Source organism: Furipterus horrens, unplaced genomic scaffold, assembly GCF_987537825.1.
Source record: "Furipterus horrens unplaced genomic scaffold, mFurHor1.1.pri manual_scaffold_1, whole genome shotgun sequence".
Taxonomy (NCBI): domain Eukaryota; kingdom Metazoa; phylum Chordata; class Mammalia; order Chiroptera; family Furipteridae; genus Furipterus; species Furipterus horrens.
In genome coordinates, this window is record NW_028327171.1 from 217254230 (window position 1) to 217395097 (window position 140868).

General features: G+C 58.4%; 1 protein-coding gene across 3 annotated transcripts; it reads left to right on the forward strand.

The window, feature by feature from the left end:
• The first annotated feature begins 65593 nt into the window (after nt 1–65593).
• TWIST2 (twist family bHLH transcription factor 2) lies at nt 65594–105442 on the forward strand. 3 transcript variants are annotated; one of them, XM_090269756.1, is made up of 2 exons: nt 65594–66265; nt 105013–105442. In XM_090269756.1, the coding sequence occupies exon 1, from the start codon at nt 65748–65750 to the stop codon at nt 66228–66230; it is 483 nt and encodes a 160-aa protein (XP_090125882.1). In that variant the 5' UTR covers nt 65594–65747; the 3' UTR covers nt 66231–66265; nt 105013–105442. The 3 variants fall into 3 exon arrangements, with proteins under 3 accessions (XP_090125882.1, XP_090125890.1, XP_090125896.1); XM_090269764.1 differs by lacking the exon at nt 105013–105442 and adding an exon at nt 89445–89758; XM_090269770.1 differs by lacking the exon at nt 105013–105442 and adding an exon at nt 69433–69603.
• Nucleotides 105443–140868: the final 35426 nt, after the last annotated feature.

A 140868-nucleotide genomic window follows, 5' to 3' on the forward strand; every position in this document is an offset into this window, starting at 1 on the left:
CCACACATTGACCACAGGCTGACCACACGCCAACCACATGCTGACCACACACCAACCACATGCCGACCACACACTGACCACACGCTGACCACACCTGACCACAGGCTGACCACACACTGACCACAGGCTGACCACATGCCAACCACACACTGACCACATGCTGACCACACACTGACCACAGGCTGACCACACGCCAACCACATGCTGACCACACACCGACCACACCTGACCACACGCCAACCACACCTGACCACATGCCGACCACACCTGACCACATGCCGATCACACACTGACCACACGCCGACCACACCTGACCACATGCCGATCACACACTGACCACACGCCGACCACACCTGACCACATGCCGATCACACACTGACCACACACTGACCACACGCTGACCACAGGCTGACCACACGCCGACCACACGCCGACCACAGGCTGACCACACGCCGACCACACGCTGACCACACGCTGACCACAGGCTGACCACACGCCGACCACACGCTGACCACACGCCGACCACACCTGACCACACGCCGACCACACCTGACCACACGCCGACCACACCTGACCACATGCCGACCACACCTGACCACATGCCAATCACACACTGACCACAGGCCGACCACACCTGACCACATGCCGATCACACACTGACCACACACTGACCACAGACTGACCACAGACTGACTACAGGCTGACCACACGCCGACCACACACTGACCACACACCGACCACACCTGACCACACACTGACCACACGCCGACCACACACTGACCACACGCTGACCACACGCCAACCACACACTGACCACAGGCTGACCACACGCCGACCACACACTGACCACACCTGACCACACGCCAACCACACCTGACCACACACCGATCACATACTGACCACATGCCGACCACATGCCAACCACACACTGACCATATGCTGACCACATGCTGACCACATGTCGACCACACCTGACCACACGCCAACCACACCTGACCACACGCCAACCACACCCGACCACACGCCAACCACACCTGACCACATGCCGATCACACACTGACCACACGCCGACCACATGTCGACCACACGCCGACCACACACTGACCACATGCCGACCACAACTGACCACACGCCGATCACACACTGACCACACGCTGACCACACGCCGACCACACACTGACCACACACTGACCACACGCCGACCACACGCCGACCACACGCCGACCACACACTGACCACACGCCGACCACAACTGACCACACGCCGATCACACACTGACCACATGCCGACCACAACTGACCACACGCCGATCACACACTGACCACACGCCGACCACACGCCGACCACACACTGACCACACACTGACCACACGCCGACCACACGCCGACCACACACTGACCACAGGCCGACCACACGCCGACCACACCTGACCACACGCCAAGCACACCTGACCACAGGCTGACCACACGCCGACCACACACTGACCACACACCAACCACACCTGACCACATGCCGACCACACGCCGACCACACACTGACCACACACTGACCACACGCCGACCACACGCCGACCACACGCCGACCACAACTGACCACACACTGACCACAGGCTGACCACACGCCGACCACAACTGACCACACGCCGACCACACACTGACCACACGCCGACCACACACTGACCACACGCCGACCACACGCCGACCACACACTGACCACAGGCTGACCACACGCCAACCACACCTGACCACACGCCAAGCACACCTGACCACACACCAACCACACCTGACCACATGCCGACCACACGCTGACCACACGCCAACCACACACTGACCACACGTGACCACACACTGACCACACACTTCCCTGGCCCCTCTGTCCTCTGGAGAGAGCTCTCCATCCCTCAGACCCCGGAGATGGGCTGAGATGCCCCCGCAGCACCGGGACTTCCCGGCCGCAGCTCCATCAGCCGTGTGTCCCCCGATGGTGAGTGCCCAAGGGCAGCACCTGCCTGTCTTTAGAGATAGGGGGCCCCGGCGCTGGCTCCTCAGGCTCTCTCCCGTCTCCTCTGTGCTCGGGGCGTGGCCCGCACAGCACCTCGCTGACCCCAGAGAGGACATGACAGAGGCCTGGGAGCCCACAGGGGTCTGCGGGGCGCTCTGATGTTGCCGCTGCCCCCACCCCCGAGAGCTGCCCAGCAGCCGCGCTCCGAGGGGTGGGGGCTGTGCTCCCCCAGGCTCTGCTTTGCCGGGGTGGCGGCGCCGTCCGCAGGGCATGGCAGGTTGCAGATCAAGGTGTGATGCTGCCCATCTTCAGGGGCTGCTTCTGAGCCCCAGAGACGAGGACGCGGGTGCCTCAGTCCCCCGCCTGCAGACTGGGGTGCTAGTTCAGGCTCCGTCCCCACAGGGGCGCAGCAGCATCCTGGGAGCCCCCAGGACTGGGAGCCCCAGAGGCCAGGGCTGATGGCCCCGGCAGGAGTTCCCGCCACACCACTGGGGGGGGGGGGTCTCGGGGCGGCACTGTGCTGGCCCCCCCGGCCGACACCCTGTGATAGCGCCCGGTCCCACCTCTGACCCTTCCAAGCAGGCTGGCCGTGCTTTTGCGCCCCTGAATCCACACCCGAATGGTCTTTGGTTAAGTCTTCTAAACAGATTTTGCAAACACAGTACAAGGGCCGCCGGGCCTGGGAGGTGGCGTACGAGCATCCTGCCGGCAGTCTCCCCGGAGGGCGGACTTGGCTCCACTTAATGGCTGGGCCCCAAGCGCCCGCACAGACATCCGCCAGGCCGCGGCTCTGGTTCCCGTGTAGGCGTCTGCCACACCCCGTAAAGCAGAGGCGCTGCCAGTCACCCAGATGTCACTCCGTAAATCCGCATGACAAGTCGGTGAGCTGGGAGGGGCCGCAGGTTCACGAGGTGCCATCTCTGTGATGAATGGGGCCCGGGAGTGCAGGAGGGGGTGGGGTGGGGTGCGGGAGGACGGGCGAGCAAACATGCGTGCAAGCACACACACGGGCACACACGCACATGCATGCACACAGATGCACACATCTGAACACACACACACACAGGATCCCAGGCCTGGCCACAGTGGCCCAGGGTCCCTGAATGTGTTTCCTTTCAGAATTTACTCCATGGCCTGTGTCTACCCGCCATCAGAACTAAGATTAAAACATGGGAAAACGTACCCGGAAACCCAGATATTTGCCTTGCACGGATTACATGTCCACAGTGCCAGGTGTTCTCCATTTTGGAATTTTACTTTAGACCTTTGGGCACTGAATCGGTGCATTCAGGAAAGGCCTGTTGCCTGTCGTTTGCAATAGGAAGGCGGAGGGAAATGACAGGAAGTAGCTGCACAGAGCACCCACTATGTGCCTGAGCCCCTACTGTGTGCCAGAACTCCCCTCCTCCCGGCTGCCTTCACATGTCATTTCTACTCACAGCTCTTTGAAAGAAGCGCTGCTCTCCCCATTCCCATGTGAAGGACATGGGGTTTAATGGGTGTCCGAGCTGACGGAAGAGGACAGGGGCCAGGCGGGTGTCTGTGCCCGGCCTGCCGCCCCTGCCGCACGGGACGCACGCTTCCAGAGCCGATGGAGACAGTGGCTGCGTGCCTCCCACGCCCTTCGGGACGGACCGGCACTTGCCGCGGGTGTGAGTTCGGACAGAGAAGCTCATCTCTTTAAAGCCCTCTCCTCGGCACCTTGAGACGCGGCTTGGAGGTGCTGCCGATTCACAGAACCGATCAACACTCCGAGCCTCTGACTCCCGGAACGGACAGGGGGGGTGGCCTCCTGCTCGGGGGCTTCTTGGGCCCCAAGGCTGCTCCTTGGAGGCCTGTCCCTCAAAGGACAATGAGCAGAAGGCCTTTTCCAGTTTTATGGTTAGACAGGTGGGTGCACACGTGTCCCGCCCAAGGTCATGTGGAAATGAACGAGCATGTGACGGGAGGACGGTCGCTCTAGCCGTCACTGCCGCTGGCCGGCGCAGGGCCAGGACTCGCCTGTGCACATGGGGGGCCGCCGGTCCCTGACTGCCGGGTGACACGCAGAAGTGCAGGGTAAGGAGGGAGGGGCCGGCGGGGGTGGCAGTTGGGAGCAGTGAGCTGGAGGCGAGTGGGCGTGAGTGTGTTTCGCAGCCCACCCAGCCGCGGGCGAGGAGGCCGGGCGGTGGGGTTGGAGGACGAGTGGGGACAGGCAGCTGAGGCGGGGACCTTGGTGCGGTTCTGACACAGGTGTGCGGGGGGGGCGAGGAAAGGTCCTGGTGACCCTGGGTTTCTGGGCCAGTGGACGAGATGCGCAAGCGGCGCCATCGTTCTCGGAGGGGGGACACGAGGGAGAGAGGGCAGCCACAGAAAGACGGGAGACGGTCCTCAGTGCCCCTGTGGCCCAGAGCGAGGCTAGAAAATATGGGCACATGAGTGGTGACCCTCTGTTCCCTACATGTCCGGAGAAACCCCCGCGGGACACCCCACGCACCGGACAGATCAAAGCGGGACAGCAGCTTCCATTTCATGGCGGGGTGAGTGCGGAGGCCGAGGAAACTGTCGGACCCGGAGTAACCACAGATCTGGGACGTGGCCCAGCCGCTGGAAGGTCCTCTCCTGGGGGTGCCTGCCCGGCCCTGGCGCTGACAGCCTGGAGCTACTAAGCCACTTGCTCGGGGACAGAGCGCACCCCTGGGGCTGCAGGCAGACTCAGGGTCAAAGCAGAGAACCTCAGATAAAGCCAGACCCCCGCGGGGGGCTGCTCAGGGGGCAAAACCTGGGGGACAAATGAAACCGCCTGCCTTGCTGAAGGAGGAGGTCTCACTCTGGCGGGTCTGACGACAGGGGAGGTGTCCTCCAAGGTTGCGGACGCCAAGCTCGTACCCACACGGGTCTGGGACTGGCACCCGCGTGCTGCGCGCCTGGTGCGGGGAAAAAGCGGGAGACTTTACAGAAGTCCCGGTTCCCCGGGCTCCTAGAAGATGCAGATACGGAGGAATATACTTTGAACTCAGGCCTCAACAGATGAAATCCTGTGGAACACGGACTCCCTGTCAAATATCACAATTCACACAAGGAAACCTGCCGCCGAGAGCCAGCAGACACCGCAGCTGCCCGCCGGGATCCGCCGAGACTGAGGACTCAACGCCCGGCTCCTGGAAGGGGGACCGTGAACGCAGTCCCTGCGCCCGGGTCTGTGAAGGTTCTTAGACGCCGGCCGTGAGGGGCGTGGGGGGCGGTCAGTGATGGGAAGGCCTGCCCGGGGCCCGCGCGAAGGGCTGGGAGCGCAGAGCAGGACCACTGACCTCACGTGTGTGTACGAGGTGGGGGTGGGGGCGCCCACCAGTGCTTTTGCGGACTTGGCAGGGGCAGCAGCTCCTGTGAGGGGTGCTGCGGGGGGGCCCGCGGGTTTCCGGGCAGAACATGGGAAGAACTGGCTGCAAAGAAGAACCAGAGCGAGAGATGAAAACGTGACCCACACCCGACACTGGCTTAGTAATTTCTCCCTCCACCAGGGGCCGGGACGACGTCCATGCTGATGAGCAGGGGTCACAGGAGAACGCTCCAGCAGAATTTGGAAAATCTGCCTTTGTGTTCTGGAGGGACCCCATCGCCAACATATACCCACAGCCCTCGGCCTGCGCTGTGTTCTGCGTGGAGGAGCTGAGGTTTCCCTCGCCAAGGTGGCAGAGCGAGAACAAAGGCGGACGGACCACAGAGAAACCGCGCACCTGCCCCCAGGGCCAGAGGCGCCCGTGAGGAAACCGCCCCTGAAGTGGGGCCCCAGGACGTGCGGAGCCAGGGAGCAGGCCCCTGCCACGCAGGCCCACGTCAGCTTTGCAGAGAACCTCAGCAAAACAACATCATCCTGTCATTAAATTCATGCTTTAAAAAGTGACCCCAGTGGCTTTTTTATCTGTCCGTATTACGCATATTTCCTTTCATTCTTTGCTGTGTAAGAGCCTCATAAAGGACCAATACTTGGGTTTAGATTTATGATACTCAAGTGACATTATAGTAACAATAAGATAAGAGAGTGCGGGGACAGACACATTGTTTGTTTCTGAAATGAATTGATATATTCTTCAAATTTGAGAAACCCTGATCCGTTTATTTTTCCTTTTTAAGAATAATTTCATCTCTAGACTGTAACACCAGTATCCCGTCCCATTGTGCTTCATCTCCTTGTTTTTTGCGATGCTTAACACTCTGCTTTTTATTATCCAAAAAGCCAGGCAGCTCTCCCCTCAGACCCACACTGTAAAATAAGGAACATGACGTTCCATTAAATTAGGCTTCATAAAATGCTGCAGTGCGGTTTTTTAAGAAGATGATGAAAAATGTGAAAACATCAATGGCTTTTTATCAGAGACATTTCTTTCACCTCCAGAAAAGACTGGAATTAATTTATGGAGCCGTGAACGTAGGAGGGGGGCTGACCTGGCCGGGTTCTTTTCCAAAGAGTAAGACAGAGGCCCTTCCAGGCTCACGGTCCTCGCAGCCCTCGCCCTGACAGAGGGCCCCGCGGGGACCCAGCTGCCCTGTCACACTGGGGCGGACCGCGCAGCGCCTGCCCGGGGAAAGGGGAACGCGGGCCAGGGCGCTGGGGAGCTGCTCCTTGTCTGCAGAGAGCGGGTTTCCCTTAGAAGCCCAGAAGGAGGAGGCTGCTTCCCTTTGAAATTCCCCTACAGAAGAAATTCCACCTCTGCTTCTCATTATACTATTGCACTAACTCTTACATTAGGATAAAAAGAAACATGTTCTGTTCTTTAAACAATAGAAAAGGAAATGTCACTCTCGCCTGGCCTTGCTTTGGGGGGAATTCTAACGCTTTCAGAGGCTCAAAGTGTTGTCCTCGGGGGGAGATCTGAGGGCCAGTTAACAGAGCCCTTCCTACCCTTTAAAACACCACCAGCCGTCTTCCCGTGCCCTCTTGATCCAGGTGGACGGGGGCAGGGATGGTGGAATTGTCTGGAAGGAGACACGTGTGGCCCGGGGACCCACTCATCCGTGCCGCCTGGTCTCACCTGCAGCTGGGGGACCCCGAGGGTCACAGGCCAGAGCCCTGACGGCCGTCCCGGGCAGGAGAGAGGTGCATCCTCCTGTCTGGCTTTGGGGTGAAAAGTTCTTCCTAAGCTGATCCTCATGTTCCCGAGTGAGGGCTGACGCTGTCCACATGGGCTCTTGGTTACTGTGCAAAACAGAAGAGGACTTTGTGAATCAGAAACCCGGTCTTCCGTGGGCAGCTCGGAGAGGGACTGTGCAGACGAGCGGGTGCTCGAGTGTTATTGGCAAGTCACTGTCCTGCTGGCCACGGCTCCCAACACTCGGCTCTACGCACGCAGCTTTCTGCAGAGTGCAGGCCTTCCGGTCGTGCGTTGCACGGCTGTTACGGCTTCTAGAAACATCGGTGTCAACCAGCCCAAGTGCTGGCGAAGCCGTGACCAGTGTGTTCTCTTATCTCACATCGTGTTTGTTATAAAACTATGACAAGAAAGTCTGTGGTGCCGGAACCAGAAGCGCTGGCCTTCTAGGCCCATCGTCAGATCTGCCCCGGTGGGAATCTGCCCTGGACTGAGATTTCCTGGGGACCGTCTTACTGTTGGTCTCTCGGGTCACGGGGGGTCCCCAGGCAACGGCTCGTGTGCTCTGCGGTCCCAGCATTGCCCCCCCCCCCCCCGCCTTCCAGCCAGAGAGCACACAGAGCGGTGGTGGGGACACAGGCCACGTTCCCACAGAGGGCAGCGACGAGGCTGCCTCTACGTCCCTGCATCGGCTGCTCCTGCCCTTGTGCACCATTCAGGGGGCAGCGGCGAGCGTCTGGCTGGGCACTCGCCTCTCCTCCCGCACTTCCTGTGCCGACCAGAACAAGCCCAGTGATGAACTGGCAGATAAGAAGCCTTCTCAGGTTTGTATTATAGCAGCGCCTAGGTGTGACCTAATTTTTTAAGGAGTCTATAACATATCACGTTCAGAACACAGAAGAGCAATATATGAATTAAAAACTCCCCTGGGCGGGTGGAACAGCAGACTGGAGCTGGCGGAATAAAGGTTGGTGAACTGGAAGATGGACAGAGAGGAGATTCAGCCTGGAGAGTGAAGCATGCTGGGAGGTCAGCGCCCGGGGAGGCGGCAAACCTGGGGGCAGCACCGCACACGAGGTCACACTGTCCTCTGCCGTCTCCCTGCGCTCGGCTCGGTGTGGGGCTGGATCCTGGTTCCTCGGGCATCCCCAACACCCAGCACAGCACGGAGTATCCTGTAGAGTCAACACGCAATAGAAAATGGATGGATGCGTCCTGTTTGCAGAAGTTCTTAGAAGCGCGAAGCAGCCCCAATCCCCCAGAGCAGGGAGAGGGCGACCTCACGTGCGTCTGTCCCAGAGCAGCCTACAGACACTGCGGGTGTCGTCCTGGAGACTGTTTACTGATGGGACACAGCCCCCCTGGGAGGGAGTTAAATCAAGACAGAAAGATACAATTTTATACACAACGTGATCTTGCTTCTCCTTACAAAGGATCTCTTTTCATTTATTGATTCATTTGACAGATGTTTATTTGTGCCCACTGCTGTTGACCATCGCTGTTGGACGTGCGGGCTGCAAGCAGGTGCGTGTATCTGTGTGTGTGTGTGTGTGTGTGTGTGTGTGAGAGTGTATACGAGGACCACCCAAAAAACCCAGAATTTATTTGTAAGAAATGAGTATTTATTGTCACATGTTTAAACTTCAGTCACCTTCACAGTCCTCACAATGTGGTGCGCTACACCGATCAAGACTTTTTTCCCCGCTGTTCAGAACAGTTTTTTTAAAAGTATATTTTATTGATTATATTGTTACAGCTGTCCCAATTTTTCCCCTTTGCTCCCCTCTGCCCAGTACCCCCTTCGCTCCAGCAATCCCAACCCCCTTAGTTCATGCCCATGGGTTGTGCATGTAAGTTCTTTGGCTTCACCCTTTCCTATATTATTCTTAACTCCCTGCTGTCTATTTTGTACCAACCGATTATGCTTCTTAGTCCCTGCACCATTTCCCCATTTCCCCCCTCCCCCTCCCAGCTGATAACCCTCCATGTGATCCCCATACCTATGATTCTGTTCCTGTTCTGGTTTGCTTAGTTGGGTTTTGTTTTTACTTTTTAGATTCAGTTGTTGATAGTTGTGAGTTTGTTGTCATTTTAATGTTCATAATTTTGATTTTCTTTTTCTTAAGTAAATCCCTTTGACATTTCATATGATAATAGCTTGGTGATGATGAACTCCCTTAGCTTTACCTTGTCTGGGAAGCACTTCATCTGCCCTTCCATCTAAATGATAGCTTTGCTGGATGGAGTAATCTTGGTTGTAGGTCCTTGCTTTTCATCACCTTGAATACTTCTTGCCAATCCCTTCTTGCCTGCAAAGTATCTTTTGAGAAATCAGCTGATAGTCTTGTAGGCACCCCTTTGTAGGTAACTCTCTGCTTTTCTCTTGCTGCTTTTAGGATTCTCTCTTTATATTTCACTGTTGGCATTTTAATTATGATGTGTCTTCGTGTGGTTCTCTTTGGGTCTAGCTTGTTTGGGACTCTCTGTGCTTCCTGGACTTGTATGTCTATTTGGGAAGTTTTTGCCACATAAGCTTTCAATTTCTTGCTCTTCCTCTTCTCCTTCCGACACCCCTATGATTCAGATGTTGACATGTTTAAAGTTGTCCCAAAGGTTCCCAAGCCTCTCCTCATTTTTTTCAATTCTTGTTTCCTCATTCTGCACTGGTTGACTGTTTTTTTTTCTTGCTTGTGCTCCAAATCATTGATTTGAACCCCGGTTTCCTTCTCTTCACCATTGGTTTTGTGTGGATTTTCCTTCGTTCCATTTAGCATAGCCTTCACTTCTTCCCTTATGCGTCTGCCGTACTCAAGCGTATCTGTCAAGCCTGTGAGCATCTTTATCACCAGTGTTTTGAACTCTGCCTCTGTTAGGTTGGCTATCTCCTCATCACTTTTTTCTTCCACTGGAACCTTGATCTGTTCCCCCTTTTGGGCCATACCTCTCTGTCTCCTCATCTTGACAGGCTCATGTGTTTGTTTGCCTCCGTGTCCCAGGTAGAGCTGTCGCACCTGTTACATTGTAAGGGGCGGAGCCTTAGGGATTTGTCAGTACAGGGCCACCCGTGTCACCACGCTGTGGCACTGTGTGTGGGGGAGGGCTCTGAGAGGGAACAATGCTGCCTGCCCAGCACTTGCCCCTTTTCTAGGCACTTCTCCCACTTCCGTATGGGACTGGCGCCTCCCTAGCTGCTGCCCTGGCCATCATTCCCAGAGTGGGTGGGTCTGTGGACATTCTAGGACCGTGGGGGCCCTTTAAACAAGCGGACTCTGCTGAGAGAACAGCAGTTTCTGCCTCTGCCCCAACCCCTACTGGTTTGCACAGTCAGAAGCAATGAGGCTTGATTTCCCCGGTGCTGGGACCGTGAGCTGCACGGTCTGTTCTGGTGCTGGGAGTGCTTCCCAGGTGTCCCTCCTGACTTTTTAAAATGTGTGGCTATGCTTTCCCCTGGCCTGCCTCTGCTGCCACCACCACACCTCGTCCTCTCTGCTCTGGCTCCGCCCCTCCTACCTGTCTGGGTGAGTATTTCTTCTTTATATCTTTGTTTGTTGGACTTCCATGCAGCTTGGTTTTCTGGATCTTCTGGTTGTCTCTAGTTTTGAGGGAGTTGTATTCCTTCTTAGTTGTGAAGGAAGATGCAGCATATCTGTCTAGAGCTTTTGAACTCATCGATTTTGTTGCCTTTTAGTGCTTCTGTTGTTTTTTGTTCCACCTCTTCCACATCAGCAAAACATTTCCCTTTGAGGGCCTTTTTCATCTGGGAAACAAACAGTCTCTCAGGCAGAGATGGATAAGCAGGGAGGGTGGGCACAGGGGTCATGACGTTTTTGGTCAGAAACAGGTGAACAATCAGCACAGTGTGGCAGGTGTACTTGTAAATCACCTATCACAAATGGGAAAATGCGTTGAAAGAGTCTTCAAAAAAATTTTCACTGGAGCCAAACTCAGCCTCTCACAACAACGCCGGCTGGCACACAGATCCAGAGGGGTTCCTGGAACACTCCCCTAGCAGGGAGGCCTGGACTACAAGGGGTCCACCCTCCAGGAGATCATTCCATGTTGTTGGGGGTCCCCCCTCTTATATGCATGCATATGTATATGTGAAACAAGTGCTTTCCCCTTGGAGTTTGTATCCAGGACGGGAAAATAGAAAACACAATAAGGAAGTTGCAAATGTGATGGGTAACAAGCGCTACGGGTAAAAACAAGACAGGAAAGGGACGGAAACAGCCATCAGGGGATGTTTACATAGGATCGTCAGGAGAGTCACGCGAACTTGGAACAAAGACTTGAAGGGAGTGAGAGACCAGCTGAATGAATGGCTGAGAGAGGACCATTTCAGAAAGACAGGGGTGTTTGAAGACCAGCAAGGAGGCCAGTGTGGCTGCAGGAAGAGACCGAGGCCGAGCAGGGATGGGATGGAGTCAGAGAGGCCCTGAGGGTCTGGCACGGGTGGGACCAGGCAGGTCATGGTGAGGACTTTGCTGTTCACTCTCAGGTGAGAGGGCTGAACAGAGAAGTGACGGGGTCTGACTTAAGTTTTCCTGGGATCCTTCCAGCTGCTGTGTTGAGAAGAGACTCAAGGAGGTCAAGAATGGAGAATGTGTTTGTGTCTGTGTCGGCATGTGTGTATCCATGTGTGTTGGTGTGTGTGCCAGGATGTATGTGTCTGTTGGTATGTGTGATGGCACATGTGTTGGTGTGTGCCTTGTGTGTTGCTGTGTGTGCCAGTGTGTATTGGTGTATGTGCCTGTGTGTGTGACAGTGTGTATCGGTGTGTGTGCTGGTGTGTGCCAGTGCATTGGTGTGTGTTCAGTGTGTCAGTGTGTGTTGGTATGTGTCAGGGTGTGCATGCTGGTGTGTGTCAGTGTGTGCATTGGGGGGTGTGTGTGTGGGCACCAAGCTGTCAGAGGTGTGGCCCCCTCAAGGTGCAGAGGCAGCAGCCAGCATCAGGGATAGGAAGCCGGGAGAGAGTCGCCTGGGCCTTCCCTGACCCTCAAAATCACAGCCTTCGTGTGGTGCCGGGCGACGGCCTGCTTTGTCTCAGTCGGTGACCTCCCATCTCAGGCTCTGGCCTCAGAGCACACCTGGATGAGCACCAGGATGCCAGCTGGCACCCGAGCGGTGTTCTAGGCGTGAGCATGTCCTGAAGCCGGCTCATAAATGTCACCACAGCTGTGACCCCAAATGAGGCCGCACGGACGTGACTAATTCAAGCCAGCAGCGGGAACGGTTTCCGTGCTGTTCCAACAGAACTTCCCGTGGAGGGCGTGCCGATAAATTGTGTTAAGTAAAAGTTGAAACCCATATGTCCTAGACAGCGTTAGAAGACAATTACAAGTCATTAATTTGAGGGCTATGAAAAATACCTCATATTTATCTTCGCTTTTGTATGGACTTCATTAATTTAGATTTAAAAGTCTTTACAATTCAAACACAACATTAGCAGTCTATCTATCTGTGTAGACAGCCTAGAGGATTTTATTCTTGAAGTTTTCATCAGTTTCAATGGTGCCAAAACCTTTCCATAGGAACCACCTTCACCGACCAGGAGCGCACTAGCGCGGCCCCGGGGCCGTGGGGCTGTGTGACAGACGAGAGTTCTAACTGCAGGGGACGCGATCTGGTGCTTACTCACTCGGGACACGTTATCCAGAGCCACACGGGGTCACGACTAATTCATCGAATGGCTCTGATTTAAAAAGGCACAAGAGAGAAAACGACAGGAAGCCCAGGCGGGGTGATTTCAGGCACCTCTCACGAAGGGGAGCTCGCAAGGGCCTTAGGAAAGCGCGGCTCAGCAGGCTCCTTGGATTCGCCGCAGGGGTGGAGCGCGATGTAGACGTGCCGACAGCCGGTGATGCGTTATTCACGTTCAAGATCCCGATGGCCTGCACCTAATGTTTCGTGAGTAAAGAGGTTTTTCAGACCCACGGACTTGGAACCTGGTATCTCCTTGCAGCGAGATGCCAGTTCACGCGTGTCTGTGCCCGCTCCCGTGGAGGGTCCATGACGCGCCGTGTGCCAGCTGGTGCTTGCGGAAGAGTGCCCGGCTGACTCGGCAACACCGGAACCAGCCTTTTGTGTGTGCTGTTCAGCTAGATCCCTCTGCCACTTCCCCTCCAGGTCCCTGCGCGGGGGCGCTCTGAGGGCCTGCCTGTCCTGGGTCAGCTGGGATACAGGGACTGAGGGCACAAGATGGTGTGGCCGCTGCAGCCGGGGGACCCGCTGCGCTGGCGCAGGGCGCGGCCGGCGGGCGCCGCAGGGAGGGCGTGCAGGGGTCTGGACTCGGGGGACGCGGCACGGCCTGGCTGTGTTCCCCGGCGTCTGCAGTTTGCAGCTTCCTTTCCTCTTGCTCTTCCGATGGTGCCATCTTCACCAGCTCATGTCCCCTCATATTTGAAACGTAACGTCACTGGCATTTGATGGATTGATTTATTTATTTTTTCCCATGTAGGTTTGCCCTGGGTAACAAGTGCACCATTTCAGACTGGGGCCTCGGTGGGGGCAGGGGACGTATGAGAAATCTCTGTACCATCCTGGAAATACTGTTGTTGGCCAGAAACGGCTCTAAGAAAGTCTTGAAGTCAAGTCGTAGAACATTCACGTACGAATCGCTTAACAGTAATAGTCCGACCGCGTGACGGTGTGGCTGAGGCAGAAACCAGCACGGGGCTTCCTCAAAAAATTAAAAAGGGAATTACCACGCGGTCTAGCAGTTCCGCGTCGGGGGGTGTCCCTGCAAGCACGGCCGTCGGCGGCTTGAACAGCTATTGGCACACCCACACCGATGACAGGGTTATGACGACAGCCGAAGGGGGGGAGCCCCCCGAGAGGGCGTCTGCAGGTGAACAGATCAGGTGCAGCCGAGACACGTGATGGGACAGTATCTGCCTCCAAACGGTGGCCGTTCTGACACGCGTCACAGCAGGGACGAGCCCGAGGACTCCGTGCCGAGCGAAGCAAGCTGGACGCACCAGGACAGATGCCGCGTTACGACATTCCTCTCATGTGCGGTGCCAGCGGAGTCAGGTGCATGGAGACAGAGAGTGGAGGGGCCGGGCCGGGGCTGGGGAGTGAGTGTTTCACGGAGACTGAGTTTCACTTCGGGCGATGGAAACGTTCTGGTGGTCACGGTGGCACGACCGTGTGAATTTGGTTAATACCGCTGAGCTGGGCATCTCAGGACGGTTAGAGAAAACTGTGTCGTGTATGTGTTATCATAATTAAAACTGAAAAAAGGTAACTCAAAGTAAAATGAAAGCCATGACTCCCTGTCCTGTCCCTGAAGCTCCCGGGCACGGGTCCATCCCCGCCCGTCCTCTCGGCCCCGCCCGTGCCTGTGGGCGGCCCAGTGCGCCCGGTGGGTGCGCTCCCCGCAGGCCGGGGCCGCAGCTCAGTCTGAAGCAGGGAGTGTGCGACCGCCATCCACCACCACGGTCCTGCCCAGACCCTCCCAGGTCCTCTGGCATCCCTGGGCTTCTGCACGTGCCACCGCGGTCTGCCTGTGTGCCTCTGTGTCCCCTCTTTGAAAAGACACTGGTCACGTTGGACTGGGCCCACCCTGCTCCAGGTGACCTCCTATTAACTCAGCTAATTACGTCCGCCATGGCGCTGCTCCGCATGAGCCCACGCTCCGAGGGCGCCAGGTAGGGCCTCAGCACACGCATCTGGGGGGACGTGATGTCGCCACAGCAGCCACTGTCTGCGACTCTGGCGTCTTCTCTCTCACCCACCTGGTCCCCAGCCACACCCCTGGGGTGAGGGCTGCCCCTCCCCACCCACTGAACACGCACTGGGTGTGGCCGGTTCCTTCCGGAAGACAAGCGCTGTTACGTGATGTCACTGCCTCAAGATGCAGGCCGGTCACAGTCTGTCTAAGGAAGGGTGGAGTGGGAGGCTTCCCCACAGACCGCTGACCCTCTTCTGAGAGAAAGCAGACGACTCGTGTGACCTCACGCCTGCTCCCGTGGCGGAAGGCGCAGATCTGGCTATCACCTGTGTGCGCGGAATGCTTCCCTGTCTTTCCACCCAGCCATGTCTCGGCTTCCTCGTGGGTGCGGTCCCCGAGCACTCCATTAGTGCTCCCTTCTCAGCAGTGGCCTTTGACCTCTGGCCTTTAACCCCGCCCACCCTGGCTACCATGCCAAATTCTAATTTCAGTCACCGAAACTGCTGAACACAGCCAAAAGGGAGCTCCTGGCTGGGCCCCGTACAATTATAAATACTTCCGAAGACCAAAAGTGTTTTCAGAAGAAATCTCAGCCAATCAAGAGAGCCCCGTGGAGGCCCTCAGGCAGGGCCCCCAAGTGAATGAGCCCAGCAGCCCAGGTCACCCGAGCTCTGGTCCCTGGGACGTGGCAGCCTGGCGGGGCGGGGCATGTGGCTCCTTCCCTCTGTGTCCTGGATACTCCAGAGCGCCTCCCTCAGCCCCGTGGGCACAGGTGTTTGAGGGGTGACCTGTAGGGCAGGACTGGGACCACTCAGGGAAGAAGTGTCTGCTTGCCTCTTCAGGACAGTTGGACAGCCCAACCACCGAGGCAGCCACGGCCCACTACAGGCTTGCAGGGGCCTCCCGTGCCACCACCCTGGCCTCCAGGGCCTTGAGAATGCAGAGACAGCCGCCTTTCCACATGAGGGCGTCGGCCTTCTCAGGGAGGCTGCCCGGGTTCAGCATCTCCGAGGGGACTCACAGATCCAAGCAGTCCCACTGCCAGTGTGCACAGAAGAGCAGGGAAGTGATGTGAGAGAGCGCGCGATGACTAGGGGCACCCTGGAGGACCCCCCCAGGGGAGGTGACCTTCAGAGGCATGCTAATGGGCCGAGATCATGGGGAGAGATCCAAACAAGCAGGAGCAGCATCCCGGGGTGTGAGACCTAACAGACTTCAGGGGTCCGTTCACTCGATCAACACGTCTTCACTGTGGTGAGCACGTCGGGGCGGAGCCGGGATAGAGTGCAAGGCGCTGTCAGGAAACGCACACGCTGGGCCGTGTGACCAGGAATAATGGGGTGGGCCCTCCTACTGAGCTGGGGGGTCACGGAGCAGAGTCTACAGGACCAGAGACCCTGAGTGGCGAGGGGGAGGGGTGCCCTGGGAAACCCGATGCCCCGGAGTCAGCGCTGGAGGGCGGAGGCTGGGACGGGGGGCGGGTCTGCATGTGGCCTAGTGCTGCCAGCCCAGGGAGGGGACGCAGGGCCACCGCGGCGGGTCGTGAACACAGGAGCCTCGCAACCCCACCTGTGTGCTTAAGAGGTCACCTTCGACTAGGAGTGCGTCCGGGGACGTGGGTGTTCAGAGCAACCTGCAGGGGGGGCAATGGGGCCACCAGGGAGGTGGGAGGGAAGCTGGGCATGTGGCCTGTGACTGTCCCGCATGACTGGAGTGACCGTTAAATGTCACAGCTCCCCACGCGGAACGTGGACCAGGTTGGTTGTGTGAGTGAGCCTGGGGCGGCGAGGGCCCCTCCCCAGAGCCTGCCCGTCCCCTGGGAGCAGGACTGCTTCCTCTCTGCTCCGGACCCCTCGACGCCCGCGCAGGCTCGGTCCCGGGAGGAAGGACTCTCGCCACCCAGCGGGGGCTGCTGGAGAAATGACCCCACATTAAAGGCCCCGGGGCGTCTGCGGAGCTACAAAACACACATGCAGGTGTGAGGTCATGGGTGCAGTTCTGTTCTGCTCACTTCTGAGAAGGCCACCTCCCCGCTGCGCCCTGCGGCTCTTCAGTCCAGCGCAATGTCAGCCACAAAGGCAGCCGCCACGCGGGGAGCCTGCGGGTCCCGGACCCAACGCCCACCCCCCGCGTCCGGCTCCGAGGCGGCCCCGGGAGCCGCGTCGATCCAAGTCCACAGCAGCGCCGAGCAGGGCCGCCGGCGGACGCGGTGCCCTCCGGCCTCGCTCCCACTTTGGGTGTTTTCGCACTTGTGGTCATGTGTCGGGGGGGCCTTTCTTTCTGGGGACTTGTTTCTTTTACAGCAGCTTTCTGCAGACGAGAGAAGGGGAGACACAGAAAGCCCCACGTGGGAAGTGAGGGGGCCCTCAGCTCCAAGCCCACCTCGGCCCCCGGGCGGCACCACATGGTTAATGAGAAACATGCCTGGTGTTTCCGGCTAATTTGGTTTCCTGCCAAGACAAATTAGCCCAGGCGCCCCCACTTCCCCGGGGCAGCAGGCTGACCCTCTGGTCTCCTGGAAGCTGGAAGCCCGGCCCAGCCATTAGGCCGCGGCGCCCGGAGGAGGGAGGCTGGGCCTGCGCGGGGACCTCGCAGGGCGGTCTCCTTTGATGGTTAATCGGGCTTTTGCTGAAAGAGGGGGAGGGAGAGAGGGGCTCCCCTTCTCAGCACCGGGCCCCCTGCAGCCCAGATGTGGCCCTTCCTCTGAAGTGCTGGGCAAGGAGGGTCCCGGAGAGGAGGGATTAGCACGAGTCAGGAGGGTCGTTCCAGGGAAGACACCGTGACACCGAATGGGACCCTCTTCTCACCTGAGCTGAGAACACCCTCCCCACGCCTGAGGCGGGGCCAGAGCCCTGCCGTTCCCCGTCCCCTGCCCCCCGGTCCGGCCACAAACACTGTCACGCTTCACCGCAGAGGACAGCGGGCGGTCCACTCCGTCCAGCAAGTCCTGTTCCCATCTGGGGGCTCCAGAGTGCAAGCCCAGGGGCTTTTCATACGTGACCTGTGCGGTCCCTCTGGGGAGTCTGAGCACGCTCAGAGAACCGCGTCCTAGTTTCACGGCGAGTCCCCGACCAGCTGAGAGGCTCGTTCTCTTACAGACCCACTGACTGGGCCCCTGCCCCACGCCCTCCGGGCGAGGACCGGTCCTCTCCCCTCCCGTGGACACGGCGACCTGCACCCACGGACCGCAGGCCTTTCCGTGAAGGGACACCGGGAACTCAGGGTGCGAGCTCAGGCTACAGAGTCAGACGGGCAGACGCCAGCCCAGCCCAGGCAGCTCAGGCTGAAGGGCCGACTCGCCGGCTGAGGGTTACGAGGGCACACTGACGCGACTTCGAATCCCGGCCGACCAGCCGGGAGGCCACCGGCCGCGGCAGACACGCCGGGCCAAGAAGAAAGGCGTGGAAATACACGAGCTGCTGGGGGGACCGTGAGGCCAGACGGAGACCCTCCAGTGACAGGTCTTGCCAGCCATGCTCCGTGGAGGGCAATCGTCCTCTCCCTGTCACCAGTCGGAGCCCTCACGGGTGAAGGGGGTTTTGCAGGCGGCATAGAGTTGGGGTGTTGCTTTTAATCCAATAGGGCAACACCTGCCTCTTCCTCGAGGCATCCGGAAAATGTGTGTTTGGTGCGCTTACTGCTGCGGTTCCGCTTCAGTCTGTCATCCTGTTATTTGTTTTCTCTCTGCGCCATCTGCTCTTTATTCTCCCATGTCCCCCTTTTCGGGGTTAATTGCATAGCTTGTATAATTCCATTTCATCCCTTGATAAGGCTTATTAACTATAATAGGGTTTAAATTGTACATCTTTAAGTTATCGCAGCCTCCCTTCATGTGACCCCGCGTGCTCCAGGTCACGCGTGAAGCCTACGGCAGCGTGTCCCCATCTCTCTGCTCGGGTCTTTTTGACTTGTGCATGTACAGACACTCCAAAATAAGTCGTGTTTTTTTGCTTAAGGAGTCAATTTTATTTGAAAGAGCTCTTGATAATAAGAAAACGTTAATACATTTACTCCCATAGCCACCCCTCGGCCTCTTCGTTCCTTGGCGTCAATTCTTATTTCCCTCTGGTGTCATTTTCCTCCTGAAGGACTTCCTTGAAGGTTTCCGGGGGTGTGGCTCTGCTGGGGGCCCGGACTTCAGCCTCCGCCTTGCCCCCCGTTTAGAAGGGCTGTTTCATTGGGCATCGAGTTTGAGGTTGACTGCTTTCCACGTTTATAATTTGAGTGCGTTGCTCTGCTGTCTTCCTGTTCACGTGGTCTCTGATGACAAATCTGCTCTTGTCTTATTTTTGTCCCTCTGAACATAAAATGCCACTTTTTCTAAGGCCACTTTTTCTTTAAAGTATATTTAATTGATTATGCTGTTACAGTAGTCCCAATTTCTTTTCCCTTTGCTCCCCTCTTCCCAGTACCCCCCCTTCCCTCCAGCAATCCCACCCCCCTTAGTTCATGACCATGGGTCGTGCATATAAGTTCTTTGGCTTCACCCTTTCCTACGTTATTCTTAACGTCCCCCTGTCTATTGTGTACCAACCGATTATGCTTCTTAGTCCCTGCACCATTTCCCCATTTCTCCCCCTCCCCCTCCCAGCTGATAACCCTCCAAATGATCCCCATACCTATGATTCTGCTTCTATTCTTGTTGTTTGCTTAGTTTGTTTTTGTTTTTATTCTTTAAATTCAGTTGTTGATAGTTGTGAGTTCGTTGTCATTTTAATGTTCATAGTGTTGGTCTTCTTTTTCTTAAATAAGTCCCTTTAATATTTCATGTAATAAGGACTTGGTGGTGATGAACTCCTTTAGCTTCACCTTGTCTGGGAAGCACTTCATCTGCCCTCCCATTCTAAATGATAGCTTTGCTGGGTAGAGTAATCTTGGTCGTAACTCCTTGCTTTTCATCACATTGAATATTTCTTGCCAGTCCCTTCGTGCCTGCAAAGTTTCTTCTGAGAAATCAATTGATAGTCTTATAAGCACCCCTTTGTAGGTAACTCTCTGCTTTTCTCTTGCTGCTTTAAAGATTCTCTCTTTACCTGGAACCTTTGGCATTTTAATGATGATGTGTCTTGGTGTGGTTCTCTTGGGTCTAGCTCGTTTGGGACTCTCTGTGCTTCTTGGACTTGTATGTCCACTTCCTTTGCCAAATTTGGGAAGTTTTTCTTCATTATTTTGTCACATAAGCTTTCAATCTCTTGTTCTTCCTCTTCTCCTTCTGGCGCCCCTATGATTCGGATGTTGGCACGTTTAACGTTGTCCCAGAGGTTCCTAAGCCTTTCCTCATTTTTTTTTCAATTCGTGTTTTCGCATTTTGTACTGGTTGACTGTTTTTTTCTTCCTTATGATCTAAATCATTGATTTGAACCCTGGTTGCCTTCCCTTCACCATTGGTTTTGTGTGGATTTTCCTTCATTTCACTTAGCATAGCCTTCACTTCTTCCCTTATGCATCTGCCATACTCAAGCATATCTGTCGAACCTGTGGGCATCTTTATCACCAGTGTTTTGAACTCCGTGTCTGTTAGGTTGGATATCTCCTTATCTGTTAGGTTGGCTATCTCCTCGTTGCTTAGTTCTCCCACTGAAACATTGATCCATTCCCCCTTTTGGGCCATACTTCTCTGTCTCCTCATCTTGACAGGCTCCTGTGTTTGTTTGCCTCTGTGTCTTAGGTAGAGCTGCAACAACTACCGGGGCATCTCTCTCCTCAGCGTCGTCGGCAAAGTATTCGCCCGCGTCGCTCTTGCCCGCCTGCAGACCCTTGCTTCCCGCGTCTACCCAGAGTCCCAGTGTGGCTTCAGAGCTGGCCGATCAACAGTGGACATGATCTTCTCCCTACGCCAGCTGCAGGAGAAGTGTCACGAGCAGCATAAACCACTCTACCTCGCCTTTATCGACCTTACGAAGGCGTTTGATCTGGTCAGTCGAAGCGGACTCTTCAGCTTGCTACGGAAGATTGGCTGTCCACCACATCTGCTTGCTGTGGTCATGTCCTTTCACGACAACATGCACAGCACGGTGTCCTACAACGGCGCAACCTCTGAGGCCTTCCCAGTCAGCAGCGGAGTAAAGCAGGGCTGCGTCCTCGTGCCTACGCTGTTCGGAATCTTCTTCTCCATGCTCCTCCAATACGCCTTTAAGGACTGCAGCGAGGGTGTCTTCATTCACACCAGATCCGATGGCAAGCTCTACAACCTGGCCCGTCTACGAGCCAAGACCAAAGTCAAAGAGGTGCTCATCCGTGAGATGCTCTTCGCCGACGACGCAGCTTTGACATCACACTCCGAAGAGGGACTCCAGCAGCTAGTCACTTGCCTTTCCCACGCATGCAAGGAGTTCGGACTAGCCATCAGCCTGACGAAGACGAATGTTATGGCTCAAGGCACGGGGACTCCCCCATGCATCACCATCGACGGATACACCCTGGAGGTTGTCAACGACTTCACTTACCTCGGGTCCACCATCTCGAGCTCTCTGTCAGTCGACTTGGAGGTCAACCGGAGAATCGCCAGGGCAGCCACAGTTATGGCCAGACTGAACCGGCGAGCGTGGAACAATTCCAGCCTCACTGAGAAAACCAGACTGCGCATCTACCAAGCCTGCGTACTCAGCACTCTCCTCTATGGCAGCGAGACGTGGACCACCTACGCAAGGCACGAAAGGAAACTCAACAGCTTCCACATGAGGTGCCTGCGACGCGTCCTGCATGTCGCCTGGCAGGATAAGGTCCCCAACACCGAGGTGCTGAAGCGAGCCAATATGAGCAGTTTGCATGCAGTTCTTAGCGAGAGACGCCTCAGGTGGCTCGGCCATGTCAAAAGAATGGATGCAGGCCGTATCCCCAAAGACCTCCTCTACGGCGAGCTAGCAGAAGGCCAGAGGATGACAGGGCGCCCAAAACTGCGGTTCAAAGACATCTGCAAAAAGGACATGACACAATGCTCCATCAATCTCAACACATGGGAAGTTCAAGCAGACGACCGCCTAGCCTGGAGGCTCGCGGTCAGGCAAGGTACGTCACGCGCGGAGGCTGCGCGCAAGGAGGAGGCGGTCCAGAAAAGATCGAGGCGGAAGCAGCGTCAGCAGCAGCAACAACAGCCATCTGCCTTCACCTGTACCAAGTGCGGCAGGGATTGTCACTCCCGAGTCGGACTGCACAGCCATTCTCGGCGGTGCAGATAGACTCTTAAGAAGCTACGCCATCGTCTCTCGAGACGGACGGCTGCCGACGACGACGACGACGACTTAGGTAGAGCTGTCACACCTGTTACGTTGTAAGGGGTGGAGCCTTAGGGATTCGTCAGTACAGGGCGACCTGTTTCACCAGGTTGTGGCACTGTGTGTGGGGGAGGGGCCTGAGAGGGAACAATGCCGCTTGCTCAGCACTTTCCCCTTTACCAGGCACTTCTCCCACTTCCATATGGGACTGGCGCCCTTCTAGCTGCTGCCCTGGCCGTCATTCCCAGAGTGGGTAGGTCTGCGGATGTTCTAGGACCGTGGGGGCCCTTTAAACAAGCAGACTCTGCTCAGAGACCAGCAGTTTCTGCCTCCGTCCCAACCCCCACTGGTCTGCACAGTGAGAAGCAATGAGGTTTGATTTTCCCGGCGCTGGGACTGTGAGCTGTGCGGTCTGTCTGGTGCTGAGAGCGCTCCCCAGGTGTCCCTCCCGACTTTTTAAAACATGTGACTGCGCTTTTCAGCAGCCTGCTGCTGCTGCTGCTGCTGCTGCCACCACCACACTACGTCCTCTCTGACCTGGCTCCGCCCCTCCTACCTGTCTGGGTATTTCTTCTTTATCCCTTTGTTTGTTGGACTTCCATGCAGCTTGATTTTCTGCAACTTCTGGTTGTTTCTAGTTTTGAGGCAGTTGTGTTCCTTATTAGCTTTGGAGGGAGATGCAGCGTGTCTGTCCAGGCCTCCATCTTGGCCGGAAGTCCCTAGGGCCACTTTTAAGGCTCCATCACTGACTTCGATCAATTTGTGTGTGACGTGACTTGGTGCAGCTTTCTTCCCAGGTTCCTACGGCTAAGGTTTGCTGAGCCTTGTGGGTCTCTGAGTTTATGGTTTTTCCATCCAGCTTGGAACATTTCTTACCATTATTTCCATTTTCTTTCAAATAACTATACATCGTCCATGTCTTTACTGAGCTTATTGAACATTAGGAATACAGTTATGATAACTGTTTTCATTTCTTTCTTTGCTGGTTCTAACATCTGCATCTGTTCTGGGTTTATTTAGGCATTTTGGTTTTTCTCACTATAGGTCCTATGTGGCTGTGTCTCCAGCTGCCTGATTTTCTCTGATGCGGCGTCAGACATTGTGAATTTCTTCTTGCTGGGCACGGGGTGTTTTGTATTCCTGCAAATATCTTTGAGCTTGTTCTGGGATGCAGCAAGTTTCTTGGGAAAATCTTGGTGCTCTGATTCCTGCTTTTTGTGGGCACAGAGCCTCGGTTAAGCCTGGGGGCCTATCTTTGGCTTCTCCAGCAGGTGCTGGGATTCCGCCTGGTGCCCTGTGAGTTCTCCAATCTGGGCAGCTGGAACAGGGGCTATTCCCAGAGTGAGCACCAGGCGTGGACGCTCATGCTGGCTCAAGTGATTCTCCTCCTCACTCACCTCTGTGGATCAGAAGCCACTGACACTAGAGGGTGGGCCGCTGGGACCTCCAGGCATTCCTCCCTGGTACTCTGCCTGCAAGCGTTGCTGCTCTGACCCCCCCAGACTCTCAGCTCCCAGCTCAGGGAGCCTGTGGGCCATGCCCGGGCACTGACCTGTGCTGTGGCCTGAGAACTCGAAGCACTGAAGTGGTCATTGTAGGACTCGCCCTGGGGCCACTGTCCCTCACTGCCTGGCTTGGTCAGGTTTCTGTTTTGGTGGGAGGGAGTGGCACGTCTTCCAGCAAATGCCAGCTCTCTCCATGCACACTGGCCCGTCCCCCTCGCCATAGCAGCCCGGTGACTGGAAGGCTGCCTGGTGCTCTCTGGGCAATGACTGAGTACTTGAATCAACAAGTAGGTGACTTCAGGCCCTGGCTGCTGTGGCTCAGTGGATTGAGTGTCAGCCTCCAAGCCCAGTGTTGCTGGTTCGATTCCCAGTCAGGGCACATGACTGGGTTGCACGTCAGGTCCCCAGTTGGGGGCGTGAGTGAGAGGCAACCACAGAGAGATATTTCTCTCCCTCTCTTTCTCCTTTCCCCTCTCTCTAAAAATAAAAAATAAGTAAACAATCAAACAAATAAATAAATTATTTAAAAAAAAAAACAAGTAGGTGACTTCAACCAGGAAGTCACAAAGCAAGAAAAAGACATTCGTCATGAGCTTCAGGAGGGCGACCACTGTCTTGTACACATATTTGTAAATGTGTCTTGTTTCTTCTCGATTATGCTCAGAGAGGTCAAGGAGCCTGTTGAATTTATTCTTATAGCACCCTCAGGACTTAGCAATTTTGTCTTGAGGACTTCAGGCCTGTAATAAAGTTTGCTTAATGAGTATGTGAACATGAGACATCACGTGTGTGTACAAAGAAGTCTGGCCCAGTGGCTCTGGGCCTGTGTTCTCAGCCCCAGCCCTGAGCTGTCTTGTGACAGGTGGCAGGGGCCCCATGAGAAAGCGTGATTTGAAAGTTAATATCACTGTGACATTAACTTTCACATGTGACATCTTAGTCTTTTCAAGGCTTTCAGACCGTTGTTGGATGACAAGGTTGGGCAGAAAGAAGTTAAAGCATGAAGGCCGCTGCCACCAACACCCCTCATGGGTGAGGTGACAGCGCATGGCGCTTGGACAACAGACGTGTGTCCTGACTGATGCGTGCGGAGCCCAGGACGGGGCCGGGCAGGTGGCATTGTCCAGATTCCACCCTGACGCAGTTGCCACTGCACAGCCTGCTCGGAGGGACTCTGTCACCTCCTGGGCCTTCTTTTTAATTTTTTCTTAGAGATTTTATTTATTTATTTACTTACTTATCTGTGGGGGAGGGGAGGGAGGGAGATAGAGAGGGAAGAAACACCCATATGTGAGAAAAGCATCAGCCAACAACCGAACCCGTCACCCAGACATGGACCGGACTGGGGATCGAACTGGCAACCTTTTCATCGGCAGGATGATGCCCAACCCACTGAGGCACACAGGCCAGGGCTGCAGGGAGTTCTTCTGCGCAGATGTGACCAGAGGCTCCAGGACCAGGCGGACAGCAGGGGCGGCCACGCTGCCTCCTTCTGGGAGCAGCTGCGGCCCTGGGAGGAGGGGTCATGGCCCATCAGCAGGACACAGGATGCATTCCAGCGGGCAGTGGCTGTGGGCGGGACTCAGGGCACAAGTCACCCCTCTGGCTGGACCGAAGCAGGGCCACGAGGACAGGAGCGGAAACCTTGGACAAGGAACTTTCCTTCCTTCCCTCCCTTCCTTCCTTACTTCCTTCTTTGTTTTCCTTTTTTCCCTTCTTTTTTTTTCTTTTTCCTGACTGATGAGGACAGAAGATAAGAAACAACCACATTCCAGCCTAACGCTGGCAGGAGGCGGAGCCCTGGAGCTTAGACACCACCCAGCAGAAAGGAGAGGACACCCCAAATTCCTGAGGGTAATTTGCTGTCACTCATGAAGACCGGGAGTTTAAAACACGAATTCAGTTGTCCTACAAAAATAAAAGAGTCCCACGTATTGCACACCCACCTGAGCAGGTAAACTGAGGTCCCCGCCCAACAGTAAAGGCCAGTGTTTATGGGGGCTTTACATCCAGGGTCTCACTCACTCCCACTGAGTGAGGGGGTTACATGCGGAGCTTTCCGATTCCCCTCCCCTTTCAGACTAATTCTGCCTGTTGCCAATCTGGTTCCAGAATCGGTCCCCCCACCCCCCACTGGGTGCGCGCGAGCTCCCGCAGCACCACGGAGCGGGGCGGGGCAGGAGGCCCTGGGAGCCCCGCCCCCTGCCTGCCCCGCCCCCCCCGGGGCTGAAACCCCGCCCCCCAGGCCGCAGTCCCAGGGTGCGGGAGACGTTGGGTTTTAAACCCGGGGCGCTGCCTCGCCTGGATTCCTGTGCGCAGCGCGATCCGTACCTGGTCCCGGCTGGTGTCGCTGTGAAATGTGTCCTAGCGCTTCGGTGACCACAAGCGACTCTGGTTTTGACTCGGCTCGGCTCTTCCGCGGCCTCCACGCGTGTTCCCAGCGCCCTGGAGAAGCCGCGGGGGCCCCGAGCCTGGAGCGACCCTGGGGCTGTGGGACGAGCAGGCGGCGGCTCAGCAGCTGCGCGCACCGCCCTCTTGTGGCCCCGCCGCAGAGGCGACCTGCAGGGCGCGCCCAGGGGCCGTTCGGCCCGCGAGGTGGGGTCTCCAGCAGGAAACGCTCTGCGGCCGTGTCTTTTCCACGACGTGGACACACACACCTGTGAGCACGCGAGAGGTCCCAGCAGGGTCCTTCTCTGCCGCACGGAAGGGGCGGAAACACTGGCTTTCGATTCTTTAATTTTAGGCGTAGGTCGTCGTTGGGGCTGTCGGAAGTCACAGGCCTGGACGGCTGCGCTGGGAAGAGTGAGGGCATCTTGTTTAAATTCCCCTTTTGTATAAATTAGGGAGAGTTGCGCCCAGAGAGAGAGAGAGTGACTTACCAGAGATCACACAGCAAACTGCCCCAGGCACAGGGCGGTGTCCTGGGCGGGGGTGGCTCCAGCTACGGGACAGCTGGGTCCCTTCATTCTGCAGAGCAGGAGACAGAAGCGCAGGGGGTCCTGGGACGAGGGTTCCGCAGGAAGCACCCAGAGCTGGGCTCCGCGCGGCCTCAGCTCTGAGCGGCCCCTGGGCAGGTGGGTCACATCCCCTGTCCTCCTGCCCCGGGACCCCCTCTTCTCCCGATTTTAGTGGCATTCGTACATTCGTGTTGTTGTTCCACCATCACCACCATCACCCCCAGAGCCCTTTCATCTTCCCAAGCGGAAGCTCTGTCCCCATTAAACACTCACTCCCCGCTCCCCTCCCCCAGCCGCCGGTCCCCGCCACCTACTCTCTGCCTCTGTCACTTTGACTCCTCCAGGGACCTCCTGTAGGTGGTCATGCGGCATCTGTGCTTTCCGTGGCTGGTTATTTCCCTTGGCACCGTGGCCTTGGTCCCTCCACGTTGGAGCCTCCGTCAGACGCCTCCCTTTTTAAGGCTGAATCACATTCCACCGTGTGGACGGGCCGTGCTTGGCCGCTGCTGCAGTCACGTGGCTGTGCTGAACCCGGCAGGGAGAGCCTGTCACATGGTGGGGGGCTGTGTCCCCTGGGGCCAGGCACCCAGGGGACCCTCCCTTGAGGTCACAGGCGTCCCGGGCACCCTGGGTTCCTCCTTCCTGCCTGGAGTGCTCCTGCTGGGTGGTGCCGGCTGCCGCCCCCCCCCCCCTTCTGATGTTGTTTGAAGTTGGGAATTGGATGCAGAAGAATCCGGAGCTGAAAAGAAATGTCCTTTCAGTTGACCTGAAAACACAGAACACTTGCTGGTTTGCTGGAAAGGTAGTTCTCAAATGAGCGATTTCCAATTGCATCAGACAGACGAGTGTGGGGGTGGGCTGCGGGCAGCCCAATGCCGCACCTGCAAAGTTCGGGGCATACTCAGCGTCGGGAAGTGTGGTCGACCCCCCGAGTGTGCCCGCTTCAGCCCAGCCTCTCCACGGTCTGCCGTTCCTTCCAGCAAAAACGGCTGCCGATTGGTGCTTTCTCCCCCCTCGCCCTCTCCCAGAACGTCAACGTGGAGGAAGGGACTTTGGGGAGCCTGTCACATCAGTGTCCCCTTTGCATCAGTGTCCCAAGCATCCCCTCCCCCCCCTCCCCCAGTCCTGAAGTGCTGTCTCCTGCACCCGCATCCGCACAAGCCAGGCCGTGTCTGCAGTCCCAGCTGCCAGGGGAGGCCACATTCAAGGCTACGTCACCCTTGCCATGGCGCCTTCACGTTTCCTTGTTTTGAGCCGACTTCCTTTTTAAATCCTGCCATAAGATCATCATTTTCCATTAGAACAGTCTTACAGTTTCCTTCCCGATCATTAAAGCTCGAAGAGCCATAGAAAATTGCTGCCTTTTCTTTGATTTTACTGACCATCCTTTATCCAAACATGGGCAAAAGCCTGGGAAGGCACAGACCAGACTCTGGTGCCCGAGTGGGGGGACCCGGACAGGAGCAGGGGACAGCTGGCCCCAGGCACCGGGACAGAAGCCTGGAGTGCTTGGCCATCTGACCCGGGGCTGCAGGCGGCGGGCACTTCCAGGTTCCCTGGGGCCAACGGGAAACTCGTTAGGGGTTATTAAAGCTCACGCAAGCTCCTTGGAGAGCAAATAAGTGCCCTGAAAACAGTCACTGAGAATCAGGCCCGGTCGTCACAGACGAGCTGTGAGTGCCCGTGGTCTCTCTCAGAGATGAAGGGCGTCTGCAGTGACCGGGCCGTCCCGGGGCTGCTGACGGCTCCTCTGGAGCAGGGCGCTGTTTCCCCGACAAAGTGTAAAAGCTGGGCTCAGCTGTAGCCTCGGTTAGTTATGATTTAATTTTTAAAAACAAACTTCCAGTATTTCCCATCTACATAATATTCTGCTTAAGTCTTTTAAAACTGATTTTTAAAACTAAACATTATGTCCTTGTGGCAATTCCTTAATCCCCAGTCAATGTAGTATAAACTGTTTTATAGCAACTGGAATTCCTTCTTTAATTACTTTTTAATTTCTCCTTATTTGAGCTCTTAGGAAGCTGCAGGTTGCTAAACAGAAGCTTAAGCAAGTTTCTTCTTTACAGCAGCAGAGAAGGTGCCAGGGCTTCCCGAACAATTTCCGTTTAATTACAAACCAAAACGAGGTGACCCCGAGGCAGGACGAGAAGCCGTTGCCGACGTGCGGTTTTCGCCGTCGCTTGGGGAGTTTGCGTCCCCCAGACTCCTGCAGGCGACCGCGACAACGGAGCGGAAACTGGGGGGGAAATATTGGCGAGCCTGGTGTCAGCCTCGGGGTAATTTTGTTTTCATCTTCTTGCTTTTTCAAACAATGTCCGGCTCTATTGAGGGCTCCCTACGTGTCGTGTTTGGGTAGAAATTCTGGTCATTCTGAGTGTGTCGTCCTGAAAGGCTTCCCTGAAGGAAAAGGGAGATGCTGTTAAATTTTTATCTTCCTGTTTTCAGGGCACAGTTTCTGACATGACACAGTGGTATTTTGGAAGAAAACGTCTACACTAAGCCTCTGGGTTTTTCTGAATTTGTCTGGATAAAAGAGAAAAGCAAAAATATTTTCCATCTGTAAATTTTAGAAGTCATAAAACATTTAAAAACCTGCATTAAATTAGCAATGGAAATAGTCTTGTCTGTCTCCAAGTCTCCAGACCTCTCTGAATCTGAGGACTATTTCTTTTCTCTAATCTAGAGCACGCGTGATTCTGACATGACACCTCTGCCCGTGTCTCCACGCGGGGACAGAGCACAACCCCTGCTGAGGGGACCATTTTATAAAACACATGCCCGTGGCGTAAGTAGGAATGTCTTTGCCCCGTCCATTTATTAGGCAATAAGACTTTATTTTTAAAAATCAGGCTTGGGATCCTTGGTTCTTTCCTGAGCTTTGCCGTGGGAAGTGTATCTTACAACGAGAAAACCATCTAACAGGCGGGGAACGCTTACTAAAGCTCGTGTGATGTGATGCTCCCACGGACCCTCACCGTTTAGGGGTGAGATGTGAGTTCGGTCACATGCCTCACTGGTGGGGTCCTGGATATTTGGGGAAGAAGCCACCGGCCCTCCGTCCAGGCACCAGCTCGGGCCGTGGGCACCCCCCTCTCCTGGCAACTTTCCAGAGCGTCTTCCTGCAGCAAGCCTGAGTCCTGTATCGGATCACGCGCGTGCCCCCCGCAGACCTGCGGCAGCGGACTCATGTTCAGGCCAGGCCCCCGCCCCCAACGTACATCTGAAACCCGTCATCTCTAGCTCTGAGGGGAAGCCCGTTTGTGCGCTTTTCTCTGGATTCACGACCAGAGCGCCCAAGTCCCGGCCCCGCTCGGCTCCCGCTTGTAAACCCTGCAGGTGTGACTGTCAGCTGTCATCCTGTGTAGCTGGACAAACAGAGTCCAGGCTTCCATGTCATCAGCGGGGTTTCCTTTCGCTCCTTTAATCAGCTGCTGACGCCTCGCTGCTCAATGTCCCGGCCGGCACACTTGCGCACAGCGAAGGGCGGGCGCCCGAAGCCGTAATTTAGAAAAGATCTCTGCTTAGTAACAAACATAAAATCCATCATCATTCAGTACAGAGGAATCTTGTTTTATTGTAACAAAACATCAGTTCTATGCCCGATGCTTTATTTTCATTGCAGGAATTCTTTTTCTAACAAAGCAGTTTCTCTGTACAAAGAAACATTGTATCTTGTGTTTATTTTCATCGCTCTGGTCAGACACAAAATAGGAAGCGACCTTTTACTAGAGGGCAATCAGTTCTATTTCAGAAAATGGCGGAACACGTAGCATTAAACAGCACATTCCTTCAAAAATTTATTAACCATTCGATCGTAAAGACAACTCAGAGGTTATTTTCTGCTAGCAAGTCACCGGAATTTCCTTGAAATGTAGTTCTTTGTGCAATTAAAGTTACTTCTTTACTGGAAAGTTTAAATGTGCGTTAGCATCTTACACGGCCTTCATGTCTGTGAAATTCGGTGTTTTGAGCCCGGGGTTGGGAGCAGCCACCCGAGGCCTTTACAACAGTGTAATAACAGTTTCAAACGCTAACGTCCGAGGCAAAGGCCGGGGCGCAGTGCCCGCCGCACCGGCTGGGGCCCTCATTGTCCCGCGTGAGGCTCAAAGCTTATTTCTTACGGCGAGTCTGGGAGAGGGGCTCCCGGGCGTGTTTATTGATACAGAATGTTCGAGACTGACAGACCGGCCTTTGCGTATGATCAAGCGACTTTCTGTGCAAATCGTATGGAATGTGGCATTCCAGACTTTAAAGGGAAGGGGAGTCGCCATAGCAACGGCACAGGGGGCTGGCGATGGGGGCTTCCCTTGGGAACTGGAAGGCCAGCAGAATTTAAAGCATTTGCAACTTAAAAAAGAAGAGGAAAACTCAGCGACTCTGCCAACCGTGTCTCCAGAAAGGGAAAACCGTTAGAAGATTCTTCAGAAAGATCCAAACAAACACAGCTCAGGCTGCGGGAGGGCAGCTGGGAGGGCGGCTGCCACAGAAAGGGCAGGTCCCAGCCTTCCTCGCAGGAGAGGGCGCCGCTGCCGCTGCCGCTTCCCAGGGTCCGCAGGACGTGTCCGGGGAAGAGGCCAGTGGCCGGCCAGCAAGTGTGTCTGCTCCCGGCCGCCCGGGCGTCTTCCTCTGTCTGCTGGAAAGCACAGCACGTCCGAGGACAGACAGGAGACCCCGCTAGGCAGGGCCCTGCTCCCGGCCACCGGGCCGGCCCCAAGCAGCCAGCCTTGTGCACGGCTCCGTCCCCTCTGTGGCGAGTCCGTGTGTGTAGGAACGGCTTCGATGAGCACAGAAGTTTCTTAGGATTGCACATGATAAACACACGTGAGTGGAGGATAGAAAGGACTGTGAACAAATGTGATTCGTGGCTTCGTATCTGCACGAGGAAGACAAGAAGAGACTTATCCGTGGGGCCACTCGCACACCCTAGAGACACAACCTTGTCACAGCCCCCACGGCCCTTTCTAGGAGAACACTGCAGAGACCACGCAAGTGTGGAGCAGGGCCAGACAGCAGCCGGCGGCGGCAGAGGGCCGCCCTGCCCGGCTGGAGCCCAGCGTCCCGCCTGGGGCCTCGCAGGGATCCCAGGTGCAGGCCCCGGGGCTGGACGACAGTTCCCGGGTGGCAGTGACCGCCGGCTGTGTGACCTGCATGGGACACTGGGTCACATGGCGGGCTCTCTGGGTGACGGGTCAGAGAGGGGCTGCTCAGATGTCTGCGGGGGTCCGTGTGGCCCTGCCTTCTGGGGTGGGTGTGCGCACAGCCACACCCCAGACACACCCCTCCGCTCCCCTCCCAACGCCTCTGCTGGGCGCCCACCCCAGCCACTGGAAACAAGACCTCCCAGCAGGGGCCATGCAAGGGGCCGGGGGCCGCCCCCCGGGAGGCTGTGGTCTGGGCTCTCCCACCTCGGGCTGGTGACCTTGGGCAACTCCTGTTGCCCCTCAGAGTCTTTATTTTCTTGTCTGCAAAATGGATCTCATGATCCCTCTCCATTTCTGGAGGCAACACCAAGGAGAGTAAGAGCAAGTGCCAAGGGAGTGACAGGGCTGGGACATGGACTGAGTGCTCTAGACGGGTGTCAGTGAATGACCTCACCCTCCGGATGGGAAAAATGTGCCGCGTGGTCGGGAAGTGAGAAGGAAATGGGGGTGGGGGGACGAAGATGGCTGCTGAGTCAGCGACACAGAGCAGAGCGTCCGTCCCTCTGTCCCCGTCCCCGCCCCCGCCACCTCCACATGCACTTGGGACGCCGGCTTGCATCCTGATGGAGCACACATGGCAGACACGCATGCCACCTCCCTGAAGTCGGGGCCTAGTCAGTGGCGCTCAGCGCGCTCAGCTGCGCAATTAATTCCGTCCCCTTCAGACACGAGGTCCCCTCCCAGCCCCTGGCCGCCGCCACCTTCTTTCCGTCTCTGTCAGTGTGACAGAAGAGGAACCACACGGTGTCCGTCCTTCGTGCCTGGCGTGTCTGATGGTGTATAACGTTCTTGAGCTTCAGCTGTTTCGCAACACGGACCAGAGTTTCCCTCTGCGTTAAGGCTGAGTAACACCCCGCGGTGTGGACGCACCATGTATTTATCATTCATCTGCCGATAATCTTATCCAGGGCTGGAAAAACTGAAACCCTCGAGATATCAAGTCACTTGCCCAAGTCACTGAGCTGCGGGCCACAGCCTGGAGGTGCACAGAGAGCCACCAGATTATCAGAGCCACGCTCCTGACCCGGGGGGCCCTTTGTCCTGGCCTGCCATCGCAGCGCGTGACATTCTGGAGTTTCTCTTGCTTGTGGTGGTGGTCACACAGCTGTCCACCTTTGTCAAAAGGACGGATTTCACCAAACGCAAACTGTACCTTCATAGAAACGGGACAAGTGTGTGCATTGCCCACTGTCCCCGAGTCTGCATGAACTTTTTCTGTTTGGTTTGAGGGCCCTTGAGGGCTATTGAATCTGCTGCTCACCCGGGACCCGCACCTTGCAGACGTGGGGACATCGGCGTGGGCCCCGCCTGCCTTGCCTCTCCTGGAGGACACGTGCCTGGCGGGGACTCTGCCTGTGGGCGGCCGCGACTCCAGGCTGGGCTCTCCTGGGTCTCCGGCGCTACATCCGCAGGCCTGACGTGGAGCTACTGCCTGCAGCCTCCTGCCCAGCCTGGTGCTGAGCGCCGGCCCTGAACCCGAGGCCTGGGGCTCCTCTAGCCAAACCACCACCCGCCCCGGGAGTAAGGAGTGCCCGTCTGACCCCGGCCCCCTTTGGACAAACTTGACATGAGAGGGTTCTGCCACTGCACCTGTGCGGAGGGGAGTCGCCTCTGTGACCACGCACAGGTGTGCGGGGAGGGGCCAAAGCAAGGCGGCGAAGAGCTCTCCCGGTGCCCGGCCTGCCTGTGAGGGCCTCACTGGGACGCACGCACACCCCTGGTCGGCCTGCGCAGTGGGCAGGCCCTGCTCCCTGTGCCCACCTCACCGAGAGGCGTCCGGCCTCGTGGCCCAGCCTGTCCTGCTTGCCCCCCTCACCCCCCGCGTCTTCTGCCCTCACTCTGTGCGCAGACCACTCCGGTCTGTCCCAGCCCCTCCCCTGCCGCCCTCTCACCGGCCTGCGCCCCCTCCCCACCCCCCAGCGGACGCCTGGACCTCTCCAACTGAGCACCCCACACACACACCCCTGCTCTGCTGTTCTGGAAGGGGGCTCTGAGCTCAGCCGGGGTGGGCAGACAGGATGGGGGACAGTGAGTGTGCTGGCAGCAGAGAAGGCGCGTGGCTTGGGAGGGACTTTTGTTGCATTGAATCCTGCACATGCATTCTTTCTGCTGCCCCCACATGCTGGGGAAACTCGGGGTGAACGGGGTGGAGGGAGACCGTCAGTGTCTGTTCACATATTTAGTTTTTCAAATCAGAGTCTCATCATCTGACGAACTAATGGCTATGTCTTCTTGGTTTAAAAAAACAGGTCCGGAATCTTGGTGATGGGGTTGTTTTGTATCTCCTCGTGTGGCAGTTCCGTGGCCGTGCAGTGAGAGACCTGCCAGAACTGGAGAGGGTGAGTTTCACAGGCTGCAAACCCGACTCGGTGAGACCCAGAAAACAATAGGCTGTAACGCGAGGTCGCCAATGCATCCGACAGACATCTGGGCCACGTGATGCCCACAGGCCGCCGGTGAGACTTGTTCACATGTAACGGACTCGGTGGTTATTCTGAAACCTGGGAAAGACCCCGTATTTATTTATTTATTTATTGAAGATTTTATTTATTTTCAGAGAGAGGGGAAGGGAGGGATAAAGGAGAGGGATAGAAACATCCCTGTGTGCTTGCCTCTCACACGCCCCCCAGCTGGGGACCTGGCCTGCAACCCAGGCGTGTGTCCTGACCGGGAATCGAACTGGTGACCCTTTGTTCGCAGGCCGGCACTCTGTCCACTGAGCCACACCAGCCAGGGCAAGACCCAATATTTATTTCTACATACAGGTCAGGCTGTCCCTCCGTCTCTCTGTCTCTCTGTCTCTCCCTCTTCTCAGCTCTCTTCCCTTGTCAGGGAGCACCCTTCCTGCCCAGGTATCTCATCCTCAGGGACTGGAGCCCAGGGTCCCACAGGGGACTGACCCTCACGCCGTGGGGGCGGGCAGAAGGCCCAGCAGAGCCAATCAGGATGCTTCCCTGGAGGCAGGAGGGGCTGGTCTTCTGGAAGGGGCAGGGCCAGCTGTGAGCAGGGAACTTGCTGGTGGCAATGGCCTTGCCTGGTGCAGGAAGAGGAGACGCAGGGAGGGAGACGGGGCGTGTGGGCCAGGGGGAAGGGTCTCCTGCCTGGTCCCCACGCAGGACGTCAGCTCCGGTCCGGAGCACAGCTCGCTCCGCGGCTCCTGCCTGCGGAGGTCCCGCAGCCCTGGCCCCCTCTAGAGCCGGGTGTCCTGAGTCACGAGTCTCTGTCAGGGAACGGCCGACCTGACCAGGGGCCCTTTCCAACTTGGCCTTCAAAACCATGCGGTCCAAGTACACAGGCACTTTAGTTCAGAACTTCCTCCTAAAACACGACCTTAAGGAAGCAATTTGGAGGTGTGTGAATGTTTAGCTGGGAGGATATTTGTTACCGTGTCGTTAGAGACGGCCTGAGCGCTGTGGAAGCGTGTCACGGCACACCGTTCACAGGACCGTCCCGGCAGTGGCCGTCGGGATGACGGGGGAGGGCGGCTGGTGGAACGACAGGGTCGACAGATACAGGGGATGGGGGGGTGCGGGGGCACAGGTGGCTCTGAGGTGCTGATGATGAACAGTCCCCAAGGGGAGTCTGAAGGGGCCTTTTAAAAAAAGTTCTGTTTCCTGTATTTTCCACAATGAACACGTATTGCTTCTGTGTTAAATACAAATAACACATTTGTAACTTAAAAAACGAGTCAAATAAGAGTAATCATTTTCTTTTCTGAAAAACCTCGCTGTATGGAGGAGAACATTAAGGCCAAGCCAACCAGAAGCTGGATGGAGCCAGGATGGCGCGCGGGCGGCCTGGGGTGGGGCCATTGGGGCTGGTGCCCCCTGGAGACAGGGTCCTCAGGGTGACACTTGGGCTTGTGTGTCCCACTGAATCTCACTTAAGGAAGGAGGGCCTGGGTCAGGCGAGCGGCAGGTGTCCACGTCTGGTTACTGCCCATTGCTGTTAGGACACCCAGGGTGGAAATGCACCGTCTCTGCCGTTCCTAAGTCCCCGGCCCAGGGTGCGGCCCAGGGTTAAAGTGCGTCCTCAGCGTTTTATTCTCGCTGGTGAGACCGTCAGGCAGTCATTTTCTAACACCCTTTTACCGGCCGGCTGGCGTTCGTGTACAGAAATGCCCTGACTTCCGCGCATGGATTTGTTCTCTGGAACCAAGGCATTCACTGGGCAGCCACAGGAGCGTTTTGTGGGCCCTTCAGGGAGAGGGCAATGGGCATGGGCCGAGGGACACAGTCAGAGACGGGGCACCCGTGGGAGCCCCAGGAGCCAGTGCTGAGGATTAAAAGGTAAGAAAGTCGGGAAGTGCTCCCCGCTGTCTTCCGGACACCAGGTGCGACTTGGCCTCGGGGGCGGGGACTGTTTCCTGTGGCGCCGGTCACCCCGCAGGCCCTGCAGCCCGCGATGGCTGTGTGGATACAACGGATTAAGGGGGGATCTTCTACTGGCTCGGGGGCCAAAGAAGTGAGCTGAGAAACAAGCGTGATGGTTGGACGGCTTTCTCTCGGAACAGAGCAGCCGTGATGGATGATGGGGGCGCGGGGGTTCTGTCCCCACTGTCGCCCGTTGCTCTGGAGTGGGTCTGCACCCACCGTGTGGAAGTGGGGCCTCCGGAAGGAGGGCTGGGCGGCGAGGACACCCCGCTGACACTGCAGGTCCCACGGGCCACCCCAGAGGCAGGGAAGGCTGGCCTCACCTGCAGAAAATGAGAAGAAAATAAACGTTTGAAAGGTTATCTCAAGATGCAGACAACAATGAGAAACATCCTGATAGAGGAGATGACAGACAAAGAAGATGGAGCAAAGATGCACAACCGCGAAGTGGAGAGAGAGGAAAGGCCCCGACGGTCTGGGACGCCGGCGTCAGGAGGGCCACCGGCCCCTCACTCGAATGCCGCTCCCACTCACAGAGCATTTTGAGGAAAAGAAATAATGAGAAGCACACGCACACCGCGGAGGGTGGGCCGCGAGGCTAAGAATAGATGACACCCGTGTTCCTGCACAGCGAGATGAAACGCCATAAAATAGAAATTCCTCCTCAATCAGTCCAGATTCGGATTCCGGCGGGATCGCTCTAACTTTGCAAAAATAGAGGCATCTGGAAGAAGTCATGTGAAAATGATTTTTAAAATAAGGAAGAAAAGACGAAAAGAAGGAACGGGAGGAAGGGAGAAGGGAGGAGGCAGAGGGCGGTGACTCTGAATCCACACGAACTGAGTGGAGTTCCGGGCACTGGGAAGGGCCCGGCAGTCATGAGACTCGTCCACGCTGGCTCCAGACACTTAGAACCGCGGGTTTAAGTTTCAGATACTGAGCCAAGTGAGCAAGCAGGACGGTAACGTCCAGTTCCCAGAAACAAAGGAGAAATCTCAGCCCCAGCAGTGTCGGGGCTCCGGGTGCAGTGTTGGGGCTCTGGGTGCAGTGTTGGGGCTCTGGGCACAGCGAGGGGGCTCCGGGCGCAGTGAGGGGGCTGCGGGCTGGAGTTGTCACAGAAGTAGAAGCTGCCGGTGACTGTGAGCAGAGAGGCTCTAGAGTGGTTCTTTTTATTCGAATCTAAGAGACGAGAGATTGGGAAGTTCTTCATCACACATGAACCGAGAGGAGACAGATTTCTGTGTTCTGGCCTCTGCTCACGGCCTGGAACAAAACTTCCTTTATTTTATTTTATTATCTTACTTCATTTTACCTGTGTCCTCACCCCAGGACATGCTGATTGACTTTAGAAGAGAAGAAGGGAGGGAGAAAGAAACATGACGTGAGATCGGTGGCCTCCCGGTCGCAGCCCTGCCGGGGACCGACCCTGCACCCCATGCCTGCGCCCTGACGGGGAGTTGAGCCTGCACCCTTTCGGTTTACAGACAACACTCTGAGTCACACCCGCCAGGGCAAAAGTTCCTTTAAAATGCTGTGAAATGAGAAGAAACGGAGCTGGTGCTCGGGAAGGAGTGAGGCCAGTTCACACTTCTCTTGGGCTGTGGATGCGCCACACTGGAGACCGAGCTCACGCGTGGGAATTGCTGTGGGCGAGGCCCGGGTCGGCCAAGCTCCACCACAGAACCCACCCCTCCCAGCGGGAGAGTTTGTACCCGAAGGACTCGAGTAATGGAATGATGCAGACGTAACACTGAACTGAAGATATTAAATATTCAAAGAGCCAGAGGAAAGGAAAGAATCTTTAAAAGAAGACTAGGCAATTAAGACACAAAAATAAGCAAATGGGGAAGTAATCAAGTAGAAAACCCGGGTTAGCGCGTGTTTTAAGCTGCAGCAGCAGAGCCGGTGCCCTGGAAGAGGAAAGCAGCCGACTGGGAACAAGTCTGAACCCGCGCCGGCGCGCGGCACAGAGCGACGCAGGAAAGGAAATCGGGTGAGAACTGAGGGCCGGGACAACGTAGGAAGCTCACGTGGGGACGAACAGGAGCTCCAGCAGCGCAGCGGGGAGGCGTGGGAACAGGCGAGATTTGCAGAGACAATGCCTGAGAACTTTCCAGAACGGAAGGAGACACCAGTGCCGTGATTCAGAAATATCCCCAAGTCCTGGACGAGACAAGTCAAAGCAATTTCACGAGAGGACGGAGCACAGGAACCGGCCAAATAGCAAGGAACAGGGAACAAAATTCTCCAAAGCCTCCCGGGCTAAAAGGAGGTCCGGCAGCAGGAGCCACCGTGAGCCGGAAGGCGGGAGGCCAGGACCCGCGGAGCGCGGCCACCACGGTCACGTGGCCAGCACTGCCCGGGACAGGCAGACGCAGGGCCAGGAGAGGCGCCCCGGGAGGAGGGACGAGGGCCGAGCATTTGTCAAAGGCGGGGTCAACACGCAGAGCCCGGGGGGACCGTCCGTAAGCGGTGGTCATCCCACTGGGGAGTTCGTTTAGACAGACACGCAGCCGCCATCGTTAGGACAAAAGGGCTAATTTCAAAAACAACCATACTGTGCTCTGTGCTGTGAGTGAACCGAAAACCATGTTTAACGCGGCCGCTGGGGAAGGATTCAGGTCAAAGCAAGATGTCATCGTGAGCAGAGGCTTTAAGGTGTCCGTGTTCAGTGCTGGAGGCGGGGCTGGGGGGCAGCCTCCTGGATTGGGGCAGGATGGGGACACCCAGGGAGCGGGGACCCTTTGGGGAGGTGATTTGGAAAAAAATGTTTTAAATATGATCAAATGCTCACTGCCCTTGAGCCAGGGATGCACGCTGGGCCCTCTGTTTTAAAGAAATAATCAGAGGTGGAGACACCGATTTATGTTTGAAAACGCTCCCCAGCACCTGGTCTGTGATAACGAGGCCTGAAAACAGCCCGCCGTCCATCGTTGCAGCCGCCTCCCGGGCAGTAACGGGCAAATGGGCGAGGGAATATTGCCCCGTCAGGGAGGCTGTCTCCCACGCGCAGAGCAGGTGCATGGGATGGCGGGAACGTGGGAACCTGCCAACAACGCAGGTTCCGTTCCCGCATGCAAACCTCCCCCCACGGTCTGCAACGAGTGGGCACTGAGGGCCTCTCCGGGGTGTAGCTCTGGGCTGTCCGTCTCCACACTCCCCCGCGTTTCCCGTGTTTCCCGCCGTCAGGGCGATGATTGCTAAGCACGAGGAAAGAGCAACTGTCAGGAAGAACCGGAACCCCTGCCGCAAAGAGAACCCCGGCCTCCGCGCGGCTCTGTGGCTCAAAGACAGGACAGCCCCGAGGGCCTGTGTTGCTGGGTGTCGCAGTCCTTCTCCGGGGAGAAAGGGTGCCAGGTGGAGCGACTTGGAGCACAGGCTGTGTTCTGACATCGCCTTTTGGAGAGAAGTTTCTAGAACAGTAGCGGCCTTCTCCCTTGGGGTCTGCCCTTGAACTGCTGCCTGTCACTGTCCCTCCTTTCCTTGGAGGCCTCAGCCGCAGCTCCAAGGGTGGCCAGGATTTCACGGAGGTTGCCAAGAGGGAGACCAATTAGGGCAAAGTCAATATTCCAGCCCCGGGAAAATGGGTGGGCCGCCAGGGCACCGCCGCCCGAGCCGGCGTGCAGGACGTCCTGTGCCCCGGGCCTGCGCAGCCGGAGATGAAAGAGAGGAGACGAGGCCCCACGGCCTCCTGGGCCGGGGCCCACCGGGCAATTAGTCCTCGGCGTTTGTTTACGGAGCTCCTCCTGCGTGCATCGCCCTCGTTTCCGCCTGCAGATAAAAAGCAGAGATAATCAGCTCGGCTGGCCACGGGCGCGGCAGGGGCCCGGCGGGGGCCGGCCAGGATGCCGGGCGCCGGGTCCGTCAGGGCTGGAATCCACTCTCCGTCGCGTCCCCTGGAGGGGCTGCGGGGACAGTGACAGGATTTCCACCCCCGAGGGGAGACTCCCGGGGACGGAGAAAGGGGCCGAACCGTGTGTCCCCGCTGAGAGCCCAGGCAGCCACGGTCGCTGCCAGTCCAGCGGCATAGAAGGCGGCCCCTGCGTCGCCACATTTGACCCACCAGCTGTTCGCGGAGCTGGCGTCACCCAGACCACTCCCGCTTCACAGCGAGAAGCCCCCGTCCTGAGACAGCAGACTCTCCCGCAAACCATGTTTCTTCACGCGTGTTCCGGGGCTCAGCGGCTCTTCCCTGCCCGGCGCACGCAGGCTGCCGGATCACCTTTGGGGTCAAGGGGGACTTTGGGGACTTGGAAAATCTGATTCGTTCTCACAGAACAGTCTGACCTGTCTGTGGGCCTGCCGTTGTTAGCATCAGGGCAAAACAGCATTTTAAAGGGACCCTCACAGTGTAAAAAAGGGGCCGAGGACCCGAACAGCTGTAAAGTGGGGGCGTCTCAAGCTGATGGAAAGACACCCAGACTGTGCCCAACGGGCCACGGCCCCCTCCCCGAGGCAGCTCCTGCCTCTTCCAGCCTGAAATTAAAGCAGCAGAAAGAGAAAGATGACCCAATCGATTTTGAGATTTAAAGTTTACTTTGTTATTTTAAGAAGTAAGTGTTTTTCCTGTTCCAATAATCATGTGTCGGCTTCCTGGAGAAGGCTTTCTAGGCCCCCTCATGCCAACAGCATTGCCTCTGTCAATTAAAGTGTGTTTAGAGGAAGTGGGGCGATTCATTAATTCAGACAGTCTATTAATCAGCGCCGTGGCGGGGACGTTGCGTATTGATGGGAACGGGCCTCATGGGACAAACAGACTCTGCCGCGTCTCTCAGGGCGCGGGATCAGATCCAATAACTTGAGAAAATAAATACGGCAATTCTCCTACGAAACCTGAAAGCTGATTTGTATTAGCTCTCTCGCATTAAAAAAAAATAAAAGGGACCTCAAACATAGTAAGTAGCCTTGCTGTTTAGGGCAGACAAGAAAAATCTAAAAGTCCGAAAGCGTGAACGCGGATGGCGAGCCGGTATATACTTAATTTCTGTGTTCAGGTGGACCAGGCAAACGGGCCAGGTGACCGAGACGGGGGACCTGGGGTTGCGTGTGCGTTCTCACGCGGGAGACGCCCTCCCAGTTTTCCTTTGGCTCGATTCGCCTTCCAAAATGTGCACGGACGGTTAGCTCATTTTCTGTGTCTCTGAACGGTCGCTAACTTTTGTGGTGGTTACTGCTATAAGCAGAATCTTATCAAAAAATGAGGAAGGAATTAGAAGAATCAGCTACTTGAAAATTTGCTGCCGGCTTTTGTCACGGGGTCATTTCCGTGGAAAGCATCTCCCTTGCGTTCTCTGTTCTTCTGGGGGAGGAGGAGCCACCTTGCAGCTTCTGCGCCCTGTCCTGGGGGGTGCGGGTGCCGAGGGGCTGTGGCCTGTGTGCGCCCCGCCCACCCCGTGGCCCAGTGTCTGCAGACCCGCGGAACTCAGAGGCCGGACCCCGGGTTTCCGGAGCGCAGGGCAGGGTCAGCGGAGCGGTCAGGCTGCAGAGGGGGCTGCGGGCACCGTGGCGCCTGACATCTTAACCTGCCTGGGGCGCGCAGCTGCACCCCGGAGCTCGGAGCCTGACAGACGCGACCTTATTTCAGCAGATCGACGCAGGACATTCGTTTCTACAGTGAATATTTGGTGGCATATAAGACACTTGCGTCCTGTTCCTGCACCCCGGCAAGTTTTCCGAAAATCGAAGCCTATGCCACTCACGCCGGTGAAAGAGCGGGGGTCGCTGTGATGGGCGACGCCTGCCGCATCAAGCTCACGGCCACGGCACCGAGCTGACCCCGTCCGCAGTCAGCGGGACAGGCCACGCGCGTCAGAGCGGCCACTGAGCGGCCCTGGTTTCAGCTGCCCCGCATCAGGCTTGAGATTCAAACGTAGGCTTTGGGATTCACTGATGCCAATAGATTTCAGGGGTGCGACCCAACTGCTCCTAGGGACGCTGCTTGGGGGCCCTGCCCTGGCTCCTCCCGCCTGCCTCCATGCTGCAGCTGCTGACGGGCAGACGGTGATGGGGCGCAGGGCTGCTCCCCGCCATCCTCAGAGCTGGGCAGGGGCAGGACAGGGACCCCGCGCAAAGCCGAGAGGAGGGCTGGCACCCCTCGGCCCTGCCTCCTCGTTACTTCTTCCCTGGGGCGAGTCAGCCAACCCTTTCCCCACAGCCCCCCAGCACGATGCCCTGCGCATCTTCGGGACACAAAGGGGCATAGCAGGGCCCTCTGCTGAGCCCCGTCAGCCGCTCCTGAGCGCTGGGACGCGACCGTCTGGGGAGGAAGTGCGTGCTCTGTGGCGGCTTTACTCACTCACTCTCTTATTTCCTCGCCCGAGGACACCTTTTTCCTTGCTTTTAGAGGGAGAGGAGGGGACAGAGAGAATCATTGATGGGAGAACGAAGCATCAGTTCATTGCCTCCCATACACGCCCAGACCCGGGACGCGGCGCCCGGACCAGGGATCATCCGCGTCCAGACTGTGGGTCACGTGCAGCCGCGCCCAGACCAGAGATCGAACCCACAGCCTACGTGAGTGCCTGGCCTGGGAATCCAACCTGCAACCTCCCGGTGACGGGACGACACTAACCCACGAGCCCCAGCAGCCAGGCATCAGTGGGGGTTTTACCTAGAGAAGAAGGTCTCCCTACCAGGCCCCAGGTGCCCCGCCCACGCGCCCGGTCCCCCCGGGGCTCATCATGACACAGGCCGTGCACAGCAGAGGCCAGTGTCGCCGGAGCGTTGAAATCATGCAGAGGTGTGCTTTCGTGTCCGGCTCCTAGTGTAACATTCTGGATGTACTCTGCCGTCCAGCATGTCACCTTCTGGTTCTTGGTGAGAGAACGGATAAATAAAGTAGTTCCATGAAGCTTGTATCATTGAATATGTTGGGTTTTCTAAAGCTTTGGTGTGCAGATAATTCTAGAGTTTTCTACTGATGCAAAATGATGACAGACATGTGGACCATCTCCTTATTTTCAATAGCCTAGCTAGGCGTGCGTGCGTGTGCGTGTGCGTGTTCGTGTCTGTGCATGTGCGGACTGTGGGTCAGGGGTCGGGCACGGCTCCTCCGTCTGCCCCTGGGGGCTGCCCCCGGCCCACCGTCAGCAGCTCACAGATGGCTGTTGGCTTCTTCAGGGTCCCCAGCAGAACCCCACAGACCTACGGACCAGCTTTTGCATGGATCCCCTGATTAGGTCAAGCCCACCCAGGATAATCTCAGGTACCGCCCACTCCCAGGAGGCGTGGGTGCCCGGGTCCGATTCATGAAGGCCACGTGGGTATTCTCCCTGCCCCATCCTTCTGTCTCGAGTGGGCTCTCCAGCCCGGCAGGTTCCGAGGAGCTGGATTGTTTCTTGGTGGCTCAGGGTGGCCACGAAGGGCCCACGTTGCTGCTCTTGCTTCTGAAGTTCCCAGGCCTTTTGTTCCTGTTCTGGCCGGGACGTGGCTGCTGGCAGGGGGTTGGCTCAGCTTCCCTTCGTCTGGGCCCGCCTTCGGTTCCCCTGCACCCCTGGAGCACAGCTTTCCGGGGCAAGGAATCCAGGCTTTCAGTGCCTTCACCTCAGCACCGAGAAAGTGCCCTCTGGCCCTGTGGTCTCTGTCGGATGCCACGGTCACTCAGACAGACTGTCGTTCCCCAGGTGAGCCTCATGTCTTTCGCACTGATTTCAAGATTTCCGCTTTGTCTTTCATTTCCTGGAGTTTGATTAGGATGTGTTCTTTGAACTTATTTTATATGGGCTTTGCTCGGCTTCTTGAATCTGTAGGTTTATGTCTTTTGCCACATTTGGGAAACATTCTGCCATTCTTTCTTTGAATATGGCTTCGGGCTCCCTCTCCTCCTTTTCCCCGGGAGTGCGATGGCTTCCGTGGCGACCCCGCTGGTCTCGGGGCTCTGAGGTGTGCGCCTTTTTTCAGTCCATTTTCTCTCTGTTGCTCAGACGGGGTAATTTCTGCCGCTCTCTGTCCACGTTCACTGGTTCTCTTCTCTGCCTTCCCCATTGCGCGGCTCACTTCATCTGCTGCGTCTCCTTTCATATTTCATTTTCATATTTTAGTTACTGTATTTCTCAAGCATCCATGGGCTTGGATCACATTTTTATTTTAAACAGATCTCATACGACGTCCACTCTGCACGTCTCCCTATCCCACATTAAAAGCTCACCTAAGGCAGAAACGCCTCTCAGTGACTGCCACGAGCTTTGAGGGCTGCATGGCCAGACCCCCGAGAACACTGTAAATTCCGAATGGGCCAGTCCACTCCTTGGACACGAGGTGCCCTGGACCTGAATTGTGGCTGCCCACGCGGTGGCCTTTGGGGCTTTGCGAAGAGACACACGCCTTTCTCCTGTGGGCCTTGGGGTGCATGGTGGTCAGACCCGGCATGAGGCCTTCCCCTCACTTGCTGGGGGTGGTCCTGCTTTCAAGTTCCGAAAGGTACCACCTGAAGTCCTGGGAGAGCCCGCCTGGGTGCCGGGCCTCCCCGCTGACGTGTGGGTGCCGGGCCCCCCCGCTGACGCGCAGCTCTGTGTTAGGGGACTGGTTTCCCTGGTGGTCAGAGCCCCGCTTTAGCCGAATTCACATGGAAGCGGCCGGGACAGCGTGACTTCAGCGCAGGAGCTTGAGTTCTGGCTTGAACCCCCACATTTGCAAGGCTGGCATCCCGCCGACCTTCAGCTGTGTGATTTTAAAGGGTCTGCACATAATTTGAGCCTGGGAACAATCTAGAAGGCTCATCCGCTCTGGACAGGAATCCAGACCCAACTTCTGGGGCCCTAAACTTGACAAGCCACCGTCTGCTCTCTGGGGTGGCAGAGGCCGCAGGCCCGCCTGCTCTGGGCTGTGGACGCGGCCTCAGCGGAGCCCCCTGGTGACGTATGTGCTGGCCCTTCCTCCCAGGGCCGGCAGGGCAGTGACCAGGGCAGTCCTCCCCGTCTCTGCCGTCACAGGGCCTGGATGCTGCCTGGAGGGAAGAGGGGCACAGCACTGACCCGCTCCAGGCCCAGTCCCTCCGTCCCCCGCTGCTCCGTGGGTCCAGGTGCCAGAAGGCAACCCCAGTGCTCCCGTTGCCCCGTTTGCCAGGACTGTCGGGCCCCCGGTTTCCCAGGTCTGCTCTGACCAAGCGGCCAGCTGGGCGTCTTCAAACAACAGAGGCCAGAAGTCCAAAACCAAGGTGTCCGCAGGGCCTGCTGCCCCGACGGCCCCAAGGGAGCCCCTCCTGCCTTTTCCAGCCTCGGGAGCCCCAAGTGTCCCTCTGCTGTGGCTGCGTCACTCTGCTCTCTGTCTGCATCGTCACACGGCTTCTCCCCTTCTGCTTCCTTCCAGGACACTCGTCGCTGGATTTGGGGCCCGTCCAGGGTGATCCTGTCTTGAGAGCCTTCACTTCATTACATCTGCAAAGTCAGTCCTCTTTTTCAAATAAGGCCACAGTCACCCGTTGCAGGGATTAGGACGTGGACATATCTTTTTGGGGTCTCCCTGCACCCCACACTGAGGCCCAGTCATTGAGAAGGTAGCACGTGTCCCAAGTCCACGTCTAGAACCAAACGCCAATTCTCTATCAGCTCCTGCTAGGGCTGCGCTGTCTTCTCTGGGGTTTTACGTTCCTGGTTTGTGTGTCCCAGGCCCGTCCCAGGGCTGGGCCGACTCCCACGGGCTGGGCTGCTGGCCTGCCTGGGTCCCCACTTCCCAGCTCCACCTCCACGTAGCAGGAATGGTCACCGTCTCCAAAGGCAGACAGACACACTCCCACGGGAAAAGCGTCGTTTTGTTTTTTAAATTCATCGGGAAGTCAGAACAGGAAAGTCCCCCGGTTAACTCTGCCACATCTGGGCGCGAGTGATTCATGAAGAAGGCGCCTGGTTCTGGTTCTCATTTCACGTGATGTCTACACCGAGGGCAGGCGTCTGCCGCTCCGAGCCCTCTGGGGTCCCCGGCCGCTGGCCTCGCACACAGCCCGGGTCCCTGTTTGAAGGCAGAGGAGCGTTTTCCACAGCCGTGTCTTAGGGAACACTGCAGGGCTGAGCGAGGCTCCTGGCACATCAGCTTCAGATCTACTGGTCTGCGAGGATAGGACGTGACTTTATTTGCTAATTAAAACCATTTCTCTCAACTGTTGCTTTCCCCCCTCATTTGAATTACAAAGAGAAGCAGAGATCGAACCACATCTGCTGGATCTTCTCAAATATTTCTGGACGTGGGGTGGAGGGGAAGCGCAGGCACAGAGCGTGATGCGCAGTTGCCACGGAGACAAAGCACGGATGTGCCGACGGGCAGATGGCTGAAACCAGATGAACAAATGTGTTTCTATTTCTGCCGTGATTGTCTCAGCTCTGCAAGAAGCGGCCGTGCCCACATCTCCTCCCTTCTGACAGGGCGGAATCAGCGTTCCCCGGGTCTCCGTCCTTTTTTTCACGCGCTGTCTTCCTTCTCTCCATCCTCAACTTTGATTTTGAACTCCGAGAGTGCTGCTGTCATTAGAGGCTCCGAGGATCAAACGGAAAAGCACACAGGCGGGCACACAGCAGCCTGACGACCTTACAGCGACGCTGACCCTAAACCCTGCGTTGCTGCCGAGTACAACTTTTAAAGCTTTTTGAACTCAGCGAGGCTCCCGTGAGCTCCCGTCTCCACGCTGCGCTTCCTTTTTCTTGACTTTCCATTTCAGCCGCGTGGCATCTTAGACGCCAGTGCCCTTCCTTCTGACTGTGTTCTTGTGTCTGGATCGTGGTCACGTCTGTCCAGAACCAGACAGCAAACACCCCAGACCTGAGAGTGGGCGCAATTCCTCTGTACAAGGACCCCCCTTCCTGGCACCAGGGATGCCGAGCCAGCGCGCAGGGCAGCGGGCTCCTGCTGCTAACGTGTGGGCATGTGTCTGAAAGCCGGGGGAAGACACGTCCAGGAGGAGGCCGCTCTCGGCAGAGGAGGCCATCGGCACTGGCCAGGGTGGCCCAGTTCTCCGGGCCCTCGGGTGACAGGGGAGCCGGAGGGGTGACGGGTGGGCGGGGCGGAGCGTACTCCTGCAGACCCTCTGCCTCACGTGGGGGCAGCAGGAAGGCAACGCCTCCTGGGTTTGCCCAGGGTCTCCCCCTTGTTCCAATAAATGCGGTTCAAGCCACACGTCCATTCCTGACTCTTGCAACGTCACAGCCAGTGAGGGGCGGGTCCCACCGAGGCCCCTGACAACAGTGATCCTCACACTGTGTCATTTACGGTCGAGTGCCAGCCGCTGCGTCGGGCTCCTTCCACGCACCTCCTCGTGGAGCCCCGGGACCTGCTGCACGGGACGGCGGCGGGGAGGGTGACGAGGATGAGCACGAGGAGGAGGGTGGCAGCCCGTCCTGAGGAGTAAGATGCTGCGGGCGCTGGTCTCAGGAGGTGGGCAGGGCCCCGGGTGGGACCGAGCCTTCCCGCCTGTGTCTCCCCTCCACTGTGGCCTCCGGGTCCCCGTCCCTCCCGTCCTGCCTCTGCGCCGGCCCTCACAGTCCCTGCGGGACCACTGCCTCCATGCCTGGCACTTCCTAGTCCAGATCCTCCATCCAGCGCCACCAGACACAAGCGGTTCTCGAGATGTTTAAGCGGCCAAGCTGAAACACTTGGGCCCAGCATCCCCTCTGTCCCCCCCGTGACCCTTCCCCACTTCCTGGCCGTGTCTCTTCAGCTCCCAACACCAACACTCCTTTCTGGGGACGTCGGTCAGCTTGTTGTCCCAGGACAGCTCTGCCACCCCTTCAGTCGTGTGCGTGTCTCCGAGGAGAAACCGCAGCTCACACCTGTTCCTGGAGTACCTTCCCACGTCCCCTCCTCAGACGCACGGGCCACCCCTCCGGGGACCGGTGCATGCCCGCCCTCTGGAGAGAGAAGTCTCCCCGGGGCACGTGGCACCCACGGGACACACAGGGCCCTCAGCATTCACCGCCATGTCATCCCTAGGGCGCGCCACGTGGCTTTCTCTCTGTGGGGTCTGACCCTCGCGGAGGTCAGGGCACGCGCCCTCCTCCGTCTCTCCCGGGAGACGCCTGTGGCCCACTCTTTGATGAGCTGCCCTCTGCCACCGGGGGCCGCAGCAGCGCGGCCTGGTCTGCGTCGCCTCCCCTCGCCGGGGTAGCCCCTGGTGTACAGGGACATGGGCTTCTAGGACCCTCACCTCACTTTCTACCTATCCTTGGAACTCTAGACTGTGCTTCCAGAATGTTCTGTAGTCTCTGGAGTTACCCTGAGCAGAAGAGACGGGGCCCATGCCGTCGGGAGCCTGAGCGTCCACCCTCCCCACCCTCCCTCCAACCGGAGCAGGTCTTGTCCACTCCGTTAACCTGTCCGCTGTGCGCACATGTTAGCCTCTCTGGCTCCAGTCCTGGCTCTGGCTCTGCCTGTCCACATGGCCCGTGGGTGACACTCCAGCTGCATGGCTGCCTCAGTTTCCCCATCTCAGCCCTCCCCGGAAGGGGGCTGGAAAGTGGGGGCAGTTGGCACACAGGGGCTGAAGCATCGCGGGGCGGACGGCTGCGGATGCTTACCTGGCTTCTCGGGGAGCGAACCGCCTCCCAGAGGCCACAGCCCGACGTTGGCCCGAGTTCTGAGCAGGCGTCAGGCAGAGTCAGCATCGCTTCCTTCTCCCTGGGGCTCCAAGGTGGTGCCCATTCCCGGGGACGTGGACTCGGCTCCTCCTGCCGGGGCACCACTGTGCTGGGACCCCACGAAGCGGAGTGAGGGGTGGCTGAGTGCTGCCTCGGTGCCCATGCGCACAACGCGGGGCCCAGGTGGCCCGACGCCACGCCTGTACGAGGCCCCTGACGTGGGGCTGGGACCCGAGCACCTCGCTCCTGGCGTGTCTCTCAGCCACCGTCTGGGCCACTGTGGTCCCCGGCCAGATGCAGGTTTCCCTTCTGAAGAGGTGAGCCCGAGAGAACCCTCCGGTCCTTGACTCCAGGCCAGCGGGGGGCCGATGACAAGGAGTTGAGAGGAAGTTGGAGACAGAATCGTGGGCCGGGCAAACAAGAACACGCGTGTCCCCCGTGAATCTTCCCTGGGGTGTCAGGCTTCAGGTAAAGCTCGTTGGCAAAGGAAGCCGACCACCACGGAGAGGGGAGACATGGTCGCGTCTGGGGTCCCACTGACCGGCGGCGGTGGTGAGCAGCTGCCCACAGGGGATGGTGGGGTGGCCAGTCACCCAGCCACAGCCGGCGGCAGGGCTACCCCGGGCCGCCCCGGCAGATCCCGGCTCTTCTCGGAGCGCTTTCTCCGACGTCACACGGCTCTGTTTTCTTCAGGGACGTTCTCGACTTTCATCTCCCAAACGTCCTGCTGAAATGTGTATCTCACGGAACATGTGCTGTTACCGTTCTTTTTATTGTTATTTCACTTTTATTCCCTGTCCCTTTTCACATTATCTTGTTCTTGTTTCAAAGATGAGAACATCTCACTCTGAAGACCCCCGGTGTTTGTTAGAGCATTTCCCCCCCAAATTCTTTGCGTTTCTCCTCGTTGTCATGCTCTGTAGCTCACGTCTGAGTGGGACTTCATGCTGTTTCTCTCTTCCTGCCCCGTGTTCCCATCTTCCCCACAAAAAGCTTCTATTTAAAATCTGCGTCTTGGTTACTTTTGTCGTCTGTACGTAATGGTAGTTAGCAAAAAAATAGATTACTGGCCTGTGCTGTAACTGACTTATTTTCACCCCACGTGTAGTTAATCCCGGCTTACCTGGGGAAGTGAGTGGGGTCATAGGGACTGGGTGTTAACACTGCTAATTTGTGGTTAATGACATGGAATACAACTCGTGCTGTGGTGTGGCTGTGCTGCTATTACGCGGGGTTTCATGCAAGAGCCGCCACCCAAGGGGACCCGCGTCCCAGCTTGTCTTGAGTGACAGCTCTGGGGCGGGGGGTGGGGCGGAGGGACCGAGCAAAGAGGCAAAAGGGCTCGTGGACACAGACAAGAGCGTGGCGCCTGCTGGGCGGGGCGGGGGGAGCGGTGAGGAGGGCATAAGGGGGGTAAATGGTAATGAAAAGCATAAAAATAAACCTTTTAGAGAAGAAACCGAACCTACAAAAGGCTGAGTGACTGCGCCCAGGTGACCGCCCTGCCTGCCTGTCACAGTGGTGGTCTGGATGCAGCTGAGGCCCAGCTGCCCGTCTTTCCTTTTCATGGTGACTTCACTGTCTCAGATGCCAGAGGGCCAGGGTCCTGGCTAGCACAGGGGACAGAGGCGACGTGAGAGGTAGACAGACCTGCCCCCACCACCCGACCCGGCACACACGCTCCTCGGCACTCACCCGGCAGAGCTGGAAGCTTAGGTTCACACAGAAGCTGGCACGTGGACATTTGTAGCAGCTTATTCAGAATGGCCAAGCCTGGAAGCACCGAGCGGCCCCTCAGCAGGTGATGGGTGGATACACTGTGGCCCCTCCAGACTGTGGAATACTATTCAGCCCTGAAAAAGAATGAGCTCTGAAGCCACGAAAGACCTGGAGGCACCTTGCACGCACACCACTAAGTGGAAGAAGCCCCCCACCCCGCAAGGCCGCACACGCCGCTGTGGTTCCCGCCTGGGACGCTCTGGAGAAAGCGGAACGATGGGGACAGTGAGACAACCGTGGCCCCCTGTGCTGCGGGAGGGGACTCTCAGGGCGGTGGCACCACTGCGTGTGGCACCATAATGATGGGCACGTGGCCCCTGCGCTTGTCCACATCGACAGAACGTGCAGCTCTAAGAGCGAACCCTGCGTGGACTGCGGCCTCTGGGGGGCGATGACACGGCCACGTGGGTCCTGAACGGCAATGCTTATGGATCCTGGGGGAGGCTGTGCGTGGGCGCGGGCAGAGGCTAACGGGGGTCTCTGGGTCCTCCTCGCAGTTCTGCTGTGAACCCAACCTCCTCTAAAAAATAACCATGTCTTAGAGATCAAAGAAGCACCGCAACGCCCTTTCCCCGGAAAGGAGGCGTTTTCCCTGACGACCAGAAGGAGCCGCGGTGGGGGAGACCCCCGATACTGCGCCGGAGCCCCATGCCTGGGACGCGAGACCCTCAGCCCGTGATTCACGATGCCAACAATTTCCTGCGGAGCCCTCCAAGCCTAAATCAACCTGACAACGCGCATTCCCCGTTTCATGTGTTCCTCAGATCCAGGCTCTTCACACGGCCGCGCTCCATGATGTAAGCCACAGACAATGCGGGTTTGTAAGTATGATTAATGCGCCATGTGGCAGCGGGGAGATCAAAGGTTGCGTGCCTGCGTGCTCCGGCGCGCTGGGCCGCCCCTCCAGGCCCGGCTCCCTCCCCTGCAGGGAGCAGGAGGGGGACACCGCCGCACGGAATCAAAGGAGAGAAAGTCGAGGGAGAAACGTGCGTGGCAGGAAATAGTTCCCTGAAGAAGGTAAGAAGCATTGGGACGGAGAGAAGATGGAGGCGGGAGGAGCAGCGTGAGCACCAGCCGCTGCTCTCTGTTCATCTGGAAGGAAGGGGCCACATCACTGTCTGCTGGGTCTCAGAGTCCCAGCCCAGAGGTGCCCTTCCGCTCTGTGCTCCTGACCCCGAACAGGACGGACTCGAGGCAAATCCAGCTGCGTGGGCCAGCTGCCGCCCCTGACGCAGGCTCCGGCTGGGAGCATCCTGCTTTCTGGGCTCTGGCTCCTTTGTGGTGGCGCTGACCCTCCCAGGCCGAGGTCGGGGGAAGCCCTGGCCTGAGCCAACACGGGGGCAGGAGGGGCGGGGGCTGGGTACAGCATCGGGGCTCAGAGGATGAGGGTCAGTGCCCAAGGATGAGCCCTCATGGCTCAGGCAGAAGTGAGGCCAAGCCAGCGGTCAGGGGTCAGGGGTCAGGGGTTAGAGGTCAGGAGAGACACCAGAGCTGATCAGGGGCTGAGATGCTCGGTGCACCAGGACGCCTGGCTGTGCTGATCCCTAGGAGGAGGGTGACTGTTTACTTTATTGTCCAAAGTGACACTTCTGAGAGTAATGGGGTGCTGTCACCTTCCCGACGGGCTGTGTGAGTCCCTCTACCTAGGGTGCAAGCTCTGGATGCCGTGAGCGAGGGGCAGCGTCTCTGGATGCGCCAGGCTCACGCGCAGCACGGGCAGGGCACCCACGACTCTCCACATCCTCCCGAGCAGGGGACGGTGTTCAGAGAGGACGTCCTGAAGGTACTGAGCTTTTCTAGGAAACCCCCAGTCACCCCACCTTTTAGAATTTATAAATTAGTTTCCCCTAAGACTGGAATGACGAGCAGAATTATTCTGACAAAGTGGCTCACAGAGGCTAGAGACCTGAAGCTTTCGTCGTGAATAATGACCCGAAGACCATGCAGATGCTCCCGCTGACCAGGGCCAGGGGCCGGTGAGGCAGCCACGCCACTCGTCCTCCCGGCTTGGAGCCGGGGCCGGTGGGGTGACGGCCGCGGGGAGGCCTCCGCGAGGAAAGGCTTTCGAGACGCGGTCGGCACAGCTCTGTTTCTGCCTGGGCCGCGGGCGCACGTCGCTCCCACTCTGGCCGTGAGGAGCTGGAAGAGCTACAAGATTGTAACTTTCCTGGAGTCCCTTAGAGAGCTGAGGTCACAGGCAGCAGGCGAACTGAACCCCGCAGAATGCGGAGCCCCTGGGGTGGGGTGGGGGGCACGTGGACCATTTCACGTTTGGTGGCAACGGGAAGTGGTAGTTACTGTAAAATCGGTCGAGAAAGAACGTGGGTGTGTCAGGTTGAATCATGGCCCCCAAAAGCTGTGTGCGAATCCTAACTCCTGGAGCCTGCGCCTTAAGTATATTTTATTGATTATGCTGTTACAGCTGTCCCAATTTTCTTCCCTTTGCTCCCCTCTGCCCAGTGCCCCCTTCCCTCCAGCAGCTAAACCTCCCTTAGTTCATGTCCATGGGTTGTGCATATAAGGTCTTTGGCTTCACCCTTTTCTATATTATTCTTACCTTCCCCCTGTCTATTTTGTACCAACTGATTAGGCTTCTAATCCCTGCACCATTTCCCCATTTCTCCCCCTCCCACCTCCCAGCTGATAACCCTCCAGATGATCCCCACAGCTGTGATTCTGTTCCTGTTCTGGTTTGCTTAGTTGGGTTTTGTTTTCATTTTTTAGATTCAGTTGTTGATAGTTGTGAGTTTGTTGTCACTTTAATATCCATAGTTTTGATCTTCTTTTTCTTAAGTAAGTCCCTTTGACATTTCATATAATAATGGTTTGGTGATGATGAACTCCTTTAGCTTTACCTTGTCTGGGAAGCACTTTATCTGCCCTTCATCTTAAATAATAGCTTTGCTGGATAGAGTAATCTTGGTTGTAGGTCCTCGATTTTCCTCACTTTGAATACTTCTTGCCAGTACATTCTTGCCTGCAAAGTTTCTTTTGAGAAATCAGCTGAGGGTCTTATAGGCAGCCCTTTATAGGTAACTCTCTGCTATTCTCTTGCTGCTTTTAAGATTCTCTCTTTATCCTTAACCTTTGACATTTTAATTATGATGTGTCTTGGTGTGGTCCTCTTTGGGTCTAGCTTGTTTGGGACTCTCTGTGCTTCCTGGACTTGTATGTCTATTTCCTTTGCCAAATTTGGAGAGTATTTCTTCATTCTTTTTTCACATAAGCTTTTTATTTCTTGCTCTTCCTCTTCTCCTTCTGCTTCCCCTATGGTTCGGATGTTGGCACGTTTAAAGTTGTCCCAGAGCTTCCTAAGCCTCTCCTCATTTTTTTCAATTCTTGTTTCCTCATTCTGTACTGGTTGACTGTTTTTTCATTCCTTATGTTCCAAATCATTGATTTGAGCACTGGTTTCCTTCCCTTCACCATTGATTTTGTGTGGATTTTCCTTTGTTTCACTTAGCATAGCCTTCACTTCTTCCCTTATGCGTTTGCTGTACTCAAGCCTATCTGTCAAGCCTGTGAGCATCTTTATCACCAGTGTTTTGAACTCTGCATCTGTGAGATTGTCTATCTCCTTGTCTGTGAGGTTGGCTATCTCCTCGTCACTTAGTTCTCCCACTGGAAGTTTGATCCATTCCCCCTTTTGGCCATACTTCTCTGTCTCCTCATCTTGACAGGCTCATGTGTGTGTTTGCCTCTGTGTCTTAGGTAAAGCTGTCACACCTGTTACATTGTAAGGGGTGGAGCCTTAGGGATTCATCAGTACAGGGCGACCCATTTCACCACGCTGTGGCACTGTGTGTGGGGGAGGGGTCTGAGAGGGAACAATGCTGCTTGCTCAGCACTCGCCCCTTTTCCAGGCACTTCTCCCACTTCCGTATGGGACTGGCCCCCCTCTAGCTATTGCCCTGGCCATCGTTCCCAGAGTGGGTGGGTCTACGGACATTCTAGGACCGTGGGGGCCCTTTAAACAAGCGGACTCTGCTGAGAGACCGGCAGTTTCTGCCTCCACCCCAACCCCCACTGGTTTGCACAGTCAGAAGCAATGAGGCTTGATTTTCCCCGGCGCTGGGACTGTGAGCTTTGTGGTCTGATCTGGTGCTGGCAGCGCTCCCCAGGTGTCCCTCCCGACTTTTTAAAACATGTGACTGTGCTTTCCACTGGCCTGACACTGCCGCCACCACACCGCGTCCTCTCCACCCTGGCTCCACCCCTCCTACCTGTCTGGGTGAGTATTTCTTCTTTATATTTTCATTTGTTGGACTTCTGTGCAGCTCAGTTTTCTGGAACTTCTGGTTGTCTCTAGTTCTGAGGTAGTTGTTTTCCTTCTTAGTTGTGGAGGGAGATGCAGCGTGTCTGTCTAGGCCTCCATCTTGGCCAGAAGTCTCAAAAAAATTCTTATGATCAACAAGAAGGGCACAAATGACCCAATAAGGAATCGGAAAACATATCTGAACAGACACTTCACCAAAGACCGACAAATGGCCAATAAATAATTGAAAGACACCCATCAAGTCTGGAAATCCTTGTAATGCCAAAGAGTAAAGAATTGGTAAAAAATGATGGAGCAGATCCATCGTACGGCAGCAAAGAACAAAATCGTGCCCTTTGTGACAACATGCATGGACCTAGAAGATATCGTACCGAGTGACAAAAGTCAGACAGAAAGTGACAAACGGCATCTGATATCACTGGTAGAAACTAAAAAGCAAAACGAATGAACAAAACAGAAGCAAACTCCTAGATACAGAGAACAAACTGATGGTTGTCAGGGGGGAGGGGTTGAGAGGATGGGAAGGGGGAGGGGTTGAGAAGTACAGACTGCTAGATCTAGAAGCAGTCCCTGGAATGTGAAGTTCAGCATAGAGAACATAGTCAATACTGCTTCAAATAAAAGTGATGTTTGGAAGAGAAAAAGCCAACATCATTTGTCATTAAGAACATAAATTAAGCCTCAGGGAGAGACTGTGCCGGCCAGTGTGGCTAAATGCGAGAGTGAGCATCACAAGCGTTCACGAGGATGTAGACAAAAGGATTTTTATGTTTCTTTTTTGGTGCTGTTGTGGCAAAAGACCCTGTGATGATCAGTTTTCTGTGTCACCCTGGCTGTGTCGAGGGGTCCCCAGATTAAACATTATTTCTGGGTGTTTCCAGGTGAGCTCAGCCCTTGACTTGAAGGAGTCAGAAAAGTAGACACCTCCCCACGTGCGTGGGCTTCCTCCAGTCTGCTAAGAACAAAAAAGGCGGGGGAAGGAGGGATTCACTCCTTTTACTTCTTGTCTGCCTGCTGCCCTGGGCCATCGGTCACCTGCCTTTGGACGGAAAGCACAGCACACCACCAGCTTTCCTGGGTCTCTGGCTGGCAGAAGGCAGACTGGGCTGTTTCTGAACCTCCATAATCATGTTCGCCAATTCCTCATAATAAGTCTCTTCTTACTCTGCCTCGGCCTGTCCTCCGACCTGTACCCCTGCCCCTCTCCCCGTCTCTGTCTCTCTCTCCCCCACTGGTTCCGTTTCCCTGCGGAGCTCTGATTAATACACACACAGAACACGGCACCCGCCGCTGGGACAGTGAGCACATTCCCAATGTTGTGCGGCCATCACCGCTGCTTAATTCCAAGGCACTTTTATCACCTCAGACGGCGACCCTGTACGCAGTGGATAGTCACTTTCCATTCCTGCTGTTTGAAACGGTACCTGGGATTTGTTTTAATCAGCCGTAGTAAGGCACGCAGAGACAGAAACGACTGTCCTTTGAAGAGGACGTTTTTATGCTGACAGGGCCGTGGAAACAGGAGGCAGGGCATGCGGGGACACGCCGGGCGTGGTCAGGGGACAGGAGCGGGCCCGTGGGCAACAACTTTCTGCTGGTTTTTGCAGGAGAGGGCAGGTGGGCAGGTTAATGCTTCCAGGGGACTCTGGGCTGGAAGGGGGTCCCTAGTGGTCAGTAGCCAGCCCTGGGGTGGCTGGGGCAGAGGCGTGTGTCCCGGCCAGCGGAGCCCAAGGGCGTGAGCTGTGTGGGATACGATTGGTCAGTCTGCACAGCAGGGGCGTGGTCTCGGGCCGCTGTTAGCCGTCTCCAGGAACCAGGCAACTCTGGGAAGGCCGACCCTCTTTTGACCCTAAGATTTCACAGCATCATAAAATCCAGAAAATGAAAAATGTGATGGACAGACCCCCTTCTCTCAGCCCCCAGTGTTTGGTCTGCTCCTGGTTTCTGTACGGATTTGCCTAGTGTGACTATTTCATATCAGTGGAGCCGTGCGGTATGCAATTCTCTCCTGCCTCATTTTATTTGGCATGTTTTCAAGACCCACCCATGTCATAGAACGTATCAGTACTCCATTCCTTTTCATGACTGAATAATATTCCATCGCGTGGCCACACCACATTGTTTATCTGTTCGTCCGCTGACAGGCGTTTGGGTCACTCCCACATCTTGGCAGTCGTGAATAATGCTGCCGTGAATACTTCTGTTTGCACGCCTGTTTTCAGTTCCTTTGGTGTGTTCCCAGGAGTGGCGTCGCTGGCTCCTGTGGTCGCTCTGCATTTTACTTGCTGAGGAATCACCAAACTCAGCCAGAGCAGCTGTGCTGTTGTATGCTCCCGCCACCGCCGGGCAGAGTTCCAGGTCCCCCGCGTTCCTGTCCACACTCGCTACTTCCTGTGTGCTTTTTGTTTCTGTCACAGCGCTCTGCAGCTGGACTTTTATACCTAGTTGGTGGGGACGCAAAATGGTCCAGCCATTCTGGAAACGGCTTGGCAGTTTCTTCCAAAGCGAAGCCCACACTTACCCAGGACTCAGCGATGTCGCCCCAGGGTGCCTACCTGAGAGAGAAGAGAACATGTCTCAGCGACAACCTGAAGGCAGCTTCATTCACAATCGGCCCCAAACTGGACGCGAGCCCGATGCCCATCAGCTGACGGCCGGACAAACGAGTTGCACGTCCCACACAACGGACGCTCAGCGATGGAGGAACAGACTAGAGGCTCCTGCCACCGTGTGGGTGGGGCTTAGCAACTGTCCCACCCCGAGGCAGCCAGACACAAAAAGGCGCTGTCCCTATGCTTTCTGGAAAAAGTAAAACAGGCACAGGAATGACTCAGCGGCTGCTGGAGGCTGGGGTGGGGGTGGGGGGGCGGCGGGGAGAGGGGGAGGGGACTGACGGGAGAGGCCACAGAGGCATTTCGGATGAAGGACCTGTTCTTGACTCTAGAAGTGGTTCCACATTTGCCAAAAGGAATCCAATTTTAATCTTCAAATGGGTGCGTTTCACACCTTTACAAAGTGGTCGATTAAAAGAGACGAGGAGACCCAGCTCCCCCTCCCACTGAGACCCACCTTCCTGGTGGGATGGGGTGTGTCTGCCTGCGGGCCTGGAGGGGGGCTTGGAGGGGGGCTTCGCCTGACCGTGTGGGGACCGGCCCCTGCCCGCTGACAGCCACAGCGGGGACTCGGGCTGCCTTTGGCTTCTCTGATGTGTCCTTGATGTTATCGGCTCTGTCACCCTCTCCTCTTCCTCATCCTCCTTCCTCTTCATCAAGTGTATGAGCATATACATTTTGCATCGTTGTTGATTATATACCAAAATATCACTCATGAAATTTTCCTAGAAGAAAATACAATTTTCCAGATCTCTTACACAAATAACTTAAGAAATTAGAAATGAGTGCACGTGCTGGCTTCCTCTGACACCGCGAGCCCCTGTGCAGCCCGGACGTGAGCGACCGGGATTTAAGCCACTCGGTCATGAACTGGCTGCCACGGGTTTCCGAGGGGACACACGGTCCAGGCGCGAAAACCAGCGGGAGAGCGCGGGGAGCCCAGCACATCACACACACAGTGTTCCTGCGGGGACCAGGAAATGAGGGGACAGCTCCGTCCCCCGGTCCTGGTGTTCATTAGCTCTTCCTCAGGCGGGAAACGCACCCGGCGAGACACAAACCAGAGCTGCATTCACGCTATTTCCGAGTTGAGCGTGCGTGTCCTGGGAGGCTGCGGGCCGCTGGGCCGGAGCGGACGGACGGACAGTCGCAGAGGTCGGAGCCCGGACACGGGAACGGGGTGGGTGACTCCTGGGCTGCTATTATTCATCTTTCCTGGTAGGAGATAAAGAAGTAAAATATGAAAATGGAATCAAATGAAAGAACTAAAAATCTCTTACAAACCATGGAGCCCAGAGAGCGCCACTCACCCTTATCCCTCCGGAAACCCGTGCAGACATTTTCTCTTCCGCGAGGACCCCCGTGCGCTCTGTCCCGGTCCCCTGGGAGAGAGCCACAGCCCGTGCCCCACGGCCCCGGGACCCCAGCACAAGAGGACCTGCTATACGCCAGAGTGTCTGCCAGAAGACTTCTTTGATGTGTATTTAAACTCATGATATAATCAGAATTTTAATACAGAAGTTTAATTCCAAGTTTATTCCTTAAAACATTTTGGGTTAAATCTGTGTTTATTTAAGTAAGTGCTCAGGACTTTTTAAGTCAGATTTTCAACATGAATTTAGTTTTCTGAAGAACATTTAAAAACCTGGAGTGTATGGGTTTACTTAATATCTGCTAAAACTCAAAAGCGCCATGCGGAAGAGAGGCCATAATTTCTAATTATAAAGCATTGGGGACGATAAATTCACACGACCTTTCCAGGGACGTTTATGACCAGGCCTCAGCCGGGCCGCGGCTTTATGAGGGGTTGGGCATGTGCGGTCACCAAAGGCCCCCTGCACCGTCCTGAGACAGATTAAACGAAGTCACGCTCATGTCTTGGCAGGACACCCACCCCCCTGCCAAAAGGCATCAAAGTGGGGCATGACGTGTAAGGTCCCTGGCAGGGACCACGGTGCTGGGAACAGGACCTGCATGTCGTCACGTTAAGGGGATCGTCAGGATGTTCGCCCCAGCCCGTTGTTTCACGGAGGGGAAACCGAGTCCCGTGGTGAGGACGGAGCGAGGCCGTCTCCGCGTCCGTGACGGGACCCCGAGTCCCGGTCTGCCTCTGCCCCTCCGCACAGCCAGCTGCTGGGGCTCGATCGTGCGGATGTTTCCTTCTTACGGGCTGGAGCAGCGTTTAAGTTCTGTGTGGCCTGGTCCCAGCTAGTTTATCTCAAGTGAAAACATAATTACGTGCCCGGGGAGAGGGGGGCGAATGTAACCCCCCGGGGAACCCCAGGCCTAAGCCCAGGGTTTCAGCCTGCAGCTTCTCTCTCTTGAATGCCCGTCTCTCCCCCCACAGCCCTGTACCAGTGCCGCGCTGCTGCCCCCGGCCTGGTCCCCTGGCTCCCCGCTTCCCTGGCTCCCCGCTTCCCTGGCTCCCCGTTCCCCTGGCTCCCCATTTCCCTGGCTCCCCACTTCCCTGGCTCCCCGTTTCCCTGGCTCCCCGTTCCCCTGGTTTCCTGGTCCCGTTCCTTGGCCAGCTGGCTGGGCTTTGGAGGCTGCTTCCTATCTGGCTGTCATCCTCCAAGTTCTCTCAACAAAAAGTTGGCTGGTCCCCGTGTCCTCCTTCAGAGCGCTCCTTCGCCCTCATTGCCGTTGGAAGAAAAGCCAAGCCCAGTAACTGGCCCTACGAGATGCTGGAGAGCCAGGAGTCTGCCCACTGCGGGGACGGGCCTTGTTCCCCGGCCCGGCATCTCCTCCAGCGGGACCTCCCACCCGCAAGGCCCAGCCTGCCCTCTGCGCCCACCCACCCGGGGGCACCCACACAGCACAGCTGGATGGTCAGGGCTCCGGCGCCACGTGGCGCAGGTGAGGCCTGGCGGGGGCCCGTGCCCAAGGTCGGCTGTCCCAGGGGATGGGGGCCTCCATGTAGGCAGACGCCGAGAGGAGGGATGGGGAGGGAGGATTCCCATCGTCGGAGTCCCTGAAGCCAGCGCAGCCTGAGCCGACACGATCCTCTTCTGCCGAGCAGGTCAGGCTGCCTTCACGTCACCTGCAGCCGAGAAGGTGTTGGCAGGACCCCTGCACTTGGCCACGGGAAGGACCTGTGGAGGGGACACCACTGCCCTCCCACCCCGTGGGACCTGACACGTGCTCACGAGTTCGTCTGCATGCCCATCCCCCTCCTCCGCCCGGAGCACGGACGCACCTTCGCCGGAGCCTTTGCCAGCGCCCGGACCCTGCAGCCTGGCTTCCTAACCCACCCCAGGCCCAGCACGCGTGTTTCGTGTCTGTGCGGCTCCTGCCCCACTTCCCCGCACGTATTAGGCGCACAGCCAGTGACGAGGAACGAAAGGCACCGTGTTAACATTGCTCTCGTTAATTACTCCTTCCCACTGAGGCGCGCGTGTCCTCGGGATTGGCCGCAGCGTCCAGCAAGGAGGGAGGTCAGCCACGGGTCCTCTTACTGCTCGGCCCTGTTCGAAGAGCAGGGGCCGGGGCGGGGTGGGGGGAGAGGGCATGAAACATGAGTGACAAGTTGGGAGACTGAGAACAAACCAGGCAGGACAGTGAAAACTACTTGAGAAACGTGTATTGAAATTCCATGGAAGAGCTGAAACGGGTTTCCATTCGGGTTATCAGGACTGGCATGCACTCGTTACATTTCTTGCAAAATGGTGGGGGGGGAGAAAGCAGACTTCCTGACTCGTGAATTAAAGTGAAGCTAGAGGGAACCCATCTGCCCCTAGAACCCGCTGGAGCCGCGCTGAGGGCTCCCCAGCAGCGAGGGGCCGAGGGCTTGCTGGGAACCCCGCACCACGCCCGCCGGGCACGGGGGCAGCGGTCTGGGCGAGAGGAGGAGGAGGAGGCCGCTGGCGCCCCTCTGCCCGCTGGAGAAGCCGCGTGGCGGGAACCTGAGGTGCCCTGGCCGGCAGCCTTCTGACCCGACCTGGGGCTGAGGCCGTCAGGCTGGAGCCCCGAGAGGACCGCAGGCCCCAGCGTAGCCCCGGCAGAGGCCGGAAAACCCACCTTGTTGGACACAATCCAATCTGCTGGCCTGGCAGTGGCGAGCGGGTGAACCGCGTGGTGCGTGATGTGACATTGGAATCTGAGGCAGGCTTGGAGGGCGCGCAGAAGTCTGCCTCACGCTGTCTGGGGGCCGACAGTCCCACCGCGTGGGGAGGAGCTGCCGGGAGGCCAGCGGGACTGGAGCGGACCGGGACAGGAGGGCAGAGCCAGGGGGACGCTGTCACCGCCGTCGGCAGGCCTTACAGACCCTGGTCAAGCTGGCTTTACACAGAGAGAAACAAGCCCTTCCCGGGCGCTGAGCAGAGGAGGGGCCAGGGCCGGGGGCATCCCCGTGGCCCATTTAACCCGTCCGAACAGTGTGCCCAGGTTCTGGGACATGTCTGCCGGGGCCGCAGGTGAGGCGTCTGGGCCTGGGCACCGGGGCCGGGCCTCCCGCCCTGAGATGCGAGGTGCCCGGTGAGGTCTGCAAACAGGCCGGTCGCAGGGCCCTGCGTGCCTGTGCCCTGCAGCGCATCTGTGGGGCCTGCCCTTCCTCGGCCCCTCGGACAGCACTCGGGTGGAACTAGGGAGGGAGGCTGGTCATGCGCGTGGTCCCTCCCCTGTATTACCAGTGTTTGGAATCCTAAGTCAGTTTCCTATCAGCCAAAGGTGACCGGTGAGAGTTGTGTTTGACGGACATTATAAACCGGTGGCCTTCTACCGCAGCCGATGGCTCCCGCCACGGCAGGTGCTGTCCTCGCGTGCCGGCCAGCTCGTGCCGCCTTCAGCCCGGGGGCGGGGGTGTCCGTGGTGCATCTCTGAGCCTTCCCACATGACCCCAGGAGGCACCGAGGGCTCCGGGCTTATGCCCACGCCTGACCAAGGTCTCAATCCAGGCACTTCTCTCAGGAGGGGCGCCCGTCAGTCTGGACACCGCAGTGCTGGCTGTCACCCGGCCGCTGGCTGTATCCGGCATTTCCAGAGGTCAGAGCCGGAAACTGCGGCACGTCAGCGAGAGCGCGTCACGCGTTTCCACTGACCGTGGCCGCAGACTCAGAACGCCACGGCCTTGCCTCCTTCCTTCACTTTGTACGCGAGTCTCTTTCCTCTCTGGCGGGAAACCTTGATTCCCGAAGGCACGAGCGTGACTTTTATCTGCGTGCGCTTACAGCTTCAGAATAGTGAGAGCGGCCGTGTTACACACGGAAGGGTGAGTGCGGTTCGTGCGGTTCAAGCCTCTTGTGGCCTTTTTTTCTTTTTTTGCTGTCGGAACGCATCCCACTAGGGACGTAGTCGGAGGCCAGTGTTTGAAAGCGCTCGTCACTTACTCCTGTCTGCCAGGTGAAGCCACCAGGCCGATGCACAATCAGGTGCTTGTGGTGGCTTTTGCTTTGGATTTTTCAGGAATTTCTATTGTGTTTTGATTTTTTTTTTTGTAATTACATTAAATATCTGTATGATTCCAGAGCCAAGCCTGTAATTTATGCAGAGAAGCCTGGCTTCTGCCACAGCCCTGCCTTCTCCCTTCCGCTCAGGTCACAGGTGAGCTTCCGCGGCAGATTCCAGAGATTTGGTTTATAGTCCAAGCCCCCTCCCTCCCAAATCCTAATATGAGTTTGGTGCAAGAACCACTGTGATTAGCTCTCTTGCAGACGTTTATAAACATGTATGAAAGGCCAACGTGGGCTGCACATTGGTTAGAAGTGGGAGTTGGGGTGTCAAGAAAACATACCCTGGGGAGAGCCCTGCCCTCCACCCTCCAGGTCCCAGTCGCTGTGGGGGGCTCAGTCAGGGTGTTGCGGCAGCGAGCAGGACCCACACTGGCTGCTTCAGGCGGAAACCGAGGCCACAGCGGAATTGTGTGGAGCTGAACAGACGCGCTGCAGCGCAGTGTTTGGGACTGACGGCCGAACTGCCCTGCTGGACGGAGCCCAGGAGAACAGCGACTCCAGCAGGACCCGGATCAAGGAGCCATTGCCACCTCCCCAGCTGGGTCACTCCTGCTGTGCGCCACTCAGAAAACCCACGTCCGTGCCCCGCCTCGGGGTCCTTCCGCCAGGCACGGCAGAACCCCCCAGCCCCTGCCACGGGGCCCCACGAGGCCGGGCTGCGGCACACGTGGCCCTCTGCCCCGCCACACCCACCAGCGCACCGTGCAGACCAGGGCAGCCAGCGCCCGAGAAAGGCTGTGTCGAGCCTCCCCTCCCCGCAATTCCGGAAGGAACAGCAGGGAAAGATGCAGAGGACAGTGGGCGCCCACCCGCCAGACATGGGGGAGGAATGTCACCACATACTGTCCTCTGCGTGCTGGCTCTAGAAGGCTTGTCATGTGCCTTTCTGAGCCGTTTTTTAAGGAGACATCTTCAAAGGGGATTTTAAAAGAGGACCCGCCTACCTGTGATGTGTGCCTTGGACGTTAGGTGTCAGCCCTTTCTAAGCACAGCTGCCCTGCCCCGCTGCTGCTGCTGCTGCAACTTAGGCGAAGGTCGGCTTAGACCCGGCTTTGGGAAAGCGCTCTGGTGCTCACCCCCCATGTGAGCGGGGCTGGCTGCTCTCCTCACCCCAGGTGTCCTCATTTGCTGGGGGGTGGGTGGGGGGCGGTCACTGGACTCATTTAAGCTGGGCCCACAAGGACGGTCTGGGTCCCAGGATTCCCCACCCCAGTGACACCCGGGTCGGTAAAAGATCAGTGAATGGAGGCTGAGAGTGACCATGAGAGGCTAGTCTGGTGGCGGAGGCCCAACCCGACCGCAAAGCCCCGGGAGCACTGAGTCCCAGCACGGGCAGGACTGCAGGGGAGCAGGCTCCTCTTGCTTTCTTTTTGTTCTTAACATTTTAATTTTAGTATTTTAAAGAAAGGGATATCCGAAAGCTATTTTGCTTCCCTGGATCAACCAGGGCCTTCCCAGGGTGGGGCTGGGCGCAGCGGCTGCAGAGGACCCTTGAGTCATAGGATTGCTAGCCCGCGGGTCAGGAAGAATCTAGAAACAATTAGCTCTGCTCCGTAGCCATGTTTGTGTGAAGGCCTGCTCTTCGCTCACCAGACTGTTGGGGAAATGCCCCCTTGAGCGGCCAGGGGCCCCGCGGAGGCCGCCCTCGAGTTTCCTAACGCCCAGTCCCACGCGCGGGCCAGGCGAGGAGCCGCAGAGGCCGAGCGATTCGCCGGCCCCGAGTTCAACTTCAATAGGAGGGCCCGGCCCGCCCTTGATCTCGCGGCCAGCCTGACAGCCCCGCTCAGGCCCGGGCCTAATTGAGCCGGGGCCACCTGGGAATAGGTTCAAAGGCATCGAAGCCGTAAACCACCTCCAGGCCCCGAGCCAGAGCGGCCGGGGGAACAAAGAGCCCCCCCACCCCCCGAACCACTTCAAACGGGCCCGCGCTCGGCGTCCAGATGGCGCGGGGCCGGGGTCCCCGGTGTTGCCCGCGAGGCCGGGCCCTGAGCTCCCGCTGCCCTACGCCTTCCTGCCCGCAGCTGCCCGTGGGCGCCCAGCACAGGGGAGGCCGCACAGCTGCCCCGGCCGCCCTCCGTCCACTGCCGGCTGACAAAGCGAAGGGGGAGCGCAGCGGCTGGGGCCCGGCACCGGGGCGAGCGGGCGCCCTCGGCCCACACACCGCACCGCGGGCAGGGCCACGCAGGTGGGCGAGGCGTGCTCCGCGCTCCCCGCTCCCCGCTCCCCGCAGAGGCTGCTGTGGCGCTTAAGTGTTACGGCACTTAGGAGGGTCTGCGAAAGGGTTGGAGCCACGGCTCCCAATAAGTTGGGATGAGAAACGTCCCCCACACAGGGCCTGGGCAGAGCGGGCGGGGACTCCGGGGGTCCTCGCAGTGCGTGCTTAAGGAGCGGTGTCCCCACGTCCGCGGCGGAGGCTCGGGAATCCCTGCCCGCGCTGGTCCCCAACCCAGGCTGAGCGCTCGGGCCACGGCGAATGCTCGCTGCGCGCCCAGGCCCCGGTGTCCCCGGAGGCTCCCCGCCGTGTCCTCACCTCCTGGGAGCGCATCGAGGGTAAGACTCGCCACCGGCGCCCCTTGCGCCCCGGGAGAGATCCCGCAGCCCGTTGGGGCCCGATCTCCACGTTAAGAAGCAGACAAAGCCAGGTCGGCTAAGTCCAGGGCGAGGGGCAGCCGGAGAGCGGCCAGAGCCCGGGGTGGAGGCGCGGGTGGCGCGCGAGGTCCAGGCCTCCGAGATGCCGGCGGCGGTCAGGGCCGAAGGGGGAGGCAAAACTGAAAGTGCCGCGCCGGGGGGCGGGGGCGTCGGTCGAAGGCCCCAGAATTTGTCCAGCCCCCCGGCCGCGGTGGCCAATCAGCGCTCAGCCCTCGCTCCTGACAACTATTTAGCAACCCAGCCCGGCTAGAGTTTCCAAAAAAGTTAGAATAACTTCCTCTCCCGGAGACCTCGGTTTTGCACAAGCCGGCCTTGAAATCAGAGCGTCTGGAGCAACTTCGATAGCGTGTGCTCGGTGGCCGCGGGCTTGACCAGCGGTGCGCGCTCGGCGCCCGGCGCCCCCAGCCCCAAGCGCGCCGGGCGGGCGCCATGGAGGAGGGCTCCAGCTCGCCCGTGTCCCCCGTGGACAGCCTGGGCACCAGCGAGGAGGAGCTCGAGCGGCAGCCCAAGCGCTTCGGCCGGAAGCGGCGCTACAGCAAGAAGTCGAGCGAAGATGGCAGCCCGACCCCGGGCAAGCGCGGCAAGAAGGGCAGCCCGAGCGCGCAGTCCTTCGAGGAGCTGCAGAGCCAGCGCATCCTGGCCAACGTGCGCGAGCGCCAGCGCACCCAGTCGCTCAACGAGGCCTTCGCCGCGCTGCGCAAGATCATCCCCACGCTGCCCTCGGACAAGCTCAGCAAGATCCAGACGCTGAAGCTGGCCGCCAGGTACATAGACTTCCTCTACCAGGTCCTGCAGAGCGACGAGATGGACAATAAGATGACCAGCTGCAGCTACGTGGCCCACGAGCGCCTCAGCTACGCCTTCTCCGTGTGGCGCATGGAGGGCGCGTGGTCCATGTCTGCCTCCCACTAGCGCCGCGCCGCCCACGTCCGGACCGGCGCTCCGGGGTAGGTGCTGAGCGCGCGACCGGCGCCTTGCGCCACGGGGGGCGGGGGGCCCGGCCTGCGCATCCTCCTCCCGGAGGCTGAGCTGGCTTCAGCGGCGTCAGGGGGTGCACTTTCCCTCCTAGCAACAGATGGGGATCGGTTGGGAAGGTCCCATGTCCCAGGGCCACCCTTGGGGCCTTTTACAAGCTTCCATGCAGGGTGTCAGTCGGATAAAGGGGGATCGGCGACAGTCGTATTTTCCATTCTGGGTGTCATGTGGGGGTGTACGGGTGACTTTTGGGGGAATAAGCATCGGAGGCCGCGCAGGGGAAGAGACGGGGACCCGCTGCCCTTTGCGTCCCGCGTCGCGGTGGCCCGCCTGGAAGCCGCCGAGCCCGGCGTGCTGTGTTGTGGCTTCGCACTCTTACTGCGGAGCGAACACCCAGTTCTCCCCGGCAGCTCCTGCAGGACGTACTGCCTGCGCGTAGGCCTATCCGGTGGGCCCCGGGGTGCGCACCCGGAGCGCCCAGATTTGCCTGGAAAAGGAGGGAAGACCGCCCAGTGCTGGCGGCTCCAGGGCTAGTGCAGCCCGGGAGCCCGGACGGCCCCGCCGGAGCGCAGGGGAACTGCGGGGGCTGATGCGCGCCGATCGCAGCGCGGAGGTCGGGAACCCCGGACGGGAGCCCCGGCTGCCCGCCGGGAGGTGGGACAGACCTCGGAGCTGCGAGCCTCGGGTCCCAGCCTTGAACCTGGACAGCCCCGGAGGGGGCTCTTCCCGCGCCACGTCCCGGCCTCCAGCCCCGCGGGGAAGTGCCAGGGGTCCAGGCTGGGAAACAGGTTTGGAGGGGACGGAGCCGCTGCTGGTCGGCCCCGCGGGAGCAGGCAGAGGGGACGCAGCCGCTGAGAGCCCTGGGACATTGGTTCCCCCCGGAGAGCGTGCAGGGCGTTGCGCCCCGACCTTTTCCTCAGAGAGCTTGGAAGTCTCTTCGGAAAGGCTCTACCCACCAGCTCGCCGCCGGTTCCAGAAACCTCTGTGGGGGTAGTGGCTCCCGCGGGCAATGGAAGGGTGCAAGATTTACTGGGGGGATGTTAAAAAATCCTTCCTCCGCAGTATGTTTAGTCTCTTGCTCACCTGGCAGCGTTTTCCTATAAAAGTCTCTACTTTGCGCAGAAGGAGTTTAGGTGACTCGCTGCCCGCACTCCCAAACGGACCGTGCGGTTTTTAATTGGCCTCTATATCTGAAAACGCCTGATCTAGTGCAGGTGGATTTTATTTTTAATTTTAATTTTGTGTGCCACTGGAAATTCTGCTAAAATTCTCTCAAATGATGATCAGTTTATGACTCTTGAACAAAGAATTTTCGCAGAGAATAATTTATGGGAATCCTCTCCTAACTTTGTCAAAAGCAGATGGGAAGTGTCTCAACCACATATTTCTCCAGGAAAGAGGGTTGGGGCTGGCTGAGAACTGGGACGCTGCAGTCGGATAATACATTAATTCTGGGGTTTGTGCCTAAATTATGAGCTTCCATTAGTCAGCTCCACTTACCCGCTAGACCATCCGCAGTTTATAGCACAACTGAAATAAGAACAAACAGATGAGGAATGTCATCTTTTAAAAATATACACAGACAGATTTGTTTAAAGAAAATGCCAACCAAATTATCATTAAGATGGTCTCCCAGAAAATTATTGAACACACATACCAGGAGATATGACTTTGTGCAGAATTTAGTAGGGTCGCTTAAAAACGATGGCGTAGCCGAAACAGATAACCAGACAGAGATCATAATGAAAGATTATCTAAAAGTAAAAGGTAGTGCTTGTCATAAGTAAATGATGTGTTAAGAGTTTATTAGGGGAAAAAAAAACCTTAAAATATAACAAACAACACATTCCTCTGGAGGACGAATGATCTATACGGGGCCCATGGACTTTTATTTTTATAAAATTGGATCTAATTGACTAGTTTCAGTAAACAAGCTTCTTTAAGTAGAAAGATACCCAGCCTCACCGGGAGAGGAGGAAATACGGGTGTTCTCCATGCGGGAATGACTGCACACCTGTTTACTCCCCGGACAAATCAGGCAAATACTTTGTATTCTTTTTGCTTTAATACACCGGTCTCTGTGAGTGTAAATGCAGTCAGCATGGGTGTTAGTTCCTGAAAATGTTGCTGCATGACATTTGTTATTTATTTGTAACATTTTAAAGAAACACTAGTTAGAGATATCAGCAAAGAATTTCTAGACCTTTCAGGAAATGGTATGTGATCACAATGTCTCTCCTGTGAGAGGTCTGTGCACACACACACACACACACGGAGCTGTGTCTAGATGAACATCAGCAATGATAAAATGTCTAAAATTGTCCTTTGATATAAAGAGAAACACAGGAAATTGTTGAGCTGGTGCTGATATTTTTCCTAACTTTCTTCTTCGGCCTGGTATTCAAAAACCGGGAGACAATAAATCAGGTGTCTGGGCAGTCAGCTGGGTTCATCTCATGGAAAACTCTGAGGGCTTTTCAGTATTTTCATTAAACGCCTGAGCTTCAGGAGCAAGGTCTCAGGCGTCTGGTGTGCAGAGGGGGAGGACGGGGACGGTCACTTACCGGGCCCTTCTTCCCTCTTCTTTCCTGCTTTGTGGTTAAAGAAAACATCTTCTCTAACTTTGCAAAGTCTGCACAGATATTCGGCGGGCTGCTATCCTCAACAAAATAGCTTGTTTTTCTCCTAAAATGTGGTTCCTTTAAAGAACAGAGTGGGGCCCTCTCAGTATCCAGTATGGGTAAGGCTTTTCCTCCCTCCTGAAAATCCACTTCTTGGAGGTGTGTGTTCGCTGCTGTAATCGGAATGCCTGCTGGTCTCAAAAGAAAGTGAATTCCTCGTAGAGAACGGAAATGCAGCATTTCAGTAGAGCTTTTGATTGGTCAGAAGCCGCAGGATGAAAGGCTGAGCTACCTGAACTAGAAGTCATGTGTTATTATGAAATGCCTATCGGGAAGCTCCGATGTAGGGAGCTGACCTCCGTTGTGTGGCTGTTCCCTTAGATGTCACTGTGAAGTCTGGTGATCCGGCGGGCCGGAGTCGGGGCTCGAGGGCAAGGAGTGTGCGAGGGGCCGTGGGAGGTCAGCTGAGCCAGAGGACTGCAGTGAACTTGACTAAGGATGCTACTGTTTTCAAACAGGTCTCGAGCCAGCAAAACCTGCGTTTTCATCTTCCCTGTACGACTGTGTCCTGTTGCCCGGCACAGAGCTGGCAGAGCAAACTGTGCGCAGAGCACCGTGACTCCTAGTTTCAGTTTAAGTCTGGGTTTGAAAAAAACAAATACTTTAATAAACCAATTTTAAAGGCTGAACTTTTATGACAGTCTTTAAGCTTCATATATATATTAATCTATTCTCACTGGTGTCTTTAAAACCCCGTGAATGCGTTCTGGAATGTCTGTTTATATTTGTGCCCTTTCATGGGAAACGCTAAACATTCGGCACAAGGCAAGCCAGAGACAGAGCTCTCCACCGGCAGAGTTCACGAACGAGGCCATAAAACTCCGCGGCGAGATGAACGTGTTGCTGCGGCCAAGAAGCAGAAAGCCGTAAAGAAGGAGTCGACTCTACGAGGTGCACACATGGATTCGTTCAAAGTAAAGCCGAGATGAAACCCTGAAAACAGGCTGTGCTTAAAAAGATGTTCCCCGCGGCCACCTGGGGCTGTGCACGCGACAGAATGGTGTGGAGTGGGGCGTGCGGGCTGGAGGGGGCCCGGGGCCCGCTTCCTGGCCGTGACGCGGCAGGGCAGCGGCGCCAGATGCTCCCGTGGGGGGACTGAGTGACGAGGGGCACAGGGTCTCTGTGTCTGATTTCTTACACCGTCATGGGGGTCTACAGAGATCTTAAAATATGTTTAAAAAAGTTATTCCACAAGAATTAACATTTTTCTGTATTCAAATGAACAAATTCTATCAGGAATGATTACAAAAATAAAAACTTCTTTACAGAGTATGAGGACTCTCAGCGTATCCCCATATAGAATGAGTTAGAGGTGGTTCTTTAAATTTCTTAACTAGTAGGATTCCAGAAATCCAAGGAAAAATACCAATTGGTGCATTTATTCCTATACTCATAAAGAAAATTTTTTTAAAGAAGTTTTAGAAATATTTACCTGAAACGGGCACATTTGCTTGTAACTAAGTCTGTATTCACTTATATCACATACACAGGCAGACGCACACTTTTCTAGAGATAATGACTTGTAAACATTATTCATTAAGCAGTGTAGACTCTAAGGGCTTAGCATTTAGAGTAATACCCCGAGGGAGCAGGGGTGCAGGGGAGAGGGGGAGGGAGGGGGAGAAAGAAAGATATCAGATCCTTAGCTCCATCATGGTTATTTAAAATTAATATTCGTTTGTCCTTAGGAGTGTGTTTTGTGTCGGGGTCAGTAGTAAACCTTTGGACGCAGTTTAGTTACATGAAATGTGCCTCAATGTCATGTGAGTTTTGGAATGAGATAGGGTGACCTGGGGTTGGAGAACGATGTGACGTCCACGCTGCCGTGAAACGAGGCACCGTGGGGTTCACCTCCGTGGTCACTAGTGGCTGTCACGTGAGAAAGAGACGCGTCAGATGCCGAGAAGCCGCTGTAGAGCTTGATTCTGACGCGAGAGAACTCTTCCCCGGTTAGTTGAAAATAGAGTCGTTTGGAACCCAAACAGTGTTTTACACGCTTTGAATGCCTGTTTTATTGTGTCCGTCACTTGAATGTTTAGGACGGTACGATCCTGGGGTGATGTGTGAGAAGGCACATGACCCAGACCCACATGCGTGCCGTCCGTTGGGCCGTGCGTGACGCCTGGGTTCCTGCCGCGGTATCGTGTCCCTTTGTCATCTGACCCGGGGAGGTCGATGACTCGCTTCGCCCGCTGTCCCCAGTAGAATTGTGATTTCACTCCGCAAACCCCAAGAGTGGTGTCTTGAACACGGACCCGTCCCCCTTCCTTTGGGGCAGAATTTCTCCGTCAGTGAAATGAAGGGCAGGGTGGAGCCCAAAGGACTTTCAGTTTTCAAGCTCAGCTATTCTAGAAAATATTCTTTCTTCTCAGCTCACAGTCAGCCTTTCAAAAGCAGCCGTCGGCCTCTTTGCGGTGGGGGGCGGGGAGGGGATGATAAATTCAGTGATGTCTGGTATTGGATTTGCGTTTCTCACGCTTTGATGGTGAGTTCACATTTGTGTTCCTGGCATGCAGGGCTGGCGTGTGACTGACGGGAAAGGTTTAGGGGGAGAGAAAAAAACCCTTGATTTTTATTAACCCTTTGATGGTCATTGCCTCTCAGACCTCTGCCGGCAGCTGAGGCCCGTGGTGTGGTCACTGCCCAAGCCCTTCCAGGACACCGGGCAGAGTGGCTTGGGAAGGACCTCCGACGGCCGGTCCCAGCCTGTTGCTTGTGGGGGGCAACGCAGGGGCCTTTCTCTGGCTCCCCCCCAGAGAACACACGCCCAGACTTGTGCTGTTAATGCTGTTTTTCTGCGCCGTACGCAGGAAGTGCCACCTTGGCCTTCCCGTTGCATTCTCTGCGAGTAGGTCCCTCTCCTTACGAGACTCGAGAGGTTTCTGCCTGCTCCAGAGGCGAGTGGAGGCTCCGGGAGAGGGAGCTTGAAAAAGAAACACTCCCTGAGAGAAAACACATCCCGTGGTTTCCAGCCCCGCTCGGCTGCCGGGCGGATGTCTCCGCGTTCTGCTCTGCCCGGCCTGTGTGTCCCTCCGATCGTGAGGCCTGGGGATCAGTGCTGAGCTGCTCTGTCCTTCTGGGAGCCTGGTGCCTTAGGTGGCCTGGCTGTGCAGAGCTGCAGAGGGACCCGGAATCACAAGTCGGGGCCTCTGTCCGTTTCTGGGCCTGGGGCTGGGAACTGCCTGCTGCCTCGTCCTCGGGGTCTCTAACTTGCACCCGGAGGAGCAGTAACCGGGCAAGGTGACCTGGCGGGCTCAGCAAGAGCTACCGACGCTTCCTGGGTCACGTCCAGAAAGCCCGTGTGAGTGTGACTTCCCAGCCTGGGTGACCGTTGGTCAGGCACTGACTGTGTCTTCAGGAGACGCCTGTGTCACTGGGAAGCCGAGGCGGGAGGAAGAGGTGTCCTTTTCTTTACCAAACTGATGAACGTCTTCACCGGAGCTCAGCGCCCCGGAACTGACACCACCCCACACCGTGTGCTGCGTACCCACTGGCTCCTAGTTATTCCTCCAAATGCACCCAGACACCTGCGTCCCCTCACTCGTGATATCTGAGCGGAGGCGGGGACATAGCGGAGAAGGAGCGGGTCCTGCGTGTGCTTCTTCTGTCTGGCGAGCGTCTGGCCTCCAGCCCCGCCCTCTGCCCTCTGCCCCCTCCCCCAGGACACGATCTCGTTTGTTCTTTAGCTGAGACCTCATTTTATTATTGTTATTGTTGTTCGCTGAAGTCCACCTGGGGGTTGGCATTGTGATAAGTGATAAGGGGCGACCCAAAAGCCCAGCGTCAAGTCCCAGCGGTCGCCCCGTCAGATGGGGGAGGGGGGGCAGGGCGGGGGGGGCTTGCCCTCAGGACTCTCTGAGCTGAGCATTTCTGGAAAGTCTGGAATTTCGGGGCAGCTAAGGAATAGATGTGCCCCCCTACCCCCGCTGTGTGCTCCTTAGCAGGCTACACTCCTGTTTTCTAAGAAAGTGGTCCCCTTGTCTCCAGGACAGAAGTGCCCTCAGTGGGAAGCTGTGCCCTACGAAACTGGTGGGTTGTTTTCGTTGATTTCTCTTGTGCAAAGTGACCTGCTTAGATGGCCCCCAAACGGCCCATGGCTCACGGGGAAACCCTCCGTGGTAACTGTGGGGCAAAGGGTAAGCCCACTTTGCTGGATGCTAAATCACTGCCCGTTCCGAAACTCTCCTGGGCTGTTTTTGAGGACAGAGGTTTTCTTTTACTGCAACGATAAGGAAAAGGCATGGATGAGGGTGTATTTACCCGCTCGTTCCAACCATCACTATTACGCTATATCCGTCTCTGTGTGCGTATGTTTCAAAAATGAACGATTTCATATAATTTTATTGTCGAGCAATTTCGTCTCCTTGTGTGTCTCCAGTGACACTAAACACGGGCCTGTCACCTACAGCTTATGGTGTGAAGAGGGTGCTGTTCTCAGGAGCGGCAAAGTCAAGGGGAAGACGAGGGGTCGGCTGGGAAGAGCAATGTGGAGTTTCCTGAGCCGTGGGGCAGGTGAGGGGACCCGGCAGGGGCCTGCCACGGGAGGACAGAGGCCTTCAGGACCAGTGCCCTGCCTGCCTTCCCAGAAAAGGGACACTGTAGAAACTCCCACAGGGCCTCCTCCGCGCTGCCGCGGTGATGCCCAGGAGGAGGTCCCCCGGGCCGCTGCGATGGGACAAGGACCCGTGGTGGCTTTGCTGTCCTTTTGTTCTCAGGCATCGACGTCACCCTACAAGGGGGGGCCGAGAAACCCCATAGGCGGCCCCGACCTGGGAGGAGGCTGTCAGTCACCAGGTGCTTAGGGGCCGGAGCAGTGGAGGTCCCTGGGCAGGGCCTCGGGTGGCGGGGACAGCTGCTGCTCCGTCGCCCTCATACTTCCCGGGCCTCCGAGGGGACGGCCTGCAGGCCCCGCCGCCGCAGGCTGAGCGTGCGCCAGGGTTAATGAAAGGAGGTGATAACTCAGGGTTCATTTCCTCCTCCTGGACTCGGAGCCGCAGGCAGCACCCCGCAGCCACCTTCCTCTCAAGAAGCGTTGGCTCACCGAGGACGGCCAACGTCCAGGGGAAGACCACCGCGCCCACCCCGCGGTCCGCAGGGGGCACGGGGGCCTGGCTCAGCGGAGGAGTCCCAGCCACGGTCCCTCCGGCGCAGCGCAGGAACGGCGGCAGACGGGACTCCCACGGGCGACAGCGGCTCCTCCTGGCTCGCTCCGAGAACGCGGCCACGGTGGGGGGGGAGGCCGGGGGCCAAGCCCTCGGACTGTCAGCTCGTGCTGGGCGCCGTCCGAAGGTTAACAGCGCTGCCGCGTAACACGAATCACAGTCTCACTTTTTCTAACGGGAGAGGGACAGGGGCGTGGGGACCAGCCGGGACGCTGGGGCGGGCTCCCGGGCGCGCTCTGTGCCCGCTGCTGCCCTGCAGGCTGTGGCCTGACGCTGCCGTTTGTGGACGCTGCGCACTGAGCGCTGGTCCCTGTCGTGACGACATGTCCTCGGTGTGACTGCCCGCGGTGGGTTTGGCAGCCGACTGAAGTCATTGTTTCCAGGACGAACCACGTGTCTTTCTTTCCCTGAGGACTAAGCATCTCTGACGGCCGTTCTTCTATTTTGGGAAATTTTAATGAGACAGAAACCAAAGGCTGTTGCCTGGGCAGGAGGAGGCCGGCTCCCCCAGTTCATCTGCCGGGCAGAGCCGTGGTCTCGTGCTGTCTCCAGAGCGAGGCTTCGCGTTGTGGCCACGGAGGGGCGGACGCGGCTCGGCTCTCAGTCCCAGGGGCCTTGTGGACTTTTTGATCTTCTTTTTCTTAAGTAAGTCCCTTTGACATGTCATATAATAATGGCTTGGTGAAGATGAGCTCCTTTAGCTTCCCCTTGTCTAGGAAGCACTTCCTCTGCCCTTCCATTTTAAATAACATTAAAATGGCAATACACTCACAACTCTCAACAATTGAATCTGAAAAACAAACTAAACAAACAACAAGAACAGAAACAGAATCATAGGTATGGGGATCATCTGGAGGGTTATCAGCTGGGAGGGGGAGGGGGAGAAATGGGGAAATGGTGCAGGGACTGAGAAGCATAATCGGTTGGTACAAAACAGACAGGGGGAGTTAAGGATAATATAGGAAAGGGTGAAGCCGAAGAAATTACATGCATGACCATGGACATGAACTGAGGGAAGGGTGGACCAGGCAGAGGGGGGCAAAGGGGAAAAAATTGGGACAGCTGTAATAGCATAATCAATAAAATATATTTTAAAAATAAGTCTTTGTTGTCTGAGGCCAGTCAGAGCCTCCCAGGCCTCGGTTCCCCCATCAGGCGTGAAATCCTGGCGGCCCTCCAGTGGGGACCGGCTCAGAGCCCACAAGCCCTTGGTCCCCTCCCGGGTGCCTGCCCCTCACCATTGCAGACGGCGGCTCCCCACGGGCGCCCTTGTGCTGTGGTGGCATTATTCCGGTGGCCGGAAGGAGAGACGACTCACGTGTCCGCCGGCTGGGGGGGGGGGGGGAACGGAACCAGTGTCCTGGCTGTGCGGGATTGTTCCTCGGCCGGGAGACGGGCAGCATGCTCCTTCCTGCTGCCACCTGGGGGGACCCAGAGCTGTGGCGCTGAGTTCACGAAGCCAGACCCGGACGACCCAGTATCATGTGATTCCACGTAAATGAAATACCCGGAACAGGCGGAAGTGCCTCGTCGCCGCCAGGGTCTGGGGTGGGGCGGGGGTAGGACGGGTCCGCGGCTGCGGGATTTCTGTTGGGGCCGCGGAAGGTTCTGGAACGAGATAGGGATGATGTGTGCACAGCAGTGCAACTTTTTCCCACCGACCTGTGTACTTTAAAGTGGTTCAAGTGATAGATTTTATGTTTTACCACCAGAAAGAAAACTCGCATGACTCAGTCTCTCTGGTAACCGGAGGCGGGACCCTAAGCCTTCAGCTCCTCCCCCCTTTCCAGAGACGCTGTCCCGTTTGTCCACGGGACTCGGCGCGTGTCCGGCGCCACGCATGTGGTCAGGTCGCGCCTCAGTGACAGCCTTTTCCTTTTGGAACCTCTTCCCGTGTGTTCCCTGAAGAAGGCGCCGCAGACAACTGTGACAGCACCCTGCTGCGTTAGCCGCCCCGATGTCGGGGACGTGTCCCTGGCGCCTCTGGGAGCCCCCACTGCCGTGGGAGACAGCGTTCTTGCACTTGGGGGGCCAGGACAGGAGAGAGTGGCCCCCGGGTCCTGCAGCGCCCACATCGGCCCAGCAGCGGGCCCCCCAGAGCCAGACCGTCTCAGACTGGTGCCAGGAGGAGAAGCGCTCGAAGGGTTAATGCCACCATGATACTGAGAAGTGGGGCTCTGGCCTTTGGTGGCTCTGTCTGGGAACAGAGTGGAAGGCAGTGCTGTCCCCAGAGAGAGGGACATGGGGCAGGAGGGGCCCCAAACCCTTCAGGGCCCATGGTGAGGGGGGTTCTCTCCTCCCCCATCGCTGTTCCCTGTGCTGCCTGAGCCACCTGTGCGCTGGGACCTGCCCACGAGGGACAGGCAGGACAGCGCCCGTGCCCCACGGCCCTCCTGATGCTGTGCCGGGAGCCCCAGGGGACCCTCACAGGCAGAGACCCAGACAGAAGGCCTGGGCACTCAGAGCAGACCCCGCAGAAGCTGCCCGGGAGGGCCAGGGCAGAGGGCAGAGGGAAACTTCGGGGCAGAGGCTGCCGCTGTCTCCTGCCCCGTCCTCTGGTCCCAGCAGACACCCGTCAGGGGTGGGGGGCAGGTGCCCCGGAGCTGCTGGGGGGCTCCCGGTGGGGGCAGAGGACAGCACTCGGTGCCGCCGCTGCCCTCGTTCAGTTGTGCTGTGGGCCTGACCGGAGCCTGGGTCACCCCGACCTGTCTTGTCTCAGGTCCCGTCTGTCACCACCGCCACGTCCCCAGCAGTGACAGCCGACAGGCTGCCCGGCACAGGTGTGTTCCCGGGGACACTGCTGTCCTCTCCGGCAGCTCTGCTTCTCGGTAACTGAGCTGGGCTCTTCCACGTCCACCGCTGCCACGTGCTCGGGACCCCGCAGCCAGCACGTCTGTCACAACGGGGTTAGCAGAAGGGGAGCTGCGTCCTCGGACTGTCCAGCTGGCCTTCAGAAATGCCACTGAGGTGACCGGAAGTTGGCACCCTGGAGTGCCCAGTGGGCCGCTCCCACCCACCTCTGCCCTGCTCGTGGTCCCCAAGGCTGGCTGGGCACAAGCGTCACCATCGTCACTCACCCAGCTTCTCCCTCGAAACATCTGTCACCAGAGCCAATAGGAAAGCAGGCTTCCTGGCGGACGCTGGTGGACGCCTTGGCGTTGCCCCATTGAGGCCCCGTAGCCCCGCCTGCAGTGCGTGGCCCCGCCAAAGAGGGAACATGGAGGGACACCTGGGGACCGTCCCACAGGTGTGACATTTACCGTCGTCAGTTCAAAGCCTCTGGGTCCTAGAGCTCGTCCTTCAGCGTACGGCAAGCACACGTCAGAGAAAAAGAATAATTTTGACTACTTTAAAGTTTTAAACTTCTAACTAAAGAAAAATGTCCGATAATCAGAACTCTAACTGGACCGGGAAGGAAGTGCCTGCAGTCTGTTTTACAGTGGATCGGCACTCTCAAACCTTCAGAGGGAGAAAGGGCCGTTCCACAGCAGAAAGAAAGGAAGACTGTGAACTCACAGAGGAAGACATTCAGTGGCCGAGACGTGCACATAGTGCTGAGCTTCAACAACAACCAAAAAGGTGAAAATAAAGTGGGAGGTTGTTGTTTTTTATTCAGTTGGAACCGTGTAAGGATGCCCCAGTCCCGGCCCGTGAGCAGGTGAATCGTGACATCCTTCTCAAGAGGTTCTCAGAGGCAAGACAAGATTTATAAACAGGAGACCCGTTGAGTGGCGGTTCTGCTTTTTGGGGTCTGTCTTGAATGAAGCGTGTGGATCCGTCAAGCAACGAGGGAACTCACACCAGCTTTGCCGACGTTACTGAAACGTTGCCTGATCACGTCGTGGGTTGTGCAGACGGCGAAGGTGTGTGTCACACACGGGTCTTTGACGCTGTGACGGGAATGGCTCGGGGCGGGGGGGGGGTGGCAGGTCACCCGCTCCCAGGTCGGAAGTCCCACGTGTCTCGGGAGAGGCAGGTGTTACCTGCACCAGACATTTCCAACCTTTTCCACCTCACGGCGTGCAGACTAACTGCTATCATTCGGTGGCATCCCGAACAATATATTTTTTGTCAGTCTGACAAAAAAAAAAAAAAAAAAAAAAAAGATGCAACTTTGATTCGTGCGCCCCGTCTGGCCCTCGCTGTGCGAGCTGTTGGCGCGTCGGGGTCTGAGCCTCGCAGGGGAGGGCGGGCGGCGCCCTGACCCACCCGTCAGGCGAGGCCCGTGGGAAACGTTCTGCTGGTGCACAGGTTGGCAGTCGCTGCTCTGGACCAGAATGTCATCGGAAGGTCTTTCCTTCCCTTCTCATCCGTCTCATCGCTCTTCTTTCTTTTCCAAATTTTCCGCCCTCACCAGGTATGACGTTTGCGATCAGGGAAAACCAAGCAGTGCCTCCTGAAGGTGGGGCGGGACTCCGTCCCAGCCCCCCCAGCCCCCAGCCCCCCCCCCGCCGTGCAGCAGTGAGTGTCCCCCCACCCCAAAATGCCTTCACATTTTCTCTTTTTTAAAAAATAATTTATTTGTTTATTTGTTTGCTTATTTATCTGTTTTTATTTTATTTTATTTTTTTGAAATGGTATTCATCTTTATTTTTATTTATTTATTTATATTTTTGTATTTTATTGATTATATTGTTACAAGAGTTCCAATTTTCTCCCCCTTACTCCCCTCCCCCCAACAACCCCCTCCCCCAAAAATCCCCCCCAAGTCCATACCCATGGTTCGTGAAAAATAACTATCCCTCCCTCTCAGATATTAAAACCCTTTGTATTTATCTGTTTTTAGAGAGAGGAGGAAGGAGAAAGGGAGGGAAGCATCACTGTGTGGTTGCCTCTCACTTGCGCCCCCAACTGGGGACCTGACGTGCAACCTGGTCATGTGCCCTGACTGGGAATCGAACCGGCGACACTTGGTTCACAGGCCGACGCTCAATCCACTGAGCCACAGCAGCCAGGGCCACATTTCCTTACTATAATGGCCTTGGTCCCTACAGAAGTCGTATAAGGAAGTGGCCTTCCAAATACCGCTGTGTCTGCTGCTCGCCACGCGGAAGACCCCGCCGTCGCTGGCCCACGGCGCCTTGGGTGTCAGGATAGTTCGGTGCCAGCGTGTGTCCCCGCAGCCCGCCTGGCCCCCGACGGCCTCACAGGCTGGCCTCTGCGCACAGCCCTTGATGACGTCTCCTCCGCGGGTGCTCACCCCCCCCTGTTCCGTGGCGCCCCGCTGGTCTTTATCTTCTCCTTCTTCTCGATGTCCTGGGGTACCTGTTCTCCAGCGCAAGCCACTCCCGATGGTGGGAGCGCAGTGAACGCACTCTTCGCTGACCCGCCAGGCAGGAGGGGCCGGGGAGACCTCTCCCAGCCCCCAGGGTGCTGTGCTCCCCAGTCACTGGGAGCAAATTCTAGTCCCGCCCTTCTGGCTCCTGGCCTCCCACAGGCGACCAGCAAGAGTTCAGGACTGAAGGAGCCGGTGGAGCTGCCAGGGGAACCAACCCCTCCCCGCTGAGGTCAGGACCCCCAGACCCTGGGCGCCCCCATAGCGTCTGAGTCACCCCTGCACCCCCCGGGCCCCACCAGCTGACGTCCCAGGCTCCCAGTCTCCTTTCACGCCCTGGCTGCACCGATGTGTTGTTCTGGCAAATTCTGGGCCTGCGCTGGCCAGATGACCAAATACTTTTCAGAACGACGGCTGAGCTATTTGTACGCTGCGGTCACGCGGGGAAGGGGCTGAGGTTCCCAGGAGGGAACTTGCGGCCCGCACCTTCCCTGGCCGGGTCCCCTCCGGCCCACAGCCATCAGCTCGCTGAGCCGCGAGCCGTGCGCTCCTGCTCAGTCCGGCCACAGCTGCCTCTTGCTGCGGAGACGCAGAGAAACCAAGAGGTTAAGGCCGGCCGGTCCCTGCACGGGCCCCCCGCATGAGTCAGCCTGGGGAGGGGTGACTCAGAGCCGAGCTTTCTGCTTTCTGGCTGCAAGGAAACAGACAGGGCAGGGAGGCTTTCATGGGCTGCCAGGACTCCTGGGCGGGGCGGCTCCCAGCTCCCGAGGGTGAGCCTGGGTGCAGGCTGCCGGGGCCAGGGCCCCCTGGGGCCGGGGCAGAGAGGCCGAGAAGGCTGGGTTCGGGGTGCAGGCCTTGCCTGCTCTGCAGAGATGCTGGTCCAGGGTCCCCCGCCTCCGGGTCCACCTGCCCTGGGGTACATCTGCCCCTGAGTTCACCTGCCCGGGGTCCACCTGCCTTGTCCTTCATAGGCACACAAGGAGCGCCGTCCCCTGTCCTGCAAGCCGCCCGCTCAGGAGGTACCTGTCAGGAGCATCCCCACAAGAAGTCGCTGTTCTTGGAGCTCCTGTGCTCTGAGGAAGGGGGTCCTTGGGGTCTTCCCCCCTCAAGACCTTCTCCGAGGTCTAGAGGGAGAGGCACGGGGCCAGGTGGGGCCCTGGCGTCCATGGGAGGGTGAAGGGCTCCAATGGGCCCCCGGGGAAGCCAGATGCCAGCTTGGCTGCAGAGCAGTGGGGGGCTCCTCCCCCTTCCCCTGCCAACAGTCAAGGGCATAGAGAGGGCACAAGGGGGGCAGGGGACAAAGGCACTGTGTCTGGGCGGCTGAGCTTGGGTGCCAGCCTTCCTGGGTCCCTGCACTTGGCAAAGAGAGTTATTTTAGCCCTGGAAAGGGCCCTACGACGAGGTAGCACTCACTCCCATTTCCCAGGTGGGGAGACTGAGGGCCGAGGCAGGCCAGCCGCAGGCAGAGCCAGTGCAGAGCCAGGCAGTCTGTGCCTTCGGCGGACTGTCTGACAACCAAGGGTGCCCTCTACGTCCCGTGGGGCCCCGCTGCTGTTCACGCGACCCGCTGTCACACGGGAGGTCGGTTTCAGATGAGCTGCGGTCCCCGCATGCACGTGGCGCTCCCCTGGAGAGAGTGTGAGAGCGGGGCCTGGGTCCCGGCTGGCACTGGGGCACTTCCTGCGCCCCTGCCCTCTGCGGGTGGGGGCTGTCCCTGCCTCCCGCTCCGCCCCACGTGCCCAGGCCGTTCCATGCGGTCAGGGTGCAGTGCGACAGGCCGGCCGTGTTCAGCCGGGACACGGAAGCCCTGGCCTCTCCTGGCATGGGGAGTCCAGCCACACACCCACAGATGGAGCCTTTGAACCCAGGGGCCCGAGGGGCACGGTGACCCTGGGCTTAAGTAGGGTTAGAGTTGGCTGGTTCGGAGCTCGTCTTCCTGCTGCGGCATTGGGAGCACGCTGCTCCCCACAGGGACCCTCACCGCCTTCCACGTGTGTGCTGGGGACGGTAAGCAGACGTCACACTGTCCCTCAGTGAGGACCCGCCCCCACCCGCCGCCCCGGCCACACAGCATGAGCGTGTGAGCAAACACGCGTCCCAGCAGAGGAGCACCGCTATCGCCACGCAGCGCCCGGTGGGGACAGATGGGCCCGTCCTCCTGGCCTGCTTCTCGGGACCTGCGGCTCCTCTCTCCAGGTCATTCTTTTTAAGTTTTTATTAATTTTTTTAAGTGAAGATTTTCCTTTTTTATAGCAGTTTAAAGTTCGCAGAGAGATGGAGGGTTAGGTACAGAAACTCCCCTCACACCCCCCTGGCCTCCCCACTGTGTGCCCCACCGCGTGGTGCACCGTCACACTCTGTGACCCCGCACCGGCACATCACCATCCCCCGGCGGCCCTAGCCTGCGTTAGGTATGCTCACTCTTGGCGTCGCGCCTTCCGTGGGTTTGGACAGATGCGTAATCACACGCCTCCGCCATTGGAGTATCGCACGGAATAGCGTCGCCGCCTTAAAGTCCTCTGTGCTCGTCCTCGCCCCTCCTCCCCCGAGCCTTGGCCACCACCGAGCTTGTCGCCGTCCCCACGGCTTTGCGTCTCCCAGAATGTCACACGGTGGAACCATCGGCATGTAGCCTTTCCAGACCGGCTTCTTCCACTGAGCAGTGTGCGCTTCAGGTTCCTCTGTGTCTTTTCATGGCTTGAGAGCGCGTTACCTTTCAGCGCGGTGTAATACCCCACCATCTGGATGGACCAGGTCATTGTCCATCCCCCACTGAGGGATGATGTGGCGGCTTCCCAGGCTGGGCCATTCAGAATAAGCAGGTTTGGGACCTAAGTTTGTGTTTGCTGGACCATGTGGTGGCCGTGGGTTCAGTTTTGGAGGAAAACGGGAGCGTGCTCCTAAGTGGCTGCACTGTGGGCGCCCCCACCTGCACGGGTGGGTCCTGTGGCCGCTCCCCCGTGGCAGCAGCAGCGCCAGGGCCAAGCCGCGGTGACAGGTGCGCACAGGGGTGCCCCCACGGCACACGCCGTCTTCGCGAGGTCAGCAGGGCACCTTTCCACACCCCGGGCTCATCCCGTTACTGAACGGCTGACGGAGTAACTCAGGTAACGCACCCGCAGCGTGTCTGGCTCGGCCTGGGCCCCGGGCATCTCGGTTCCTTGCCCCCCCACACCCTGGCACTGCCCCCAGGTCCCTCTGGAGCTGCTCGCCCAGCTGGGCCGCTCGCTGCCCTGAGGCCCGGCATCCTCCAAAGTGGGCCCCCTGGGCTGGAAGCGACTGTCCCGTTCAACTGTGCCCAGCGTGGGCAGCAGGGGCCGTTCGGAGCAGGTGCCCCATGAAAGGGGGGGTGAGCAAATCCCATCTGAGGGCTTAGCTCCCTAAAACACCCACGTCTGTGCTCCATGCTTCCGCGGGGCCCCGACGTGCGGGGCGTGGGGCAGGGCGGTGCTGCCCGTGGCTGCTAGAGCCCGCCCACCGCCTCCTGCCCCACCCTAACCCTCCCTGGGTGCAGGTCTGTGGCGTTTTTGGTGGCCCCTGTGCTCCCCCGAGCCTGGCGCGCCCCTGGCAGTGGGGCTGCTGCTGTAGCTGCGTCCGGCACGGCTGACTGCCGTCATCCCTTGATCACCTCGGTACCGCGTCTTGGTCACGTGCCCATCGCCGGCCAGCCCATGGCCGGGCACATGGTTCGCACACAGCGAGTGCTTGTCTGATGCAGAAATGCGGGCTCACCGGCGGCCCTGGTCTGCCGAGCACACAAAGACCCCGTGTGGTGTCTGTGCGTCAAACACACTTTCTCTGTGACAGGGAGATGTGCCTGTGATGCGCACTGGCCTGGCTGCTTTCTGGGGCCACTCCTGGTGACGCGGGGACCCTGGGTTTGCTGAGAACAGAGTTTGCCTCGTCTTATAGGGTCTTTTCCGTTGTAGAGGTGGCGGCGGTTTGCAAGAAGGGAGCTATGAAATCGGAGGGAACACAGGAGAGGGACAGGGAGGGGACGGCCATCGAGCAGGGGAGACACCAGGAGGCAGAGATAGATACAGATGGGGGGCCATTTGGGGAGTAAAGCCTTGTGCTCTGTGTGATGTTATCCCCTCTGCCCCCCCCCCCCCCCATATTCCTCACACACGTTTCTCACCAGGCTGTGTGCAGTGGCTTTGGGAGTGGGGGCCGCACTCAGGGGCGTGGCCAGCCTGACCCTGGACTCCTCGGTCACCATCAGTCCGTCACACTGTCACTCCACTGGACCCCAGGGACCTTCACTGGGTCCACAAGACAAGAGACACCACTGGCTGGGCGGGCAGCAGAGCAGCCGGGTGTGACGGTGCCGGGGACACAGCTGTGCTCTGAGCCTGTGACTCCGCGGGACCGGGGGCCCTGCGCTGGCCTTAGCCGGCCCCATGGCTACCTGGGCTCAGCAGGTGGAGGAAAGGGCTGGGTGGCCGTCCCCGTATGGACAGGACATATCCTAACGGCTCAGCAGCTGCTGAGGGAGCCTCCGCATGCAGGCCCCGGGCAGGGCTGACACCGGTTCCGTCCCCCGGATGGTGCGGCTCCAGGGCGCGGCCTCACAGCCTCGGCTGGAGGTGGGCCTGGCCCTCGGAGAGCCCCGTGTGGGCAGGAGCAGCGCAGGAACCCCGGTGGCCAGGCTGGGCCCCCCTGCGCCCCCCCACCCCTCAGGCCCGTGATCCTGAGGAGAGAATGGCTCCTGCCCTGGGCTCCGCAGGGCCCTGAGGCATGTGGCGGTGGCTGCGTCGGAGAAGCCGGGGCTGAAGCAGGGCCACATTCGATGGCCCGGTGGCCGCAGCTGCACCCCCGACCCTCGGCCGCCTGCTGGGACTGACGGGCTGGGGCAGCACAGTGTGGGAGGCCAGAGGTCCTCGGGGGACGTGAGGGGGGGCGCAGGTGAGCTCGTTCCCCACAGGAGGAGGCCAGGGAGCTCCACAGAAAGACACGGGTGTGTGCGAAGCTCCCCCAACAGTGGGCGGCGCGGCCTTGTCCCCACGGTACAGGGTCCCCTGGGGAGGCGAGGACTGCTCGTGAAGACGGCGTCCCAGGAAGCCCTGGCGCGGGGCCGCGGCTGCTTCCCGTGGAGACGGCGTCCTCCGCGGAAAGGACGGCTGGGCTCTCTCCCCGGCCGCGAGGGCGAGCACACAGTGGGGCTGCGGCCCACGGAGGACAGACGCAGGGGACGGAGCGCAGCGGCAGCTTGCGGAACGGGAGGGCGTGTTTGTAAACCGAGGGGCTGAGATGCGGTTCGTGCCTGGGGTGCGGAGAGAATGTCTGCACGCAACAGAAACAGAACTGCGCGCGGCCTGACGCCGACGTGTGCAGACGACTCGGGCAGGCGTTTCCCCGAAGATGACCCACCGATGGGCAATGCGTGGCTGAAAAGCTGCTCAGCGTCCCTGGTCAGAGCCACAGTGAGACGTCCCCTCACGCCGTTGGGACGGCCGCTGCCGCCAACCACAAGGCGGGCGTCGGGCGGACGCAGAGGCTCTGGCGCCGGGCCCTCCTGGTGGGGATGCACACGCGCCAGCTGCGGCGGGGGACAGCGCGGTGGGCCCTGAAACACAGGGCGATGACCGCGTGATCTGGCAGCCCCACTCCTGGGGATAAACCGAAAAGAACTGGAAACAGCGCCTTTCCCCAGGCATTTGTGCGCCGGGCTCGCAGCAGCATCACCGACAACAGCGCGCGGCGGTCCATCCACGTGCGGGGGTGTGGCTCAGCCTTGAGAAGAAGGGCGCCCGGACCCGGGCTCCAGGGGCTGGACCCGAGCACCTGCTGAGCGAAGTCGGTGGGGCACGAAGGACACACGCCGTGAGGTTCCGCTCACGCGCAGCGCCCGGCGGGTCAGATGCAGAGAGACGGGGCTGGGGGGCAGTTTAACGTGCCGTCTGCAAGACGCAGGGCATCCTGGGGGCCGGCGCCGCAGCGAGAATGTTAACACTGCGGAACTGCCCTCCACAGCGGTGAGGGGTGTTGGTTTTGTGCTCCGTGTTCCCTGCAGCCACGGAAAGGCCCCTCAGGGGCGCTCGGAAGCCTCCCGACCTGGAGGTTTGTATTACCTGGAAGAGGAGCCTCTCTGGGGCAGGCGCCCACCTCCACCGGCCCTGCGGCCCCCGGGCCCTCCGCCCGCTGGCAGCGTCGCATCCCGAGCGCCCTGGGTTGGGGCTGACAGCTCGGGGCTGCCTGGCCCTCAGACTCAGAGGCTGGCCCCCACGAGGGCTGTTTGGGGGCTCGTTTGACCCTGACCCCGAGGGGGCGGGACTTCTGGCTGCCACGAAGGGACCCGCCCTGGGCAGTGGGTCGCTGTAGGGCCGGGCCGCCCGGGGGTCTGACGGGTCGCAGGGTGTCTGCCGCGGCCCTCAGCACCCGCTCCCTGGGGGCGACGCCCACACACTTCGAAGAGGAGGCTGAGGCCAGGCGCCGGCAGAGACCGGATCCCACGGGTGGAATTTGGGTGCCCATATTTAGATTCAGTAACTTTTCTGGCAACTCCCGTGGAGGAATGAGCGGATGTGATACAGAAATGGGTCCTCAAGTCAGACAAAAGGCTCAGGACGTGGACGTTGCTTTTGGAGCTGAATTGTGACGTAGCGCGTGGCCTGGAAGGGAAGCGGGCACACCGGGCCCAGCAGGAGTGCAGTCCCTTCGGGCCCCTGGGCAGCTCGCTGGACAGGTGGCCGGCGGTTCCCATCCTGCAGATGAACAATGCGGAGGTCCTGGACGGACGGCCCAGAGCCCACTCTCCATGAGGCAGTGCAGAGGAGCAGCTGCCACGTACGTGCCGGAAGCCTGGGCTTGTCCCCCTTGTCGGCTGGCCTGTCCCCAAGCCCTTCCTGGGAAAGGGGCCTCCCGGGGCCTCCGCTCACCACTGCCGCCACCTCAACCCCAACGCGCTGACCCGCAATCCTTCCAGGAACGACCCACTTGCGCTCCCCATCGCGCTGAGACGCGGTCCGTGTCTTGGAGAAGTTGGGGACTCATCTGGGAGACTCCGGGGTGGTGCTGGGTGGTGGCCGTCTTCCCAAATTAGGAGGTCCCAAGGCTGGTAACCCAGGGCGTTACCAGCTACCGTTTTTTCAGGGAAACACAGCAATTTGGAGAACACACCAACCCAGACTCTTTCATTAAAATCTCTGTGTTACTAAGCCCAGAAAGCAAGAACCTAATTTGCTTCCAAGCCCTGACCTTCCTGCTCTGGTTATTTACGTGACTGGCTGGGTCCTCGGATGCTCTTCTTCTGCCAGAGAACGGGGAAAACAGAAGGACACCGGCCCAGGGGCTTCGACAAGAAAAGGCTGAGCTTCTGCAACGACATGTGTGCTGGTTGGACCACGGGCTCCCTCCCCACAGGGCGCCAGCCCTCCCCACGCCCACCCCAGCCCCTGTCCAACCACCAGGGATGTTCTTCTAAGCACTAAATCTTGGTTCTTCCACCCTGTCCAGGAGAACGCACAGAGGCCCCCGTCCCGATGAGGTTAAGGGGAGCACCCTTAAAAGCCCTCAGGGGAGAGTAAGTCTGCAGGACCTGGAGCCAGTCTGTCCCTGTCTCTCCCCCGACCCCCACCCACTCCCGCACCCCTGGGCCCCTCCTGGAGGAGCACCTGCCCTCGTCTGTGGACAGCTTTGTCTCGAAAGCACTGAGGGTCCGCCGTGGAGGACGGTGGAGCACGTGCCGCTGGGATGGGTTTATTTTCTCGGACCAACGGAAGTCTAGGACTCAGTGCAGACCACGTGGGAGACACCGTTGACTCTCCTGCCTCTTAAAAGCTCTGACACCCTGGTCAAACGCGGGCTGGGAGATGGGACCCTTGGTGGCCGTGAACAGCCTCAGGCTGCAGTAGACTGACCTCTGTCCCTGCTCTGGGTGGGACGTGGGGACACCTGTCCCCTTGTGGAGCCCTATGACAGGTCAGGGGAGGGACTAGCTGCAGGTCTTAGCCAAGGGTGGGAAGGCCACTTCGGAGACCCCCTGCCAGTGCGACCCACGGCCGTGGACCCTTCCTGTTCCTCCAGCGGCCTCCTCGGGGGGAAACAACTCACCCCAAGTGCAAGAAGAGGAACCCGGGTCTCTGAGTCAGCCAAGCGTCCTAATAAAGTGGGCTCCCCGTCGCATCTGAGCAGGGACCGGATTGCAGTGGGCCAGACGCTCAGGGACCCGTGGGAGCCCAGAAAATGCCGCCAACTTCAGCTCCCTGACTGGGTCCCGGGAAGGCCATAAATCAGGCCAGATCCCCCGCTCTTACTCACTTGGCCCAGTTTCTGGGGGTCACAGGTCTCTGCAGATTTCTCCCCTGCCCCCCAAGAACCATCAATAATACAGAGATGGACAGGTTAGCTTGCAGAACCTTGGCGGAGATCCCTGGAGTTACAGCTCGGTCCAGAGGGAGTGTTTACTTCACAAGATTCTGATGCCATAGAGAAAAATAAGTAAGAGACCAGGGGGGACCCATTTCTTGTGGGGAGTCCCCACCTGGCAGGACTGGAGGCCCTCGGGCCAGCCAGGGTCAAGTCCTTGCCCACTTGCTGCCCGTGGGGGCAGGGCCTGGCAGTCTGCCCTGGGTGCAGGCAGGCAGGTGACCCACAGCCCCTCCGGAGGCCCAGCAGCCGCTGAGCCCTCGCAGACGGACACCGAGTCGGGGACCCAGACTGCCTCTGTCGTGGGGCCAGGGCAAAACCTGGGACAAAATGACTGTCAAGTGCCTCAGGGACTGCCTCCCGAAGAGACGCCGGGCTCCCAGTGTGTCCTGTCTGGGGATGCCCTTCTTCTTTCGAGGGCCATCCCGGCAATAATGAGGCTCCCCTGGGGACTGAGAAAAAGCCCCCTTTCTTTGGGGACAGTACCCAACACAGTGCAACTCGTTCAGAAAGAGGAAGGCCTCTCAGAGTCCTGATCATAGGTATGACACCCAAGCCTGTGGAAGTTGAAAAAACAGACAGATCCACTCCCTTAGGAACTTAGGTCAAATTCTAGGTGAAGTATAAGAAAAATAAATTCAGCAATGTTTCAGAAGCATAAGGCACATCCCAGGGAGGTCTTATTTGTGGACTTGGGGAGTGAGCAGACGCTGGGGCCCCTGGGCCGGGCCTTTGACACACTCCAGCACTATGTCCACAGCATTAATGTTACTCATGATCTTCTCCTGGATTCTGCAGGCCACCGACAAAACAGAAAAAAATGTCAGCATCTCAGTAGATGCTGAAACACCTTTGAGAAAATGTAACATGTTTCTGATATTCAGATCTCTTTGTTGGTATTTAAATCTCCAGACACAACAATAAAGACTCTTCACCACCTTCCTAGACAATATTTATTTCAAAAGTCATCAGCAGTCTCCCAGCAAACTGTGTCGTAGCCTTGCCTTGAGTTTTTAAATGATTCTATAAAACAAGAAAAAGACATCCAGGTAGGACTAGAAGAAGCAAAAATATGAAAACAGGATTATTTGGAGACCATTCAACTGTCTGCCAAAACCTTGTCCCCCACCCCATCACCAAAAAGAAAGAGAGAGAAAAGAAATTCACTCAAAACCATCGAAACGCATACACATTGAGGAAGGAGGCCAGTCACATTAAGGGAAAATAGTTTTTAACAACGCCCTCCTACAGGCTAGAAGTAACCAGCTAGATCACGTAATGAGACGTACAGATGACAGTCACAAGAACAAATATGTAAACCCCAGACCTGGCCCTGTCCCCACACCTGGCCCTGTCCCCACATTGCAGCCACCTGCAGCAGCTAGACAGCCCACGCTTCCTTTGCAGAATCACGCCTACACGTAGATTTCTCCCAGGGTTCCCGTCTGCAGCCAGAGAGCAGCCAGGCTACAACCGCCGAGCCCCGTGGAGAAGCAGCAGTGGGGCCCCGGAGCTGGCTCAGGCCGTGGGACCCCGTAAGCCCCTCTGTCCGGCGCCCTCCCGGGGTCCTGGCCGTTGTTGGTGACCGGCCCCGAGGAAGGCAGGTGCTGTGGTCTCAGACGCTGACCCGGAGCAGGCGGTGACGGCGGCTTGATCTGTTTTCCAGGTGCGGCCTCAGTCTCCCAGGTGACGTGAGGAGAACATTTGCCCGGGGCCGCGGTGACTGCGCAGGTGTGACGTGCCCACGGCCCGTGGCCGGCTGAGCAGGCCTGTGCTCCCAGCTCCTCTCACCTGACAGGCCCGGCCGCCCTTAGGAGCTGACTTTGCTTTTCAATGTTCCGTTTAAGTGCCAACGCCGGGGCCTGCCGTGAGAACTCGCCTACTAAACACGCCACGCAAGGCTGCGGAGCAGTGGGGAAGGCTGAGATGCCCAGTGAGGGGCAGTGAGGCTGTCATTAAAACAGAATTCTAGTTGTGTGATGTCATGTCACGGTGGGTGCTTCACGCAAGGAAGGAGCCCGGCAGGCGCCGGAGGCTGGGGTGCCCGTCTGTGGGGGCGCTCTTGCCCAGCTCTGCCCTGCTGCGCCCGTGTGTCCCCACCCAGGGCAGGGTCTGCCCTTGCCTTCCTGGACCCCAGCGCAGAGGGCGGGAGGAGCAGCGGCTCTTGTCTGGGGAGACCCACGCCGGAGGGACAGATGGCAGCTGAAGGCCCCGGGGCAGAGAGGGAAGTCCCCAGGAAGGGCGCCTGTCCTGTGGGCAGGGAAGAACCTTGGACAGAGCCCTGGGGCCACCAGCATGCCAGGGCGTGGGAAGAACGGGGCGTGACTCTTGCTATTAATATGATTATTGTGAATCCAATGAGCAGTGGGCACCGTTATCAAGACGGGTGGGCTCTGCGGTCCTCACCTCTTTCCTGTGAGCCCTGAGTGTGTTTGTGTCATCGAATGGGGGCCGCTGCGGAGAGCAGTTAGCGCCCCTTATGCAGGTGCCCCTCACGGCCCCTGCCCGTTCATTCATTCATCCTTCACGCGTGCTTGCGGCTGGCCGGCACAGGGACCGGGTCCCCAGAAGCAGGGGGCAGTCCTGGCAGTACCTGCACCCCCCCCCCCGCCATCTCAGCTCAGTTTCCCCAGCAACCGAGCGCGGATCATCGCCAAGGTCCGCTGTCTGGGGCGAGCTCCAGGGGAGCTTTGTGTCTGTCAAGGTTTATGGAAAGGGGTGTTTTCTGGGGGCTCTTGGATCCAAATGGGAGTTCTGGGCACCACTGGGGCTGGGGAAGGAGGGGCCCCCCTGCCGTCGGCCTGGACTCCCCATGCACGTGCGCCACGGGCCTCACAGCAAGGCCATGTGCAAGGCAGTGGCCCCATCGCGCTCTCTGTCTCCCACACACTCACTCACACACACACACACACGCACACGCATGCACACACGCACACACATGCATACACACATCTTGCTTAGGGGACACTCAGCCAGTCATGATCTCAGTTCACGCCCTGCCTCCGAGTCCCCGCTCACACACCAAGCCTCAAATCTTCTCTCCCCCTCCCCCACAGCCCCAGGTCCCCCAAGCCCCCGGGGCCCTATCTTGAGGACTCCCCAGCTCCGTGTTTCCCGAGAGTGGCGCCTGGGCCTGGCCCCAGCCCTGCCGGGCTTCTGCGGCTGGGGCCATGGCCAAGGTGGCAGCCCGAGACCCCTCGGGGCGCTTCCCACCCCGTGCTGCTCGGAGCAGAAATGCAGGGCCCGTGCATCCCGTCCGCACCGGCATGCCGGCCTTGCGGGCATGTGCAGATTTAACTGGGGCGCATGTGGGCTCCCACCATTGTGATTCCAGAGCCGCTCTGCCCAGGCTCTGACGGGTCTCCTAGGACGGAGACGCCGGCCCTGCATCCCCTGCCCGGGCCTCTCGGCGCCGAGCTGATGAGCTGAGAAAACCCTGAAGCTCAGGAGGCCGACTCCTTGAAAGGAGCAAATTAGCTTGTGAGTCACACATTCACGTTGTCCCCGCGAGGGAGCGGGCCGGGAGCGGACGCGCTCGGAGGGCTGAGGGGACGCCTCAATCTCAGGGCTTCCCGGAGGCCACGCGCCTTCCCGCGGGGCGGGGGGCTTCCTCAGACGGCCCTTTCCCTCCGCCTTCTTGGTCTGCTGCTTCTGCAGACCCGGCGAGACCTGTGCGTGCTCTGCCCCGCCGTTCCCTCGTGCCACGCTGCGGGCACCTCGGAGGGAGTGCAGGGTGTAGGAGGGTCCTGTCCTTCACGAGGACGGGGCCCCAGACTCTTCCCTCCGAAGTCGCCCTGGTGAAGCCGGGACCCGGGAGCCCCTCCGCGGTGGAAACCAGTGGCGTGACCAGGTGACTTGTGTTAAAATTCTCTGCTGCTTCGAAGGCCGCTGGTGCTCAGGCCCGCAGCTGTCGGCCTCCGAGGACGGGGCTGCTTTCCTGACATGCGGCAGGAAAGGAGGGAAAGAAACAGCAGGGGCCTGCCCGTCCTCACCCCCATGAGCCTTTCATTCCAACCGGAGGGGAGGACAGACCAGGGGAAGCTCCCAGTGTTTTCTGGAAGGCTGGCCAGGGAGGCAGTCTGCACCCATGGAGGGGGCGGGAGGAGGGGCGGCTGTGTCTCGGGACGGAGGCAGCTTTCAGGAATGATGGGCCACGAGGGTCATGCCCGCCCGTGTCCCCGCTGTAAGGTGCCCACGACTGTGACCTTTCCCTGCTGTTGCGACACTCCGGGAACCGACGGCCGATAGAGTCGGCCAGGAGGCCGGGGCGGGTCTGGTTTTGGCCCATCGTGTGCAGGCATTAACTGCGAGCAGCCCTCGCCTGGGGCTGGTCTGACGTCCTGCCAGCCTCCTGGCTCCCTTCAGAGCTCCGTCCCCGGACCCAGGGCCCCCCCAGGGGGCTGTGAGCACTCAGGGCGCTGAGCACCTGTGGAAGCGGGATCTCACACCTTTATTTTAACCGGTTCTCAGGAGAGACCTGCTAGACACCAGCCGTGCCCCCCGATGGAGCGTGTGAGCGGGTGCTCACCTCTCGAGCCTCGGCCAGGCCCCCACTTCTGCCTGGGAGAAATGCGGTCCAGTCTGAGGACGAGACGTGACCAACATCACGCAGCCAGCAGGTGGCAGAGGGGGCAGCGAGCTTAGCCTTGGCAATGGCCTTACTCCCGAGGGCACGTCTGCTAAGGGGAGTCCTGAAACCCCCTGTGGTGTGGAGTGTCTCCCCCCAACGCTGGTCACGCTGCGGGCGTCCACAAGAAACGCAGGCCATGGTGATAGGGGACAGGGTTGCGCCTGCCACCAGGGGTCCGGGCGGGGCAGTGAGTGGCATGTGGCTGCTGCCTGGTTACTGAGACGTGGGGCAGGCGGAGCCCATCAGCGCACGACCTTCCTTAGAGACAAAGGCTGCCGTGCGGGGTCCTAGGGCCAAGCAGACTGGGCTGCCACCTCGGCTGGACCACGGCGGGCCGCCCCGCAGGGCCCGGGCTGGCGGGGAGCCTCCTGAAAGCTGGCCTGGAAGCACATGCTCCCCCCCTGCAGTCAGTCCTTGTCCCCAAGGAAGATTCTGGGGCCTGAGCGGAGCCCAGCATTCTCTCCCCAAGCTCGCGTCACAGGCCGGGCCCCGGAGCTCCCTCCCGCGCAGGAGGACAACGCGGTGTAGGATGCACGTGAAGACGCGTCGCCCCAGGATCGCAGAGCCTCTGGGGCCCGTCATGGCCCCTCAGAGCCTCCTCAGCTCCTCGGCCCTTGTTCTGCACTCCCTGCCGTTGTGGGCACCACGGGGTGCCCTGCTGCCCTGGTCTGCAGAGTGGCCGCTGGCTGTCCCAGGGTCACCCCCACGGCCCCTCCTCCCTCCCACCAAGGTCCGTTTTATGGAGTTCAGGGGAAGAGGGGAGGTGGAAGGCTGGCCACCTTGGGTATCTGGTCGCATTTGATCGAGGGAGCAGTATGGCCGCGCAGCGTTCTTTATGACTCTGCCCCCGGCTGTCTGGGGTCCTCGGCGTCCGCTGCACCAGCCCGCAGCCCAGCAGGAGGCGCCGTGACCAGGACGCTGTCCCTGCCCTAGGTCCTGCGGGCTGGCGCCAGCTGAGCAGGCGAGGTTCTGTGGGCGGTACGAGGGCCGACGGTGAGAATGCCCCACCAAGGCCCCCAAGGGTCCGGCCCCCCAGCGGTCAAGTGCTCTGCCCAGCCCTGGGGGTGAAGGGCATGCCGCTGGGACACTCCAGGGTCACTTCCGAAAGGGAACCAAGGTGCTTCCACATTTTAAAAGTATGCTTGCGATCTTAGCTTGCAATCTCAGCACTAATGATTTTCCCACGAAGACATAAAAATGTGCAGTGGACTTCATTCCAAAGACCAGCCGAACATGCCCGTTTACTGCCTGCCAGGACCCTAGGGCCTCTGGGGTCTGAGTCCCCAGCTGCTAGTGCCGTGACATTAACCCCTGCCCCCCATAAATGTTCAGGGTCACAGCTTTACTTAGTGTTGATTATGTGCTCCACTCAACAGCTGAGGTACCTGGAGCCCCAGCTAGACTACGTCGGGAGAAGGGGTCTCTCTCCACATCGGGTGCGGCACCGACAGACTGTCATTTACGCTCTGTAGTCCTGGGGACAGGGGCTGGGAGGGAACCCAGGTTCCGTCTCAGAGGATTCCACAGGGCACTGGTGCTCTGACGACGGGGCAGGTGGCCATCCGTCCTGCAGCCCGGACGTCCCGGGCCCGTCACTGGGAGCGCGTGCTTCCGGCAGTCCTCAGCACCGGGGTGTGGGGCCTGCCCGTCGCTGCGGCAGACGTCCCCGTGCTGACGGAGGCTGGACGCCTGGCTGTGGCCCCCTTCGTGGCCGCGCCCGGGCCTGCAGAGGCTGCCTCACTCTGGTGAGGGGACCTGCCCGAGGGGAGCCGTTTCAGATCCCTCTTTAAGGACCTCGGTGTCCAAGGGCGTTTGTTTTGCAAATCACGAGGCTTTCTCGGGGCATAGCCGTGCGTCCCCAACCCGTCTGCTGAGAGGACCGCTGAACAGCAGGTGTCCTTAGGGAACTCAGGAGGCGGTGGAAGGCCAGCCACCCTGCTCTGCCCTCGGCCAGTATTTGAATTCTTACCTTCGGTTCAGGGTCCTGCCTCCATTTCAGGGTTTGCCTAAGCTTTCTTCTCTCACTGACTCTGCCCCTCTGTCTTTGCTTACAAGGTAGCATTTTTTTTTTAAAGTGTACTTCAACCTGACTTCCTGATGACGACGCGGAACATCTGGGTCACATCTATTCGATGACAGAGCTTGATTAAAGAAAGTCAGGAAGGGGGGCGGGTGTCTGTGTCAGGGACTGAAAGTAGATGCTGAATTCCCCGTAAGCACTGGCACTGAATTCACTTTCCACGTTCACGGGTCTGTCCAGGCCAAGGAAACTCCTGTAAGGTGTTGCGCTGGAGCTCAAATGGGAACTAAATGCGTTAAAAATGGGCAGAGAAGGGAAGGAGGCCTCCCATTTCGGAAGAAGCCACCCTTGATTTATCAGAAATGTCGTAACAATTACTCAGAGACGCCACGACTCAGCTTTGATAGTAACCCCAAGGCCTTGTTCCAACTCTCTGGGTCTTTGCTCTGCTGTCCTTCACATAAAGTAGCAGATTCTGGCTCCCAAACTCAAAAATATTGCCGTAATCAATTAAAACTACATGGGAACGTTTGGGAAGACACATGACTGAGCATGCCGTGTGTGATCTGCAGTTCCCACGGGGAAGACAGAGGCCAGAATACCCTTTGACATGGGAGCCGTCAAACATGTTCTCCTAAGAAGAGGGGTCTGGCGCCCTCCATGGGCACGACCCCAGCAGAGTTCTCTGCCATCTGCTTCTGGTCCTTGGCCGCCGGGACCTCCTGCAGTCTCAGAAGGCTGTGGAGGGACACAGAGAAGTCACGCCAGCGCGCGTCACCAGGTCTCACTGAACTGTCCCTCAGCACCCTGACTCTGCGTGGACCTCTGTGTGAGGGGCCAGCTGGAAACCACCGGAGCATGTGACCTCTGCCCCAGACCGCGAATTCATCCTGGAGCCAACCTGGGGCGAAGATGCCCCGTCTTAGGGTAGAATGTGTGTGTGGTGTGGGCATCTGCATGTATACTCGTATGTAGTATATGGGGTGTGATACACGCATGTACATACATGCACACTATGGCCATAAATAGGTAAGCACGGAGGCTCGGAAGCCACTGCCAGCCTGCCCATGCCCACCCTGTGCTTCCTGTGTCCACAGCAGCGCTCTGTGCCGCTCTGTGAGCAGCAGACATGGGTGGTGCCCTTCAGAGAAAACTCCATTTGCGTTTATACCATAAATCGGGCTTCGTGAGTCACTTACCTGCCTGCCGAGCCCCGTCACCCAGTCCCAGTGGAGTCTGCGCGTGTGGCCCGGAGCAGGCGACCATGCCGCACACCCCAGTGGCCTCACTGCTAGGCCTGCTCTGCACCCGAGTGTTCACTGCAGATCGCTGAATGCTAAGTGAGCATCTACTATGGGCTGGTCCTCTCTCCCCCGCTGGGCAGGCAGACCAGCCTGTCTTACAGAAGAGAAGCGCATCCCCAAGGGAGACCGGACAGGCAGCGTGCTCAGGTGCTGACCAGAGGTCTCTGCAGGGTGTCCTAGCGTCGGGCCAGCGCCACGCTCGCGACGGCCAGGCAGTGGGGCACACGTCGGCACCTCCCCGGCACGGCGCCCGGCTGGCCATGGTGCCCAGGGAGCATTCGGCTGTCTTCAGAAGCTTCACTCCCGCTGTCCTCTGCCGAGAGGAGTCAGGAACCAGCAAGTCCTGGAGCCTGCAAGACGGACGGAGCACGTTCCGGATCCCACAGCCCAGCGGGTGGCTTCCCACTCGGCGTTCCCTCAGACCGGTGACCAGAAGTGTGCGTCACAGGCCGGCATCTCTCGCCAGGTCACGTCCTGTAGACACCCACTATTTGGGGAAACACCAGGTAATTCAGGGTTTTTCTTTTTATTCAAAAAATTTTGAAAATGTCATAAGATTTTTTTCTATAATTTGTAAATGTGGGGCTTCAATCCAGGAATACTGGATTTTTAAAAATCGGGACAAAACGCACACGCGTCTGCGCCTGTTTGCCGGGCCCTGGGGCTGGGAGCCGTCTGGGGCGGGGGCATTACTCTCAGCCCTCGAACCGAGGCCACAGCTGAGACGGAGCCAGGGAGCGTCTGCTCCTCGGGTGAGGCTGCTCTGTCCCCCAGAGTCACGGCAATGCCAGGACCGCCGAGTCCTTCTCAGACGCCCCAGTACGCACTCACGCACAGGGGGGCATCACCCACCGCGGAGGAAGGTGGCGCGGCCGAGAGCCTCACAGGTCCCTGCAGAGTCAATGCCGGCAGAGGCCGCACCCCCACGGGCTTACGTTTGCGTCTCGTGAGATGAGAAGGTTCAGTCTCAAGAACGCAACGCTGGGCCTTCCAGGCTGTGTCAGGAGAGGCTGAGGGATGTGTCCGTTGGGAGAGACCCGCTGACACGCCTTCCAGCAGCGGCGCAGCCCGGTGCTTGCAGGTCAGCAGGTCGCCCTGGCCCTGCCGGCGGGCGGGGACTCCCAGGGTTGGCGGAGTCTCCCGGTTACCACCGCAGGGACATGCTGACCACTGTGCATTCTTCTTCCATGGGTCCGTCAAGTCCGCCATTTCTCCGTTCCTCTTCAGCTCTTGTTTGCCTTTAAAGCCTGCACATTCTGTCTTATTTTCTCACGCGGCGGGGTGCTGCCTGGCTCCCCTGGGACCCATCCTGCAGGACTCGCACACTTTCCCTTGGGACCCCAGAACCTTGGTTCCAAGTGAGCACTTGCCAAGCCCCCAGCAGGAGAGGGGGTCCTTTCCTGGCCTGGACGCTGACTGCCCACAGCCGGCCCGGGGCTGCTTGCTCACCCTGTCCTGCTTCTTGGAGACACTTTTACGGGACTGGGCAAAGTCTCCAACACCTGAGTGTGTTATAGTTGATTTCTAAATATGACGTTTTCCCAACGGAGATCAGTTTCATTCACATGGGGCTGAAAATTGAGAATGTGAAATGGGCTGAAAGCAACTAAACCCAGAGCTTCGGAAGGAGGGGCCTTCTCCCTGCCGCCAAGCGGGTGAGTTGGCCGAGCCCCCAGCCACCCAAGAGCTGAGTTACCCTCGTGTCTAGAAGTAGACCCGTCGTACCAGGCCCCGGGGACTGCTGGTTTTTTAGAATCAATCACATTTCTCAAGCATCTGCTGCCACCAGGAGTCCCAAGACCTCTGGGACTGGGGCTGGGATCACAGCAGAACGCTTTCCAAAGCATAGTAAGGTTTTCACAGTCTTCTGACTATTTGTGGACGTATGCAAACATGTGAGAAGCAGCCCATTTCATCTGGGTCATGCAAGCAAAGCGCATCCAACAAAACAGACTTAGGGGTCCTTATTTCTGCAAACCGTTTTGAATTTTAAAGTGTCTGCTTTTCGGAAGCCAAGTCAAGGTACCAGAACTGGCCGTGGTTGATGCCCCTCCGCGTCGTCCACAGGCGGTATCTCAGCACCATCCTTTCACCCTGGGCCCCGTAGGAGACCGGCGGCCTGCCGCCCGCCGCGGGGCCCGGGGCAGTTCTCCTTTCCGTGTGGCCCTAGGGGTCCCTGAGGTCGGTGTGCTTCTGTTGAACATGTGGCCGGTAGGGCGCTTCCTTCAGGAAGGCTTGGGAGCCGTCGGTGACTTCCCTGTAAAACGCAGGGGGCCTGGCACGCAGGGCGCGCGGCGTCGGCCGCCATGAGACCCAGCTCCTGGCACGCTCACTGCATGTACGGAAGTCTGCTCCCAAGGAGTCCAGGCCCCAGTGGCCTGAACCTGCCCTCCCCAGGGGGCCTGGGGACTCCTCATGGCCAAGTCCAGGTCCCGGCTGCCCCGGGGAGGGCGGTGCTCCCTCCAGCCGGGGGCGCTGCCAGCCACCTACGCAGGTGCCCCTCACAGACTGCTCTCACCTGCGGGGACGCCTGCGTCCCCAGTTCTGTCCTGGACGGGAGCTGGAGAGTGAGCTGGGGGAACGTCGGTCTCCCTCCCAACCTGCGTCTGAAGCCCCCGCCCGCCCCGGGGCCTCGTGCTGTGCATGCCGCTGGGGGAGCATCCTCAGTGCATCCTGGAAGCACCTGCAGCCCGGCCCCCCAGCACGGGTCCTCTTATCTCCCCCAAAGTGCCTTCTTGTGCGTCTCCAGCCAAACCCCTCAGCTGTCCTGGCTGATTCTCCAGCTCTGCCCATGTCCCCACCCAAGGCCCCCCACGGTCCTTCCCTTCCAGCCACCGGCGCCCACACGGCCGCCTCTGAGACGCAAATCGGTCGGGCCAGCGCCCCCACACTTCTCACGGCCTCTGCTGCCTTGTGAGGTCCTGCCCAGAGACGCTGCTGCCTGTGACCCCCAAACTCTCACCTTCCTCCAACCCACCTCCCCAGTGCCCTGTGCCCTGTGCCCTGTTCCGTTGCCTCGGCCCACGGGCCCCTCCCCGCAGCCCTGGGACCAGACGTCCCTGAAGACCCAGCTCCCACCCTTGAAGCTGTGAAGAGCTCCCTTAACCCTGGAAACTTAACTGTTGTCCCCTCTGTGCCTTTATTACATACTTTTTTTTACGCCTTTATGGTAACACATTCCACTTTGCTACAATCACTTATATTGATGATATATTTACAGGGAAATCGTTGTGGCTGTAGGTACTTTTGTTTCACCGTTGTTGGGACACGCTCCCTTCTTATGAGAGTCTGTGGTCTGTCCCCATGTGACGGCGACCTGGGTGGGGACAGGGACTGAGCCGTACTCAGCATCACACGCCAGCCTCCAGCACAGCCCCTGACTCAGCCGGCCTTCAAGGACCCGTCTCCTGAGCTGGGGCTGCTGCCGCTGGGAGCGTCATGCTGCCAGGCTCTGGCTTGTCACCTGTGTGAGGACCTTTAGTGAGGCAGGGCCGCTAGCTGTGGATCCGTGTGGCCGGCGTTGCCCGCCCAGGGCTAGCTGACCTGTGCTCTGGGGCGACTCTGTACCGGCCTGGTGACTTGGGGTAAGTGACCGCCAGCCCCATCTCTGACATAACATCCTTAGATGGATGGTCCCCAAGTCCCTTCCTGCTCCGCAGGGTGGCTGTTGCGTCCATTCTCGCCCACAAATGAGTTTTATCCGGAAGCTGACTCTCCAGACATCTGGAGAAACTGCAACTGGCCAGTGGAAGTGGCTCCGGGTTGGGAGCCCGCGCCCCGGGAGGGGGCTGTGCCCTGTTATCTGCTTCCTCGGGGCCGCCGGCCTCCTGTCGTGAACCCCTTTGCAGCGCCGTGACTCACGAGAAGCGGGAAGGCCTCCCGGAGAGAGGCTGCTGGGGTCAGCCCGAGGCTCTCGGCGGGAACACGCGCTTCCTGCCGCAGCGCCCCGGGGGCGGACAGAGCAGCCAGCCCGGACCCGCGGGCGGGGTCTGCAGGGCGGGACCGTCCGGGGCAGGGACACCGGGAGGCACCAAGGAGGGGAGGGCTGCCAGCCACCCAGAGGCCCACCTGCCCCCCGCCCAGGCTGTTCCCAGGCTGACTCCTCCTTGGCAGACAGGCCATTCCAGACGCCGTCAGCCTGAATCCCGAAGCCAAGCCCACGGAGAGAGAGGAGCGCTGCTCCCAGGCGGGCAAGGCCCGGAGCCGGCGTGAGCCAGCGGGCGCCCTGGGGAAGCAGCCGGCTGGGGCTTCTCGACACGGTTGTTGCAGACAGGCTTCCTCTTCCTCGTGCGTGGCCAGAGCCGGGGTCCTGGCCTGAGTCACAGAGCTAGGGGAGAGGGACAGTCCGTGCTTGCCTGCCGCCAGCCTGACCCCCGAACGCAGGCCTCCGCGCCTGAGTGCAGGGGTCCCACACAGGTGACACCCGACAGCAGAGAAGGTCCGGAAGGCCCAGGAGGGTCGGCAGCGTCGGGCATACACGGCACGGTCCCTCCGGAACACGCAGCCTGTGCGGGCGTAGCAGCGGCCTCCCTGACCACGGCGCCCGGACGCTGCTCCCGGGCACCCGCAGGGTCACCTCGGAGCTGTGCAGGGCAGGCAGCGCCTGGGGCGCTTCCCGCAGGGGCAGAACCCGCTGGGTGTTCTGGGGGCTTTGTGGGTGTGATCAGGGGATCCCCCCACCAGCCACTTCCGGGAAAGCTGGACCCTCCAGAGGGTGACGGGCGGGGCCTGCCCCACAGAGGGGCTCCCAGACCCCAGCCCAGGGCTGCTTTGCCGAGCGCCGTGGGCAACGGCTGGGCTCTGACGCTCACTGGCCTGAGACTCACGTGGCCGTGGCCTCTGTCTGACTCCGTGAGAAAGGGCTCAGGGCCCACAGAGAGAGGCCGGAGCGTCCTGCCTGCCTGTAAGAGCCACTGTTGGGCTCAGGGACCACTGGCAGTTTAGGGACTGCCTCAGGGGAGGGAGGACCTAGGACGAAGTGACGGGGGCACTGCCGTGCAGAGGCACCTTGTGCGTGTCAGACTCACGAGTCCGGTTGCTTCCTGACTCGCGCTTCCCTGGGACAGAGACGTCTGCCTCTGTGCCTCCCTCCTCAGCCGCCCTCGGCCTCAAATTTCTCCTTTAAAACCCAAGTCGGACTTAACAGAATCTGGCCACCAGGGACGGCTCCGCCTTGTCCCTGAGCAGCCGTGAGCCTCAGCCTCGGCCTCTCCGCAGGGCGGGAGGGACGCGGGCCGGCCGCTCCCCCGGTCCTCTCTGCGCACCCAGGGGGGCTGGGGACGTGGCAGAGTGCTGATGGCTGGCCCAGGGCCAGGCCCGCTCTCTCTGGAGCAGGTGGCAAACTGAAGCGCGCTGGCGCGGTGATTCAGAGTCCACGCCCGCGGCCCACTGCCAGGTCCAGCTCTCTGCCACCACGCACTCACTGTGGCTTTACACGGGGGTCTCGGGGTTCCCGGGGACCCACACCTATGCCACCGCTGTACCTTTGAGCTTTGAGGCTCTTCCTTGGGTTCTTATTCCCCTGGACGTCCGGGGCGGGGGGGCGGTTGGCAGTGGGAAGGGTGTTCTGTCTCTCCATGGTCACACTGGTGGAGCCTGAACCTGACTCCTTTCCATCTGGATGGGAGGTTTTTCAAGCAGTGTTTCCCCAGATGCAGCACGTGAGAGTCACGTTTTGAGGCTGTTCATGCGTAAGCAGGCTTCTCTCCCTCCCACACAGCCCCTGATCCGCTGGGGTCTCTTTTCCACAGGGACTCTGGACGGCCCAGGCTGTCTGTAAGCAGGGCCATTTGCACGCAGAAGCCACTGGCTGGTTCTCCGTTTCTCTGTGTGTCTGGAAGCTTATGGGAGGCTTTCTCTGCTCTGAGGACCTAGAACTTCCTTTGGGACGTGGCTCGGCTGCGCGTCTTATCAGGGGTCCTTTCCGGAGCCTGGCGTTCTCCTGCCTCTGAAGCTGCGTGCCTTCCTCGCGTGGGGACACAGCCCTTGTGTCTGCTCACAGCTCCATCCGCTCCGTCCCTCCCGCTTCCCCCGCCTTCTTGCCCAGGTGCCGGGGGCGGGGCAGGAATCAGCATGTCTGTGTCACTGTTTTGCTTCGATTGTTTGTAAACTCCCTCCGTGCTCAGGTTACTTCTGGGGCCCTTTTCTTGTTTCCGGCTGGTTGCTTTCCTTTCAGAGCCACCCCTTCCCGCTTGGCGGGCACAGACCCCTCTGGCCTCTCCGCGACAGTGAGTCCCACTGTCTGGGAAGTTGGTCCCCGTTCCCCAGGCTGTCTGCAGTGGCTCGGCGCGGTGGGTGGCCCTCCGTCCCCTGACGGGAATCGTTTGCTGTGTGATGGATGAGGTGAAGCCGATCCTGTCCCTCCAGCCAACCCTGGGGAGCTGTGTTCAAGGGGACAGAGGGCCCTGGCTGCAGGACAGTGCTCAGCAAAAGCCCAACAGGGAGGAGCCGTCCCCATGGGATGGGCAGGTGGCAGCCATCCGCTTCTCCAACACTGCCACCCATTCCTGTGCACCTCTACCTGGCACCTGCCCTCCGCCCCAGGGAGGGTCCCTGGAGGCCCAGGAGGGGAGGGGTCTCTGTTTTACGTGTCCTGAGAGGGAGGCAAGGAGAAGTCCCAGGTGGCAGCAAGAGCGGACGGGCAGGAGGCAGCCCCTTTGAGGGAACTGGGCAACCTCAGGGTCTCGTGGAGGCAAAGACTCAACTTCCCGTGCTGAGAGGGCCGTGAGTGGGCCGTGCCCATGACGCCTGCTCTGTGCTGCGGGCGACGGCCATGCCTCTTCGGGTACTTCCTGGTCGCCAGGTCCTCCCTTCCCATCCCTCCAGTGTCCACTGGCAAAGTCTCTGGGGTGTGTGTGTGTGCGCGCGCGCGCACCCGCGCATACGTGCGGCTGGATGAGAGGTCACTCCTGTGCTCCTGCCCCTCCTCCCTTACTCCCGCCCTGCTTTTCTTGACAGTCCAATGAAGCCCAAGGCACTTGGTCCCTTCCCTTCCTGGTCACAGAGTCTCACCTGCCTTTTCTTTTAAAAAGTTGTCACTGTCCACACCATGTCCCAGTTGCTTATCTACATGTTTCTTCTCCGTTGTACTCCTCTGACTTGTGTCTGAGCTTTTTAAACAGTCAGTGACATTCCTGGCTCACAACGCACATGATCAGTGCTCAGTCTGTGTTGGAGGGATGGTTGGATGGGTGGGTGGGTGGATGGATGGACAGATGGATGGACGAGTGGGTGGATGGATGGATGGACGGACAGATGGATGGTGGATGGTGGATGGGTGGGAGGAAGACAAGGAGGGAGGGAGGGAAGGAGGTTGGAAGATGGATGGAGGGCTGGGTGGCTGGGTGGCTGGGTGAGTAGGTGGACAGATGGAAAGCCTCATATCAAACTTCCTTCCTGCAAGCCCACCCCCGCCTCACTTTCTGGAGACGTCCCATTGACATTGTACGCCACGGGGATGTAGAATCCAGTGAGACCCCGCAGCCTGGGGTGCGGGGGGGGGGGGCAGAAGAACGGCTCCAGCCCCGTCCAGCCGCCCCACCTGCGGGCAGCTGCAGACACACACAGGCGCGTGGTTTCAGGTGGCTTCCCGCTGTGGGAGGCGGCCTGGGCCCCAGATGGTTTACATCTGCGGCTGGGAACGCCGTCCGCGTCAGCAGACACCGCTGGGGTCAGGGTGACACCGAGGGGGCTGGGCCCCAGGGCTCTCGGTCAAGGAGACAAATAAATCTGCCGCGGGCCTCTGACCGGGCCCTGGGCGTGCGGAGCAGATCCCGGAACCCACCGCTGCTCGGGGCCAGCTGGCCCCGTCGTTGCCGGCTTCCCTGGACGAGCCTGCGTTGCGCCCGAGGGTGGGAGCCGCTCATAGATCAGAAACCGTGGTCACGCCTCCCACCGAGGAAGGGTTCCATTTAGCCTCCTCCAGGCCCCCATTAATTATCTAATTACAACCACATTCTCCCGGACAGCAGCCTTGACTGTCTGCCCAGGGCCACTTAGAAACGCTGCGCAGTCGGAGCACTCTGAACTGCAAAAGAGGACGTGCGTGTGGTGTGTTCCTGTGCGCACCAGTCTTAGGGAAATGGGTCTTAATTCAGCAAAGGTTCTCGAGTCCCCTGAAGAGCCACGTGTCAGTGTGGGGCTCGGGATTCCTGCCCCTGCGTCTGCCTGTAGCACCGGTCACACGCTCACACTGACACACGCCCAGACACATGCACTGACACGCTCACATGGACACACAACCAGACTGACACGCACGGACACGCTCACTCTGACACACACCTAGACTGACACACACTGACACACCCACACGGACATGCTGACATGCTCACTGACACCCACACTGACACTGACATGCTCACACTGACACGCCGGCACATTCACACTGACATGCACTGTCACGCTCACTCTGACACACACCCAGACTGACACACACTAACCCGCCCACACGGACATGCTGACACGCTCACACTGACACTCCGGCACATTCACACTGACACGCACTGACACGCTCACACTGACACGCCGGCACATTCACACTGACACGCACTGACACACCCACACAGACATGCTGACATGCTCACACTGACACGCCGGCACATTCACACTGACACGCACTGACACACCCACACAGACATGCTGACATGCTCACACTGACACGCCGGCACATTCACACGGACATGCACTGACACGCTCACACGGACACACACCCAGACTGACACGCACTGACACACCCACACGGACATGCTGACATGCTCACACTGACACGCCGGCACATTCACACTGATACGCACTGACACGCTCACACGGACACAATGACACACTCATACCCCGGGGCCACGGGAGCCTGGGGCACAGGCCCGGTTGGCAGGACCCTGATGACCTCAGGTGTCCTGGGGACAAGGAGGTCATGCATTGGGGCTGGATGCACCCGGGCCGGCCTGGGCCGCAGCCATCTTGTCTCTCTGGGTCCTTGCCTCCGCCCCCCACTGGCTGGCTCACCATACAGCGGCACCGTTGGCATTGGGGGCCCGCAGGTGGCGCCTTTAGTGGGTGCAGGAGGCAAGGTGGGGGGGGGGAGGTGCCTGGCCTGGACCCCGGGTTGAGGGCAGCGGCCGTCAGCTGCCGGGGGCCCCGATGGGAGGCCGCCTGTCCCGTTTCTGCTGAGGGGGATGGGAGGAGGTGCCCACCCCGTCTGGTCCAGGCCCCTCGATGGGAGGCCGGGAGCCCCCAGGACACCAAGGGGGGCGGCCAAGTCTCATGCCCCCTCCTTGTCTTCCAGACTCTCCCGTGGGGCTGAGGGGCACAAGGAACAGGGATGCGTCCATGTCCGTGACTTCTGAACCCTGAACAGCCTCAAGGAGGCCCCCGATCTTCTCCGCAGTGAGACCCCAAGATGAGGGACCAGCAGAGGACGGATGGAGACCCGGCCCGGCACCCGCCTCTCCGAGGGACGGTCCCCACTGAGGGAGCAGCACTCGTGGCCCTTCTTGCTGGTGATGTGCTCACTGTCATCTTCACCACTGTTTGGATTTTTCTTCTGGGTTTTATTTGGGGGGAGGGGGTTTTTTTTTTCTGAAAACCTCTAGATTCAGGAACACATTTACAAGAATTTGGATTTTGGATTTGTATTTCCCTCTAAATGCCTTTTTTAATGTATATTTTTTTAATAAAAGAGATGCATTCCTGTATCTTCTGTTTAAACTGGACCAAGGCTCTCAGAAAAGACCCCACCCCACCCGCCCCCACCCCTGCATGCTCGTTTCAGGTAAGCCTGGGATTCCGTTCTGCCCCCTCTGCTCCTGCGCTTTCTCCGCGACTCGCTCAGTTAACCGTTCTTCGTATCTCCTGTGTCAGTGCGTATGTTGCTCATTTGTTCTATTTATTGAGATATTTTTAACGAGCTCCGTGACTGCAATGTGGCTCTGTATGCTGCCCCCCCACCCCCAGGAACAATAAAGACCGAGCAGCCCTGGGCTTCCGTCTGTTCTCTCCTCAATTCTGCAGCTCGGGACACGACCTGAGACAGTCGGAACAGGCCCCAGAATGACTGTGGCGTCACTTGGAAAGGGACAAGAGAGGATGTGAGGCATTTTATGCCATACATAATCAGAGAGCTTTCTGGAAACTTCCATCTCTGCTGGGCCAGGCCTGGGAAAGTGGGTGAGGTTGACCTCAGCCCCTCCCACATGCCCACCTTCTCAGCTACTCCTCTACACCCACTACTCCCCCCCACTCCAGCTACTCCCCCACCTCCAGCTACTCCCCGGTCCCTCACTACCTCACCTGCTCCTGGCCTTTTCCTGTTCCTCAGATCAGACTCGCCCCTCCTGTGCCCGACCTCTGCCTTCCAGGGTCAGCATTACCCCATGCCAGCTCCACAAAGCCTCCCTGACTGCCTCAGCCTGGCTGAGACTCCTGACTCCCCAGACATGAAATTCAGGCCACCCCTTCCCCCTTCTCCAGACAGGTCACTGTCTGTCCAGCATGTGTCCACATGTGGCTGTCCAGCCCCCAGCGCCTGCACACAGCATGTGAGGTCACAGGTGTGACCGGGATGGAGCCCTGGCCAGGAAACCCAGCAGGGCCACCGTCCAGCAGGGGCTGAGAAGGAGCTTGTGGCCGGGGTCTGCTCCAGGTGGTCTGGGGATGGGGCAGACATGTCTCCACAAGGGGTGGGAGTCCCACGTCCACCTGCTAGTGCGGTGTGGTGGCCCCCAGGAGGAGGGCTTCCAGCATCCGTCACCAGGGAAGAAGCAAAAGCCAGCACCGGCCCCACCCCACAGGCTGCTGCGGACACGCCGTCCCCCAGCCCAGCCTCAGCAGGCGGGAGAGGCCCCACCGCGCAGCTCCTCGGCTCAGCCTCCGCGCCGACCTGAACCCGTCAGGGGCCGGGACCAGCTCGGGAGCTCCTCGTGGGGCTCCTGTCCCTGGAGTTCGGCAGCTGCCGGCAGAGCGCCTGTGCGCAGGGGCTTCAGCATCGGCATCCGTGCGCCTGCTGCGTCCCGACATTTGGGTCTGTGCCCAGCGCCACTGTGCAGCCCCGTCACCCGCCGGGAAAGACGCAGGTGGGAGCCGGCGAATGAGAGGCAGACGGAGCCCTGAGCAGGGAGCTCCGGAGGGCCCTTCCCAAGGGGCTCCCTGATCTGCGGCGCAGTGGGCGTGCTGACCCGGAGCGGGTGACCTCTCTGAGCTTCCCGCGGGGCCCAGTGGCCGAGACCAAGGGCGGCCGTGCCTGCTCCCGAGAGCACGCTCATCCAGTGCTGGTCACAGGGTGGAGAGCAGGACCAGTAAGACGGCGGGGAGCGGCCTCTGGCGTGTGGGGCGCGGCGGTCTCACCGTGGTCTGGAGCCTGCCTCAGTTACACCTGGGGAGAGGGGTGCTCCTCCCTTCTGGGTCCTTTCCATAAATGTTGTGGCGCCCCCGATGGCAAGAGCGGACTGTCCCCCAGGAGCCCATCTGTGGGTGGCCCCGCTCTGCAGACACGGCTGTTCTGGTCACGTGGGCAGGTGTCTCAGGTGTGTCCCCTTGCCAGACGTGCAGTTTCCCTCGTGAACCGCAGAGTCTGGGCTGACCCGAGTGGCTCCGCTTTGCTTCACAGACTTTATTCTGGCTTGTTGGTCCTGCTCTCCACGCAGAGGAGGGAGCAGCCAGGGGCTTGGCCTCAGCAGGGGCCTGCGATGCCACTGGCCCCGCTCTGGCCTTTCCTTTGGGTGCTGCACGCCCAGCCGCAGGCAGCGGGGGCCTCGGTCCTGCTTGTGCTGGAAGTCTTTCTCCTCTGTGGCCGTTCCGCGGCCGTCATTTCACGGGTCGGCCCCCGCTCCTGGCACACACAGGGCCGTCTCTGTCAAGAACTTCGCTCGGGGCCTCGGTTTCCTCGGCTGTGAAGTGGGGATGAACCCGCCTACCGTTCAGAGGGCTTCGGGACAGTAAACAAGGTGATCTATGCAAAAGCGTTCCGTACACAGTCCCACGACTGGGCCACGTGGGAGCTGTGTGCACGCAGGACAGAGAGCGCACGGGACACGCCCCGCCTGCACTCCCCGGAGGCGTGGTTGGGCATCAGGTGACCTCCCGGAAAGAACCCGTGAGATGCCACTGATCCGCGGCCACTGTGCTGAGTGCTGGGTGGGTCTGGTTGGTTGGTTGGTTTTTAGCCACGTGACTGATTGAAGGGCACAGAGACCATGCGGGGGACCCATGCCTGTCCCTTCACGTGAGCCCATTCCCACCCATTCATAAAGAAATTTGTGGACAAAGGGGAAAAAATTGGGACAGCTGTGACAACATAATCAATAAAATACACTTTTAAAAATTTGTGAAAAATGCCGCTTCACACGCACCCGGCTCCCAAGTGACCTTGGCTTCTGTTTCAGGACAGCGAGCTGTTGTGAGCAGCAGCTTAGCTAAGCCCGTGTGCTAGGTCCCCAAACAGGCTACTGGCGAAGTGTCAGCTGGGGACACGCAGGGCCAGCAGGGACCCTGAGACACCCCTGCCCTTCCTCCCCTTTCCTCTCCCCCCCCACTTCCCGGTGCCCCTCCCCCACAGTCGGGAGCAGCCCAGCAACCCTGCGGAACGCCACCGAAATAGAAATTACCGTATTTTTCGCGCTATAAGACGCACCTGACCATGAGACGCAGCTAGGTTTAGAGGAGGAAAACAAGAGAAAAGTATTCTGAACCAAATGGTGCACTAAAATATCTAGTAAGATATAACAATAATATTCCATCCATGTAAGCCAACAGCAGTCAACAGCAGTATTGAGAACCATCATCACTGTCACTAACGAATGAGGACAGACTTTAAGGTTCAAGGACTCTTCTAGTTTTCTGGGAACCCCAAGAACTCATCATCGCTAGTGTCAGGACTTATGGGGGCCTTTACTAACAGGCATTGAGGGAGTGAAGAGATATCGCTGGTTGTAACAGCCACTGAGAATATCACTATCCTAGTTACAGGTGCTGGCGGATGACCACCAGTGCCCGTTCCGGCTAGTGACCCCCCTTAATCCCCTCAGGGCCTGTGTTACTACTAGAACAGTGACCCCACCATACCTCCCTTTATATACTACAAGCTTCAGCATTCATGGCTGCTCACCCAGTCACTGCTGGCCTCCTCTCACAGAAACCTGGGGTGCACTGGGAACAGTGTGGAGGTAGACGAGACAGCTGTAGCATCTAATGGAGCCAGTAGCCAGCTGAGAACATGTTACTTCAGCTCCTCCCACCTGCCTCTCATGATTGGCAGAGCTTAAGGCACAGTGATTGGTGATCGGAGGCGGGTCTACTGACACAGACCCCGCCCACTGTCTAAGGCAATGGGCCCTTGGCGCTGTGCCGCGTGCCCGTTATTAGCCTCAGCTGACTCGACAGGTCAGTGGTTGCAGCTGGGAGCATCAGGTGGCTCTGCACTCTCCCAGGTCCCGGGTCATGGGCAGAGGCAGACACCCTGAGACTCAGCAGGAAAGGGGGACACGTAAGCGTCCCCAGGGGTTTCACGTGCACCCACTCTTACTCTTCTAACAGCTGTCGCCACCGCTGACAGGTCAGGTGATACACATCATGGTCTGTGACGCAATATTCGCCCCATAAGAAGCACAGACATTCCCCCCCACTTTTGGGGGAGAGAAAATGCGTCTTATGGAGCAAAAAATACGGTAGGTCGTTTGCTGACAATTGCCACACTGGTGGGACTTTCAGAGGGTAAAAAGGAACCTTGTTCGGTGTATTGGCATCCAAATAGGAACCAGGACGCCCAGGAAAACAGCTGTTGCCAGGGGTCGGGTTCTGGAGACGCGGGTGCGCCTGGGGGACCCTCGCGCCCGCCCTGCTGGGCCGTTCTGCTCCCGTTGCTGCGAGAAGGGAGAGCAAAGAGCCAGCGTCCTGATCTGACCACAGGCCGCCCCGCAGCCCAGCAGCACAAACAGCCCGTTTGTCTCCGGTCCCTCTCTGTGAGGACGCACTCGTGGCGCCCGGGTGGGACCGGCCGTCCTCCCGGAGAATGTCCATGGGGTCACTCAAGCGCAAGTCGCCTGGGAGGCTGCGGAGGGTGCCCCTGTGTTTGCTGTGGCTCGCGGGGGCCGGACCAGCGCTTTCCGGTGCTGCAGGACTGGAAGGAACCGCAGGTGCACGTCGGGAGCAAGGCCAGCCTCCTCCGGCTCCTGGACTCTAATGTCCCACGCGTGTCCCACAGCTCGGGACGGAGCGCTGACAGGCGAAGGCCCTGAAACCTGTGTTCGGGGTCCTCCTGCTCTGGGGGTGACGCCCACTGTGACAGCAGGTCCCCGACGAGGTGGGCACCTTGAGCCAAAGCCTCGACTATGTGTCTGTCCTGAACCTCACGGCCTCCCGGGCTCCGATGGGACGAAGGCCGTCAGCCTTCCAGTGGGGGGGGTCCCGGGGTCACATGGTCCCTCAGCACCGGCCGAGGGTCTGTTCCCGATCATGGTTGGTTTGTTTTGTAACAGAGTTTCCACAAAGCACGATATTGCTTTTCCTTTAGTTTTCGTTCACTGGTTGCTTCTCTAGTTTTGTTCGGACTTTGAAAGCACGTTGTGCTGGTGCCAAGATTAACAAAACCTGGCTCTTTATGAGGCTGGGAATCAACTCAACAGTTCACAGATTTAAAAAAAACAAAAGGCAAAACTAATCAAATTGGAAAAAGTTGCACATTCTGTCCGTCAATGGTCTTGCTGACCCCGCAGCCCGGTCCCTCCCACGGCTCATTTGGAGAGTTGCAGGAATTAATAAAAACCAAAGCGAGAGCTCCCCGCCTTCGTTTGTATGTCCTTCGCGTTACAGGGCCTCCCTGCCCACCGCCGCGTCTCTGTGCGGCCGCCCCCGCCCCACCCCACTGCCCACCCCACCGGGGCTGGGTGTGTGCCGCCGGGGGCCCGTGGCCTGGGCGACCGGGTCCGAGATGAGCTGGGCCCAGCCTCGGCCTCTAGGGAGCTGGGAAACGTGGAGACTGATCTCCCGGGGGTGAGAGGTGGTGCCAGAAGGACGCACATCTGTGGTCCCGCAGGGGCGAGGTGGGGTGCTGTAGGCCCTGGACAAGGGGAGACACGGAGCAGAACGGCCGGTCAAGAAGCCCTGCAGGGACACGGAGAGGGCCACACAGGATCAGCTGTACCTACGTGTGCTGGTAATGAACGTGCGAGCACCGAAATTAAAAGGGAAATGCCATCTGTAATTGCCACCATCCCCAAACTGGAATTGTTAGGTATAAATTTAACAACACACACAGGACTTGTGTGCTGGAAACTACCCCATGCCGAGGAAAGGAATCAGGGTGTCTAAATGCTGCCCCGCACCGCCCCGCGACAGGGACGCGCTCAGAGGAACGTGTCCCTTGTGCGAACATCACGGGACCCCCCCATGGTGCAGCCCACCACACATCTAGGCGGCATGGCACAGCGTGTTGCTTAGCAGTGGGAGGAAATAACCTCTCTGCCCTTCTGGGTTTGGGGCCGAGACATCCCTGTGAAAAATGACAGATTCGCAGGAGGAAAAGAAGCAAGTTTGACGTACATGCCGCCCGTGTGTCTGAGAAAGACCCTGGGAAACGGAGGCACTCGACGGAATGGCACCTGCGGCGATGGCTCGGGAAGGCGTCACAGACGGGGCGTCAGTTACGGGAGGTGAGCGGGGGTCATGCTATTGGGTCAGGGCAAGTCCTAGATTCTGCGCGGGTACGGGTTTGGGGAGAAGACCCTGCCCCTCTTTCTGGTACAGGGAGGGGGACACCCTTACAAGCAACTTCCATTACAAACGTGCCTTTTGCCAAGGGAAGCTCTCCTTGGTTTTCAGAGCTTCTCCCATGTCTACAGTTTCTTAAAAATAACGGGCCTAAAATACCCCTCATGCCGGACATAGAGATTTGGGGGTGACAAGCCTTTTCCCCTGCAGCTCCCATACAGCATGTTTCCGTCCTGAACACTGTGGTCAATGCACACTATGGCATTTACGTTGTGTGTTGTGCTATGACAGTATGACGCCTGGGATGTCCCCAGGCAACAGGGATTTCTCAGCTCTGTTATTATCTTACGGGACGGCCGTCGTAGCTGCTTGCCGCCGACTGCCGTGTTCTTATGCAGACAGGAGACATCCCACGTTCACGGAGTGGGAGGCTCCATAGAGTAGGGACGCCAGTTCTCCCCCAGACTGATACACAGGCTACACACAACTGCTATCAAAGCCCCAGCAAGGGCTTTGGAGATGTAGACAAACGGTCCCAACATGTATGTGGGAAGGCAACGCAACCAACAGCTAAAACCATCTGCGAAAGAAGAGCCTGGCAGGGAGCTGCCCACCCAGTTTCCCCGCTGGTGATCAGGCTGAGTGATGCCGGCAAAGTGCCAGGCACATATCAATGGAACAGAAACCGACCTGCACGCTGAGGCCCAGTGAGTTTTCGATAAACGTGCAAAGGCAAAGTGAGGGAGGAAGGTGGGTCCCTGGTCCCAAAGGTGCTGGAGCAACTGAAGACCAAAAGGCAAAATGTGACCCCTCAGCGCAGGGTCCGGCTTACGAAACAGTGACTCAGACCGGACCGCGGGCTGCAGTGGGAAACCTGCAACTCCACACTCTCAGAAAAAGAGACATTTTCAGGGAGCGCTAAGCAGAGCGTCTCAGGGTTGCCAACAAAAACGCATTTTGCAGGAGGAAACTCTGACCTTCAGCAAAAGTGACTACCGTTTGCTCTGAAAGACTAAGTTACCTCCTGGGAGAAAATATGTGCCAATCGGGTGTATGACAAAGGAGAAGCGCCTGGGACACAGGGGGGACGCTCAGAACTCAATAGGAAACGTATCAAGCAATTCAATTCGCAAACAGCCAAAACGGGCCGCAGCCTGCGTCCTCAGCCCCAGCAGGTCCCCGGGGGGCACTGACTCAGCAGCCAGGGCAGCCCCCCAGCTTTCACACAGGAGTGTCACGGTGCAGCCCACGGCGTACACGTGACTCTGGTGCCGGGCGGCGAATGGAGGAGACGGAGGGAGTGAATACTGGGAGGAAAGACGGGCAGTCGTACAGTGACCTGGAGAGCGGCCCCGGCTGCGCACAGGCCCCAAGGACCTGCCCCGTCTGTGGAGTCTCCCTAAGAAGACAGGCTCCCTGTGACCTTGAATTTCTACCCAAAATGGCCCTGACGGTCATCAAGGGCTGGTGCTGAGAAGGAGCCAGTCTGTGACGGACGAGTGCTGAGGGCGGGGCATGTGCTCTGGCCGCAGCCCAGCAAGACCCCGCCTGCTGCCCCAGGCCAGCTCCCGCCGCTGGGGGGCCTCCATGGACCGAAGCCCCGGCCCCGGGGTCTGTGCTGCTCAGGTTGGGTGACCTGTGGGAGCCCAGCCCGGCTCTGCCACCCTGAGCCCCCAAGACAGGCTTTGGAGCTCGGCTCATGGCTGTCGTCACCAAAGGCCACCAGGAGCACTAGTCACCGGGAAGACGGTGACGCCCGGGCTGCAGATGACAGCCGGTGACAACGTGGCCGACAGACGGGGCTTTGTGACGAGGGTGGGTCCCCCGCAGAGCAGGGCAAGCGCAGGAACTACTTGGTGCCCCTCACTAACGGGTCCCTCCTGGGGCCGGAGCTGCTCCCTCCCAGCCACGTTTGGGGGACACGTTCATGGCTTCTCCTCTGAAAGGCGATCCGTGTAGGGGGCGCTGGGTTAGCGGCGCCCCTGCTGTCGTTCTCCAGGGAACGTGCTCTGCCACCCGAGGTTAGTGCGAGACCCGCGTTTTATGGGTGGGAAAGAGGCAGGAGGGGGGTCCTACCCTCCTGAGGGGGGGCAGGTCTCCGGACCCTCCTTCCTGCCTCGCCCTCGGGTGCCACCACCAGGCAGCCGGTCCCTTTCTGCTTCATCGTCCCTGTAATGTGGTCTGTCCCCAACCCCGGGAAACCCTGGAGGGCACCTCACCAGGCCCCCTTAAAGCAGAAGCTCGTTCCTGCTGGTTCCTGGGGGCGGGGTCGCCCCCCAACACTGGCGTCAGTGTGTTCCCACCCGCTACGTGAACCATGTCCCCTGGGGAAAGGGACCCCACCTGTCATCTTGATACAAATAAGTAAAACAGACGCGTTCACAAACAGGAACGTTGCTGCAGGCGGTTGAATAGCAGCGGCCCCCAAATTCATATCCACCCAGAAACTGAGAATGTGCCCTGAGCTGGACGTACTTAAGGCAACGAACTTGAGATGAGGTTGCCCTGGATGTAGATTGGGCCCGAAAGCCAACGGACAGTATCCTTCGAAGCAGAGGAGAGACACAGAGAACAGGGAGAGGCCAGTGAAGACGCAGGCAGACGTGGGTGCCACAGAATAGGGAGCACGCGCGGCCACCGGGCTCTGGAAGAGACGGAAGGTCCTGTCCTAGAGCCTTCCGTGGGGGTGGGGGGTGGGGGGATTGTCCCTGAAACTCCTTCCTTTCAGACTTCTGACTTCTGACTTCCGAAACGACGGGAGAAGAAATTTCTGTTGTTTTAAGCCAGCGGTTCATGGTCAGTGTGCCACGGCAGCCCCAGGACACTGGTGTGTCTGTCCTTGCACGCACGCCCGGCGAGCCACCAGACCCGGTGTCTGCTGAGACATTGGCCCCATGGGGTCCTCTTCCCAGGTGTGGTTAACCTCACTGGCCGGTCCCGGCTTCTCCCCGTACTCAGTGACGGTCACAGAACTGCCTCCCAATGGAGTGACAATTTCCTATGTCAGGAAAGACACAGGAAAGTGACCGTGATCGTGAAAGTCCTGAGTGTACCCTTCAGTGTCGACTAAACGTGCACAGGGTGAACTCTCGGGCCCCAGACCCTCACCCAGGCCGTGCCCAGCAGGTGCCCTCTGCAGAGCCGCGGCCCAGGAGGGGTCGGGCCCTGAGGCTCTGCCCCTCTAGGCAGGAGGAGCTGGGAAGACCCTCCGTTCTGACGCAGGCCACAGCACCCTCCGATGACGGCACCCGTGGCTTGGTGGCAACTTCCCGGCTCTCCCACGGCCCTGCCCCCACACCCTCCCACCGACCCCGGCAGCCTGGGGCGCATTCGCCGGGACCTGGCTTCCTTCCATTTCTGTGTGGCTCCTAAACGCTCTCGGGGAAATGTAAGACCTTGGAAGTTTGCTCTGCGGTTGTGACAGCGGTTTCATGACACTCCCCAGGCGTCATCCCCTTGGGGCCGCGGTGTGTCCCTCCGAACGCGGTGAGCGTCGTCCGGCTCCCTGTGGGTGCGGCGAGGATCTGGACGCGCGCGTTTCTGACCGGCCGGAGCCTCTCCGGAGAAGCCGTCTGCGGGGCGAAGGGCAGCGCAGCACAGCACGCAGGCGGGACCCGCCCCCGCCCTCCGCACCAGCCTGACTCACTGCTCCCCTCCCCTCTCAGGTCAGCCCCGCGGCTGAGGCCGGGCCTGGCGGCCGCCTCTCCCAACCCCTTTCCTGTCGTAAAGGACGTTCCTGTTTAGTACAAACCGGCTGCTTTTGCTCCAGCTGACTGCGATGTTCAAAGGGTGCAATAAAAAAGTGCCATCCTTAAATAAAATCAAAACGCAGATCAGCCTTAACGTCCCACCAGGGAGAAGGCACTGAGCTCTTTCTAGAACATTATCTCCTCCTGGAGCCCCCAAGGACCCTGTCCAGGTCGGGGTGGGGGCATTATTGGGGAGCACTGTCTGGGAGAGCTGCTGTCAGGGCCTGGGTTAATTGGCCCCAGGCAGTGAGGGCCACTAGCTGTCCTCACAGACGTGCCTGAGCCCAGAGCATCAGCATCGCCCCCCCCCCGGGTCCTGCCTCCCTTTGGCCTGAGCCCCCCTGCCCGAATACAGAGGACACCCCCCTTGGGCATTTTGGCCCTTGGGCCCACTCTTCCCTGAGACATGGAGTGGTCTTGGAACAGCAGGGCTCCCAGGACGCAAACTCACCCACCCACTGGCCTGCTGATCTTGGAGGCCGGAGCCAGAGGCCGAAAGGGCTTCTGAACAGAGTAGCTCCCCACTTTGGACAAGTTCATTAACCTCTCAGACCCTCAGTTTCCAAACTCTGTGACGTGGGTGAAGCCCAGGGTTAACCCGGCAGAGGGCCTTCCCGTGCTTCCCGTTAGAAAAGGGAGGGACACCCCCCAGAGCGCACCGGACGCTGCGTGGACGGCGTGGCGTAAGAGCGGCCCCCACGCGGGCTCACGGCGTCCCGTCGCTCCAGGACCACCGCTGAAGCGCTGTCCTTCCTGCCGCTGGCTTCTCACGGGCTCTCTGTTGCAAATCCAGGGGCCATAGCTGCTTGGGTCTGCCCTGTACCTCCGTGGGGCGGTCCTCACGCCGATGCCCCAGCCCGGCCCGCGGTGGGAAGCAGGTGGTGTGCATCCGACCACTTCGTTCATTTTACTTTTCTTCAGATGTTGTTGGCAATTGTAGGTCCTTTGTAACCAGCCTCCCCGGCCCGAATCAGCTGCCAGGATGTTATGGAGATTTATTAACTCATCGTCTGAGGGGACGAGGCCCCCTGAACAGGGTCGAGTCCTCTGAGGAATGAACATGGTGCAGCATTCGGTACATAGATCTCCTGTCATTTCTGCATGTTTTGTGCTTTTGGTGCACAGATGTCGCACACTTTTGTCAAACTTATGCTGAAGTATTTCTTATTTTGATGCCAGTGTAAATAATACTTGTTAAAGCGTCCGTTTCCCTGTGACTCTCATTCGTGTGTGGAAATACAACCGGATTTGGACTGCTGATCTGAGGCTCTGCCTCCCTGACCGGCGTCTGCCAGAATGACCTCCCAAGTTCCCATACAGATGGTCTGTCATCTGTGCGTTGGGACGGCTCTTCCTCCCTCACCTGTGTGGGGGCCGCTGCCTTTTGTCACCTGGTTGCCTGGCGTGACAGAAGCGTGAGAACAGGCCTCCCTGCCTTGGTCCTAGTCTCAGAGAGAAAGTGTTTCATTTTCTGACCGTAAGTCACGTTAGCCGTCGATTTTCGGGTAGCTGTAGTTTACTGAGTTGAAGAGCTCATGGCTAGTCCTCATTTTCAGGGAGATGGATTTAAATAGCATCACAAACTGACCCTGGGTTTTGCCGGATGCTCTCTCTGCATCTCCTGATCTGTGACTTGTGGCTTTCTGGCCACCCTCCAGGGACTGCTCGCCTCTGCTCTGACACCGTTCTCCCCCTCCCCCCAGACCTGGGCCGAGTGGTCTGCGCGATGGGGGGCAATTGTCGGACCCGAGGCTGGACTTGGGGAAGGGTCCCAGTCTCCCCGTGGGCAGGCTCCTGCCAGGGAAACCTCAACAGGAAGAACGTGTCCCCATCGAGGGCCCAGGCTCAGGGGCTGGGTGACAGAGGGCGACTGGCACGGGCAGGAATAGGGGCTGCCCTGGAGAAGGGGCCCCTCCCCCAGAGCAGCAGGCTGAGGGTCTGGTGCGTCTTCCAGGAGCCCAGCTGGGACCCGAAGCTCAGAGCCTGCCCCTCATCAAGGACAGCGCCGCCCAGACCGAGAGGACTAGTTCGGGACGCGCCTCCGTTCTCAGGGGCTGCTTTCCTTCGTCACAAACCGAAGCGGCGTGCTCAGCCACCCAGGGTGGGAAAGCGTCCAGGCCCCCCTGCAAGGGGGCCCCGACACGGGCTCCTGCGAAGGGCGGGCGCGGATGGAAACATGCCCAGTTCCCTCGCGTGTGGTGGCAGGAATGACGACTTCTGTCTGTGTCCTGACCTTGCCACGTCCACCCCTCAATCAGGATCAGCCCGCGCGCTGGCCGAGGAGGAGCGGGCGAAGCGGACAGCGTGCACCGCGAGGTCCGGACCCTGAAAGCGGCTGTATTTACGCAAAAGTGTCCAGCCCGCGCCGTGGGCTGGAGGAGGAAACACAGCCCGAGCAGCTAAGGGCGTGGAAGTGAGACAGGCTGAGTCCTTTCAACGTGACTGGGACGCTTCCGGGGGGGCAGGCTGTGGAGGTGCCGGGGCAGGCCTCCTGACCAAGGGTGCTGGCTCCCCGCTCCCCATTCCTCTGACCTGCTATGGCCAACGGGGTGTGGGCACCACGGCCCCGCAAGCGCCCCCCAGCGCCCCGGTCCTGTGTCCTCTGCCGAGCAGATGGGTGCCCTGGGAAGGGACTCCTTTCGCCTGCGTCCGGGACTGTGAGACATGTGGCACCGGGACCCGGCCAGGTGACACGCAGCAGCCACGGCGTCCTGCGAGTGTTGGTGACAGGCGCCACTTAGCAAAAGCTGACCGCTGCAGCACTGGGGATGCCCGTGGACAACATTCATGGGATTTTTTTAGATGGGGGGTTTATTCCATAATGAGAGAGTTAAAACCTATTTTTCATAGCATATGATTACATACTTATTCTGACTTGCATTAACCTTCATCTTATCCATCTTAGAAAACAGTTAAAATTTTCTATCTTATGTTTATAAAAAGATAAAAGAATGTTCCAGCTGTTAGACTAATTTTTGGCAACATATGTTCTTCCTTTATTAAATGCATAGAAAAAAAATGAGCAGGACCTGTAATAAAATGTTGCTTTTAAGCTTAATAATTATCAATCTTTATAACATTAATATAACGTTGATCGTTAGAAACTAGTATTAACTGCAATGTTACTTTAATCCAGAAGAAAGTATTTTACCACTTAGAGCTTCATAGTCATTGGAAATGAATTTTAAATGTCATTATATGTCAGTACCACTGTTTCTGGTAGGCATGACAGGGGAAAATAATAATAGAGGGACGGCTGAGAGACCTCCCCGCTCGAAAGCTGCTACATGAAGGGGCGCGCTGGTGGGGGACATGGGATGGGACCGGCCACGGAGGACAAAGGGAACATGCGGCCGGTGCGGCCCGTAGGGCCCACCTGTGCTTCCCACGTGGAGGTTCCACGCTGCATTCATTACCGTATCTACATTCTAATGGACACACCCAAAAGCGTGGCCCCAGGCTGGCCGTTGCGTCTATCTGCATAATACAGGGGGACCTCGGTCCACTCAGTCCCTTCACAAGGCTGTTCGAGAAGCGAACTGTTTGAAAACCGAATCACGCAGGTGGCCGATCACGCAGGTGTCCTCCCCGTGAAAGGGCTGTCGGGTCGAGATCCGAAGGTTTGTTCAACAACCGAGAGTTTTTTTTCCGTGAACAACTTGGTCGAGAACCGAGGTTTGACTGTGTCCTGGAAATGAAAGACTTTGCCACTTTTTAACACAGGATTGAAGTCTTTAGATGTAAACTTCAAATGTCTGCCAAGTACATAGTTTTTCCAAATTCTGTAGGGGAAAGGTTGCGGGACCGTGGATCCAAAGCCTGGCTTGGCGGTGCCCGAAGGAAGGACCCAGGGAGCAGCCCTTCAGCCTGAGTCACAGCCTGGTCCTTGAATCTGGCCTCAAAGTGCCCGCCCTGCGCGCTGCCAGCCCCCGATGCAATAGCTCTTCTGGGGGACAAGTAAGAGGGAGAGGAGACATGGTGGGTGAGGTGCGGGGAGGTACTGGCTGATGGGGACACCGGGGGCGGGGCGGTATAGGGGAAGGGCGGCTTGGTCTGCAGGGTGGGGCCAGAGAGCGGCCCCAGGACTGCCACCGCCGCCGGCATGACGTGGGCGCCTCCTGGCCCTGTCTCTCTGCAGCCCGCCTGCGTGGGCACGAGGTCCCGTGAGGCCTGACGTTCAGACCCCCGCAGCAAAGCCCCGCAGTGCTGACGGGAAGGAGCCCTTCTGAGATCAGAAGCCGCCTCCTCTCTCCCCCAGGCTCACTGGGACCGAATGCACGTAGTAGGACTGCTGTGGTTTACTTGGGGGAAGTCTTTCTACGTTCAATACGGAGTCTTCCGTCTTGAACCGAAGATGTCTGTCTCCGTGCAGCTCCCAATCAAGTACTGAGAGTCCATCCGCAGAGGTTTGCCTGTTTCTTCTTATTTTCCTTGTCGGCTTTTCTGTACGTTTTGAACAGATTCTTGATTTCGTTTTTCTTCTTCGACTGAGTGAAAGGAACAGGCAGATTTTCTCACATGGAACCGTCATGCATTTCTGTAGCAGGCCCTCGGGCTGAGGCTGTGATATTCGTCTAACACGCTGAGAGCCTGGTCGGCACGGGTTTTAGGTCCTGTTCTCGGGCTTCCCTGCGCAGGCGACGCCTTCTGTTTTGAACGATTCTTACCAATTTTTAGAATTAAGGTTATAGACACATCTAAAATGTGTTGGGGAATGTTGATCTTTTATGTTTTAGACCATTGTGAACAACACGGGAATTTCCTGTCCCGTTAACATTGGAAATAATTTACCTGCCAGCCACCAAACTGCAGAGCTTCCTCAGAGATGACAGGTCACAGTTCTTTCCAGTTTCTAACGTTTTCGGTTTATTTAGATTTTTGCTGCTTCTGAAGTCAGTGTCGTAATCTGTCTGTTCCGTTAAAACCGTCCGTTCCATTAAGATGTTAAAAGTGTTCGCGTGCGACATCCGCCCTTTGACCATAACTTGTTGCGTCTCCGTTCCCGGTTTTGCTCCTCCTGTTCTTTTCCTCTTTCGAAAGGGGAGACCTGTCGGTGATGGGTCCGTTTTGTTGACCTTAGTTTAAAAAACCATCTCTTGTGTTTTATCAATCAATTCTACTTTTTTCTTAAAACTTGGAATTCCTGGATTCTTTTATTTTTCTTTTCCTGGTTTTCATAGGTGTGATTTATTTTCTGTTTAGTTCCATGTTCAGTGTCTTTATATCAGCTCTTCCTTATTCCGTCTGTAAAGCGTTTAACTCCAAGAATTTGCTCGTCCATGCAGCTTCGGCCCCAGCGGATGAGTTGGAGGGTCCAGGGTCACACTGGGCTCGTTTCTACAACACCCCGCAATTACCGTGCATGCCGGGCGGGCGCCTCCTTGGCCATTAAATCGCCTGCGATGGAGCACTTTCTCCGTCTCAAGAAAGAGTCCGTTGTTCCCTCATCTGAGTGCCCAGGGTGACCATCTGTCTACCCCACTAACCCTGAAGACTCCAACTGGAAGTTCTGGTCGTTACTGAGCAACAGCCCCTCACCCCGTGCCCGGCCCGTCAGTGCTGATGACCGTGGCCTTGAGCAGGGGCCCGCCAGGCAGAGGCTCTGACCTTTGCAGGCGCACTCTCACTTAACCTGGGAAACAGCCCGAGGAGAGGGCCCTGTTTAGCCCCATTTCACAGATGACAAAACAGGCTTCAGAGCTGGCGAGTGGTAGGCAGAAAGTCGGGGTTCGGACCCAGGCGGCAGTCCAGCGCTTGAGCTCTGCCCGCTGGGACATTCCTTCATTTTGGCACACGAGTGTGCAGGTCACGCTCCCCACAGGGACGATGCTGGTTCCTCGTTCTGGTCACACTTAATTGACTCTGGAATCAAATGGAAAGGACACAGTCCATCCACATTCCGCAGAGGGCTGGATGGAAGGGGACTCACGGCCAGGGCTGTCTTCTCCCCCGTCCTGGCTTCAGAGGAGGCCATTGCAAGTGTGCCTTGGTGCCCCTTTGCAACCTGCAACCCTATATCTTCACCTGTTGCCCCGCTTCCTTCTCCGTGGTCAGGCAGGGGTGGCAGCCTCCCTCGGAGGCCGTGTGCCCACATCCCTCCGGGCCGGGGTCCCTGCTGGCAGCCTTCTGACCACAGCCTGGAGCAGCCCGTCCAAGCTTTTCAATGTCCCCGCTGTGTCTGAGAAAGCAAATGACAAGGAGTCCTTCGACCCCCACCATCCCCCTCCTCCTGGGTGGCTTTGGAGGTCAAGGCACATGGTGGTGGGAAAGGGCTTTGGGCATCAGCCCTGTCGCCTCTGCATTGTGATTCTAAAGTCCTGATGGGACCGTGGACCTCTGGTGCCCTTCACCCCAGCTGCGTCCTGCATACCCCCTCTGGTGACCCACAGGGGCCAGCGGAGCCCACATCACCCCCTCGCTGAGATCCCCCCGAGACCCCAGCCCTGCAGAGATCAGCCCCTCCCCCCAGCTTCATGCCCCCCCCCGCCTCCACGCTCTGGCCCCCTGCCTGCAGGCTCCTGCTCCCCACGGCCCCTTTGCACCTGCACCCCAACACAAGGGCCTTTGCGGAGCTGTCCTCCACCCCGAGACCCCCATAGGGGCCGTGCTGAGCCCCTCACGTGGTCCTCAGCCCTCTGTGTCGTGTCCTGGGGGGTGGGCTGTCTCTGCTGCTGGACGGGGCCTGTCCTGTGTTTGTGTGAGAGCGGCGCTCACACACGGAGCTGCTGGTGGTGTCACTGGAGCCTACGAATGGGTGATCTGACGGCCCAGAAGCCCCCGGGGAGACCTGAGAGCAGGGGTGACACCCCAGGCTGCCCTCCTGCCTGCACCTGAGCGGGAGGGGGGCCCAGGGCAGGACTCAGCCCTGGGACCATGCAGCGCTCGGCTCAGTCAGGGTGGGCCCCAGGGACGGGAACCCTCAGGCCCGCTGCCCGGGGGAACCCAAGATCCCCACAAGCTGCCGATAGTCCCTGTCACCCGACGCTCCACTTTCCAGTCCATCCCTTCAGAGAGCCGGCGCCGGGGGCTGCAGGGCCCGGGCATTAACCCTGGCACGCGGGAACGGGACCCTGCGGGGGAAGGGTCTGGGCAGATGTGATGAAGTGAGATCACACTGGGCTCACTGGATGGGCCCCAAACCCAATGACAAGTGTCCTTCTATGGAGGGAAGAAACCAAGGAGAGACCCAGAGAGGAGGCCCATGGAGACGGGGCAGAGCCCCCGGGAGGCCGGCGAGGGGGCGCCTACCCCAGAGTCTCCGCAGGGGTCGCGGCCCTGCCGACACTTGCATTTTGACCCTCTGGCCCCCAGAACCGTGAGAAAATAAACGCCTGTGGTTTTAAGCCACCCAGTCCGTGGCCATTTGTTATGGCAGCTCCGGAGACTAACACACAGGCCTCTCGTGGCCTCACCGGCGCCCCATCTCCAGCCTGTGCCCTGCCCCCCATCACACGGGCCTTCATCCACCACAGGGGAGCAGCCTGGGGAGGCTGCTGCCATCCGCCCACACACGCCCACACAGGACGGCGCTCCTCCAGCCTGCAGGTCTGGCTCACATGTCACGCCCACTGAGACCCACCCAGCTCTCCCAGGCCCCTCCCCTCCCCGCTCCTCTTCCCTCTGTACCCAGCACTCACTGGTGATGCTCCTGTGGATTAGCCGCCCCAGGAGCCCCGCAAGGCAAGTTCCCCCAGGCCAGGCTGCTCGGTCTGTTTAGTCTCTTCCCTGATGGGTCCCAAGCACCTGGACAAAGGCCCGTTCTCGGTAGGAGCACCGTCCTCGACGCTGGTGACAGAGTGAGTTCAAGGGTGAATGGATGAATGAAGAGCAGGCTCCGTGGGAGGCGCCAGAGAGAGGAAGGGCTGTCTAGGGTCAGGGCTGCAGGGGGTCATGTCTCGGGGACTCTCCGGGGGTTGTGGCCCGTCCTACCCCAACGGAGGAGAGGGACCCAGCGCCCGTGAGCCTCTGGGGACCACAGGCCCGGGCCGGTGTCTGCCTGCGTGAGGCGAGGCTGCCCGCGCCCGCACACCGGTCCCCGCTCAGGCCGGGGCCAGGCATTAAGTGGAGGAGCAGACGGGAGGCACGTGATATTTTCTCAGTAAACACCGTGCCGGGCTGCGGGCGGCGCCGGGCCAGCTGACCCGCCCGTGGAAGGGCCCTGCGGGCTCTTTACGGCCAAAATAACGTGTTGTAAACGGTCGGTGCTGCTGTCGTTGGGGGTCTGGCTCGCAGGCTCTCTCTCCACCCATTAATTACCTCAGTGCCGGCCGCAGCCTCGGGACCCCCCACCCCAAGGTGACTTGGCTTGCAGGGTCACGCTGAGGCGTTTGGGAAGGCGTGTGTCCTGTCCAGGGCATCTGCCATCGAAGCCAAGAATTCCTGGGGAGGGGGAGGCTGGGGAGCGCCCAGCCGCTCGGAGCCAGGCCAGTGCTAGTGCCCTGAAGGTGCCTGGCTGTCCCCTCGGGGACCTGGGAGGGGACCAAGAAGCCCCAGTGTGAAGTGAGGAGGCAGAGGCCTGCAGAGCCTGACTTCCCGAGCCGGGGCCAGCCAGGATGTGGCCCCCGTCCCCTGCCAAGGGGACTGCTCCTGGAGGGCCTGGCCCTCCCGCCACCATCACCCCACCTGTTTTCGGCCCCCAGGGTCTCCCGAGGCTCCTACAGGTGAGGGCTGATCTCCCCAGTGTCGCCTAGGCTCTGAGTCCCGGGACTGGCAGGGGCCTGGGTGACTGGGGGGGATCTGGCTGCTGGCTCTTTGCTTAATCGCGGGTTCCGGCGGCCACCCAGGAGGCTCCCAGAGCCGTGACGACCATGGGCAGGTGGCTGGAAAGTGCCCCCTGAACGGAGCAGTGGGCTGCGCTGCCCCAGGCAGGTGGCGATTACCGTCCCTGCTCAGACACCTGTCTTCGCCTAAATCCGGAGGAGCCGGCTCCTGGGCCCGGGTTAGGGGCACGCTTCTTCTCCATGACGGAGTTCTCTCGCTGACCGTCCCCGGTCTGTGGCTCTGGCCCCTGGCTTTGCCTGCGCGTCCCTTCTCCCACCGTCATGTCCAGGCCCCCACCCTCCACTCCGTGGGCATCTTCCTCCTGAATCGATAGTCGTGTCCCTTGAATGTGGACACATTCATGATTGGCGTGCTGAGCCGTGACTTTCATAGGAAGACACTTGATTCTCCGACTTTCCCTTCTGTGTCTCCCGTCCCTGCAGGAAAACTGGAATGACTGGATGGTCCCACCCTCAACCGGAGACGCCTTCATACTCATCCACTCTCAGATAAGCTGATCACACGCAGTCTGGGGAGTGTTTCTCCAAACCGCTGACCTGCCTTCTCCCGCCACGTAGGGGGAGCTCTGCCAACAAAAACACGGGCCTCTCATGGCACCGCATCATGCGTGGTGTTCAGCATGGCCAGCCCACCCTTCCGCCATCACTGCCTGCCATGTTCACGCCGGCTCTGGTGACACCTCCTCCCGGAGGCCCTCCTGGGCTCCTCTTGGCCGACGACATGCCCTGCTGTTTTCCCAGTGCTGGGTCTTCAGGGCCAGATCATCTCCACCTGTATTTAGTGAACTGAGTCTTCCGCTGAAGAGGCGTAGATATTTGGAGAACAGACTCTCTTCTGCTGAAGAGGTATAAGCAAGATGGTCTGGTCGGCAGGGAGACTGACCTGGGCCGAGTGGCCCCACAGCTCCCTCCTCCTGGGCAGAAGGTCCCAGCACACACTCAAGGCCCTAGCTCAAAGGCAAACAAAACCGTGCTGCTAAGCGTCAGGGGTCACGGGAGGTAGTGGGGAGAGCCGGCACCTGGCACCTCTTCTGGGCCCCAGGCAGAGGCCACCCCATCTGAGTCGCGGCTGTGGGGACGCAACCTTTGGGAGGTTTCAGTTCTGTACAAGAATCGTGACGTCAGGTGAGCATTACCCACGGAAGATGGGGTGGGGGTGGGGCAGCTCCTCCCAACACGGGTCCTTGGGGAACCTCCCGGCCCGTGAAGCCTCAGGCTGCCGGTCTGTAAAAGGGGCGCTGCTCCTGCTCCGCTTCCTTCTCAGCGCGGCGGGGAGATGAGGCAGGGCCAGGAGGAGAATGGTTGGGGAACAGGAAGTTCCTGCAAACACGAGGTTCCACGCTCTCACCTGCGCCCGAGAGAGGGTGAGTTCTGGGGCGCTCACCCTGTCCTTCCATGTGCTTGCACACGCAGGGGACAGCCAGGAGCCCACGGGGTCGCAACAATGGCACGTGACCACAGCCGCGTCTCCGGGGCGGGTCAGCCGCGGTGCTCGGCGGCCGTGAGGACCCCGCAGGAGCACGGCACCCACTGGGCCGTCCGTCATGCCACCGCGAAAGCAGGACATATGACCTCCTGATTCCTTTTCAAAACAGCCCGGCAGCTCTCTGGGTGGAACGCAGCGGCACTGAGCGGAAACGTGTGTGACGAGGCCTCCCAGGGAAGAGTTGGGGCTGTGAGGGTTTGTTTAAAAGAGAAGTCATCAAGCGGGGGCGTGACGGGTCACCTCTGCTGACCCGGCCCTGATGAGGGGAAGACAGAGCTGTGACAGTCACAGCGGGAAGCTCAGCGGCTGGAGTTCCCCAGAGCAGAGGTGGTCCCCGTCCCCCGCAGGGACCCGGCTTCCTCCCTGCCTCCCAGGTCTGTCCCTTATAAGGCAGGTCCTCCTGAGGCGTATCCTACTCAGATGGCCCCTGGCCCAGCCGGGAGAAGTCTGACAAGGACAAGGGATATGCCACCTCCACTCGTTATCAGGTGTTTTGCACGACAGTGAAGGTGCCTCCCAGGAATCCCGTAAGTGACCTGTTGACCTTCAAAGGCGAGACTGAGGAGCGCACGCTGCACACCGTCCTGTGCTGGTGGCGCTGACCACTGCTGGGGACGGAGGGACGCTGGGCATCTTCAGAGGGGACGAGAGCCTGCTGGCAGGATTGGCAGTTTGCGGCACGTGAGCCCCATTTCTTTGATGAGTTAAAAGTGTCCACTAAGCCACTTGGAGGAACATGGGGCATCGGGACAGGGTTCTGCAGGATTTGAGGGGCCAGAGCGCAGCATGGGCTTGGATACCCTGGGAGGAGGGTCCCAGCCACGTCCGCCCCGCCCCCTCTGTCCTTTACATTCTGGGGGTCTCCATGCTGCGTCTTTGCCTCTGACTTCAGCACCATGTGAGAGAAGGGCTCATGGTTCCCTCTGTGTCTGCGGGAGGGTCCTTCTACTGCCCCCCAAAACACATCAGCATTCCCCAGAGGGCCGACTAAGCTGCCAGGTGTAGGCACCCAGAATTAATGAGGCGCCCTCAGGCTGCACAGAGGCCGGCCTGGCAGGGGGGCTTCACCTCGCTGGAGCTGGGCAGGTGGCAGCAGCCAGGGCAGGGGGGCTGGAGGGGGTGGGGGGGCGGGGTCTGGAGCCCCAGGCCCACGGGAGCCTGGCAGGGCTCTGGCCAAGGAGCAACGGCCGAGGTGGGCACAGGCCTGGCAGGAGAAACGGCTCCATCAGCCTCCTGGAGGAGGAGGAAGGGAGGCAGCTGGCGGGCATCCCCCTGGGCGGGGTGGGGAGCGGCCATGGCAGGACTCACAAGGCCAGCGCCGTCCGAGGAAAGCAGGCCCTCCCACACACGTGGCCTTGTCCGGCGTCACTAACCATCCCACAGTTCTTACGCACGAAGAAGTGCATTTCCCTGAGCAGCCGGAGGGCCTGGTAGCCACAGTCCACTGACCAGTGCCTGGCAAAAGGCTCATAAAATAAGGAAAGGACGAAAGTCAATGTCACAGCGGAACAGACGCCTGGGAACCGTCCCTGTGTGTCTGAACATGGCCTGAGGGAGAAACAGACCCTGAAGCAGCCCCGCCCTGGGCTCCAGGGAGGGCTGAGACCTCACGTGTGACAAGCATGTCAACAGGAAGAGACGGAGGCCGGGGACAAACGTGTCTGAGCCTATGTCCTGGCCCCTCCTGCTTCGGCACTGGTGCCCCCATGTTTCGGGGCAGGGTCACAGGACAGGCTTGGCCCCCTGCCTCAGGCCCCCCCTGCTGGCTCTTCACCTGAACCCAGGCCCTGAAGAGGGATGGCCTCCCTGTCAGCTCACCTGCAACGTGGGGACAGCAGCACCCCCCTCCCTTCAGGGTCATCACAGCATCAGAGGGATGATGTCAGAGGCTCAGAGGGGGGTACCCAGCAGTCCACCACCACTGGCCACCAAATATACGGCATTCTTTTTATTAACGCCTTCAAGTCACGGTCGGCCATGGTGCCCTTCGCTACCACCAGCTTGTGTGCAGAGGTGCAGGGTCGTGATACCCCACCATGTGCCGACCCCTCCCCTGCATGTGACCCCCCACCTCAGAGTGACCTCCGACCTGCACAGGGACTAATCCCGAATCTCAAGGCCAACGGCAGCCCCCCCCCGCTGGCCCCGGCCTGGGGGTCCACAGCACGTGCGGCGCGGCGCGCGTAAGTGGAGTCCGCTCTCTGGCCCTGACCTTACGGGCTTGTGTGCATGGGAGGAGCAGCGGGGCGAAGGAACAGGGACCCCGGGGAGGGCGCGCACCCAGAGGTCCCCCCTGGGGCTGCGTCAGGGGATGACCAGGGTCCACGTGGCTCTCCCTGCGGAGTGAGAGCTGATCCGGGCGCTCGGGAAGGGCCGGGTGACCCCGGCCTGCAGGCGGGGCTCGGCTGGGTTCCTGCCCCGAGCGCGCAGTGCCGGGCGGGCGCCAGGTGCTCTCGGCCACGTGGGCGCAGCCCCCTCCCCTGCCCCATCCGCACGCCCGTTACCCACCGCTACTCGCACCCGGCGCCCCTCCGCCCCGCAGGCACCGGCCCGAGGAGGCCCAGGGCAGGGGGGCGGCCGAGCAAGCGGGGCGGGCGCACCGCCGCCCGTGCCGGACTCTCCTGCGCCGCCTGGTGGCTGCCGTCGGCAACAGCGGCCGGCCCTGCACCGCCCGAGGGGCTGCCCACCCGGCCCCGTCCGCGTCCGCAAGGCTGACCGGGGCTTCCCTGCGCCCGGGGCTTCCCTGCGCCCGGGGCCTGGCCGGCCCTCAGCAGCCGCCGGGCCGAGTCCTCGAGCTAAGGCTTTCTGTTTGTCTAAACGGCACCCCGCTCTGTCCACCATCTTGCTTGGTCCTGGGGTGCTGATGCCCTCCGCGCCTCGCCTGCCTTGGGGCTCCTCCCTGAGCAAATGGGGGGGGGGCAATTCCTGGGCACCCAGTGCTGCTGCTCGAGGCACACCCTGAGCCCCACCCAGGGCCAGATGGCACCCATGCTTCTGGGTCCACATCACCCAGGAAGGCCCAGAGAAACAGAGTGACTGCACCCCATCTTTACTCAAAACTTTTGGTCCTAACGGCTGCCCCGATGGCACACACATTGTCCTGCAAAGCCCGCCGCATGCCCGGCAAGCACGGCCCCTGACCCAAGTCCCATGGGTGGCCTGCCCTCCACGGTCCTCACTTTGCAATTGAGTTCCAGGGACTTGCAGGCCATGCACCACGCACCCTGGGGGCCCCGGGATGAGCGACCACGTCAGCCCAGCCGCCTCCTCTCCCCAGAACTCAGCAGCCACACCCTCCTGTGGGGCCCTTCCAGCAGATCTTCCACACCAGCCCAGTGACCTCAAACTCCCGCAGCCCCTCCAGGACAGCTGGTGTCTCTGGTCACGTAGCAGGGGCTGCGGCAGGTTCTGGGGTGTGGTGTCACGGCCGGTGGGGAGATGCCCACCACCTGAGCAGCGCTCCCAGGGCAGAGTCTGGACATGGCCTGGGTGCTCCTGTAGCTGGCTGTGCCCTGTCCCCACACGTGTGCCCCTGGGATGTGCTCCCTCCCCCGGCTCACAAGGCTTGTGGGGGGCTGTTACCTGACCCTTGGTGTCCAGCTACCTCCGTGTTCCTGATTAAATCCAGCAGAGGAGCATGCGGCCCCAGCCTGCAGCCTCTGGGCCTCTACAGTGCTGCCTGGGGCGGGCGTCTGGAGAGTGGCCATCTCCGGAGAGATGTCCCCACACCTCCGCTGGGGACTGATGAGCACTCGGACTGCCCAGGACCCCAGGCAAATGGCTTTTGTCTTGCGGCCTCTCTGGGAGAGCAGGGGTCTGCTTGCTCCTACCAGGGGTGTGCCCTTCCCCTGGCCTGCGGGCGCTGGAGTTTCAGGACCCACTCCTGGGAGCCACAGACCCAAGCCCACACCCCCGGCACATGGGCTCGGGGAAGACTGGGCGGGTCCTGCGGCCTCCTACCCCAAGATTCCTCTGCCCCCCAACAGCACGTGGCAGGTGTCCGCTGTCTGACTTACAGAAGACGTCCACAGCCCACTCAGCCCCTGCTGCGTCCCTCAGACCCACGTTTTGGCCCTCTAATTAGAAATAAAATAAAAAAGCGATTTTAGGCCGTGACACCAGAGACACCTGGCCTTGAGTAATGGTGGACACACACCTACGTCAGCACCTGGCCTTATTCTGCGGGCACACACCACGTCAGCATGCGAAGGCCTTGACAAGTCCTGCAGCAGTTAGAGCTGACTTTGTTCGGTCCAGTGTGTGACCGTGGACCATTCTCACAGAACACTCAGTAGCACCCCCTAACTCAGATCCGCAGGACAGGGGCGACCTAGCGGTCCCCAGACTTGGCCGGGTTCTGCAGCAGATGTTGCGCGTCCCAGGAAATCCTGTGCCCCGCGCACCAGGACCGTTGGGCCCACTTTGAGAAACTACTCGGGCAAGTGATTTCCAAAGCGCATTCCACTTAATCCCGTCTCCCCTTTTCCAGACACCTAAGAGAAAGAAATTAAGAAACAAAACAAAACACAGAAGAGAGATTCAGGGTGAGAGCCGCTGGGCAATTGAGCTAAGCTAAAGCCCCAAACTCAGGGAGGGGGGGACGGGAGGGGAGGGTCATTTCATTACCGTCAGGAAGGGAGCGCCCCCCGGGGGAGACGTGGGCATCTGTCACAAGTGTGTGACCCTGTCCAGACACTGAAAGATTCCTGGATCCCAAAAAGGCCAAATAACTCATGAGGCTTATATTTCATTTGAGACTTTACAGTTATTTACTGGAAAAACATCTTTTCTACTCGGAGGGAAGGAAGAGGGCTTTCTCCTCCTCCTTCTCCTCCTCTTCCCCTGTCTCCAAGACGCTTGGCAAGGAGCTGCATTCCAACCCCATCCCAGGTCTCCGGGGCCCTCCTCCAGGGCTGATGAGGCGGGGATCTGTCCCCAGGCCACATCACGGAGGCCTCACTCTGGACTCCGTGGCCCCTGTCCCCGACACCTCTGACCTCTGCCTTGTCCAGCACAGAGAGGCCACCAGAAAGTCATTCTTTCTTTCAGACATGTTGGCCTACTTTTTTAAACTTGAATTTATTGCACTCATAGCATAACAATAAGACAAAAAAAGTCTTATTTAAAAACACCCACAGTTCTCTCCACCCTAACAAATCGTGTTCATTTTTTCTCTTCCCTCCTGGCTCACATACGCACACATAGATAATTGTTCCAGAGCTATAACCAGGGCACGAAGGAGCTTGGGCTTTGCTTTTTGAAATAAACACACCCAAAAAGTTGTCCACGCTTCCATTTCATTTTTATGATTATTACACGCCACTCCTGTGACGAAATGTAGCTCTTTCCCAGCCTGTCCCTCTGTCGGACCCGGAGACGGGTTCTCACTTTCGCCTTCTGACCAAGGCAGTAACCAGCGTCTGTGCACACGCAGCCCTGGCTCTGCTCGGATTGCTCCGTGGCATCGGCGCCTCATGATGAAACCTGGACCCGTGTGTCCTGGGGCGCGCCAGGCTCCCATGAACACTCCGAGGACAGAAGGACACTATCGATGATTCTGCCTGGGCTCCGGGGATACGACGCTGATCTTGTTTCCGTTGTTCTTCTGCAGATGCAGAGGACAACCCAGACCACAGGTAACGTGAGGGATTGCAGGGTGGTGGCTGTGGGAAGGCCAGAGCAGGGACCTCGGAAAACTGTCTCACTATATGCAATGAGCAAACTGGCCAAATTGTCAAAATCCACTTTTTTCAGGACTCTGGGAGTGAGTCAGACTTGCAGTAATCCAGGAGGCATTTGTTCAAAGAAAATAGCTGAGTCTCAGGAGCAAAAGTGAGCTCTGGGCATTCTCAGCAGCCTCATGGTCGTCGCCCTGTCCCCAGCGCCAAGGCAGCCTTGAAGGCCAGCAGTCCCTCCAGCTGCGTGCAAACCCGCCCTCAGCAGCCGCTGTGGGGGGGCAGGACTGCGGGGGGACCCTCCGAAACCCCATTCCTGGAGCAGTGTCAGCGTTTGGCTCATTCATTCCGTCCCCTGGAACGTGGCAGTTGTCACTGCAGCAGCCGGGGTAGCACAGACAATGAGAGCGAACAACAGAATGACCAAAAACATAAAAGGGGAAGGCGCAGAAAAAGACGTCCAGAATGGGGCTTTGAAAACCCATCATGTTCCTGGGGGCCTGGGAGGCCACAGGCAGGTGTGGGCTGGTGTGCGGTGCCCGGGAAGGACCGGATGAGCCCACGCTGCCACCGCAGGCTGGGAGTGAGGTTGTAACCTGCTTGCCTGAGAGGTGAGGGTCGCCCCCACCACACACAGTTCCGCAGCCAAGCCTGTTGGAAGTTAACACCATGTCCATCCTACGCGGAACTGCCACCAAACTCACTGCGCACAGACTCGCGTGGTCACATGGGACGAGAACACAGACTTAGCTTAGGAAAGTCACAGAACACGCCAGTAGCAGCAGCAGCGGCAGCAGCAAACCCGGAGAGAAGAGGACGCTGGTTTCCAGAGTTGCCGTATGATGCTCTTTGAAATGCTCGGTTTTCAACAAAAAAGCCCGAGGCAAGCAAAGAAGCAAGGGTGACTGACACAGGGAGGCAGAGCTGTCGCTGGCCGCGGTCCCCAGGGAGCCCAGATGCAGGACTTACTAGACAAAGAACGTGAGTCGGCTCTTTTAAATGTGTGTAAAGAACTAAAGGAAAATATGAGGACTCTGTCTCGCCAAATGCAGAAAGATCAATAAAGAGACAGAACTTACTTTAAAAGAAGAACTATATAGAGATTCCGTAGTTGAAAAGCATGGCAACCGAAATAAAAACTTCACGAGAGGAACCCAACGACACGTTTGAGCTATAAACAGGAAAAACCAACACGCGTGAAGATAGGTTATTGAAGCTTTCTCAGTCTGAGAAACAGAAATTAAAAAATGAATAAAAATGAACAGAGCCTGAGAGATTTATGAGACACTACCAGGCCTCCAACATGTGCACATGGGGGCCCTTGAAGAAGAGAAGAAGCAGAAAGGAGAAGGAAGGACAAAACTTCTGAACGCGATGAAGCCCTTAACCCACACGCATAGGAAACTTAGTTAACTCCAAGCAGACGACACTGAGAGAGAACTGCGCCTTTTGAAATCGTTTGTACGTGTCTGAACCAGACCGCTCTACATTAAGATGTTAGTTGTCACCCTCAGGACAACCAATAATAAAAGTATCTTGAGAAATATATAAGAAAGGACAAGGGAATTAAAACGGTACACTGGAAACTCTCTCTTTCATACACGGAAGAAGGAAGAAACGGAAAAATGAAAAAGAACCGTATGGAAAATGGAGTTAAACAATTCAATGGGGAAAGGATAGTTATTTCAACAACTGCTGTTGGGACAACCGGAAGGCCACATGCAAAGAATCAAGTTGTACCCCTACCTCACATCATATACAAAAAAATTAACTAAAAACGGATTATCCTAAATGTAAGAGCTAAAACTATAAAGGATTTAGAAGAAAATATAGGTATAAATCTTCACAACTGTGACTTTTCTTAGATGTGACATCAAAATCACAAACGACCAAAGCAAACAATAGATCAGTGAGACTTCATTAAAATTTAGAACTTTTGTGATTTAAAACAGACGATTACAAAAGTAAAAAGGCCACGTACATAATGGGAGAAAATATTAGCAAATCACCTACCTGGTAAGAGACTGGTATCCAGGATATATAAGGAATTCTTACAACTCAACAATAAAAAGATAAATAACACAATTTAAAAAATGGTCAAAGGATCTAAACAGACATTTCTCCACAGGAGAAACACAAATGGCCAAGAAGCACATAAAAGGATGTTCCACATCGTAAGTCGTTTGGGAAAAGAAACAAAGTCACAACAACATTCCCCGCCTACCAGGGCGGCGACGTCCAGAAGTCGGACAGCAGCAAGTGCCCCCGAGAGCGCCGAGGACCTGGCACCGTGCGCGCGCCGGCGGGAGCGGAAAACGGGGCGGGGACTTCGGAAAACAAAATGTTAAGCAGACGGTTACCATAGGACCCGGACAAATTTTATTCATACGTACCTACCAAAAAGAGACTACAACATACGTACATATAAGAACGTGTGCAGATATGTCCGTAGCAGCATTCTTCATGACGGCGGAGCACTGAAAACAGCGCGACGTGCCATCCACTGCAGAAGGGACAGACAAAATCCGGGCGGTCCAGACAGTGGAACCTCATTGAGCCGTAAAGAAGGATGGGGTGCCGTACATGCTACGACATGCATGAACTTGGAAGGATTTATACCGTGTGAACTACGCCAGACGCAAAGGGCCACATGTGGCGGTGCCACTTACATGGAGAGCCCGCGGGGACAGAAATTAGGCCAGCGGCGGCGGGGCTGGGGGCGGGGCAGGAGCGTGCCTGCTCACGTGTGTCGGCGTCCGTCCCGGAGTGACCCGGGCCCGGGTGGCGGCGCGGACGCACTGGAAGCCCTGCACGCGTACACGCTAAGGGGGCGCGAACGTCACGGGCCGCAGGACCTCATCGGGGAGAAGACGCACTGCGCGTTATGTGTTTACAAAGAGATCTGGAAGGACACATAATAAACTACGAAAAGTGGCAACTTCGAAGTGATGGGAATATAACGCTGGTATCTACTTATTTTCATCTTCTAGCCCTTCAGAACACGTGTGCAGGGCTTTGCAAATAAATGAGAGACTGATTCTAATTAAAAACAAATGTTCCTGGAAAAAATAATTACAAAACTAATTGCTCGGTAACCAAAAACCAGAGCATCGTCCGCCATGCACGCTTCCCGGTTACAGCCCCCTCCCACCCACCCACCCGCGAGCGTGGCCGCGTCCTGACTGTCGACGACCACCGGCGTCTGCCCCGGCGTCCGTGGAGCCCTGGCGCACGCACTTCCTGGGTCTCGCCTTTCCGGTCACGTCCCCGGAGCTCGTCCCCACGGTCTCACGGGCCCACAGTCCGAAAGTTTCTCCACTGACCAGCAACGCCGCGGCTTACCGATCCCTCACGCGCCACTGCTGGGGCGACCGCGGAGGGTGTGCGGGGGCTCTGGGACACCCCTCCCCCAGCCCACACGCATGGTCTCCCGGGGGCGCCCAGGCGTGACGCGGCAGCTTGGGGGGGCGCGCGGCCTGCCCCTTGCTCAGAAATGCCGCTGCGCTCTCGGCCGCGTGCGAGTTCCTGGTGGGCCACCCCTCGGGGACACGGCGTTGTCACGCTTGTTTACGTGCCGCGCCGGTGGCACCTCGCGGGGGTTCGGCTGGCCTTTCTCTGACCGCGGCCGGGGCCCGCTTCCCCCCCCCCCGACTGTCTTCCTCCAGGAGGGGCCTCCTGCGTCTCCCCCGCTTTGTCGTCTGGGGTCTGGGTTCTCCGGTCCCGTCTCTACACGTGGGAGAGGCTCCTGGCATGTTTCAGGCACGAGTCCTTTGCAACGCGCAAGGTGTGCGTGCGGCAAATGCCGCCCCTCGCTCTGTGGCCTGTCCTTTCACGCCGCTCGTGGCGCCCGGTGAGGCACGAACGGCAGGGGGTCCCGCACCGTCTGCTGCGGGGAGCTCCCCTCTCTGGTCTTCCTTTCTGGGCCTCATCGCAGTCATTGTCCGCTCCGGGAGCCATCACGGCGGCGGGTTCCTACATGATCTGAAAACTGCAGCTTGGCTTTGTGTTCGCTTCTGGTCTGCCCGGGACCACCTCTGCGTGAGAAGCGGGGTGGGGTCTGCACAGGGGCCCGTGGGTTACAGAGCGTCCCTGGTGCGCGGCGTGCCTTACGGCCGCTGCTTTCGTGGGCGCGGAACACGCAAGGGGCCGGCAGGGGAGGGCTGGTGTGGTCGTGTTTCTCACGTGTCCTGCTGTGTCCGGGTGTGAGGGCCTCGTGGGGGCTGAGAGCGGGACCCCCGAAGGCTCACAGCCTCGCTCCACTGGTGTTTGATGTCGCCCATCAGCGCAGATCCTGCTGCCCTCCACGTGCCCGGGTCTCTCCTAAGGGCTGGTTCTGGTTCTTTCTCAGCGCGGTGGCCGGGGTCACGGTCAAGCGTTCTGGGGGCAGGAGGGGGAGCCAGGTGGGGCTTGCATGGCTTTTGTGATCTGGCACCCAGAGCCCTCTCTGCATCTGCACCTGCTGCTGGTCGAGGTGCATACCGAGGTCTGCCTGGGTCCAAGGGGGGAGCACGCAGACCCAGAGACAATGCTGCCTGGAAAGGAGGGCATGTGGCGGGGACACCGTGTGGCCTCAGCCATCTCGAAAATCAGAATCCACCGTGGCCCCAAGTCCACGTCCCCAGACGCCCATCCTGCTGTCCCGGGTCTGGTTACGCCCAAGTTCATCCTGTACTCGGGGACTGGAGTGCTGCTTCCTGCATCTGTCACGCAGCCTCTGTGGCCATCTGTTCTGAGAGCGGCATCCAGGCCCCCTGTTCCAGTCGTCCACCTCTAGGCCAGTGTCACAGTTAATTATCACAGCGTCACGGGGAGCACGGTGTCTCACAGTCCGAGTGCCCGCTGTGTGGTCGCTGTTCATAAATGCGTTTAGGCTTCTTGACTCTCCATATTTTCGTATACATTTTGGGGTCAAATTCTGCCAAAAAAACACCCCAAACCCAACTATGAACGCTTTGATTGGGGTTGCATGACATCTATATCCCAAATCCACTTGGGGAGAATTTCCATCTTTACATATTAAGTATTTCATATCCATGAATATAATGTGTCCTTCCATTTATTTATGTCTATAAAAAATGTCTGTATAAAAATTTCTATTTCTCCCCCCACCCCCCATAAGATTTTTGTACATTTGTTTAGCCTTATTGCTTGGGATGTCATTTTTAAATGCTATTTTAAATGATGTTTTTTCTGTTTCTCTTTCTGTTTGCTTCTGGTATAGAGACATGTAACTGGCTTTGGTATGTTGATTTTAGACCCTTATTAATCCTCATAAATTCATCTTAGATTCTCTCATAACATCTGAGACTGGCCCTCCATTGCTTCCACTTTTCTCCTGTCCCCAGCTCAGTCACCCTGGCCAGGGCCCCGGGACAGCGTTGGCCAGGGTGGGGAGGGAGCACGTCTGCCTCCTTCCTGAGCCGAAGGAGGAAGCTCACTTGTCACGGCTACGATTAAGTGCAGGCCGTTCTGCCATCGTGTTAGACAAAGGTCCCTTCTATCCGAGTTCGCTAAGAAGGCTAAACGGGCGCTGGGTTTTACAACTGGTTTGTCATCTGCTCGTTAACGTTCTGGGTTAAAGCAACTTTACCTCCTCGGGACCAGCCTCCCGTGGTGATCGCATCTCAGAACAGCGACTCTTAGTGAAAGGGCCCGGGGCTCGGTGTCCGCCAGCTCTTCCCGACGACCCCCGCCTCCCTGAGGCTGCTGGCCAAGAGATGTCCTCCAGGGTTCTCCAGAGAGACGCGGCCCCCAGTGTGTGTGTGAGAGCGTGTTGTGTGTGTGTGAGAGCATGTGTGTGAGCGTGTGTGTGCGTGTGTGTGAGTGTGTGTGAGCATGTGCGTGAGAGCGTGTGTGTGAGCGTGTGAGTGTGTGAGCATGTGTGTGCGTGTGTGAGCTTATGTGAGAGCGTGTGTGTGTGAGAGCGTGTGTGTATGTGTGTGTGAACACATGTGCATGCGTGTGTGCGAGCATGTGTGTGTGAGAGCGTATGTGTGTGAGAGCGTGTGTGAGCGTGTGAGCATGTGTGTGTGTGAGCGTGTGTGAGCATGTGTGTGTGTGAGCGTGTGTGAGCATGTGTGTGAGCATGTGTGCGTGAGCGTGTGCGTGTGCGTGTGTGTGCGTGTGAGCATGTGTGTGTGTGAGAGCGTGTGTGTGTGTGCGTGTGTGAGAAGGCTGGGGGGTTCAAACCCCAGGCAAAGCAGAAGCAGCGATGTGTGTCCAAAGGCCTGAAAAGTGACATTTGAAGACTGTCAGGCTAGAGTGACGCCCTCCTCCTTGGGAGATGCTCAGGCTTTTCTTTTCTGTTCAGGCCTTCAACTGACTGGTGAGGCCCACCCACACCAGGGAGGGAGAACGTTCTGCTTTTCTCCCAAGAAACACCCAGAATAACAATTAATCAGAATTAATCAAATACCCATGACCCAGTCAAGTGAATACATAGATCTAAGCACCACATTCAGAGCAGCCGTATTCCTGAAGTTTCATTTTGACCTTTTGGCTCTGAGCTTTGCTGAGCCAGCCAGTGCTGAAATTTATGGCTAACTCAGCCCCCTGTTCTTTTTTTTTTAAATTCTTACCCAAAGACGTATTTATTGATTTTAGAGAGAGAGGAAGGGAGAGCAACATTGCTGTGGGAGAGGAACATGGATTGGTTGCTCCCCGTACACACCCCGACCAGGAATCAAACCCTAGGTATGTATGTGCCCTGACTGGGACTCAAGCCACAACCTTTATTTATTTATTTTTTTTGGTGTACAGGACGACACTCCAACCAATGGAGCTACCCAGCTAACATGATCCCCTGTTTCCTCAGAGCTCTTTCTCCTGTGGACGTAAACAAAGCCCATCCAAATGGGAGGACGGAGGCTGCTCACTCAGAGCCGCTCCAGCAAGTGGTCGGCCACTGTCACTGTGTTACGCAGAGACTCAGGCAGGCGTGGAGGGGCCTCATGGCGGACAGAGGGAGGCTGAGGAGCGCTGACAGGAGCCGGGGGGCTGGGAGAGCGGGGCGGGGGGGTAGCTAGCTGGAAGCGGGACATCCCACGGGACTGGTCGGGGTGCGTGTCTGGCTTTCTCTGGTAGGTCCTGAGTTGGAGGTGAGGACAGATTATTAGGGAAAGTCAGTTATTAATCCAGTTCCGGTTGTTTGGGACTGATGGTTCCAGGGCTATTGCTTCACTTCCTGGGCTGTTACTAGAGACGGAGGTCTGACTTCAGAGAGTAACACACGTCTGACCTGTGGACGATGGTGGCTCCCTGGGCTGGTCACTGTGGTCAAGGGGTTGTGTCCCGGGCTGGTCACTGTGGACAAGGCGTTGTGTCCCGGGCTGGTCACTGTGGACAAGGGGTTGTGTCCCGGGCTGGTCACTGTGGACGAGGGGTTGTGTCCCAGGCTGGTCACTGTGGACAAGGGGTCAGGTCCCGGGCTGGTCACTGTGGACAAGGGGTTGTGTCCCGGGCTGGTCACTGTGGACGAGGGGTTGTGTCCCAGGCTGGTCACTGTGGACAAGGGGTCAGGTCCTGGGCTGGTCACTGTGGACAAGGGGTCAGGACCTGGGCTGCAGGCCGCAGGCTATGGATTAGAATTCTATTTCTACATACGGTCTGGCCATCGTGTCTCTGTATTTCAGCCTCTCCCTCCTCAGCAGGCAACAAAAGAAAACATGAAGCACACTTGGCTTGCAAGCGGTTTTATCTGTTTTTAGCTATAAAATTAAGTCAGGATCAGGCATCTGACTCAGAGATGCAGAAGATAATTACTTAACGATCCAGATTTGTTTAAATGTTTTTCACGTGACTTCCCAGAAAGGGTCTGAGTAATTTGAAGAGTGGATTTTTGTTTAGGGAAAAAATATTTTTAAATATTGCAGATTGAAGTCTGAGGAAGCCACACATTTCGTCCAGTTGATTGAAATAGCCTTTAATGTGGTCCACCTATGTCATGACGTGACCATTCATTTTTGTGGAAAGAATGCTGCTTTTCCTAAGAACCAAAGTCCAGGAACCGCTGAGACCGTACAGTTCAGGTAAACGAGTATGCACTTAACCAGAATCTTTAAAAATACATATTTTGATTTGTGCAAACAGCTTTCATCTTCTGTTCCTTTCTAAACAAAATTTAGGTTGAGTCCATTCCTGTGGGCTTTCAGCGACCTTTCCTGGAGTTTATCAGCCCAGAGAAGCCCCCGCCAGGCCTCCCCGGGGCGCCCCCAGTGCAGTAATCAGGAGGAAGCTTAATTAGAGAGCGGGACACGCAGCTGAACTTGCAGAGAGGACCCTTCACCCTCCTCACGGCAAGGAAACACATCTGCAGAGGGGCCTTCCCCGCCAGCGAAGCCCCGTCCTGGGGACAGCTGCCCTGGAGCACTGGGCACACAGGGGTCTAAGAAGACGCACAGACATAGAGCTGATGTCAGGTTTGGAACCATCGAGTTTATAAGGCCAAGTGCATGAGTTTACGGCCTCACACGGCGGCGATCTTCAAGCAGAGAGAATGGAGGCAGGGTCCCACCTGGGCCTTCCCAGACCCAGGCGTCCCGTGAACACCGACGGTCCAGAGCGGGCGGCCTCGTGGGACCACCGACAGAACCAAGCAGGCAGCTGGGGGACCTCCTGGCATGTGGCCCACCGAGGGGCCGGGACCCCAGGATTTAACCACAGAGCGGCGGGCCGTCCTGGGGACCACACGCAAAGCCAATGTGGCCCTTGGCGGGGGCTTTTTCGGCCTGCACGGAGGTGGGGGCCCCCTTGCCAGACACATCACAGCAGGGAACATGGTGGCCCTGCTCCTAAGGGGTCACCAGGGGCTGCTGGCCCGGGGCCCCCCTCCAGGAGATGCTGCTGCTCCAAAGACTCCTGTTTCCTTGAGTGCTCCTCCAGGGGCAGCATGGCTTTTGTCAAACAGGAGTTTTCTAATTTAACCCTGTGCTCTCTCCCCTCCAGCCAATGTTACAACCCATGAGCCCACCGGCTCCTGTTTTTGGAAGAGAGGCCCACCTGACTCCCAGGGGCGGGGCCAAAGGGAGGGGCCGTGGCTGGAGGGAGGGGCCTGGGTGGGCGGGGCCGCAGCCTGGGGAGCCGTCCCTGGGGACCCCTCCAAGAGCTCTTCTGGACTCCCGGGCCTGCCTTGTGGGGTTGGTCCCACACAGGTCCCTTTTGATCGGAAGCAGCACCCCTCTGTCGTCTCCTGCCCCACACCCTGCGCCCCAGCTGACCCCAGCCCCAGGCTCAGCGGAGGAGAGGCTTGGAGCAGAGCTGCGGGGGTCTGGGCGTGACCCCGAGGAACCCGATCCTGCCTCCTCCCGCAGCGGCATCGCCCGCAGGGACCCTGGCCTCTGTGCCATTTCCCAGGACAGCCTGGGAACAGTCGCCTGCGGCAGGACCAGGAAGAAGGAGGCAGGCCATTTTATGATGCAGCCAAGGCCCACGCCTCTTGCTTAAGACCCCCCGGACTTTAGAGCCAGCGCCTGGAGTCGCCGTGGGAGGCCATGCGCGTCCCCCCCAGACACCACCTTCATCTGCCTGGTTCCTGGGGAGGAGGTCAGGGGCCGGCAGGCGCCCCAGGGCGGCAGGTCTTCCAGGTACCTGGTGGCCCCCTGACCCTGTGAAATACGCCCACTCTGAAAATTAAAGACTTACAGAAATATCGATTAACAACGCCCCTCCCAGCACCAACATGGTGCTCATCCCGATTCAGCCCAGCGATGGGAGAGGCGGGAGCTGCGGGAACAGAGTTGAGAACCTGAGAAA

Bases quoted from the DNA above. Each gene is read 5' to 3' on its own strand.
- TWIST2 (XM_090269756.1), top strand. From the start codon at position 65,748: ATGGAGGAGGGCTCCAGCTCGCCCGTGTCCCCCGTGGACAGCCTGGGC.